This window comes from Temnothorax nylanderi, unplaced genomic scaffold (genome assembly GCF_030848795.1).
Source record: "Temnothorax nylanderi isolate EJ_2023f unplaced genomic scaffold, tnyl_v1.0 TNYL_tig0059_pilon, whole genome shotgun sequence".
In the NCBI taxonomy this organism is placed as follows: Eukaryota; Metazoa; Arthropoda; class Insecta; order Hymenoptera; family Formicidae; genus Temnothorax; species Temnothorax nylanderi.
In genome coordinates, this window is record NW_027249121.1 from 1 (window position 1) to 112295 (window position 112295).

General features: G+C 38.3%; 5 protein-coding genes, 1 long non-coding RNA gene and 3 pseudogenes across 10 annotated transcripts; 2 read left to right on the forward strand and 7 right to left on the reverse strand.

Annotated features, from left to right (window-relative positions):
- The first annotated feature begins 13799 nt into the window (after positions 1 to 13799).
- On the forward strand, positions 13800 to 21576 carry LOC139773195 (apoptosis regulatory protein Siva-like; annotated as a pseudogene).
- A 244-nt stretch (positions 21577 to 21820) lies between these two features.
- Positions 21821 to 23446, reverse strand: LOC139773197 (uncharacterized). Its single transcript, XR_011718296.1, has 2 exons — positions 23343 to 23446; positions 21821 to 22435 (listed from the first exon to the last, which is right to left on the reverse strand). It is a non-coding gene; the product is annotated as an uncharacterized lncRNA (long non-coding RNA).
- LOC139773196 (THO complex subunit 1-like) lies at positions 23412 to 26904 on the forward strand (annotated as a pseudogene).
- Positions 26905 to 29736: 2832 nt separating this feature from the next.
- Positions 29737 to 36615, reverse strand: LOC139773198 (uncharacterized; annotated as a pseudogene).
- A 342-nt stretch (positions 36616 to 36957) lies between these two features.
- Positions 36958 to 41478, reverse strand: LOC139773199 (uncharacterized). Its single transcript, XM_071707466.1, has 9 exons — positions 41344 to 41478; positions 40989 to 41063; positions 40401 to 40463; positions 39988 to 40195; positions 39807 to 39898; positions 39049 to 39459; positions 38358 to 38879; positions 38073 to 38225; positions 36958 to 37641 (listed from the first exon to the last, which is right to left on the reverse strand). The coding sequence occupies exons 2-9, from the start codon at positions 41061 to 41063 to the stop codon at positions 37483 to 37485; spliced, it is 1683 nt and encodes a 560-aa protein (XP_071563567.1). The 5' UTR covers positions 41344 to 41478; the 3' UTR covers positions 36958 to 37482.
- Positions 41479 to 42759: 1281 nt separating this feature from the next.
- LOC139773200 (allantoicase-like) lies at positions 42760 to 46608 on the reverse strand. Of its 2 annotated transcripts, none has more exons than XM_071707467.1 (8): positions 46472 to 46608; positions 46107 to 46181; positions 45575 to 45637; positions 45159 to 45366; positions 44978 to 45069; positions 44226 to 44636; positions 43863 to 44015; positions 42760 to 43431 (listed from the first exon to the last, which is right to left on the reverse strand). In XM_071707467.1, the coding sequence occupies exons 2-8, from the start codon at positions 46179 to 46181 to the stop codon at positions 43273 to 43275; spliced, it is 1161 nt and encodes a 386-aa protein (XP_071563568.1). In that variant the 5' UTR covers positions 46472 to 46608; the 3' UTR covers positions 42760 to 43272. The 2 variants fall into 2 exon arrangements, with proteins under 2 accessions (XP_071563568.1, XP_071563569.1); XM_071707468.1 differs by having other exon boundaries at positions 43291 to 43431; positions 43863 to 43942.
- Positions 46609 to 49178: 2570 nt separating this feature from the next.
- On the reverse strand, positions 49179 to 52428 carry LOC139773281 (probable inactive allantoicase). Its single transcript, XM_071707628.1, has 7 exons — positions 52129 to 52428; positions 51827 to 51898; positions 51234 to 51296; positions 50772 to 50949; positions 50489 to 50580; positions 49745 to 50140; positions 49179 to 49528 (listed from the first exon to the last, which is right to left on the reverse strand). The coding sequence occupies exons 2-7, from the start codon at positions 51863 to 51865 to the stop codon at positions 49361 to 49363; spliced, it is 936 nt and encodes a 311-aa protein (XP_071563729.1). The 5' UTR covers positions 51866 to 51898; positions 52129 to 52428; the 3' UTR covers positions 49179 to 49360.
- Positions 52429 to 53203: 775 nt separating this feature from the next.
- Positions 53204 to 55300, reverse strand: LOC139773206 (copper homeostasis protein cutC homolog). The gene is made up of 2 exons (XM_071707478.1): positions 54699 to 55300; positions 53204 to 54105 (listed from the first exon to the last, which is right to left on the reverse strand). Exon 2 carries the CDS (start codon positions 54103 to 54105, stop codon positions 53380 to 53382), a length of 726 nt encoding a protein of 241 aa, XP_071563579.1. The 5' UTR covers positions 54699 to 55300; the 3' UTR covers positions 53204 to 53379.
- An 87-nt stretch (positions 55301 to 55387) lies between these two features.
- On the reverse strand, positions 55388 to 109341 carry LOC139773203 (uncharacterized). Of its 4 annotated transcripts, none has more exons than XM_071707470.1 (19): positions 109152 to 109341; positions 86444 to 88170; positions 81543 to 81734; positions 79958 to 80068; positions 78906 to 78995; positions 78557 to 78643; positions 74373 to 74468; positions 73800 to 74034; positions 72922 to 72993; positions 71647 to 71812; positions 70771 to 70880; positions 70420 to 70595; positions 69865 to 70081; positions 69088 to 69209; positions 68516 to 68692; positions 62838 to 63152; positions 62018 to 62269; positions 56918 to 57051; positions 55388 to 56576 (listed from the first exon to the last, which is right to left on the reverse strand). In XM_071707470.1, exons 1-19 carry the CDS (start codon positions 109177 to 109179, stop codon positions 56390 to 56392), a joined length of 4494 nt encoding a protein of 1497 aa, XP_071563571.1. In that variant the 5' UTR covers positions 109180 to 109341; the 3' UTR covers positions 55388 to 56389. The 4 variants fall into 4 exon arrangements, with proteins under 4 accessions (XP_071563571.1, XP_071563573.1, XP_071563575.1 ...); XM_071707472.1 differs by lacking the exon at positions 109152 to 109341 and adding an exon at positions 107958 to 107994; XM_071707473.1 differs by lacking the exons at positions 55388 to 56576; positions 56918 to 57051 and adding an exon at positions 57324 to 60164.
- Positions 109342 to 112295: the final 2954 nt, after the last annotated feature.

Here is a 112295-nt window from a genome sequence, read left to right on the forward strand (position 1 = left end):
GGGACACGCGACGGACCGTACGAGCGAGCGAGGCGTGTAAATGTCCCGCGGCGCGGCGGAGGGACACGCGACGGACCGTACGAGCGAGCGAGGCGTAGTAAATGTCCCGCGGCGCGGCGGAGGGACACGCGACGGACCGTACGAGCGAGCGAGGCGTATAAATGTCCCGCGGCGCGGCGGAGGGACACGCGACGGACCGTACGGGCGAGCGAGGCGTGTAAATGTCCCGCGGCGCGGCGGAGGGACACGCGACGGACCGTACGAGCGAGCGAAGCGTATAAATGTCCCGCGGCGCGGCGGAGGGACACGCGACGGACCGTACGAGCGAGCGAAGCGTATAAATGTCCCGCGGCGCGGCGGAGGGACACGCGACGGACCGTACGAGCGAGCGAAGCGTATAAATGTCCCGCGGCGCGGCGGAGGGACACGCGACGGACCGTACGAGCGAGCGAGGCGTATAAATGTCCCGCGGCGCGGCGGAGGGACACGCGACGGACCGTACGAGCGAGCGAGGCGTATAAATGTCCCGCGGCGCGGCGGAGGGACACGCGACGGACCGTACGAGCGAGCGAGGCGTATAAATGTCCCGCGGCGCGGCGGAGGGACACGCGACGGACCGTACGAGCGAGCGAGGCGTATAAATGTCCCGCGGCGCGGCGGAGGGACACGCGACGGACCGTACGAGCGAGCGAGGCGTGTAAAGGTCCCGCGGCGCGGCGGAGGGACACGCGACGGACCGTACGAGCGAGCGAGGCGTGTAAATGTCCCGCGGCGCGGCGGAGGGACACGCGACGGACCGTACGAGCGAGCGAGGCGTATAAATGTCCCGCGGCGCGGCGGAGGGACACGCGACGGACCGTACGAGCGAGCGAAGGCGTATAAATGTCCCGCGGCGCGGCGGAGGGACACGCGACGGACCGTACGAGCGAGCGAGGCGTAGTAAATGTCCCGCGGCGCGGCGGAGGGACACGCGACGGACCGTACGAGCGAGCGAGGCGTATAAATGTCCCGCGGCGCGGCGGAGGGACACGCGACGGACCGTACGAGCGAGCGAAGCGTATAAATGTCCCGCGGCGCGGCGGAGGGACACGCGACGGACCGTACGAGCGAGCGAAGCGTATAAATGTCCCGCGGCGCGGCGGAGGGACACGCGACGGACCGTACGAGCGAGCGAAGCGTATAAATGTCCCGCGGCGCGGCGGAGGGACACGCGACGGACCGTACGAGCGAGCGAAGCGTATAAATGTCCCGCGGCGCGGCGGAGGGACACGCGACGGACCGTACGAGCGAGCGAAGCGTATAAATGTCCCGCGGCGCGGCGGAGGGACACGCGACGGACCGTACGAGCGAGCGAAGCGTATAAATGTCCCGCGGCGCGGCGGAGGGACACGCGACGGACCGTACGAGCGAGCGAAGCGTATAAATGTCCCGCGGCGCGGCGGAGGGACACGCGACGACGCGTATAAGGGAGCGAAGCGGACGACATAGTCTCGCGGCGCGGAGAGACCCGCGACGACGCGTATAAGGGAGCGAAGCGGACGACATAGTCTCGCGGCGCGGAGAGACCCGCGACGACGCGTATAAGGGAGCGAAGCGGACGACATAGTCTCGCGGCGCGGAGAGACCCGCGACGACGCGTATAAGGGAGCGAAGCGGACGACATAGTCTCGCGGCGCGGAGAGACCCGCGACGACGCGTATAAGGGAGCGAAGCGGACGACATAGTCTCGCGGCGCGGAGAGACCCGCGACGACGCGTATAAGGGAGCGAAGCGGACGACATAGTCTCGCGGCGCGGAGAGACCCGCGACGACGCGTATAAGGGAGCGAAGCGGACGACATAGTCTCGCGGCGCGGAGAGACCCGCGACGACGCGTATAAGGGAGCGAAGCGGACGACATAGTCTCGCGGCGCGGAGAGACCCGCGACGACGCGTATAAGGGAGCGAAGCGGACGACATAGTCTCGCGGCGCGGAGAGACCCGCGACGACGCGTATAAGGGAGCGAAGCGGACGACATAGTCTCGCGGCGCGGAGAGACCCGCGACGACGCGTATAAGGGAGCGAAGCGGACGACATAGTCTCGCGGCGCGGAGAGACCCGCGACGACGCGTATAAGGGAGCGAAGCGGACGACATAGTCTCGCGGCGCGGAGAGACCCGCGACGACGCGTATAAGGGAGCGAAGCGGACGACATAGTCTCGCGGCGCGGAGAGACCCGCGACGACGCGTATAAGGGAGCGAAGCCGGACGACATAGTCTCGCGGCGCGGAGAGACCCGCGACGACGCGTATAAGGGAGCGAAGCCGACGAATAGTCTCGCGGCGCGGAGAGACCCGCGACGACGCGTATAAGGGAGCGAAGCCGACGATATAGTCTCGCGGCGCGGAGAGACCCGCGACGACGCGTATAAGGGAGCGAAGCCGACGATATAGTCTCGCGGCGCGGTGAGACCCGCGACGACGCGTATAGGGAGGGAAGCCGACGATATAGTCTCGCGGCGCGGAGAGACCCGCGACGGACCGTATAAGCGAAGCGTAATGTCTCGCGGCGGCAGACAACGCGACGGGAGCGCCGGACCCCATTGTACCCTTCACTCCCAGCGAACTGGGAGGAGGGTACGGTGTGCTCGTAGACCCTGTACCTCCCCACCGGGCCCTCCCTTCGGTAAAGCCGAAGGTACTGCCCCAGTGGATCGTTGATACAGGGAGCCCTCTCACCACGGCAAGGTGGCACACCACGAGAGGGACATTTTTTACACGCTTAACTTTATCCGTTGTCCTACCTACCCGTATTACAATTTAGTATTTGTTAATCCATACCTCAAAGTGATCACTTGAGATTTGGGAAACGTAGAATTGAGAGTTTTAACGTGCGCGATTGGAATTTAATTGGGGATGGGGATTTTCCAATCTCGCACATATGCGAGAAAATATAAAGAAAATAGTCCTACTTTGGGCAAATAAACAGATCAAATTATTTTGTATGTTAACTACTTTACAAACCTTCAATTCTGGTCATTAATATAGACCTTACCTTATGAGATGTTTCCGTCGTTTCTTCTGACCAAGATTGAACTCACCTATTGAGTTGTTACTGGCCAAATCCATTTTGGTTGTATTTTTATCCATTTTTGTTGTATTTTGTTTTTTTACATTATAGTTGTCTCTAAATGATTTCGATTAATCGTACCTGCCGATAGAATTTACACCACTATTAACCCTCTAAAGCTCTATCTTTCAAAACCTTATAAGTCTTAAAGAATTACGATCCCGTTATTACCATGTTCAAGAAAGGATAACTGACTCAATAATTTGGCCAGATTAAGGCCCCTCTGCCGAGTGATACGCTGGTTAGCAATCAACGCAGAAAAGAATTATCTTTATGGTAACGGGCGACCTGAGTCTTGCTTCTTACCACTCTCCTTGAGATCAATCTGCGAAGGAAAGTTAAACGATTCGTCAAATATCGGCGGCCCCGCTGCAGGAGGAAACGAATCCCTTATCTTCCGGGCTGCTTCCGATAGTAGTGATTTCGGCAGCGAGTCAATAACATTTACCGTTTCTTAACAATACAATTATACAATCAGTCAGGAAGAAAAGAGCAATTGAGCCGCAGCAGGATGTAAGTGTTGAAAACTATATTATAAATAATTGGCAAACGTTTCGGCCCTTCATGGGACCATCTTCAGTGTCGGTACATATTCTTAAAAACTAACGCGACAGAACTTAACGTAACTAATCCGCAACAGTGTTGATTGCAAAGAGGACCACTGCAAAGATAGTGATATATATGTGAAAAAAATTACAAAAGGTATTATAGAGAGAGTATCAAAGACGTACATTAGGAATATGTTTCCTTATATTGCGGAGTCATTTCGATGCTGATGTGTTACAATAGAGTTAAACCGACAAATTACTCAGCGACGAGAAATCGGGCTCGTATATATATACAAAAGGAAGGAGCGGGAGGGAAAAACGGAAAGGAAGGGGAAGTACGAAATTACCTGGGCGGGAACAAACTAAGAACAGGGAGATATTCTGCCGATATAGATTCCGTGTCCTTCTGTTTATTCAAAGGAGATGTCTGTCGTTTTATATATAACATCTCGGAGATATGTTCCCGCCCAGGTAATTTCGTACTTCCCCTTCCTTTCCGTTTTTCCCTCCCGCTCCTTCCTTTTGTATATATATACGAGCCCGATTTCTCGTCGCTGAGTAATTTGTCGATTTAACTCTATTGTAACACATCAGCATCGAAATGACTCCGCAATATAAGGAAACATATTCCTAATGTACGTTTTTGATACTCTCTCTATAATACCTTTTGTAATTTTTTTCACATATATATCACTATCTTTGCAGTGGTCCTCTTTGCAATCAACACTGTTGCGGATTAGTTACGTTAAGTTCTGTCGCGTTAGTTTTTAAGAATATGTACCGACACTGAAGATGGTCCCATGAAGGGCCGAAACGTTTGCCAATTATTTATAATATAGTTTTCAACACTTACATCCTGTTGCGGCTCAATTGCTCTTTTCTTCCTGACTGATTTAATCGTATGAGCTTATTGACTTATACAATTATACAATTTCTGAATATTTATTTTAATCGATATTCATCATTCTGTTTTATGCGAAATCAAAATTCGTGCGAGAAAATATAATGTTCTCCCATTATTACAAGATATATATGTAAACAACTTTCTAGTTAAAAATACATGGATAGAACAGTTTTTACTGAAAATGTGATTACAAACGAGTACATTTAAGAATAATGAAGTACATGCGCCTTTATCTTAATTTTAATATATGCGGGTACAAATAATTCTGGGGTACCAACTTAATCCGAGACAAGTCGAACCCAATAATAGATTCTGAAAAATTTTATATAGGAATATTTTACAATATATATCTTATCATTTACCAATTACGTTTAAATTCAAGTTATCGATATTTCATAATCTAATATCAGGGTACCCATTCGACTTGCATCGAATTTTTTAAGTATCCGCACATTTTTTATTACATTCATGAATGTACGACAAAGAAAAATTAAAATCTTTTCTCAAAATTTTAATAAAAATTAAAATTTATCGAATAAAATGTCACCATGTGTTTATGCATGTATTTCATTATGAAAATGTATCTATATTATTTAAATGCTTAAAAATTAATCTTTGAATCAGCTAACTCCCACGTACCTGGAAATGATCTCTAAAGAGACCAAAAATTAAAGAAAAGAATACACGTTTGTAACTACATTCTTAAGCATGATTCGAATATATCGCACTGAGAGAAATTAGTGACAACAAACATTTTGATTTGCTGCGGGTAGCAAACCTTTTGTTGCAATAGCAAAAAGTTCGCTACCCGCAGCTAATCAAAATGTTTGTTGTCACTATAATGACAAATATTTGCTAATACAGCAAATCCTTTTTCTCAGTGCGACAAGAGCATGCAAACTGTTTCTTGATTTGAATTTATTTTCTTAAATTATAAATACTATAAATTTATCGTTGTATCCATGCACATTTTACTATTAACAAGTTTCATTAATAGAAAAATAATATTAGTATTACTATTAATGAGAGAACATATTTAATGAGAAAAATAAAATCTTCTCTAAGAATATAATAATTAATTCGGCGGTTATATATGAAACATGTGGTAATCGTTATGGACTTACTGCCAAAACCACTGGTTCCGGAAACTGCTAAGAAAACCTGGGATTAATTTCGTTCCTGCAACGGTAGCTCCCAACTTTCAACTAGACGCCGAATTAGACGTCGCGGACAGATCTCACGAAAACCGACGAGAAATTACTCATCACAATCATCTGACGTGAGGGACAGCGATAAGGCCCATCGCCGAGGCAGCAATCGCGATCACGAACGTGGAAAAAACACGGTGTTCGCATAGCCTTTCACAAATATTTACCGCGGAAAGAAATTTTGGAAATTAATTTAGTTCTAAATTAATTTCCTAAATTTAGGAACAAGCAATTTCGCGACTTTTGACTCGTAGCTGACGATATAATGCTCTTGAGGATATAACTCCTAAATCGGAACTATTTTCTCGAATACATTCGCGACTCAGTAAAACGCAGATGTCAAATTTCACGAGTAGAAAGTTAATATTCGATCACTAGCTTAGCATCTTTCAATCAAATCTTTGTATTTTTATTTAGATAAATAATTCTTATTGTACATTATAAAAAATTGGCGATAATTTCGCTATTAAAGAAGAATAAAATAAAAAATTTTAAAAATATATATTTAATAACGTTTTAATTTAGAAAAATTTGTGTTATATACGCGTTTCCATTTCGTGTAACCCAGATTACACAAATTAGACTTACAATTTTGTATACAATTACATTTTATACAATTTTATATACAATAAAATGTAATGCTTTGTACATATGTCTTAAGTTTATATTATTGCACTTTTATAGAAATAAATTTAAATTTCTTAAAATTATAAAATACATTAATTTCTTTTTGTCGTCAAATCATCCCTCCCGCATCCTTACCTATCCATATCCTTACCTACCCGATTTTTATCTAGTTTTTACCAGTATTTCTACCTACCTACATGAATAATATTCCTACCTACCCGTGTCTTTATCTAGTATTCCTATAATCACGATCGCGATTATCGAAAATTAGAAAAGTGCGCGCGAATATCGTTTTAAATCAGAACCGTTTAGGAGTTTTTATGGGGAGTTTAATTTTTAATTTACGCGAAATTAATTCGGATTTAAGTCAGATTTAGTTCTAGACGGCATTTTTCCGTCTCTGATTACGCGCAATCGCACGTATACAAGAAAACCTTACCATTACCATGTACCTTTTACAAATTGATTGGTGTTATACACCAACCTACCTTGATCCTCTTCGTCTTCTTTCTTCTGGCCAGAGTGGACTCACCTTTTGTAGCACTTGGCCGTATTTTGACTTCATACAGTCAGATATCGCAAGGAGGAATACTCCTTAATTCTGCTGCCGGCTAATCATCGCCGGCACTATAAGCGTAAGGATTTACGCTTTTGTACGATGCGCGAAACACGAACGCGTCGCGAAGAGGCCATCACAATAATTAAATCAATTAAATACGAAATTAACAATTAACAACAACAATAATAATTTCATTAGCACATGAATTAATTTTTGCATTTATAAATATATATCCGGTAATTAAAATAAGTATCTGATTGGAAACAAATTTAAATTTGAAAAAATTTTTTACGTCCACAATGTTTTAATTCGATCGCGATTATAAAATATATGTATATTAAACTTTTAACTATATAAACTGTATAATAAGAACAATAAAATTTTAATTTAAAAATAAATGAATGAAAATTGCTAGACGCGCCATTCAACAGAGATTTTCATCGATTCGAACGATTCGTTGCTGAATCTCATCTCAAAAGCATGCAGAGATGAGAAATTTAGATAAATGACGTAAGATCCGGAAAGGGTAATAAATTTCCCTACACAATTAGAATTGATAAAAATATCATATAGTTTGTAAATTATTAAAATTATTTTTCGTATAATATATTATTTTACAATTATTTTAAGTGATATGAACTGATTGACTCAAAAATTATTACTAAAAAAAATCTTCTATTTTATAACAACATATATATTGGATCTCACGCCAATTACATTACTACTTTAACTGGTATAAAATCCAGTTATCAATCACTATATATGAATAAGCTACAACAGTTTAGGCTAAAGTAAATGCGTTAAAATAAGTAATAATAGTTAATGTAAGCATGTACCTTTATGAAAAAGCTAGATCAATAAATTTAATGAAATATATTATGCGATATATATATATATATATATATATATATCTTTATGGTTCGGTAGATGTCAGTACCATTTCGGAGACGTAGTGATACATATCGGGACATTTGTCACATATTGGGTCCGACCCGGTATTTTTTTATATTTGCCGAGACCGGTACCAATTTGTTTAAAGATATGTAATGTATAAAACCAGAGAACCAAATTTCTTTTTATATATTACACATTAGGAGGACCGGTACCAGTATTTTAAATATATGCTTTGTAAGAAAAAGGGTCCTCTCTATATAATTTGCTTCATTGCATTAAATCATACAATTTCTGTTAATTTGTACATTTCTCATTAGACTAATCTCTGTCTCAGATTAATAATGATCTATTCTTGCATGATCTATTCTTGTTTTCATACAATTAACATGAGGACAGTTACTATTGGATTATATTTATAATTAGATACTATATAAATAAAAAATGTAGCTATATCATTAATAAATATATTGTTACTTCTTTAATCGCAATTTATACATAATACAAACATTATTTTTAAAGAAAAAGTAAAAATATAGCATAAATATGGAAGCATGAACTTAATTTAGAAATATCAACTACGTAACGACACATATGGGGTCCAATTTCTTCGCTGTAATGACAAAAATCGAGATCAGCCAATTGAACTATTACTATTATTAAATATTACCAAGATTTATGCGTTTCATGAGCATATCTTTCTCATTATATAAATTGAAGAGTTCATTACCTATTCGTAGACTACTTAAAAATTTGAAGATAACATTTTAAAAGTTCGTACGAAAAATGTTGTCTTCGCAAATTTTTATCTAACCTATGAACCAGATAATGAATAGTTTAATTTATATAATGACAACGATATGCTCATGAAACGCATAAATCATGGCAACATTTAATAATAGTAATAATTTAATTGGCCGTTCCTGATTTTTGTCATTATATCGAAGAAATTGGACCCCACATGTGACGTCGTTGATGGAAATTTCTGAATTAATTTCTTACTTCGTATTTATGACGTAATTCTGATATATTACTTAAGAAATAGTATTCGTATTACACAAATATCGAGATTAAAATAACACACAGTTTTATATGTTTATTATTTCGTTATTATTTGTGAATCTTAGCATGCTCTTTCAAGCATAGATTAATCGTCTTTTAAAATGTTGTTTTCGACAATATTTTCGACAATATTAGCCTACGCGAGAAGCTAATAAACGCTTTAATTTATATAATGAAAATGGTATACCCAGAAAAAGCATGAATTTTGTTGAAAATTATCTAAAAGTAATAGTTAAACTGGCCGGTCCTGCTTTTTATCATTACGTCGAAGGAGTCGGACTCTGTATGTAACGTTACGTCATGAAAATTTTTTTGCTTTTTTATTTATGCTGTACGTTTGCATATACTTTTAGATATTGTATTTGTATTATACACAGATTGAATTTAAAGTAACACAATGTACTTACTTTATTATATTTATAAATCCTAGCTTCCAAGCGTAGACAATCTTTTAAAACGCTTTCTTTGTTAATATTTATAAACAAATGTTATAAATATTTATAAATATTAACAAAGAAAACGTTTTAAAAGATTGTCTTATACGATTGATGATGATAATCGTAAATTGGAAGCTAGGACTATTAATAAAATAAATTGTGTACACAAACAATGTGTTACTTTAACTTCAATCTGTGAATAATACAAATATTTAATACATAAAAGTATATGCAAACGTAGAGGATATATAAAGAAGAAAAAAGTTTTCATCAACAAAGTAAAGTCACATTTGTGTTTGACTCCTTCAATGTAACGACAAAAAGCTGGACCTGCCAGGTAAACTATTATACATTTCAATTTATTTTTAACAAAATATTTGCTTTTTCTGGGCATACCAATTGTATTATATAAATTAATGCGTTTAACAGTTCCTCATAGACTAATTAAATATTACTGAAGACATAACGTTATACACAATCATCTATGCTTAGGAGCTAGGATTCATATATATAATGAAATAGTGAATATATAAAATTGTATTATTTTAATCTCAATATTTGCGTAATACGAATACTATTTCTAAAATAATATGTCAGAAATACATCATAAATACGAAACAAGAAATTAATTCAGAAATTTCCATCAATAACGTAACGTCACATACGGGGTAGGTGAAATCTCGGTCAAATTTAATAAAAGCAATAATTAAATTGGCCGGTCCCGATTTTTGTCATTACATTGAAGAAATTGGACCGCGTATTTGACGTTACGTTATTGATGGAAAATTCTGAATTAATTTCTTGTTTCGTATTTAGATGTATTTCTGACATATATTTTTAGACATAGTATTTGAAGTCATTAGATATGGAGATTAAAATAACACAATTCTCATATATTTATTGTTTTAATAGATTTATGAATCCTTGCTTCCAAGCATAGATAATCATTTGAAACGTTGTCTTCGATAATATTTAATTAGCCTACGAAGAGCTGATAAATGCTTTAATTTACGTAATAAAAATGATATGCCAATGAAACTTATAAATTTTATTAAAAATTATCTAAACATAATAGTTTAATCTGCCGGATCTGTTTTTTGTCGTTACATCAAAGAAATCGGACCCCATATTTGACATTATGTGATTGATAAAAACGTTTTTCTTCTTTTACATATGCTATATACCTTTGCAGAAGCTAGGATTCACAAATATATGTTTGTTAATTAAAGCATTTATCAGCTCCTTTTAGGCTAATTAAATAATATCGAAGACAACGTTTCAAATGATTATATCTATGCTTGGAAGCAAGGATTCATAAATATATTAAAACAATGTATATATGAGCATTGTGTTATTTTAATCTCCATATCTAATAACTATAAATACTATGTTTAAAAATATATGTCAGAATACATCATACATATAGAAGCAAGAAATTAATTCAGAAATTTTCATCAACGACGTAACGTCACATATAGGGTCCAATTTCTTCGATGTAATGACAAAAATCAGGACCGGCCAATTAAACTATTACTATTATTAAATCTTACCAAGATTTATGAGTTTCGTGAGCATATCGTTCTCATTATATAAATTAAAGAGTTTATTATCTGTTCGTAGGCTTGTTGAAAATATGAAGAAAAGATTTTAAAAATTTGCACGAAAAATGTTGACTCTGCAAAATTTTTAGCTAGCCTACGAACAGATGATAAACGCTCCAATTTTGACAATGAGAGCGACATGTTCATGAGACGTACCTATAAAGCCCCTTGCACAATGCCAGGCAACAGGCAATAGGAACAGGGAATAGAAATCAGAAATCATGTATAAATGCAGAATAAACAGTGACACAGGCAATAGAGACACAGAGTTTCCGACACGTTGAAAATTCTGTGCCTATTGCCGGTTGCCAACCAATCATAGCATTCAAATTTTTTAGGTTGTAATTAACGATTTTTTGGTTATTTCCTGTTCCTATTGCCTATTTCCTGGCATTGTGCAAGGGGCTTAAAACTCGGTCAAATTTAATAAAGCAATAATTCAATTGCCCGGTCCTGATTTTTGTCATTACATTGAAGAAATTGGACCCCGTATGTGACGTTACGTTATTGATGGAAATTTCTGAATTAATTTCTTGTTTCGTATTTATGATGTATTTCTGACATATTATTTTAGAAATAGTATTCGTATTACGCAAATATTGAGATTAAAATAATACAATTTTATATGTTCACTATTTCATTATATATATGAATCCTAGCTCCTAAGCATAGATGATTGTGTATAACGTTATGTCTTCAGTAATATTTAATTAGTCTATGAGGAACTGTTAAACGCATTAATTTATATAATACAATTGGTATGCCCAGAAAAAGCAAAAATTTTGTTAAAAATAAATTGAAATGTATAATAGTTTACCTGGCAGGTCCAGCTTTTTGTCGTTACATTGAAGGAGTCAAACACAAATGTGACTTTACTTTGTTGATGAAAACTTTTTTCTTCTTTATATATCCTCTACGTTTGCATATACTTTTATGTATTAAATATTTGTATTATTCACAGATTGAAGTTAAAGTAACACATTGTTTGTGTACACAATTTATTTTATTAATAGTCCTAGCTTCCAATTTACGATTATCATCATCAATCGTGTAAGACAATCTTTTAAAACGTTTTCTTTGCTAATATTTATAAATATTTATAACATTTGTTTATAAATATTAACAAAGAAAGCGTTTTAAAAGATTGTCTACGCTTGGAAGCTAGGATTTATAAATATAATAAAGTAAGTACATTGTGTTACTTTAAATTTAATCTGTGTATAATACAAATACAATATCTAAAAGTATATGCAAACGTACAGCATAAATAAAAAAGCAAAAAAATTTTATGGCGTAACGTTATACATACAGAGTCCGACTCCTTCGACGTAATGACAAAAAGCAGGACCGGCCAGTTTAACTATTACTTTTAGATAATTTTCAACAAAATTCATGCTTTTTCTGGGTATAGCCATTTTATTATATAAATTAAAGCGTTCATTAGCTTCTCGTAGGCTAATATTGTCAAAATATTGTCGAAAACAACATTTTAAAAGACGATTAATCTATGCTTGAAGAGCATGCTAAGATTCACAAATAATAACGAAATAATAAACATATAAAACTGTGTGTTATTTTAATCTCGATATTTGTGTAATACGAATACTATTTCTTAAGTAATATATCAGAATTACGTCATAAATACGAAGTAAGAAATTAATTCAGAAATTTCCATCAACGACGTCACATGTGGGGTCCAATTTCTTCGATATAATGACAAAAATCAGGAACGGCCAATTAAATTATTACTATTATTAAATGTTGCCATGATTTATGCGTTTCATGAGCATATCGTTGTCATTATATAAATTAAACTATTCATTATCTGTTCATAGGTTAGATAAAAATTTGCGAAGACAACATTTTAAAATGTTATCTTCAAATTTTTAAGTAGTCTACGAATAGGTAATGAACTCTTCAATTTATATAATAAGAAAGATATGCTCATGAGACGCATAAATCTTGGTAATATTTAATAATAGTAATAGTTCAATTGGCTGATCTCGATTTTTGTCATTACAGCGAAGAAATTGGACCCCATATGTGTCGTTACGTTGTTGATATTTCTAAATTAAGTTCATGCTTCCATATTTATGCTATATTTTTACTAAACCGGTCGGACCTAATATGTGACAAATGTCCCGATATGTATCACTACGTCTCCGAAATGGTACTGACATCTACCGATAACCGAACCATAGATATATATATATATATATATATATATATATATATATATATATATATACACACAATATATATCGCTCTTTTGCACTAACTTATATAAAGTTTAACTCTGGACAAATATGTAGGAAAGGAATAGATGAAAAAAGGAATAATAGGAGTAAGACAGTATTTGTTACAGATACTGCCAAATTATTAAAAATATTGAGTATTTGTTACATTTTTTATATAAACATTTTTCGATATTATAATTACAATATTGTTTACTTCAATTACTTTTTATTATTAATATATTCTTTTATTTTCCATTTTGCACATATAAAACTATACAAATATTTTATACTTTCTATTTGTTGATCACATGAGATATAAATACCATTTAAACTTAAATAAAAGCAGTAAATTAAAAAGATTTTAATTGTTAAACCTTTATATATATATATATATATATATTGTATAATATATTAATATAGTTTTAGTTACTAAACTTCTATTGACTAATTTTTAGATTATATGCAAGACAATTTAACTATCCATTTAATGATATGCTATTCCGAAAGACTAACAGTTTTATTGATATCATATGTGCTTTATATGTTAAGTATAAGAATCAGTTCTATTAATACCACACGTATAATTAGATGTGTAAAATTACGGTATAAAAAGATATGATAGAAAAGTGACATATTTATATCTCTAATATGAAATTTATGATTATTTGAAAAGTTATTTCAGCATCTATTCGATTTTTCTACTATCCAATATATTGCATATATTCAAATAATATTGCTGTACCACTGATGCATTTATAACTAGTTTGTAATCGATAATTTACGCATATGTACGCGTTATTGCAATATTAATTGCATATATATATTCCTATCAAACATGTGACTCTATTCATATAACATGGCATAATTAAACACATTCGATGGTGCTGCTTATTAAAAGTTGTAACACTTAGAAATTACTTTATTTAGAGGATGATCACAGGAACTATATTTTGTTTATTAATTGTAATACATTTATTTTGTTCTCTTTCAAAATTATCGGTTTTTTCTCTCAGTTATTGTTTTATGTTTTTATTTTCAGCTAAAACAGCCTCAGTTTAGAGCTTTCTTGTAATATCATCCGCATATTGCAAACGTACGTAACTACGATTATAAAAGAAGTTAATGAGAACTGATCTTACAAATAAATACTATTAAGAGTGTACGATTAGACAATTGTCATATGTGATAATTTTTTGCAATTCTATGATACATAGAAGATTATTCCTTGAAATAATTTTCCAGTGATGTGTTTACGTAACTATATATAAGTCAACCGAAAAATTGTCTTTTTTTGGTTAACATAAACAATGAAAAATATTACTTTTTTGTTGTCGAAGGAAATATATTTGGTTTTGGTATAATATATTAGTTGTATAATTTTTATACGAGTACATTCTCGTATGCAAACTAAATTAATTAATAAATGCACAATAAATATAATAATAAAGAAGCGTCCAGAATTAAACTTATCCTAATCTGTTGTAACTGACCCATTTTAAGGCAACGGATGTATAGAATGCTGTGTACTTATATGTAAGATCTTTATATTGTTGACAAATTTCATACGTTTATCCAGATATATAGTATGTATATTTAATAAGTTACCATACATCCGTTACCTCAATAAATATATTAATTCATCACTCACCGACACCGATGCGCAATAGCGGAATTATATCTGCCACGTAGCTACGTTGATTCTGTAACATATAAATATAAAATTTATATTAAAATGGTGTTTAAAAAACTCAATGTTTTAAAACATAATTCCTATGGTATCAAACCTTTTATTTATCATTCAATTAGATATTTATTTAAATAATTATTTTCCTAAAATGATCTTTACAATAATGAGCTTTTATAAAACTTCAAATTACCACTTTCTTTCTAATTATTATTTCTAAATTATTGTGAAATAAAGCGATTCAATAATAAACAGGAAAAAAGTTGCTTTTACACAAATAAATAATATTTACCGCAAAGTTGTTCCGCTGGCGCCCGATGCCTCTCTCAGGCCTCCTCCTCCTCTCAGGCTGTCCTCTCGGGTTGTCAGCTCCCTCGATGCGACACTTTCCGCGTCGTTATCTTCTGTAACATATAAATAAATGATTTGATATTAAATAATTCTTACGCATCAAACTTCTTATTCATCATTTAATTACACTTTTATTTAAATAATTATACATTTTCAGAAAAATATCTTTACAAAAATAAATTCTTATAAAATTTCAAATTATTTATTTTTTTCTAATTATTATTTCAAAATCATAATGAAATAAAACAACTCAAGTATAAGCAAAAATTAAAATTACTTTTACACAAAATAAAAAGTAATATTTACCACAATGTTGTTTCGCTGGCACTCCCGAAAATGCGACGCAACGAACCGTTTATACAATCGGCGGCGATTGTGTTTAGTTGCCCTGTTGTTCGGTAAAAGCGGAATTGCCTGTAAAAGATAAGATTACGCGTACGTTTAGGTCGGTACTCTACTTTGAGATAAATAGAGATACGCGTAGTAAGTATACGCGAGAATAAAAATATGCGAGAATAATGCTACAGTTGAAAGCGGATGAAGTACGCGTCGCGTGTGATTAATTTCGAGAGTATAATATCGTGCAAGGTATGGCAAAGCCGCACGATTATTATATTCTTGTGATTACTTGTAATCACGTTTAATTGTAATCAAAGTTTCTTTTTTTTTTAAGAAACAGATGTGAGTGCCATAAAGAAATAGCAATGCGGAAAGAAGAGAAGAGTCGAAGCCGAAGAAGCGGCCAGATGTAACAGATCGCGAGGTGAGTATTTCATAATCTATTTTATTAATTGTTATCTGATGAAAATAATTATTTATTTGCGTAGTATATCGTTTTCAGATCACTGTATAGTGTATAATATAATAGTGTATTGAATGTTTAATACGTTGTCTAATAAATAAAATATTTGTTAGATTATATTTTGAGATTTTTTTAATATTTAATAAATTATTTATGACATGATTAATATTAACAAATATACAGGGTGTCCTATTTTAATCGATTGCTCCCAAAAACTTTTTTATTTGTGATTCTAGAAAGAAATGCTTTAGACGAAAGTTGTTTGAAGGGGGTCATATGATTCCAATGTCGTGCCATACATGTTATCTTCAAGAAATTTTAAAGGAGATTAATTTTTTAAATGGAACTTAATTTTTTCCTTAAAATAATAGTTATAGATCTCGTCGAGACGTTTTTAAAACACTATAATAAAGTTCTTCTTCGTTAAGGATTTCCTGAGATATTTTTAATTTTGTCATATTTTTAATATATATATGAAATATCTCGTAAAGTAATAATTCACTTTTTGATGACTTTACCTTGATACTTTTATACGTAGAATAATAAAAAAAACCAATTGTTGTAAAAAAAACAGAAAAAATAATTTTAAAAAATTTGTTTTGTTGTGTAAAAGCATTCAATTGTGTAAAATTGCAAATGTAAAAATTAATTTTATTGCTTGCTTTCATTATTTTATGTACAAAAGTATCCAGGTAAAGTAATCAAAAAGTGAATACTTTACGAGATATTTCATATTTTATATTAAAAAACATCCTGACAAAATTAAAAATATCTCAGAAAATCTTTAACGAAAGAGAGCTTTATTATAGTGTTTTGAAAACGTCTCGACGAGATCTATAACTTTTATCTCAAGAAAAAAAATCAAGTTTTATTTAAGAAATTAGTCGCCTTTAAAATTTCTTGAAAACGATGACATCTACAACATAACTTACGTAAGAACCATGTTCCCTTCAAACCAAACAACTTTCGTCCGAAGCATTTCTTTCTTAAATTACAAATAAAAAAGTTTTTGAGGGTGATCGATTAAAATGGACACCCTTTATATAAAATATTTCTAAATAATTAAAATTTATAAAAGTTTAAATTATATAGATTTTATTTCTTATCAAATTTTATGCAAGTTGATATCTAAATAAAGAAGCATTTTTATTAAGATATTATTCGTAGTTCGTACATTAGTTGAAATTATGAATAAAATGATACTTGCATGCAAAAGTTATTCTTTCATTTTTATTTTAGGTATGTGTTTCTTTTAATCTGTTCTCCAAATATGCGCTCAAAATTAAATATTTCATAATTTGATGCAAGCAAGCAATATGTGTGTCTATAAACATCTTTTGAATATATGTATATAAAATAGAAGCAATACCTTTCTTATAAAAACAAGGAATCTATATTTATTTTAGACATAATTATTTTTATTTGAATATTTTTTTATGTTACAGATTAATCTTGTACATATCTTTTCTGTTGTGAGATACGAGTAAAAAAAGGGTTCAGATGGGAGAACCCGTGAGGAGGCTAAGGAAGCCTTGGAAAAATATCGGGTGCTGTTGTAATAACTTTGTGGTGAGCATTATTGCTTACTTGCATAAAATTGGTCGTTTTATTTTGGTGATAAATAAGGTTTTTTGTTACTCACCGATTGATAGTGGAGTGTAAAAATGTCAGCTACGTATTATCAGCTATGATGGTTCTGTAACATAAATATAAGGTTTAATTAGGTTATTTGTAATTAACGTACAAATATAAGGTTCACAAATTAAAACGGAGCTCAAAATAATTAATAAAAATAACATATTGAATTTTTTAACTTAAAAGTATGTCAAAGAGTAAAGTTTTTCTTTCATAGACAATAAATCTCAGACAATAGAAAAAAATATTTATATTTAGAGTTATATCTTACAATTAATAAAGATAAATAATTATATAGATATAAAAAAAGGATTATGGAAATAATTGATTCTTGGTTACATTAAAGTTGCTGAAATAAATGAAAAAAGAATAAGAAAGAAAGTTGCATTGAAAATAAAATATTGACATTTTAAAAATATGAAGCTTTTCTACAGATTTATTTTTTACAAAAGAATTAGTACAATATATTTATATATGTAAAATAAAAATAAAGACTATTCTCTTATAGAGAAAAGGATAGGTATTAAATGAGTTAGGCGTGTGTTTCCTTTATATTTATAAATACTTTTTGAATGTGTGTATAAATAGAAGCATTATCTCTCTTATAAAAACAAGGAATACATATTTTAATAATGCTGTATATTCATCTGATATATAATATTGCATCTGATTTATTATATATATAAGATACAATATTATATATAATTGAACTAATTTTTACTTCTATAAAACGCCAATTTATACACAATATTTTATAGTCTATCCATGTAATCAATATGGACAAACTGGCTTTATAACAAATAAAATAAAATAATGTGATGTGAGATCATATAAATTATTCGTTGCAGAACAGAGGAATTTTTTAAAAATAATTATCATTGTTTATATTAATTTTCCTGTTAATAAAACGCCGCAATGTCACTTTGGCGATTATCCGCGCGACGCGCCTTCGGCCGTACAAGTATCGCGAAATACGTATTTTTTAGAAATATCTACACCCGAGCGCTGAATCGATGCTATTCGATAAATACTGCAGTAAATAATGCATGCATAGATTAATAAAGGTGACACTTACCAATTAAACAACTCTCGCGACGCCACTCGTTCCGCAGCCGATCTGTCTCGTGCCCGTCGCGATCTGGAAATGAAAGGGTAGCGTAATTAACATGGGCAACATGACGGAGGCGCTTCGTCTCCCGCGCGATCAACTTCTCGCACCGAAAATCTCGCCGCGGCGTCACTACGCATCCCGCTCTTTTAACTTCGCGATTATACAATTTCTGTACTTTGAGCAAATACTGCATGCTCGCCTTTTAGTGATTGCCACTATTTACATTCTAACGAATAAGCGTATTAATGCTCTTGGTAAATATCCGCGATATTCGCGACAGATGGAAAATACGATCGCCCGCGATTGTCCGCGCGACGCGCCTGCGACCAAACATCAAGTACCGCGAAATACTTATTTTTGAGAAATATCGTTGCACGTTACACCCGAGCGCTGAATCGATACCATACGCGATAGATGCTGCGTTAAATAATTCATGCAGGATTATTAATAATGCTTACTCTTACCAATCAAACAACTCCCGCGACGCCACTCGTTCCGGAGCCGGTCCTTTCCGCGTCCGTTGCGATCTGGAAATGAAGGAGAACGTCTGACGTCATCAATATGGCGGAGACCCGTCATCCCCCGCGCGCGAAACTTCTCGCGCCAAACCGAGCCAAGGCCCAAGGGTGCCATGGCGTCGCTACTCACCCCGCTCTCACAACTTCGCGATCACGAATTTTCCGAATTTCGAAAACCGAATACTATTACGCTCGCTTATGATCACGATCGTTTTTTTGCATTCTAGCGAATAGGCGTACTAATATTTTTGACAAATATTCGCGATCGATATTCGCGACATTGAAAAATACGACGCGATTGTCACTTTCGCGATTGCCAGCGCGACGCGCTTTCGACCGAATAAGTACCGTATGCGTATATTTGCAATTCGTTAATACCCGAACGCTGAATCTATCCTACGCGATAGACGCTGCGTTAAATAATGCATGCAAGACAAAATAAAGCTTACTCTTACCAATTAAATAACTTGCGACGCGCCACTCGTTCGAGGACCGATCCGCTCCGTGTCCGCCCGCCGCGCCGTCGCGTCGCGTTTGCGCATTCCGGAAAAATGGAAGGTGACGTCATCAATATGGCGGAGGTGCTTGATCTTCCGCGCGGATAATTTGAAATTTCTCGCGTTCTAACGATTAGGCGTATTAATATTCTGGAATAGATATCCGCGACATTTGCGACATTCAAATAGACGATTGTATTCTTATATCTATATTCCGCTTTCAGGTTTCTCTCTGCTTACAATTTATAGCGGAGACTTGATTTAGTGGAGACTCGAACCCGATTTAGCGGAGACTCGAACATTATTGATGGATATTTATCAATCGATTGACAGCGACCAGCGACGGCAGCGACTCTCAGCGACTCTGCATCAACCTGCATTAACCTGTCTCTTTACGTGTGTGACAGGTGACAGTGTCATGTTGTTATTTTAATCATTTAACGCCAAGTTTGGAAAATGCCAAAACGTGCCTGTCCCTTCGAAAGCGACCTGTTGCCGCAGTTGAAAGTGCACGTGGGAGAGAAACAGATGAATAACGGCGTATCCAGCGACCAGCGGATGAGGGATGTCTACGGTGAGTACCTATTTAGCTCGCTTTTTGCAAAATAATTCGTACGCTCTCTTTTGAATCTTAACACCTGACTCCGCATACGTTTCCAGATAGGACCCTGAGTTTGCTTAAGGCAGGCGCGAAGGCACTCGCCCATAAGTTGAACACGTCCGCACAAATGGATTCTACAGATCTACCTTCCCCTCAACGTCCTTGTCGAATTTACAATCACCTTGTAAATTCAGATCTACGTCCAATCGGTCCAATCTGAAGCAGATGCTGTTGACCGATAAATTACAGCTGAAAACTAGCGACAAACTTGTCAATGTAGGTTGTGGGACTGCCGTTGGCACTTGAACCGTCTTGGACGGCTTTGTGACTATTTGTTTTTTCTTCCAGGATGTCCAGGTAGACCTTTGCGGATGTGGCCGATTGATAGATCAATCTACGGTGAGCGCGTGTTATTATTGCGATCAGGAGCTGTGTCTCACCTGTCAGGCTGTGTGCGCCAAATGCACAGAATTGTTCTGTCAGAACTGCTCTGTACCTGTGTAAGTTGTTAGCCATATGTACCTTTGTATAAGCTTCATCTATACTATTTGTAACTGTATGAGTTGTTCTGTTTCAGATATAACTGCGACGAGCAAATTATGTGTCTTAATTATGCTATCGATAGCTGTCAAAGAAGTGTTTTTATGCGAAGGTTCCTTTTATGAAAATTGATATCTGTAATTTTACTACTGTTTTACTATTCTATCGTGATTTTATGTACATATAAATTATATATCGTTATCGAGAATATTAAAAACCTGAAGAGAATCTTAGTAATTATAAATTATCTTGTATAAACAATAATATAATATAGAATATTTTAATAACTATATAATTTTTACTTATTAATATTTAAACGCTATTTTATATGTAAGAAGGAATGGTTACAAATATGTTTTAAATAATATTGTACAAGAGAGGTTACAAAATGAAAAAAATTAAGCACATATCCATGCTAAAAAATTTTGTATATGTATATACATACGCATTGTCTCGTATCTTAAATATTAGACGCACATTGTGGTGTCTCGCAAGTATTTGAAAGAAAATATAAATAGTAATATAAAAATTTCTTAAATTACGTTTAAAAGTAACACCGTTATTCGCATCTCTTTATTTAATGCAAGTTACAATTGCAGCGCTTAAGATTTCTGATATTTCATGTATAATCTATAATAAATATATCTTAACAGATCATGATTTTCGTTTCTTTTACTTTCAATCGTTGCAATTCAGAAAAATAAAATGTATAATTTAAAAATGATTGAGTGCGATAAACTTTAAAGATTTTTAAAATTTTTCCAAAATCTCGTGATTTTTAGTTTTATACATTTTATATAAAATAGTTTTGTATTTTATGTTTGTTTTAAAATCTGTAAAATAAAAAAGGACATACATAATGTCTTATAATATATAAAAGGTATATAAAATATTGCATGTATTTTTAAAAATGTATGAAACATGATTTTTTCCATTTACTATTTGAATTAAGTACATCTGCATGTAATAAGATAAAACTATTGATAAAACTTGTATCTATTAATTGCAATAAAAAAAAGTACTGCTATCCTGTTATGAAAACATTCACAGGCAGGTAGATCGATCGATATTATTTATACATCTTAATATATAAAGTTTATAAAAATATAACAATCAATTCGTTTGAACATGAATATCACCTAAATCGATTCACGAAGTCTTGTATGAATTATTGGTATTACTTTCGCGATGCAGCTTATTTTTAATGTGACAGGTGAAAATCGCTTTATATTGTAATAGAGTTGTTAGTTGACTATTTTTATACAATTTCTTCTGTTAGCTCCATTATAAAGTAATATTAAAATTATTGGTAACGTTCGATTCATTTGCTGCAAAGTCAACAGAATTAAAATGCTTGTCAGACAGTCTGCTTATGCAAGATTCATACGGAAATTATGTCCATAGAGTTCTTCGCGTTTTTACGATAATTCGAAAAATCCACGGCTAAATCAGTTTCATCTGCTTCCTCGCCAAGGAGATGGCCCTCCACCTCGAGTTTTGACTTTCCAAATATTCTGCAAATAGATTTCGTGATGCACAGACATATTAATTTTTATATTAGCTAATTTGTAGCTATCCAAATGGCTGTATGCAACAAAGATTATATATAGCATATTAGTACGTTATATTAGTGCCATATTAGTTTTATAAATGCACTTATCAGCATATGATGTATGTGTTATATTTTCTCGATGATGATGTAATGTGTTAACAGATAGCATGAATAAAAATATGATTTTCTCATGCATTTTCATGTATTGTCTCATGTACAGTCAAATTCATAATAGGTACATTACATTCAACAAATATTTTTTATTACATCCAACAAATAAGTTCTTTAAATATTCCACAGCAACGACACATGTCATTCATTTCTTAGACAATTTTACTCATTAATTATTTAATTTCACATTCGGTATCATTTATAAAGAATTATATTTATAATATAAAGATAAATTCAATTAGATAATACATTTCTCTCGCAGATATAAGAATATTCTTGTTCTCAGTCTTATATTCTATTGTAAGTAACAAACCAACATTTTTCCCAGAGAATAAACAAAACTTTTGTAACATTTAAAATAAAATCTTTTCGCAGAAATAATAATTTTAATATCAACTTTAATATCATTATGAAGTAGGAATAATGTAATTTCATACATGAAAAATGTTATAGCTTGATTGAACACATCACGCGTCACATACAGAATGATTCTTAATTATTTAATATCGATATCAATTTCTCTCTTTTTAAGACATTTCTCCCTTTTAAACAAAAAGTTAAGCAAAAGTTAGCTTCTTATACTAATATATTGGAAAGTAAACTAGAAACAAGAATATCACTCTTAATATATATGTTTTTCATACTCTTTTTTAAATATAGATGTTAACTATAAAAATCTAATAATTTTTTTATTATACCAGAATAGTGTTTTTTATCGACAGTTGGAAAATGAACGTGCCTATGTAGTACGAACTGTGGCACAAGAATCGTGCCCGGAACTCGTAACTTAACCTCCCTGCTGTCACAGATCCTTAAAAGAAAGACGAAAATGCCTAAACCGGATAGCCGAAAATAATTTTCAATAAAAATAATAGAACCTGTGATAACACGGCTATAGAAAATCATGGCGATGTTCGAAGTGTTGAGGAAGGACTATAGCGTAAGTATAACGTTTGGAGTAAATAAGCATTAACTTTATTCATGAATTCTTGCTTGGAACTGCATTTACAAGGCATCTTATTTCTCCTTTAGGATTATCTGCAGCAGCATTTCAAGCTGTCGGACGTCTCGTTGTTTCAAAAGAAGTGCGTCGAACGTTGTGCGAATGACAGCGACAGAAAAGTGGCGATCGATCAGGCGCTGCGAGACTCGTTGCTGGTCGTACTGACGGAAAACGCTTCGGATAACGTGCGCTCCCTCGAATTGTACATCACGTTCTGTATAGAGCTATGCAGGAAGGATCTCGCGACGGCGAGTATGCCAGTGATGCTACTGGGCGATATCTTCGACTCGATGACGCTGGACAGATGCGAACAGTTGTTTACCTTCGTGGAGAATAATGTCACCGTGTGGAAGGAAGATCTGTTTTTCACTGCCTGCAAGAATAACTTGTTGAGAATGTGCAATGACTTATTGAGGAGATTGTCGCGTTCGCAACAAACGGTATTTTGTGGCAGAATTCTACTGTTTCTCGCAAAGTTCTTTCCTTTCTCCGAGAGATCCGGCTTGAATATCGTTAGCGAATTTAATCTGGAAAATCACACGGAATTTGGCTTGGAAAAAGCAGAAGAAGACAACTTGGAGCAGATAACGAAGGACGACGACAAGTCAGAAAACAAGATACCAATTGATTATAATTTGTACAGAAAGTTTTGGGCTCTACAAGACTTCTTCAGAAATCCGAATCAGTGTTATAATAAAATGCACTGGAAGGTGTTTTCAGCTGTGAGTTTTAATTTTCTTTAAACCATAGGCCTGTTTGTTTTCGCTGCACTTCTACTAGTGCAATAAGTTAGAATGAATGAAAATATATTTGTTTCATTCTAACTTGTTGCACTATGTTGCAGTTCAGAAGTGCAGCGAAAACGAACAGACCTAATAATATTAAATTTATTTTACAGATTTACTAAAAAAAATCTTTTTTGTAGCATGCATCTAATGTGCTGTCAGCATTTGCTTCCTTTAAATTGGAGGAGCAACGTAGTTACCCTACAACATGCATCAAGATGGATACTTCTATGGAAGGCCCCCACAAAGAAACGCACTATTTTGCAAAATATTTGACCAATCAAAAATTATTGGAGTTGCAGCTGTCAGATTCCAATTTCAGGCGATATGTATTGCTGCAATTTCTCATTCTTTTCCAGTATCTGAATAGCACTGTAAAATTCAAGGCGTAAGTATTCTCCATATTAATGCAATACGATGAATATTTTACAGTGAATTCACAAGCCTCATACCTTTGAATTAACAAATTATTCGGCAATTGAAACGCCTCTGAATAGTTATAAAAATGTTTGTTTTTCAAAGCTTCCTTGCCAGTGGCTATGAGACAAGGTCTGCTTTCCTTAAATTAAATGTCTCGTGATGTGTACGTTATCGAATCACTATGATGTTTGTTACTTTTAAGTGAGACACACGAACTCAAGCCGGATCAAGTGGAATGGGTGAAGACCACTACTGACCAAGTTTATACTCTACTGACCGAAACACCGCCCGATGGCCCCACGTTTGCGGAGACCGTGAAGAACATCTTGAAACGCGAGGAGCATTGGAATGCATGGAAAAATGAAGGTTGCCCACCGTTTTTAAACGACCGGCATCGGATGTTACTGACGAGGAGCCACGAAAACCGAGGAGACCGAGACGACGTATCGGTGATGTAATTAGGGACGCGCAAGCGGTTGGAAAATATCATATGGGAAAGTAAATATTTTTACAAATGAAAAAAATAAATTAATATTTACGTATAAGATCGAATAATTAAATTTTATTATTTTTTAATAGCCCAGAACTCACTAAATTATGGAATTTATGTCCAAATAATCTCGAAGCATGCAAATCTAAGGATAGAGATTTTCTTCCATCCTTAGAAACGTATTTTGAAGACGCTATAATGGAATTGGATCCTGCTGCGATGGTCGATGATAAGTATAAGTAAGCGTTATTGTTTGTGAAATCTTTCGTTGTGATTATTAATGTATTAGTCTATTGTTCCTGGAAAACGGATTGTAATTCATCTCATAAATTATGTAACCATCTCATTCTCCTTCTCCTTTATTCACAACCTTCAATTTCCCAAAATCAACCCCCTTATAAACCGAAATAATACATAGGACAAAGATCGGGATCCGCCGATTATATCGACTGCTCTCTTATAAAGACACGCATCATTCCTCATGATAGTTATTAATAATAATGCGATAATTTTGTACTTACAGGAAGGTAACTTTGGTTGGAGAGCGTTAAGACTGTTAGCGAGACGAAGCCCGCACTTCTTTGTTCATGGCAATTATCCTATAAATAAATTGCCTGAGTACCTTGAGACAATGATTAAGAAAATTGCCAAGGATCGTCCAGTGAGTATCTAATGTTCAGTATCTTTCTGTGTGAATATGCTTAATCTTTGTACATTTCTTAATTTTTTTTTTACTGTGTCTCATAGCAGACTCAGTCTGATGTGAAATTGGAAACCGAGGAAACACCGCCGTCGGAATCTACCGATCAAGAATTTAACGAAGACGTTTTAAAACAGGAAAGCGAACAGGTCGATGCCGAAAGCGCCGACGTGAAAACAAGAAAGTTGAATAAAGTCACACCGGAAATGGTGGCAAAATTATCAGAGAGCCTGAAAAACGATTGGAAAAAATTGGCGACGAAATTTGGTTATACAAATGACGAGGTATATAAATTATCAAGCTTTTCTTATTATAACACTAATACTATTCGTAATTATGGGATTTTAATACATGATATGCATTTTAGATTGCTTTTTTCCAAAGCAAAACAACGCCGTATGAACAATGTAAGACTATGCTCGAGATATGGGCAGAAGACGATGAAGATGCATCAGTCGAGAATTTAGCTTATATTTTGGAAGGTTTAAAATACACAGAGGCATTGGCGATGCTAAAATCTCAAGTATTCTTTAATTTAGCGAATAAAAATAATTGTATCAATGAAGCACATACAACACTGTACTATATTTTATCATTTGTAATAAAATTTTCAATCTTTTCATCATATACTACATGCGTTTTAAATTTAATAGAGACAATGGCCCGTATTCTCAGCTCACTTTTATCGAAATAAATGCGTGCATTTATTTTTGAGATTCTATAGTATATGTAACGTAAACTTATATATGCTAAGTGCGCGCATTTATGATAAAGATGAGCTGAGAATACGGGCCAAGGAAATCATTAAACTTCCAACTATTTTGCTTAATAATTAAATTCAAATTATTTAATTACAATTTGAGGTTGAACGAGAAAATAATAGCGTTATATCAAGACGTAAAGCAAAGATTTTCATTACTTTCTATTAGTAGTCACACCTTTCACAATTTAGATTTAAAAGCATTTCGCAGCGAAAGAGAGAGAGAGAGAGAGAGAGAGAGAGAGAGAGAGAGAGAGAGAGAGAGAGAGAGAGAGAGAGAGAGAGAGCTGAATTATACAACCGAAAAAAAGAAAAGAAGTAGGATGAGCAATATTTACTCGTAAATTCGGTAGACACACATGCAATGTCCCGAAAAATTAAAATCACAAAAAGGTGGATATGCAAAGTCCCGAAAAAAAGGGCGTTAGTTTGAAATCTGCCCTATTGGAATCAGTCATTATTAATACTGGCAATTTTACAGTTTCGACGTGCGCCGAGCGACTTTTTATTTTCATTACACACTTATGGTTGTATTTCGGCAATTATAAATGATATATAGAAAAATGATAGAAAAACACTACAAAATGGTTTTAGCCTTTTTTCTCGTTTATAATGTTTTTTTTTAAGCTGATTTCATGGATTTTTGTTAAGTATTTTTGTTGCGCGCCGACTCCGGAACTATAGCAAAATCCGAGTCATTTTTGGTTAAAATTATATAAGGAATAAATATGTTCTCGTCAAGATATAAGGTAAATTTATATATTTTTTGTTCACTGTCGTCAATTTCGCCAATGTACCACTTAACATTGTCAATTTATATAGTGTCGATCGTGAAACTATATGCTTTTTATCGTTACGGTTAATTTAACGGCAGTCGTCAAAGTATATAATACGATTGAACGGTATAACTTTGCGGGACATTGTCTCATTTCCAAGATTTCGGGATTATGACATTTCGGCACATTGTCACGTTTCTAAGATTTCGAGATTATATGCCCTTTCGGCACATCTACTACGTTTACGCGAGCATTATTTCTGTTAACTTACGATGATAATTCCTCCGCGTAAACGGGATTTTGTAGTAATTTACGATAATTCACTCCGCGTAAACGAGTGAATTATCGTAAGTTACTATAGAAGTAACGCTCGCGTAAATGTAGTAATTGTCACGTTTTTTAAATTTTGGGATTTTGACTTTTCGGGACAATATACGAGTTTTCAAATTTCGGCACATTTTTTTCGGGACTTTGCGCATGTCCACCGTAAATTTGACATAACGTAATATAGATGTAAAAACGGAGGTACGTATGGCTCTTTTTTCACAAAAATAATTTAAAATTTATCTATAAACGTTATGATGCTATACGTAGTATCGCACTATTCTTTTGATCGCGGCAGTAGCGGTCACCTTATTTTACGACGCGACGAATCGCGTTACGCGCCACTTCGAAATTTGAACTAGAAATCTATTCGCCGTTTTCGTATATTTTGTACATATAAAATCTTCTCATGAATCCTCATAAAAGTGTCAAATAAAATATTGCTAATGATCGTGGCTCGCCGAGAATGTGCCAAAAAGTGTTTCATTCTCGTTACAGATTTGAATAATTCGTTTTTCAAATTGTCTCAGTATCGTAATGTAACTAGGCGGCGCGCGCACGGCCAGCCGCCAGCGCGCAGCGGCCAGCCGCCAATGCCGCCATGACACTCTCGGTAGCGCGACCGTTCGGAACGCACGGAGCACGTCGCTCCGCGGATTAATCGCGGATTTTGCCCGTCGAAAGTGAGTAACGGGTGCGAATTTTGGTCGGGAGTGCCGCTGGAAGTGACGGGCGATCGTGTGAGTGTATCAATTACCGTGTGTCTTCGCGATTGACGTCGTTTCGCCTTTCGCCGCTCGTAACAGTCGCTGCCGGCACTATGCGCCGTGGCTCCAAATTGCTGCCGGCTCCGGTGAGTACAAATTCCGATACCATAGACACGCGAAAATGACCCGTATACGTCTTACCGAGAGAATCGAGGGCTAGGCTGTCTTTCCGTTAGATGTGGTATGTTCGTGACTCGGACCGTCGTGTCATCACTCGCCCCAGGTAGCAAGCACTCGTCATTTTGACGTCAAAATGACAGACTTTTGACGTCAATTGACGTCAAAATGACGAGTCTTGCTACCTGGGGCGTTTACCGTGCGTAACCGAAAATCCGTCAGATGAAAGAGGATCGATATCAGATAAACCGTATATCGTATCGGTAGCAAGTGAATAGAGTGAATACGCGACAGTTCCGTCAAGTGAACTCCGCGCGACCGCCTCGTCGCGACTCGTAAGGAGTAATGAGAACTACTTTATCGACGTGACTTTATCGACGTGTGAACGTACGAGAATTCCCATGAAATGAACTCCGTGCGATCGTAGCATTATTTGTAGCTTTGCATTTCTCACAGATTACAGTGTATGAGTTAATTGAAATGGATAGTGATTAGTAATAAGGAGTCGTCATAAAATAATCGCGATGACGTTCTAATTAGCCGCGATTACTGCTTGTAGGTTTTTTTGTGGATCGGAAAGGTGAAATCGATGTGGTTAATATCGCGATTGTTATATTTACTGAATTACGTGTATCGATTAAATTTTAATGGCATAGTAATCAGCAGTAATTGCGATCATTTTCTGATTAGACGCGATCACTGTGCGTATTTTTTTTTGTAGATTAGTAACGCAAAATCGATGTATATAGTTTAATATTGCAACTGTTATATTTGTAGAATCGTGTGCATAAATTAATTAAAATACGGGATATTAATTGGTAGTGTGATTGCGATCATTTCCTTACTAGCCGCGATCTGCACTGCTTCTAATTTTTTTGTACATTAAAAGATATCGCTATAATATATATATATATAATAAAAGCGAAGGAAAGAGATAGAACTCGAGAATATTTCTTTTCATCTTTTATTTAAAAAGACAATAATAAAGTGTACAAATAATATAAAATTTGGAAACAAAACATTTTCGGTGCAAACTATATCGAAGGATAATCGATTGTATGTTCTTGTCACGGATATGTCACGAATTACTACTGACGATACTTAAAAAAGTTTACGTATGTACGTAGGAAGTATTCGCCAACAAGCTTGCTGACAACCTAAATATACATATGATGGTCTCATGATTAATCTCTACGTAATTGTAATAAATTATATTAATGTTAACGGTATATCTTCGAGTTATAGACATTGACTTAGATCTGATTTATGCTCGGTGTAATCCAAAGACCAGAAACATAAATCCTACGGAGTAAGCTGACAAAAAATAACAGGCAAGAAAGTAGGAGAATGTATAAATTATTATACATATGTATTTCGTGGCAGAACTTTGGTAAACGTTACTCATTCACGTGTGTTTATTTAGGCCTGACAGTATTGCATATCATACATATTAAATTAATTGTGTCGTGTTAAGTACAGAAATTAAAGATATATATCAAGGCTACTTTATACGCGATAATATTAAAAGTCGTTACTTAAAAATAAAGTTAATAAAAAAAGTCAACACAAGTACAGAAAGGAATCTTAACATAATAAAGTATACGCTTTATTAATTTTTCATTTTTTTTTGTTAATATATTAATTTCTTGTTTCTTCCAATTCTCGAGAATTTCTGCGAAAATCCCAATAACAATTTTTCAAACATTTAGAAGAACCGATCGTTGACTATTCTTAAAGCGATCGATGTACGATTTAAGGTACAGGTAATTTTTTTCTTGATGACTCATCATAAGATACACGGAGCATAAATCTTCGACAATGAGTCGAGTAACTCGTCGTCTGAAACTCCTTAATCGATGTGCCTCTTACGTCTAACATACACACTCAATATGTATCAGCTAAAATGTAAATGCAACTTGATCGCGGATACGAACTTCATTTAGGTTTATTTAGGGCAGTGTTAAGTAATTATTTCCCTAAACGGTACAGCCCACATTCGCAGCGCACTTACAATATTTCGGCATTTGTAGTGTCGAACGTAACTACCTAGGTTTTAATCACTTGAGGATTCGCATGCTATTTTGCATTAGATCATTAGAAACAAGGAGGATTTATGCAAATAACTGAGGATCTGAATTTCAAACCATAGTAATCCAGGAAAATCAAAATTAAATTCTTTTCAGAAAAGATGTTAGACAAAGAAAAAATTTATAGTTTTCTATTTCATATCAAATAAGTCTATACAAACACATCTGAAATCTAAATTACTCTATGTCCATTTATTATAATCTTTTTCAAGAAACGTCATAATTGAAACAATATATATGTATATTGTATCTTGAAAAATATGAGTCTTCCAATCAAGAGATATAAGTTACGTTACAAAAATACTAAATATAAAATGGTAAAAAATAAAAATGATTAAATCTGAGAGATTTCTTCTGTTTTCCGAAAATTTCTTATTTTGAGACTACTACGATTTTGTATTCAGATCCTTTATTCTTGCGATGATAAGCTATTGATATGGAGTCTAGTTACAAAAATCGATCGCCTGCATTTTCTGACTTTTGAATAATTCAGAAGTAGGCTGCGTAGGCATCGTCCAATACATAATATTTGATGGGAAGAAGGGATAAAACTAGACAGCCGCTTTTAGCATTTAAAGTGCGCCATAAACGCGGGCTTAAGCAAATCTTGCACTCGTTGTCCAGGTTCGTGTCGCTCGTTTGGTGATCCATAAGTATTTTTGGACGTTTATCGTGATGAAGGGAAACGTTTAACGAACGTTGAATCACGGTAGAGTTTTCTCAAAAGGCCTCGAGCGATCGAAGCTCTCGAAAGCGACTGATAGGAGGGGGAGTACCCGGTGCGAATACGACGAAACACTGACGAGTATCTAGACGATCAGTCTTCTTTTTATGTTTAAGATAGATCGAGAGAAGAGAGAACTGAGACGCGACTGAAGCGGATGGCTAGTGGTTTCATTAGGAAAGTACAAGTAATTATACCTTTGGAATCGGAAATAGTTTTTCCTGATTTCGGGAATGCGAAAAATGAGATGTAACGCTGTTCGCGATGGCTCGCACACGCTATGACTTCACGATATGTATAACGATATGAATTATTACTTGAACGTGAGATTTTTCTTTTATATATATATTTATATATATTTCGCAATTTATATATTATATATGTCGCACGAAGAAACGCAGCGCGCGCGCATCTGCATTCCTATTTACATAACGGCTCGATTTTCGCGTTGCGATGGTGGATGGTCGAAGGTGCGAGTATTCAGTATTGCATGAGCTCTTCCAAGTACTCCATATAGTCGTTCTCCGACATCTCGATGTCGTCGTCTGGCCGATTGTCGGCGCTCCGCCGTCTCCTCACCAGCTCGCTCGTCACCTCGATGCAGAGCAGCGCGAATTTATTGTCGCACGAGTATCGTACTTGTTCTAACAGTCGACCGCCGGTCAACGGCGAGCCTAATCCGTAGCGATCCGAACTGCTCGAGTGCCAGGCGTCGCAGTAAGTGTCCATCGCGCGGTCGCCGAGTTTGTGAGAGCCGTGCCACGCGACTTTCTCGGGCCTGTAATCAGAATAATGTTAATTTCACGATAATAAAAAAATAGAATTGAAAAAATACAATAGAAATAGGAAGATAGGAAATATATCGTTTTGTACATATTTATACACTTTTTCAAATTAATAAGTAATAATATTATTTGCGAATTCGTTTAGTTAATTATACTTACCATGCGAAGTCAGTAAGGATGTTCTTTCCATTGAAGCTGTAGATTCTGGGATTCTGAGAGAAGTATGCCCCATTTCCGTTGAACATCTCTTTCCAAGAGTTGAATAGCACGTCGCCCTAAATATTCCCGATTATTACTTAGTAAAATATTTAATTTTCAATAAAAAGCATCATGGTAATAAATAGTAATAAATAAATATTGCTCTCTCAATTACCTTTATGTTAACGATAGGAAGATCTCGATCTCCTAATCTGACAATGCTATCGACGTTTTGAACTCGAGAGCTAAGGAAAGCACGGAAGGTACCTCTCAAGCACGGAAGGTACCTCTCGCCTTGCTTGTCGATAGCAAGCGTAGTCTGCTCCTCGTATACCATGCATATCACCGGTGAACGGCTCGTTCAACGCAGCCATCCGCAACTGAAAAACATGATTCGCATTGAACAAATATTTACATTTATAATAATATATAGCGAACACATTTATATATTTTTAATTAAAGATATAAATTTACGAAAATTCTCATTAAAAAATCATCTTTTTTTATTATTCGCGCACAGTAATGTGAAAAAAAGTGAAATATTATATCGTAAACGAACGGATGGAAAGTCTCAAATAAAAATCTCATTAAATACGGCACAATCTCACCATTCGCGGATACCACTGCACAGCATGGAAAAAAAAATGCAAATTCGATATTAACACGTTTAATTTTTACAAACGTGCCTTATACAAAAAATAAGTTAAATCAACTTACTCCTGTACCGTCGGCTTTCACGGGTATTTGATTAATTAAGTTGGATGCTTCGAAAGGAGGATTTGCTGGCGGTGGAGATGTCGTTGGTGGTGCTGGCGTTGTGATAGGTAAAAGTGAGCCGAGCTGAAAAACAGTATAAGAGAAATTCGGTGTTAACATAATTATAGCATTCTACGAACTTATAATAGTAATACAGTTTGATATTGACTGCAATGTATTGCCACCCATTGTTAACTCTGACTAGTAAAGCTTGTTCGTCTATTATATAAGCCAGCGTCCCGACTGGACTTACACTAGACATCTGTGATGAAAAAGATAAAAATAGCGTTCTTTAGAAATGAGATATCTCAAGATAACGCTATTATAGAATATTTATGATATATGCTGTTGTCAGTAATATTGAATGTTAACGTAGTATTAATAATTGGAATAATATTAAATACTATCGATAATATTGCTATATCATTATTATTATTTTAATATTATTTCATTATTATCTGTCATTTAACATTATTTCATATTATTATTACTTCATTAGTAGCTATTAATTTAGTTAGTTACTATTTGATTAGTAGATTAGTTTTATTATAACGTAAAGTGAGATAATATGAATCAAAGTACGTACCATCCATCCTGGTAGACCGATTTCTCCCATAGTTCCTGGTTTTCCGGGAGGACCCACAGGACCAGGCGGACCGGGTCGTCCCCTCCTGCCCCGTTTTCCTTCGGCGCCTTTCTCACCTTTGATGGTGATATAGTCTCCGGAATTGGCGACGGTAGTGGCTCCAGGAGGACCACTCTCACCTCTCTCACCTTTAGCGCCAGGTATGCCGGCTAATCCTGATACTCCGTCTTTACCCGGTTCGCCTTTATCTCCTTGAGGTCCTTGAATACCGTTTATTCCGGGAATACCAGCTGGCCCGCCGTCACCCTTATCGCCCTTCTCGCCCTTCGTGCCCTTATCACCCTTGTACCTGCGCGCTCCACCATCGCCCTTGTCCCCTTTCGTGCCAAATCCTTGATTAAATATTTGAAACGTTACATTTTGTTGCCCTTCGTCTTGACGCAATAGATATTGAATTTCTTCATCGTGAGAAAACATCTTTAATAATCCTTAGTTTCAGCTGGAGAATCATATCTGATATTGTATAAAATAGCAAAGAAAATCGAGAGAAATTGTCTCTTGGCTTTTTATTATATATTTTTTAAGTCTTATCGTTTCATTCATTAAGAAATAATAATAAAATAATATAAACATAAGTAATAAATAATAGAATTGCCAATGCTTTTATAAAGCAATTATAATATCATTTACTTAATTTTATTTAATATTTTATTAATGTCAGACTGACTTTGTCGTAATTTCGTAGTTAAGACTAATAGAACACTTAATGAAAAAATTTCGGATAACTATTTACTTGTTATATAAAAGGTAACGTTGCGCGAAAAAAAAGCAATAATGAAATAAATGGATTATAGAATGAATATTGGATTAAATTCGATATTGCTGTGTATAAAGAAAAACCTTTATATCTGCTCACCTAAATCTCCCACATTTATGCCACCATTGCCACCGGATCCGCCCACACCCGGTGGACCGGGTGGTCCTGGAGATCCCAGTTTTCCTTCAGGTCCCGTGTCACCCTTAGCTCCCTTCTACGCCGGTCGTCCGTTTTCACCGGGTGCACCAGGCAACCCAGGTGAACCGGGCGCGCCAGGTTCACCCTTGAAACCCTGAATTCCTCTAGGACCGTCTTTCCCATGATCGCCCTTGGCACCTTTGTGCCCGGGTTCGCCTTTGATACCTTTGGATCCGGGTATTCCAGACTCGCCTTTAGGCCTGGGATTTCCTGAAACGCCCGGCTCACCCTTTTGTCCTGGAAGTCCTGGCCTCATTGTGATACCTTCCGGCTAGATAGACAAGTATTTAAACAAGAGATTATTTTATGTGTAATTGATGAAGTTACACACGTGAACTATTTGTTAGGATCTTATAAGTTGGAAAAGGAATTTCAAGTACGGGGAAGGTATTTACGACGCAATCAGAATGCTCCGGTTCGTACTCACTCTGTAATCTGTAAATATTTCGAGGTTTCCAACTGGGCTGCATGCGCATAATAATCGAAATTTCCCCGTTAGATCGTTGGAATAACGTTGCGAGACTGAAAGCCTTGCGGGCCGGCCTGACACTGCCGTCTATACGTTTGCATCGCCATTGATTAGCAGTGAACAATTGTTGTGCGAACAATTGTTGATGGCGCGTGATTCGCAATAGCTTTAGCGTAAAGCGTAAATCAAATCGCGCGATAGAATCGTAAGTGCGAATTTCATTCTTAAATAGGCAAGTTTCCTTCGCTCGATATGTAATTTGAATTTTGTCAAAAATGAGGTAAGGCATGTGCAAAATAACGAAAGGAGATTTTCTCTTATTTCTTTGAAACGTTCTAATTTATTAGAAAATATAAATAATGTGTGGGTGTTAGAAAAATAATTATTCATCATAAATATACATGTACTTTATATACCTAAATGTTTCAAAGATTGCATACGTAACTAAGCTATGTTATTTAGAAGTTTTATTTAATCGAGATTAAAATTAGAAATTAATATGCTGTATCATTTATGAATATCTCATGTTTGGAACGATTCTATGTGCGAGGAAAGATTAATTATCACTCGGTAATTCATGATCGCGTAAAGAGTCACGGTCGGTCTCGCTCCGCGCGTACTTGACGTGGGACACTATTATTTTTTTTTTTTTTTTTTGTGAGTTTCCCTCGGGTGAGGGATAATAGGTGCCTTCAACTCCTCCCTGGGGTTATGTAGCACATCGGTACTTGTCCTAATTTGTGGGGGACACTATTATACCGTGTTATAGGTTATAACTGACTGTGACAGGTGACAGCGCGCTAAACGCACTGTCTGCACTGGTCTGCACTCTGCACTGCGCGCAGTTTACACACACGTATACATCGAAAAACTGGCGATACTATATAGTGGCACCGCCAGTGTCGAAAAAGTGAAAAGGACGCGTTCACTCATTATCGAGATCTCAACATCTCGAGTACTCGCAACTCGTCGCGTCGCGTAAAAGAGTCACGGTCGGTCTCGCTCCGCGTGTACTTGGCGCGAGACACTACCGTGTCTCTTGATATGATAAAAGTAGCAAGAGTTATGTAGAACATTTTAGAGTGATATTTTCTCGCCGCATATTATCTTACTGCACTCAAAAATTGTAAGAGATAAGACGTCTTTATATTTCTTTGTTATATATTCGTGTTCTCGGTATATTTTACTGAACGCATGATTGCAGTTAATCTTTGGCTTCCAAGCCAAATATGCGACTATACGAGTTTCTAGCTATAATCATCGAAGACGAAAATAAACTTTTTAATACAACATCACGTAATAAGTGGCAAAATTGCTTGTCAACGTTGTTGTTCTCCGACAAACTTACTTATGAATAAATTATAAAATTTTTTAATTTTTCTCTACAGTATATGTCAAAGTAGAGTTAATTCGTCCTATGTAAAATTTTCTGCAGATTTACCGCATATATTATTGAGAGTTTTGATTTTAACTCTCGTAGCATCTACCTGATATGTTCCTGCTTAACTGGCACGACTTTCTATATAATTGACAAAATAAAATAGACATATGTTATAAAAAGAAAAATTTATTTCAAGTTTATATATAAAAAATTCGATGTTTCTCGGGGAAGATGCAAAATTGATTATTTATGAAATTCTTCAATCAGATGCGACGTAACGCAATTGATATCGTTTATAATTGTTACATTATACAATGTTCAGGCACGATTGAGTTGTATGAAGTGCAAATGAGCCTTATAACGTTTCACATCATTGGGAAACGATTGTCACGATTCACATTTATGATAGTGATGGGCATCAGCTTTCTTCGTTATCCATCGTCGAAATCTCCGCGCGGCGAAATGCCCGCGAATGCGAGTTTAATAAGCCAAACTATAGCGAGTAATTCTTTCGTAAAATTTTTTAACATATGGAATATCAGTAAAACTCTAATCGTCATAGCAAATTAACAAAAAAAATTTTTTTTTTTTTCAAAGTTTATCTCGCTCAAGAGATGAAAAAGGTTGACCATTGAAGTATCAATAACAAGTATCTTCTCGTCTTGATGAACGCGATTGTCTGAAAAGCACCATAGTCAATTTGCACAAGATTGTCCAGTCTCATGAAATAGACATGTTCCAAAAGCTCGAAATCTGTTTATACTGGCGCTCGGCTTAATTGTTAGTTTTACTTCAGTCATGAACATATCTGTATTTTCTAACGTAGGAATAATTTGCTCCGTGCCCTCTATTACCTGTATAAAAATTATACAAGTCATAACAAATATCCCTCTAATTAGAATTCCTGCTCACGTTAATGCCTTTGTTAGTAAATTTTCTGCACTTGCAAAAAAAATACATTATTTTTATAAAGTGATACATTTCATTGAAATAATACAAGACAACAAATAAAAAAAGTAAACAGTCGAAGCAAAGAGGACAAATCAAGAAAAAGCTCCCAGGCGTCTCTCTCTCGATTTTAATGAAACTTGGTAGTTTCGTAGAGAGGGTCGAAATATTCGAGATGTATTTTTTATTGGCAAGCAAAAGTGTTTAAAAGGTAAAATCACCCCTCGAAAAAATTGACCAAATTTTCATTTTTTGGCTATAACTTCTGAATAAAGAATAATAGTGTAATTTCATAAATTAAGTAAGTCCTAAATGCAAAAATTCAATTGAACTTTACCTTGGTTTCTGGTATAAGAGTCAGCCAAGTCATTGCAGGAAATGATAATCCCTCGACATGTACAAAGCTTGGAGCATTTCCATTAACATATGTGGTATCGATTATAACGTAATGGACTTTACCAATATGCCCCAACATGAATATAGCCCATTCCTGAATCAAAAATTGATAATAAATTAATTTGTAATTACTACTATATTGATGGCACAAAAATGTATTTTTTTCGTATGGACGCAATGTATTTATTTCTTGCTTCAACTCCTTGATTTGATCGTTCAACTGTACCTGTTGCTGCTCCATACTTCTGTTACGATCCATAGCCTTGTTCAAATCCGATTCTGCCTGCGATAGTTCATCCTGCGCGTCTCCAAGCGCTTGATCCGTTTGATCTTTTAACGTTAGTAGTTGGAAATATTGCGCCCGTTGCTCTATTACTTCTTGCTTCATACGGCGCAGTTCTTCTTGCACGTCGCCTAACTGATCCTCGAGATCGTTTATCGCCGCTCTTCTCGGATCTTGGCGTTCTTTTTTTATATGTTTCAAGCGATTCTCCACCTCGTCTAAACTTTCCTTAAAACGAAGTTGTTCGCACACGTGCGTATCCGACATCATCTTGAGTCTCTTCCAAAATGCATTGCGTTCCTTTATCAGTCGCTCAACATCCGCTCTGGCCGTATCCCGCTCTCGTTCCAGACGTTCGAGTATTGCCTTTGTTGTGCTGATGTCTCCAGTAGATATTGGCGAGCCAGAAGCACAGGAACAAATACGGACGGATTTGCACAAGCTGCACGGAATACCCATCTGTCTCTGTTAACCCTTGTAAGTATTAGAAAAAGATAATATTTTGGAGAAATAATTATTCTATGCAATCTAACGAACACGTTAAAATTAATGTACATTGTACGAGGTACTGAAAGAAGATAATTTTCAGACCATTTGTTACAATTTTACGATTAGTGCATTTTATCTTGCGTACCACATCATCTCTAGCCTCTCCCACTACGGATTGTTCAGATTGTTGTGCCATGAGTGGTATATTTTTCATATTTGGCATATTTTTCACAGTTTCCCATCCATCATCTGAGTTTATAGGGCTTCCAGGTTTCAGTAAGTTATTAGGATGCCCGGAGTGTTTGCTACTATAGGATACACAGCGACCATTATAAATTCTGGAGATCAGATCGAATCGCACAGAATCTGATTGCTGGTAAAGTCCATGCACTGTCTTCCCATAAACGCGTAGTCTGGCGACACCACCGTTGGGGAAGATGTTGAGCCGCAAATGAGTAACACTTGGCCAATTCGTATTACATCTGACAAAGAACTTTTTACTAACTGACGGATAACCGGGTTCTAGATTTGTCCTCGTGAGCAAATCTGGCCAGGCCTGAAATTGCAGTAATTATTTATCATATACGACGAAACCAAAGCAAAGGAAACGCATTTTTTATACGTAGGAGAAGTTACTTCTCTTGTAAAGATCACTTTTGAAAATAGACTGCTAGAATATTGCAGACTGCAAAGGTGATAGATTGTAGAAATATATTGTAACAGAATAAAATAATTAAATTGTAAAAATAATTTAAATATGTGTTTCTTCATTTATATTCAATATTTTCAATTATACACAGACATTAATTTAGAAGTTAACTTCATAAAAATTAAAATTGCAAAAAAATAAAAATTTCAATAATACAGATTTTATAATATAGTTGTATTTTTTTAAATGCCTACCTCTGAATGGATTTGATTGATACGTTCCATCTCAGGCATTGTAGCGCTTTGGCCTAATCTATCAGTCCGGTTTTGAATATGAACAGGTATAGCTGCGTAATAAATTAATTATAATATATAGAAATTAATATCAACTTCTCTAAATACATGAAATTCTAAAAAGTTATTTCAAATAAACAACCTCTCCTAGCGCTTTGTATGGAAAACTGGATCGGAAAATTGTTTGTAAAGAAAGCCGTGTCTATGCAAATAAAATCTATTTTAACATCGGCTGCGAACTCGATAATCGCAAAATCATGACTTTTTCCGTGTCTACTTTTGGTTACCCATCCGTCCATAATTCGTTTACCAAAATTCGTAAAGCCCTCCTGTTGTACAGGTTCTTCCTCCTAAAATAAAAAATGAACAATAGTGAATATATTAATATTGTGCGCATTCTTTTTGCTATACATGTTCTGTGCATTTTGTATACATAAATTTCATAATAAATTTATTATAAGTTGTCTTTCGTATTTTATATTTCTCATAATGTCAAAAAGATATTTATTGAAATTATTACATCAATCTACTTATTATGAAGACAACACCACTTACCTTAAGTAAATTTTCGGCCACACCGAAATAATCATCAGTTGCAAAAACAATTCTCGCACCGTTCTGAAAATTATCAATAAATATATTAAAATCTTCATCAGTTACAGTTAAAGAAAGAAGCAATTTGTTTTACAATGCAACATCATTAATCATTTGAATGACGATGATGTAAGAGAAGATGTTTGAAAGAATCAATAAAGAAAAGAAAGAGAGACGGCTTGAAAATTCGATAAGAAATCTAAAAGCATTATCGGTTAAATATACGTTGTTGATAAAACAAATATTGTATTTTGTACAATATATGTGTTAAAAATACATTGTTGATAAAATAAATATTGTATTTTGTACAATCACAAGAATATAATATTACTTAAGAATAAGAAATTTATTTAACAAAAAAATTGTTACGTAATTTTATAGAACTATACCTATACTATATTGTAATTCGGTTGATTAAAGAAAATAACTTCAAGGATCATTATGTATAATCAATTAAATTCTTATGTTTCTATATGTATGTATGTGAATATGATTCCAATAATATCATATTTGACACATTAAATTATCATATTTAAAGAGAAAAATTACCTCTCTGGACGATAATTCATACACTTCCTGATCTTCCATGATACCAAGTTCCTGTACATTTTTATTTATTTCCATCTATAATAATGCAAAATATTATTTTTGGTATCTATTTATGTACATCGTTTACTTAAAAGTATAAAGTGTATAAGAAATAGAATGTCAAATTTCTTAAGGACGGGCGAGCTATCTTGTGATAATGTAGAGAACGACACTATAATAATCCAATATAATAATTAAAACATTTTATTATTTAACTAGAATAGATATGATTTGAAAGACTAATATCTAAAATCTATTTTATATATATAATTTAATATTTAAAGTCTATTCTATATAGATATAATAATGAACATACCTCGTTCTCAATATGAATTAGTGGAGCTACCGTTTTCACAAACGCCACTGACTAATTCCTTAAGCCGACTGAGATAACGTATATTTCATACCAGATGTGATGTTTAGCCACGTGTCCTTTCCATGTACATAACATGTCATAGGTAAATATAAGATATTATTGTGTACCACGTCGTCATGCTCAAACTGGTTACGTCCTTTTACTTATTTTAAATCAAATTTTCACTCTCAGAAAGAAAATTGTAAAATAATTTTCTTTATAAATATTATATAATATTAATGCAAGTATCGATATTATTATTTAAGCAGAATTTGATGTGTATTCGAATAACTACGAATAAAGTATTTATTAATATTTCTCAAGACTTTTATAATAATAACGCATATACAGTATTGTGCATTTTAATAATAATTGATAATAAAAAAATGTTATTTATCAGCTTCTGCTAAGCGGTAACAAACCTATATTTAGCGTTTCTGATTAATCCATTGTTATAGTTTTTATAGTTTGTTTTTCTAATTCTAACTGACAATTAGTAATAGATGCTTAGCATCAAAGTTAAATCGAATCGATTTAATTAAGGAGAGAGAGGATTTTAATGTTCCGACAATAACTGTATTTTAAGTTTGACAAAGAATCGGCGCGCAGTTTACTAAGTTGCAGGAAAATACGTGTGTAAAAATACACACAGAAAATAGTATTAGGCTACCAAGATCCGAGCTCGGACTACAAATGACAGTTCCTTCTAACTTGATTGTATATCATGACGGCCTTGTTAACATTATTTACAATTAATAACATTGTCGACCATGTTTTGTGTTCCTGACATTTGTCCGAGTTTTGGTATAGGTTAGATTAATTTTTTTCGGGGAGAGAGAGTGCCAGAGGAAGCGGCGGACCCCTCCTTCGCCCACGCGTTTCTTTTTCAATGTTACTCTCATTGTCAATTAAAATATAGGTACATGCATACATATATGTTCGTGAATTGAATATTAATCAAATAACATTTGGAAAAACTGCAGCTCATACATAATATAATATACGAAGAAATATAAATACATCTTATTATTTACTCTTTTTGAGCATAAAATATACTACGAGAAGATATCATTCTTAAGTGTTCTACAATCTTTACTCTTATTTTTAGTCACATACGAATGTCTTCAATTTCAAATATCTTAGAAACTATAAAAGAGCTCTGCTTGATTCCAACGTGTTTTATATATACTGAGGAATTAATCCTCTACAGTATACATATGTCAAGATTGAGTTCATTCGTGCCGTGTAAGTTTTTCTGTAGATTTATCATACATTATTGAGAGTCTTGATTTTAACTATCGTAGCATCTATCCGAAATATTCCTGCTTAACTGACATAATTTTCTATATAGTTGACAAAATAAAAGACACATGTATATCAATTTAAAAAAATGTATTTCAAGTTTAAAAAGTTCGATGTTTCTCGGGGCAAAATTGATTATTTATAAAATTATTCAATCAGATGCGACGTAACGCAATTGATATCGTTTATAATTGTTACATTATACAATGTTCAGGCACGATTGAGTTGTATGAAGTGCAAATGAGCCTTATAACGTTTCACATCATTGGGAAACAATTATCACGATTCACATTTATGATAGTGATGGGTATCAGCTTTCTTCGTTATCCATCGTCGAAATCTCCGCGCGGCGAAATGCCCGCGAAAGCGAGTTTAATAAGCCAAACTATAGCGAGTGATTCTTTCGTAAAATTTTTAACATGTGTAATATCAGTAAAACGCTAATCGTCATAGCAAATTAACAAAAAATAATTTTTTTTTTTTTTCAAAGTTTATTTCGCTCAAGAGATGAAAAAAGTTGATCATTGAAGTATCAATAACAAGTATCTTCTCGTCTTGATGAACGCGATTGTCTGAAAAGCACCATCGTCAATTTGCACAAGATTGTCCAGTCTCATGAAATAGACATGTTCCAAAAGCTCGAAATCTGTTTATACTGGCGCTCGGCTTAATTGTTAGTTTTACTTCAGTCATGAACATATCTGTATTTTCTAACGTAAGAATAATTTGCTCAGTGCCCTCTATTATCTGTATAAAAATTATACAAGTCATAACAAATAGCCCTCTATTTAGAATTCCTGCTCACGTTAATGCATTTGTTAGTAAATTTTCTGCACTTGCAAAAAAAATACATTATTTTTATAAAGTGATACATTTCATTGAAATAATACAAGACAACAAATAAGAAAAGTGAACAGTCGAAGCAAAGAGGACAAATCAAGAAAAAGCTCCCAGGCGTCCCTCTCTCGATTTTAATGAAACTTGGTAGTTTCGTTGAGAGGGTCGAAATATTCGAGATGTATTTTTTATTGGCAAGCAAAGGTGTTTAAAAGGTGAAATCACCCCTCGAAAAAATTGACTAAATTTTCATTTTTTAGCCATAACTTCTGAATAAAGAATAATAGTGTAATTTCATAAATTAAGTAAGTCCTAAATGCAAAAATTTAATCAAACTTTACCTTGGTTTCTGGTATAAGAGTCAGCCAAGTCATTGCAGGAAATGATAATCCCTCCACATGTACAAAGCTTGGAGCATTTCCTTTAACATATGTGGTATCGATTATAACGTAATGGACTTGACCAATATGCCCCAACATAAATATAGCCCATTCCTGAATCAAAAATTGATAATAAATTATTTTGAAATTACTACTATTGATGGCACAAAAATATTAGAAAAAGATAATATTTTGGAGAAATAATTATTCTATGCAATCTAACGAACACGTTAAAATTAATGTACATTGTACGAGGTACTGAAAGAAGATAATTTTCAGACCATTTGTTACAATTTTACGATTAGTGCATTTTATCTTGCGTACCACATCATCTCTAGCCTCTCCCACTACGGATTGTTCAGATTGTTGTGCCATGAGTGGTATATTTTTCATATTTGGCATATTTTTCACAGTTTCCCATCCATCATCTGAGTTTATAGGGCTTCCAGGTTTCAGTAAGTTATTGGGATGCCCGGAGTGTTTGCTACTGTAGGATACACAGCGACCATTATAAATTCTGGAGATCAGATCGAATCGCACAGAGTCTGGTTGCTGGTAAAGTCCATGCACTGTCTTTCCATAAACGCGTAGTCTGGCGACACCACCGTTGGGGAAGATGTTGAGCCGCAAATGAGTAACACTTGGCCAATTCGTATTACATCTGACAAAGAATTTTTTACTAACTGACGAATAACCGGGTTCTAGATTTGTCACCGTGAGCAATTCTGGCCAGGCCTGAAATTGCATTTATCATATGCGACGAAAACAAAGCAAAGGAAACGCATTTTTTATACGTAGGAGAAGTTACTTCTCTTGTAAAGATCACTTTTGAAAATAGACTGCTAGAATATTGCAGACTGCAAAGGTGATAGATTGAGGAAATATATATATAACAGAATAAAATAATTAAATTGTAAAAATAATTTAAATATGTGTTTCTTCATTTATATTCAATATTTTCAATTAAACACAGACATTAATTTAGAAGTTAACTTCATAAAAATTAAAATTGCAAAAAAATAAAAATTTCAATAATACAGATTTTATAATACAGTTGTATTTTTTTAAATGCCTACCTCTGAATGGATTTGATCGATACGTTTCATCTCAGTCATTGTAGCGCTTTGGCCTAATCTATCAGTCCGGTTTTGAATATGAACAGGTATAGCTGCGTAATAAATTAATTATAATATATAGAAATTAATATCAACTTCTCTAAATACATGAAATTCTAAAAAGTTATCTCAAATAAACAACCTCTCCTAGCGCTTTGTATGGAAAACTGGATCGGAAAATTGTTTGTAAAGAAAGCCGTGTCTATGCAAATAAAATCTATTTTAACATCGGCTGCGAACTCGATAATCGCAAAATCATGACTTTTTCCGTGTCTACTTTTGGTTACCCATCCGTCCATAATTCGTTTACCAAAATTCGTAAAGCCCTCCTGTTGTACAGGTTCTTCCTCCTAAAATAAAAAATAAACAATAGTGATGAATATATTAATATTGTGCGCATTCTTTTTGCTATACACGTTCTGTGCATTTTGTATACATAAATTTTATAATAAATTTATTATAAGTTGTCTTTTGTATTTTATATTTCTTATAATGTCAAAAAGATATTTATTGAAATTATTACATCAATCTACTTATTATGAAGACAACACCACTTACCTTAAGTAAATTTTCGGCCACACCGAAATAATCATCAGTTGCAAATACAATTCTCGCACCGTTCTGAAAATTATCAATAAATATATTAAAATCTTCATCAGTTACGGTTACAGAAAGAAGCAATTTGTTTTACAATGCAACATCATTAATCATTTGAATGACGATGATGTAAGAGAAGATGTTTGAAAGAATCAATAAAGAAAAGAAAGAGAGACGGCTTGAAAATTCGATAAGAAATCTAAAAAGCCTTATCGGTTAAATATACGTTGTTGATAAAACAAATATTGTATTTTGTACAATCACAAGAATATAATATTACTTAAGAATAAGAAATTTATTTAACAAAAAAATTGTTACGTAATTTTATAGAACTATACCTATATTGTAATTCGGTTGATTAAAGAAAATAACTTCAAGGATCATTATGTATAATCAATTAAATTCTTATGTTTCTATATGTATGTATGTGAATATGATTCCAATAATATCATATTTGACACATTAAACTATCATATTTAAAGAGAAAAATTACCTCTCTGGATGACAATTCATACACTTCCTGATCTTCCATGATATCAAGTTCCTGTACATTTTTATTTATTTCCATCTATAATAATGCAAAATATTATTTTTGGTATTTATATATGTACATCGTTTACTTAAATAGATATTTAAAGTATAAGGTGTATAAGAAATAGAATGTCAAATTTCTTAAGGACGGGCGAGCTATCTTGTGATAATGAGAGAACGACACTATAATAATCCAATATAATAATAAAAACATTTTATTATTTAACTAGAATAGATATGATTTGAAAGACTAATATCTAACATCTATTTTATATATATTATTTAATATTTAAAGTCTATTCTATATAGATAAAATAATGAACATACCTCGTTCTCAATATGACTTAGTGGAGCTACCGTCTGTATCACGATAATGCCTATCACGAAATATATAGAATAATTCACAGAATTTTTTGAATAATTTGAATAATATTTCCTTGACTGTTTTCACAAACGCCACTGACTAATTCCTTAAGCCGACTGAGATAACATATATTTCATACCAGATGTGATGTTTAGCCACGTGTCCTTTCCATGTACATAATATGTCATAGGTAAATATATGATATCATTGTGTACCACGTCGTCATGCTCAAACTGGTTACGTCCTTTTACTTATTTTAAATCAAATTTTCACTCTCAGAAAGAAAATTGTAAAATAATTTTCTTTATAAATATTATATAATTATTAATTCAAGTATCGATATTATTATTTAAGCAGAATTTGATGCGTATTCGAATAACTACGAATAAAAGTATTTATTAATATTTCTCAAGACTTTTATAATAATAACGCATTTACAGTATTGTGCATTTTAATAATAATTGATAATAAAAAAATGTTATTTATCAGCCTCTGCTAAGCGGTAACAAAGCTATTTAGCGTTTCTGATTAATCTATTGTTAGAGTTTTTATAGTTCGTTTTTCTAATTCTAACTGACAATTAGTAATAGATGCTTAGCATCAAAGTTAAATCGAATCGATTTAATTAAGGAGAGAGAGGATTTTAATGTTCCGACAATAACTGTATTTTAAGTTCGACAAAGAATCGGCGCGCAGTTTACTAAGTTGCAGGAAAATACGTGTATAAAAATACACACAGAAAATAGTATTAGGCTACCAAGATCCGAGCTCGGACTACAAATGACAGTTCCTTCTAAATTGATTGTATATCATGACGGCCTTGTTAACATTATTTACTATTAATAACATTGTCGACCATGTTTTGTGTTCCTGACATTTGTCCGAGTTTTGGTATAGGTTAGATTAATTTTTTTCGGGGAGAGAGAGTGCAGAGGAAGCGGCGCGCGGCGGACCCCTTCCTCGCCCACGCGTTTCTTTTTCAATGTTACTCTCATTGTCAATTAAAATATAGGTACATGCATACATATATGTTCGTGAATTGAATATTAATCAAATAATAACATTTGGAAAAACTGCAGCTCATACATAATAATATACGAAGAAATATAAATACATCTTATTATTTACTCTTTTAAGCATAAAATATACTACGAGAAGATATCATTCTTAGGTGTTCTACAATCTTTACTCTTATTTTTAGTCACATACGTATGTCTTCAATTTCAAATTCAAATATCTTAGAAACTATAAAAGAGCTCTGCTTGATTCAAACGTGTTTTACTGAGGAATTAATCCTCTACAGTATACATATGTCAAGATTGAGTTCATTCGTGCTGTGTAAGTTTTTCTGTAGATTTATCATACATTATTGAGAGTCTTGATTTTAACTCTCGTAGCATCTACCCGAAATGTTCCTGCTTAACTGACATAATTTTCTATATAGTTGTCAAAATAAAAGACACATATATATTAATTAAAAAAAATTTATTTCAAGTTTAAAAAAATTTGATATTTCTCTGAAAAATCGCAAAATTTTCGGAAAATCGGAGTTTGACAAGCTAAACTATAGCGAGTGATTCTCTCGTGAAATTTTTTAACATATATTGTAACATCATAATATTGTAATATTGTAAAACGCTAATCCTCGTAGTCAGTAAGCAAAAAATAATATTTCTTCTTTAAATTTCAACTCTTTTAAATGGTGAAAAAGGTTGGTCATTAAAGTATTGATAACAAGTATCTTCTCGTCTTGATGAACGCGATTGTCTGGAAAGCACCATCGTCAATTTGCACAAAGTTGTCCATCAGTCTCACGAAATAGACATGTTCCAAAAGTTCGAAATCTATTTATACCGCCGTTCGGTTTAAGTATTAGTTTTACTTCAGTCACGAACGTTTGTATATTTTCTTCCGCAAACATTACTTGCGTAGTACCCTCTATTACCTGTATAAAAATTATACGAATTATAAGAAATATCCCTCTAATTAGAATTCTTGCTCACGTTAATGTCTTTGTTAATAAATTTTTTACGCACTTGCAAGAAATACATTATTTTTATAAAGTGATATACTTAATTGAAATGGTACAGGACAACAAATGAATGAGAAAAAGTGAACAGTGAATCGAGGTAAAGAGGACTAACAATTAAAGAAAGGCTCTCAGGTGTTCCTCTCCGATTATAATGAAATTTGCTGGGTTTGTAAAGAAGGTTAAATTATTTGAAACGTATTTTTTTTATTGGCAAGCTAACATGTTTAAAAGGTGAAAAAATCCCCCAAAAATTGACTAAATTTTCGTTTTTTGGCTATAATTTCTGAACGAAGCATAATAGCGTAATTTTATAAATGTAAAAAATGTACACAACTTTCTATTATTGGCTTTCAGTTTCGCTGGTCGCGCGCAGTTAAATATATTTCTGGTTCTTCCTAGCATATAGAAATAAAACTGCATTACCACACATTTTCCTTTAAATAAAATCTTTCCACTAGAAAAGTATTTATGTCCATCAATAGTTGAAAAATAAGACTTAAGTTTTATAACTCGTATTTTTTATGTAAAAAAATTAATTTTTATTTCAGTGGAGAGTTTTCGAAATTCTGTACATTTACGAAATTACGCTATTATGTTTCGTTCAGAGGATATAGAGGAAAACGAAAATTCGGCCGATTTTCAGGGGCTGATTACCATGATTCACCACTTACAATTAATATATTTGCTTGCCGATAAAAAAATACGTATCAAATATATTGATCACTGCAACAAACCCACCAAGTTTCATTTAATTATAAAAAGTTTAAAATAGGAGAGGTATACTAGGAGCCTTTCCTTGTAAGTTCTAAAATACAAAAATTCAATCAAATTTTGCCTTGGTTTCTGGTATAATAGTCAGCCAAGTTGAAGAAGAATATAATTTTCCCTTCACATGTACGGAGCTCGGAGCATTTCCTTTGAAGTGTGACGTATCGATTACAACGAAACGGATTTTACCAATGTGCTCTAACTTAAATTCAGCCCATTCCTGAATCAAAAATTGATAATAAATCATTTTATTATTACTACTATCGATGGGACAAAAATATTAAAAAATAATAATATTTTGGAGAAATATGTGATTATTTTTTGCAATCTAACGAACACGTTAAAATTAATGTACATTGTGCGATGTACTGAAAGAAGATAATTTTCAGACTATTAGTTTACAGTTTTACGATTAGTGCATTTTATCTTTGCGTACCACATTATTTCTAGCCATTTCCACTATGGATTTTTGTGCCATGAGTGGTATATTTGGCATAGTTTTCACAGTTTCCCATCCGTCATCTGCGTTTATGGGGCTTCCAGGTTTCAGTAAATTATTAGGGTGCCCGGAGTGTTTGCTACTGTAGGATACACAGCGACCATCATGAATTCTGGAGATCAGATCAAATTCCGCAAACCTTGATTGCTGATAAACATGCTGCTGCACTATCCTCCCATAAATGCGCAGTCTGGCGATACCACCGCTTGGGAAGATGTTGAGCCGCACATGAGTAACACCTCGGTGATTTATATTATATCTGACAAAGAATTTTTTACTAATTGACGGATAACCGGGTTCCAGGTTTGTTTTCGTGATCAAATACTGCCAGATCTGAAATTTCAGTAATCATTTATCATATATGATGAAACCGAAGCAAAGAAGACGCATTTTTTATATATATGTAAGAAAAGTTGTAAAGATTACTTTTGAAAACAAATTGCAAGAATAAACTGGAAGGATGATAAAATTCTATAAATATATATAACAAAATAAAATAATTAAATTGTAAAAATAATTTAAATATGTACGTGTCTCTTTGTTTATATCTAGTATTTTTAATTAAACACAGAAATTAATTTAGAAATTAATTTTATAAAAATTAAAGTTGCAGAAAAATACAAATTTTAATAATTACAAATTTTATAATATATGTATAGTGTATTTTTTTAGATGTCTGACCTCTGATTGGAAATGTTCGATAGATTCCATCTCATGGGTGGTAGCACTTTGGCCTAATCTATCATTCCGGTTTTGAATACAAATAGGCATAGCTGCGTAGAAAATTAATATATATGTGTGTGTGTGTGTGTGTGTGTGTGTGTGTGTGTGTGTGTGTGTGTGTGTGTGTGTGTGTGTGTGTGTGTGTGTGTGTGTGTGTGTGTGTAGATATATTATATAAATTAATATCGACTAATAACTTCATTAAACATGAGATTCTAAAAAGTTATCTCAAACAAACAACCTGTCCTTCTGACGCCTTGTATGGAAAATTGGATCGGAAAATTGTTTGTAAAGAAAGCCGTGTCTATGCAAATAAAATCTATTTTAGTTTGGGCTGCTAACTCAATAATCGCAAAATCATGTCCTTCTTCGTGTCTACTTCGGGTTACCCATCCGTCCTGTTGTACAGGTTCTTCTTCCTGAAATAAAGAATTAACATTGATGAACATATTAATACTGTGCATATTTAACTGTGCAATTTTATTGCTGTACATATTCTGTACATTTTATACATTATAGTCATTATAAATTTATTGTTGTATTTTGTATTTCATATTTCTTAAAACATTAAAAAGATACTATTTATTGTTGATTACCAATTATAGCTAATATCTAACAGATTAACAACCGTTCAAATAACTAATAATTATAATAAATTATTACATCAATCTACTTATTATAATATAAAGACAACACCACTTACCTTAAGTAAATTTTCGGCCACACCGAAATAATCATCAGTTGCAAATACAATTCTCGCACCGTTCTGAAAATCATCAATAAGTGTATTAATATCTTTATCAATCGCGGTTAAAGAAAAAGAGCAATTTGTTTTATACAATATATTTAATTATTTGAATGACGATGATGTTTGAAGAGAAGATATTTGAAAGAATCAATAAAGGGAAGAAAGAGAGACGACTTGAAAACTTAATTAAAATTCTAAGAACGTTATCAACCTAAGAATGATTTCTTCTCGTAATATATACGTATATCATCCTAGGTTGCGTAAAAAATACTTTGTTGATAAAGCAGATACAGTACTTCGTGCAAGCACAAGAATATAACATTACTTAAGAATAAGAAATTTATTTAACAAAAAAATTATTACGTAATTTTGTAGAACTATACCTATACTATGTTGTAATTCGGTTTAAAGAAAATAACTTCAAGGATCATTATGTATAATCAATTAAATTCTTATGTTTCTGTATGTATGTATATGTGAATATGATTCCAATAATATATCATATTTGACACATTAATTAAACTATCATATTTGAAGAGAAAAATTACCTCTCTAGATGACAATTCATACACTTCCTTCTCATCCATACCGAGCTCCTGTATATTTTTATTTATTTCTATCTGTAATAATATAAAGTATTATTTTTGGTATCTATTTATGGAGATCGTGTAGTTAAAAGTATAAGATGTATAAAAAATAGAAATAATGTCAAATTTCTTAAGAACGGGGCGAGCTATCTTGTGATAATGCTATACTAATCCGATGTAATAATAAAAATTTGGTATTACTTATCTATTTTATATATATTATTTAATATTTAAATTCTATTCTATATAGATAATAAACATACCTTGTTCTCAATATAAATCAGTTGAGTAACTGTTTCGTTATATCACGATATAACAGAATGTTGCAAAATCACGTTATATATATATATTATGTAGATATTAATCGTATCAAAATATATAATATATAGAATAATTCCCAAAAAAAAATTTAGATTTTCCCAGAAAAGAATTATAAATATATATTATGATGTTAAATTAATATCACAAATATATATATGTTACGATATATTAAAAACGTCTCACAGAATTTTTTGAATTATTTGAATAATATGTTTCTTTGACTGTTTCGATCCTTAACAAACGCCACTGACTAATTCCTTAAGCCGACTGAAATAGTGTATATTTCGTACCAGATGTGATGTTTAGTCACACGTCCTTTCCATGTACATAATATATCATAGATAAATACAAAATATTATTACCTACCACATCGTCATGCGCAAACTGGTTACGTCCTTTTACTTATTTCAAATCAAATTTTTACTCTCAGAAAGAAAATTGCAAAATAATTTTCTTTATAAATATTATATAATATTAATGCAGGTATTTAACAATATTATTACTTAAACAGAATTTAATGCGTATTTGGAGAACTACAAATAAATAAAATATTTATAAACATTTCTCAAGAACTCTATTATAATAATTAACGCATTTTACCGTATTTTAATAATTGATTTAATAAAAAAAAATTGTTATCAGCCTCTGCTAAGCGGTAATAAAGCTAATTGGAATTTCTGTTTAATCTATTTTTGGTTTCTAGTTTGTCTTTCTAATTATCTAACGTACAATTAGTAACATTCGACATTAACAGTCGACAGTAACAGTCGATCATGTTTTGTGTTCTTGGGCATCCGACTTTTTAGCAGGCCTTTTTGCCTTAAAGATTGACAAGGTGAATCATTTTAATGCAAGAAAAAAATTACAAATATGAATCTTCAGTCCTCTCTATAATGTATTTAATATCTCGAGAATGGATAATGTAATGATTTTATGGATGTCGACTTGCGATTGATCAAACTTATTATTTAAGTATAGAATGTGTCATTATCACCAGCATCATTCAATCAACTATAATTGCAATAAAGAGTGATTTATTAGTAGACAATACAAAGTTACAATAGTATTATCAAAGTTAACTTAAAGTAACCGAATTGCTCTTGAATACGTTACATATTATATATTATGTAGATATTAATCGTATTAAAATATATAATCCAAAATGATTAGATATTTCCGGATAGAGTTATTTTTCAAGAGATGGCAGACTCTTTCTTGATGATCTCAACTAATTCTTCTACCAGCTCCTTATCAGTTACGTTGACAAAGTCGTCTTCGTTGACGCCCATTCTGACTCTATTCGCGCCATGGACCACCATTTTCCTTTTCTTCGCTGATGCGTGGAATTCCTTCGCACCGGACTTCATGATTTCACGAATGTTATCCTTTGTGATACCAGCTCCGGGCATAATCACCGGTTTTCGGGCCTTTAGCAATAATGTTTTTATCAACTCCAGTCCTTCCAGAGCAGTATTCTTCTGTCCAGATGTCAGAATTCTCTGGAAACCAAGATCAGCGAGGAGTTCCATCGACTTGACGGGATCAGTCGTCAGGTCGAAGGCGCGACTGAATGTCACCGGCAAGGGACGAGCGGCGGAGACAATCTTCTCGCATGCGACAACGTCGATCTCGCAATCGGGGGTCAACGCGCCGAAAACGAATCCGTTCACGTCGTGATCCTTGAGGATTTTCAAATCGTGCAGCATGGCGTTGATCTCCTCTGGACTGTACACGAAATCGCCGCAGCGAATGCGGATCATCGCGTAGAGCGGAATCGTCGTCAAGTTTCTTATTTGTCGAATTAAACCCGGACTAGGTGTTAAACCACCCTCCGATAGTGCCGAGCAAACCTCCAACCGGCTGGCACCACCTTCTACCGCGTTTCTAGCGGACTCTAAGGAATCAATGCAGATCTCCATCTACGAAATAAAATGATTGTTTGATTTGATCGGACGATGACGCATGAATCTCTTCACAGATGCACCGATGTGCGACTTCGCTTTTAAATTTAATCACGAGTTTTCTTTGTATCAATTATACATCATCTTTCTACGTACAAGAAATCAAAGCAAAATCACATAGAAACTATATAATGACTTATTTTATAAGAAATTATTTATGCGAAAAAGAAAATGTAGAAAAAGGAAAAACGGGTTTACTTAGAACAAAGTCATACTGACTAGTGGGGTACCTTCTAATTATAATATTTTTTGTGTTTTTTAATTATTCTTAACAATATAAATAATTTTAATGTTTAAGTAAAATATCTTTGTAGATTATATCTTTGAAAAAAATGTGATATAGGGATTAATAGTTTCGAATATATAAATTAATATATATATCGTCTTTTTAAAAGTTTACATCATATGCTGACAAAACAGTATACGACAAAGAAGTTTATTGAATATATTTATCGACTGAAGGAAACAAGAATTACTTTGAGAATAATAATATTTTTCTATTGTTTTATACAGCAACAAAGTCGATTAAAACAAATAAAATATTGACTTACCTCTTGGTTGATTACTGCATAGATCGGTTGAGATAATATAGCTTCAAATAGTTTCAATTACTCTACTATACAGCTGTATTCTGAATGTTATATTATCTTCATTCGACAGGTGTCAATTTTAATTAGCATAAGTATTTTTATCGATAAAATTGTACATATACATAAATATACATATATATTCACTTCGATATAAACGCGCCGCAAAAAGATTTTCCAGACTCGTAAAAGAGCTGAATCAGTGGACAGCCGCAGCACTAAATATGGCTGCCGGCCATGCCGGCTTTATGAATCGAAACTTTACGCGCAAGTCTCGCCATCTGTATTATACTTTTGTGATATATTGCGTAGTGATAACGATATCATATTTGTTGACGATGACTGCGAATTGTCTGTCATTACCTACTCGCTCGACACAGATATTGCGGTGACAGCGAAAGTTGAAAATGCAAAGCTAACTATTAATCTGTTTTCCGCAATAAAGGCTAAAAATAACGCTAAATCTGATAATAACTTTTTTCTGAATTCTTCATTCCATACGATTATCAATCCTGATTTTACAATCAGGCGAGTCAGCAACAATCTCGCGTAAAACGTTGTTATAATGTTTTTGCTTTATCAACACAAATTATATTTCTTAATCTACTGATTGATATAGATTTACATCGTGAGGATTACATATAATACGTATAGATGTATAAAACTCTTATTTATTGAGGGACAGGTTCGGATACAAGATTCACGAAGCGTAATGTAATATTGTATTATACAACATATATAATAAAATAATACCAAGTGCGACGCACGTAAATAATATTAATAATAATTATAATATAATAATAATAATAAAATCAATAAAATAATAATAGTAACAAATATCAAAAGCAAATTTTTATAGTGAGCGATGACAATAAGGTTTAGAATTGAAAAAACATTCTGTAGCACATCGCATATCGGAATCAATTTCTTCTCTTTTTCATTGAGTTTTCATTATAAAGTTTAGAATACACTTCAGTTTAGCGTGATTTAACAGACCAAAGAAACGCGCGTATTTTTTGTCACTTCCTCAGTACAATCTAAGGCTGCGGTTCATTTGATGCTACAAATGCTTCGAGGCGTTCTTTGTTTTCTTCTTTGTTCATTGAAAGAAAGGAGAAGAAAAATGCTTCGAAGCATTTGTAGTGTTAAGCGGACCGCAGCCTAAATCGTATTTGCGTTCTCGATTTACGTTCTCGAACAATGAAGAAAATGCGATCGTGTGCATCCTTTCGATTCATTTGTTCAGCGTGCCTGGCAAGATTAGAAAGATTCGAACAGATAAAGAGATTTTCGCGTGCAGGGAGACCGAAACGAGTCTCCGATCTCATCGCGATTGGTTCCAATTACCATTAAATATACAATTACGCGGGAATAACGTAATAAAAATGTACAATTTATCGTATTCATCATCGCGTTCCGACCATAGGCGGATCTAGCTTACTGCCCACGAGGGGAACGTCAAAATCGTAAAAGATATATTTTATCTCTTCCACGGTGGTTGAACCAGCCCGCAATGTACTTCCGAGAGTGACAATTCCCTTCAAATCTCCATTCTAGATCCGTTCATAAAATTCAATATCCGTTTCATAAAATTCGACTAAAATTCAATAGCGATGTATAGCTAGGGAAAGGATTGAGGTGGAAGACTTGGAAAATCAGAGATCGCCGTTCGAAACCGCGATCGGCGACGGGCTCGTGGAGTTGCTGGAGTTCGTCGTAACCCATTTATTCTTGTGCGGATCGACGCCGAACCCCTCGTCGTAGTTTCCCCGTGTGATGAAGAGTTGCTTGAAGTGCGGGATACAGTACAGCTTGCCGTTGTTCAGAGTGAAGGAGTCCATCCTGTTCGAACACATTATGTCGCAATAATAATTTCGTGACTATACTTAATAACTGTATTTAACTTGTTTTCGTCAAGTGATGTAATATTTATGTATATATCGCAATATGTATCTATTAAAAATGTATTACAATATTATTCCCGCAAACAAATCTTTTTTAAATTATCCTCATTTTTATACACATATTTACATGTTATTAATTATTAAAATGTTTTTGATAATTAACACTGAAGGTCCTTGACTTCACTTTTGTAAGATTTTTATTTTCACAATATTACATATAATATATGTAAATGTCTGATGATATAAGCACAGGAGCTTACACGCGTCCTTTTTCGTTACCTTAAAATGCAATTGCACTGGAGACACCGGAAGCATTGCTTATGGAAGATTTTGTTATTTGTCTCGACCTTCTCCAAGGGGTAGACCTTCTTCTCGCAGCTCTCGCACACCTCCGCGCAGGTCGTCTGGATCTCCTGCACGATTGTTACGTCAGAAGAGGGATAGCATGGTAAAAACTTATCCTTACGAATACTCCGCGGTAACGACTGAATAACGGGGATTTGTGTTTGCCGAATGTATGATGGATCGTGTAAAGAAAGAAAGGGAGATATGTACATATACCACGCAAAGAAGAAGACGGAAGAGAGGCCGCGCATCGCTTCTCGCACCAAGAGATCCCCTTGTCACCCCCCGCTGATTCCACCATTCCCCCACTCCTCTCCTTACGAGACAGATTTAGCACCTGTTTTATTTATCACTTGTGTATTATCGTAATAAATGTTACACGTGAAAGATAAACAGAACAAGATCGTTATACATCAATAGAAATGATACGCTAAAAGACGCAGTGTGAACTAGTATTATCGCTATCTATGCTATACAAATCAGAAGAATTCGAGAGGCCGTTAACAAGGACTTTGCAATTTATCACGCGAGATCGTCTCCGTCGACGATCTCGGTCAACGGAGCGGATCTTTCGTAAATTAGAATCAGCTTAGCGCTTTCCGCTATATAAATCACGCTAATCTCTCTTAAATCTCTTAAATAAATTCATAATTCGTGATTCGCAACGGAAGCTATTATTGCACAAACGAAAAAAGGAAGACGGTGAAGGTATTCGCTGTCGAGAATATACATTTTTTTTTTTTTCGATCTTTCCTTCCTCTCTTTCTACAGCACTTAGATACATGTCTAAAAAAATTCGTACAATGCTCTCTCTTTCAAAAATGGGCCCTTCGACTCCAGCTCGAGGAACGCGACAGCGTTTTTACCCTGATATTCTGCGACCGAGAGGTCACTCGCATCCCCATGCTTCTTCTCTGGAAGTATAAAATGTATCGAGTGTGGCATCGTGTGCCTCTATGTCGACGACGTTCTCGCGTCTAGCAGCAGCAACAGCAGCAGCAGCGAAAATGTCATTTCTATTTTCGAATTTGCGGCGAAACGGTAACATTTTACACGATCTTGCGGAAAGTATAAAAAATGACGGACGTGATGAAACAAAAAATGATAAAGCCATCAATGATAAAACATTTTACTCAGAAATAATGCAACGTATCTAAGATATAATACAATTAAGATTAATATATTTGCAATTTTTTTTATAAAACAACAAATACGTAGTCACAGTTTTTCGTATTGCACAGGTGCCTAATAGATGCAAATACATAACGCGTGCTCGCGAAATATATTTTTAATAGTTTCGAATCACAAATGCGGAAGCAGGCTCGAACGCGACGACACGAGAACGAAACTGTCGTTTTCCGTTTTTCTTTTTTCTTTTTCGAGTATAAAAATCTACCGTACCATCGCGCTAAGCTGTAAAAAGATTCGAAATTTGTAAAAGCGATCGAAATAGCTACGGTCCTACCCGCTAGTCGGCCCTGGAACACTTCGAACAGTGCCCTTCCTCTGTAGACAATTCCTTCAAGGCCCTTATCTCACCCGTTAAACTTGAGGAAGCGTTACCTTTCGCCTCTCGTTCGTCACTCTCACGCACTTTCTTTCCCTCTCGCGCTCTTACTCTCGCTCTGTCTCTCCGCTCATTCATGTATCAACGAAAAACTTGGCACTTATGAAAAATTAGAAATCTAAAGCGGTAGAGAGGAAGATCGTAACGATGCGAAATATGAAAGTTTCAAATTCGTTAGTCGCTTCATATGCGTACGATATCGACGAGACAAAATAATATTTGTCGTTCACGCGACCTGCGAGAGTTTAATTTTCTATTATTTTCATATTTGCTCAGCATATTTTATACACATTCATTCTCTAATAATTTATATTAGATTATATATATAGATTTGTAATAATTCTCATTTCAATTTTTATTTACGTATTTTTTTTTTAAAGCGAATCATTTATATTAAAAAAATAAAGACACATTATACGTAGTAATTGCATTAGTCATAAAGATTTAAATCCGTTCAAATCGAAATTACGGTTTGAAAAAATCGCTCGAGCGTTTAATAAAATTTGGCACACTGCATAGTCATTATAACATGTTCGTACGAACTTTGTTTTAATAATAAATAATTAAAATATTAGAAGTGCTTAACTACGCCCATTTAGTTACATTGAAATTTTCAATCAATTAACAAAATGATGGCGTATCACGGGAATAGCATTAAGTTATGAAAAATTGAATGCGCATCGTTACGAATTTCACTGCTTAAAAGCGAATCCATCTGGCGTTTTACAGGGGATCTTAGCGTCGTCGCACGTATGTCGGTAGAAAAAACTTTACACTTCTTCTAAAGATAGAATCTTCACACGACGACGATAAAGCCGCGTAACCGACATACGTACGACACAAAGATGGACGCTCGTCTTTTATGTATAAAGTAAATTAGTAGACAATAAAGTTCTCTCTCTTTGTTATATGTCTAGAAAGATAAGTCGAGCGTTTCAGCGTAACAAATATCTCCGCTTTCCGATAAAGCCATGATTCCTATTACTCATGCAATGAAATTTCGCAGCTGTCCAATTCAATTTATTCCTTAATGTAGATCTTTATGGGAAAAAAATGATGATTGAAAGATCAAAATTTTTTTCGTAGTCCCGTAATCTGCAAATCAATATGTATTAAATTCCTCGCATGTTTTTTTTGCGTGACTCAGCATATTGTGGCCAACGGTTTATGGCCATCTGTCTGTGGAATTGATCTTTTTCTTTTTCAAGCGTTTATCCTCCTTTATAATTGGCAATTTGGACGAAACGCTCGACGGATCCGACAGTCGCGCGAACTCTCATAGTACAATAATATATTAACACATATAACATATGATACAGTCTACGGGCTAAGATTTGCTATTACGAACATAACGCCGAGTGTGTGTTAAAATCATCCCTAAGAAAACGCAAAGTCGTTACAATAATCGACGATAACCGAACATATTTTATTGCCGTTGCTTAATGCACGAGATTTAAAAAAAAAACAACTGCCTTTTTCCAGCGCGGTTGTCCCAACGGCGCTCTCCTTCCTCCATCGATCCTCCTCCTTTTTCTCCTCCTCTCACCCTCCTCGCAATCGAATTAATCCAGGTGTATTTCCTCCGTCTCTCTCTTTCTCTCTCTCTTTCCTTTACTGCTCCGCGTCACAAAAAGAAGATCACTTGATTTTGTTTTGTGATTACTTTCGCTTTACGTTACCACACGACACAAGCGGGCAGGATTTCGGCCAAAAATATCGACAGGCAGATTTCAAACGAAGAAAAAGGAAAAAATGTCAGAACAATAACGCCAAATAAAAAGAATGAATAAATATATAATCACATCAATCATGCTCGATAATAATCAGTAAAGGAATAAAGGTAATTAAAAAAACGCCGATGCTCGCACATGGAATTTTAATTGAAACTTAATGGAACGTGAATACGTTAAATTTTGCCTAATATATTTAATTTTCTTTTACTGAGCTATCGGGCTATTATTATCATTTTTAACCGCGGAATTGCAATTACATCTTTTATTTCACTTGTGAACAATAAAAAATTAACTTTGCGTCGAGTAAATTTGAATGTTAAATTTGCTCTTTATATAGCGTATCAACAATTTATTCGCACAGAAATATGTTTCATTACAAAAAGTAATTTTAGAATTTAAAAAATGTAACGAATCGATCGATAACTTTAAATTATGTACATTGTTTAGAACATTACTATTGTTCTAAAATATATATATTCGTAATTCCCATAGTTTAACGTGTTTCAATTGCGGATATTTAAAACTAAGCAAATAAGTAATAACTTAAAAATATCTACCGATACTACAATATAACATTTGCCAATCGTGACTTATATATTATATATTAACATTATAATTACAATATTATTGCAAATTGGAAGTTGCAGTACAGTGAAACAATTATTGTATCTGTCCCATAAAAAGTTGTAATAATATAGCGAGATCGAACGTGAATTTATATTCGTAGAATCCATCAAATATACGAGACAAAAAATTAGCGCATTAAATTATTATAAGCAATAATTAATTTTCATTGTAGGATGTACATGTGTACGTCGCTAATAAAGAGTGCAAAAATAAACCCTCGTTACATAAAAGGCGAGCCACATCAAATAAAGTAAAATACAATAAAATCTCGGTCGTGCATTTTTTTCAAGCATTGTTTAAATTGCGATAAAATAACAAATGCTGCAATTTATTAGTCCAAATGGAACGTTAATTGAAAAAATATTATATTTCATCATTCGTTTAAAAATTTTTAACGCAATATAAACACTGCTCTCGACGAATAAAATACACTTATGGTTTTAACATATAAAACGGATAAGCACAGGCAGAATGACAATTCAAAATCACACCATGCACATACTTTATAATGCCGAGTCGTCCAAACAAAAAGGGGAATTTATCGGGAAAGACATTTAATTCTGTCAAATACCTGACTAATACGATTACTCCTCCAGTGGGCGCGTGAAAATTTTAAACGTGAAAGGACGTGTGGAGCGTAAATTACACCCTATATTATTTATGTTATAAATATTAAACCAATTAATATTTTTTTCTGTTCAATATTATTCATTATTGCACATATCTTAAAGTATATTAATAAGTTAAAACTTAAATTTTAATGTATTTTCAATAATAATCGGTTCTGTATTGAAATGAGTCCGGAACACTAATTAAAAAAAGATACCTGGAGTGTAAAATACACCTACGCGCCCACTGGAGGGTTGAACGCATAAGTCAATCAGAGAAGCGTGTTGTAACGGTAAAAAGAAAAAGAATCAAAGACGTGTTCTTCAAATTTAAACAATGCTAGTTGAAAATCAGGAAAGGTGATGACGTGAGGTGACTAATTAAATGCAGGGAGAATAGCGATGATGACATAAACGACAAGTCGCGACACGGATATTGGACTAAGTCGAGGAAACATGCGCGATTATGTGGAAGACATTATCGAGAAGACGTACTTACCACAAATCGATTGACTTTGACCTTCGGTGCGCGCGGAGACTCGTTGGCCTGCGAGCCGAGGGACTCGAAACGAGCTCTGAGACTGCTCGCCGACTCTATGCTGGACTGTTCGCCCGTACCCTGGGCTATCTCCATTTCGGCGATATGGTGATTGCTGACCTTGCCGTCGGTCTCCTCCCAATGCTCGAACTTAGCACGTAGGGTCTTGGCGCGCGCCGCGTTCTGCGCCTGTTTCAAGAACTCGTCCTCCACCTAAGTTCGATAACAAGCGAAAGGATTTCGTTAATTATAGGGCGAAGCCATGGTGCCGATCGGCAGTAAAGAGCTGCTTTCCCGAAATTTTGAACGCAGGACAACGACCTGCCTCCCGAAAGTTCGTGCCGACTTTTTAGAGCCGTCTAATAACACGTTTGGGTAGTCCCGCTCTGGCAACTTTCGGGACTTTGGATCTTAATTTATTTAGTAATTAAAGCGCAGGAAATTATATATATCTGAGGCGTGAAGACAACTTTTTAGAAAAGAATGAAAGGGAGACCAAAAAATTTCATAATTTAAATCCAATAACTCAGTATTCTCTCTGTGCTTATTTTAACGCTATATATATATTTTTTTTAAAGTAATAAATATAAAATAATATCTACAAAAATAGAAAGCTTTGGAAAGATCATCTTCACAGTTCGAAATGTTATACTAATCCGACGTTATATGAGTTACGCGACTTTTATATTGTTCTAATCCTTCAATCATATTTTTATGTCTTTTATCACCTCCGTTCTTTCTTTCAATTTCTCGGTAATAAAAAATCTTACGTAACACAAACCTTGTCAGAAGCACGAACGTAGTTGGGATCTCTATCCTCGGCGCTTTCGTCCCCGTCGGACTCCTCACCCTCTTCGTCCTCGCCTTCCTCCGAATCCGAGGCCGTCGCTTTGGCGAATTTATCCTCGGGGGGCGGTGTGAAGCGTTTCAAGGGCTTCGGACCATCCGGCAGGTCTTCCTTGGACGCGTTTTCCTCCATCTGCCGAAAGATGGACAGCATCTTCCTCGCCGTGTCCGTGTGCACCACCTCGTCCACCCTGTCGTCGGCTCTGACCACGTCTGGATCGCGGTAAATCTCGCGATCCGGTGAATCCATCTGCGAAAGAAAGTACGTGTTAATAACCGCGTGTATATAATAATAAAATATTAAAAATCACGTTATTTGATTATTATCCCGTTCCCATAATCAAGTAAAGTAGGTAATCTTAATTTCTTTTATTCTGAATAATTTAATGCAGATTTGATAAGATTTATAATTTGATACAATTTACAGCCATTATTATTCCTATACCTAATAAGATAACGTTGAACGATGTTATGCTTCGTGATAAGTAAAAGTTTCTTTTTTATTTTCGCAAATGTATTAATTTTTTTATAAAAATATATATTTTTAACTGACAAATTCTTCGATAAATTTTCCATGCAAACTGTATTATTTTTTAAAGAAAATATTTCCGTGGAGCTCGAAGAAAATATATTAGAAACAATATTATTCTAATATTATGCTAATTCTAAACCGTATACTTTTTCAATTTGAAGTCGATAAATTCAGAGATGTAAAATAACCCTTTCGTCAAAGAAAAATAAATTAAATTATATTTATTTACTTATTTATTATTAATAATTTATGCATTTAGTTTTTACGTATTAATTATATTTATTTTAATGTTATATATTTGCACGAATCTGTCTAGTTCTTTCCGAAATTTTGTAAACTGCGAATATCACGAGATTATTGCACGTTGCATATCTTTAACATGTATCAACGCATTTATTTATCTTCTACATAACTGCTCCGAAATTCGTAGACAGATTACATGATAAGGCGGCAAGGACAGATAATGAGCAAAAAGAACACACCTCGCGTGTGTGTTGTTTATCGCCTGATAATTTTAAACCGAATGTTTGAGCCATGATGCATCGTCGGGGGATCCCAGGTAAGCTGGAGATCGACGGCCGAAATGTTTCTTTTTACCTCCGGCATGAGTCAACTCAAAGGGTTTTAAACGTGGGTGGTGCGACTATAAATTTCACGTAAAAAATATACAGATCTTTTTTTTTTTTAATCGAAAATATTATGTTGTAACGGGAGAAGTAAACGCGCGCGTAATAAATATTTTCAGAAATTTGGATAGAATATTAAAGCAAAGACAATCGCACTCAAATAACAATCTTAAAAAAATCAACGTGTTTCTGGAAAATAAAATATTATAAAAGGGAGAAGTCATGCAACGTGCATAAATAAATAAGTATTCGCATACTTCGAGGTTTCAACAAAGACAACCGCAGTATCAACAAGGATTCCTATTACACGAAACAGGGCCATTCTTCTCGAGACATGGGAGTTGGCCCTTCTCGATCCTCCGATTGGCCGGTGCGTTTATACCTGAACCCAAGTGGGTCAGGTAAGTCGAAAACCTGATTGCTGATCACGTGGAGCGATCGAAGGTGGCTCGAGTCTTGCGACATTTCAAGAAGACCACCCTCGCGCCCAGTTTAGATGCGCGACTCTCAGGACGAGACCGGGACTGCCGACGAGCCGTCGGTTTTTAGTTGGACAAAAGGGTTACGCGCGAAAGGGATACGCTTCAAGGTTGGCATTTAATGGCGATAAATTGACAGGTTCAAGAGCGGTACACGCACTCTGCAGTGGCCAATTGCCGTCACTTGCGATGATCTGTCCATTCGCTTCTCGCTTATGCCGACGAATCTGCGCTGCAGCGAGTCGTTTAGCTTAAGAGCGGCGAAGAACCAAATTCTTAAGAATTTGAAATAAACACGTTACAATATTGGAAGGAAGAAATTAAAATAATTAAAATTTAAAATAATAAGTACATGTAATCTTATTTGATTCCGCTGGAAAAGAATAGAAAAAACGACTATGTAAATTATGCATTTCGATCATTCTTCGCGTCATTAGATAATCATTTTTAATTATTTTTCATTGGAAAGATAGAGCCGAAAAAATATAACTATAATTATTGAATAAGTGTAATAAAATTCAAATTAATCCAGCGAGGACTTTCAGTCGCGAAAGCGAACAGGAAATAGAAAACCGATAATTCTTGCGCGGAGGTTTCTATTGAATTATGCGTTTTCTGCTTCTAGTCTAAAATTGAGGAGTTTCCGTCCGAGTTATGTCATTATTTCCTAAATCAAACCTATAAGTCCGTGAATGCGAACATAATACAGAAATTATATGAAAATTGAGAATAATAGGAACCAAAATCAGTAATGCGATCGCAATCGCAGGAGCATTTCTGTATTCTCTTAAAATGACGGACTCTTCTATTTTCGTCGTGCTTTAGGAGTCTCTAAATTGACTTAAATTGACTAACATGAAGGATATAGTTTTCGGTTACGACGAAATGAAAGAAAAAGAAAAATGCGTGGCAACATCTTGATATCGCAATTCTTGATGGTCGGATTTCGCGCTGCGGTAATAGAGTCGAGAGGATCTACGGGAGAGTACTTCCAGCGGAATTCCATAAAATCACCAGTCCAGAAAGGATATTTGATCACACGGTATCCCTCTGCCGGCACGTCAAGCGGCAAATCAAGCCGCGGCGAGATTGCGCTCCCCCGAATAAACGTCCGTTCCTTCAACGTCAACGGAAACCCTCTTATACGGTCGCACGACGAAGAAATCTCGATTGTACATACGGAGGGCAATTACCAGCAATTAACAATTCGATGAAAACACGTTGCGGTTGCACATATTAATCGTTCGCTCCAAATATGCCTGAGGCAATTGAAACTTTCATATGAAAGTCTCACGCAATTTTCACTGTGTCTGCGAGCACATCAGGATGTATCGTTCAATATAGAACGATCTACGATTGCAATTTTCATGAATTACTGATTAACAAACGTATGGTATTCTGAAAATACACCTGCGATTTATATTAATATGTAAATCGAATGCGAATGTATAATATAATTAATTAATTGGGCGAATTAATTATTTAATTTAAAGTTAATTATTTTTTATGTAACCGTCGGCAATAAATTAAAACGCGTCACTCAAACATAGCAATTTTCGTCAAAAAAATGTCAGATATTAAATATCAAACGTGATACTACAAAAAATTCAATCGCGCAGCCTAATACTTCGAAATAAATGAAACTTTCATGTACACGCAGTGTGTAATTTTTTATGGAAAGTAGAACACACAATATTTTCCCTTGAAGAAACCTTGAACCAAACGGTATCCCGAAAAATCTTATTGCAATCACAGAGCATGATTAACTTGCTTTTCAATTAATTATATCAGAAAATTTCCTCGATATCAATTCTATAAATAAAATTCTATAAATACATCACTCACAAACACAAAAATTTCCAATCAACCGAAATTCCGAGTGTCAAGTACCCGATTTTTAATATCGATCGCGAAGAAAAATATGCAAATTGATCGCCTGTGTGCGGATCATTAATTACAAACCGGAACGCTCATCAGCCAGGCGTTAACGATCTATCAGTTTATCAGCTTTTCACGTCGCTTTTACGGAACACGCCGTCCGGAAGAAATCTCGAGGGGTAACTAGGTGTTAAAAAGCACAGTATTTCTGATCGCGATTACAGGACGATTACCGAAACGTTGGTCGGACCGATAATTACCTTTCCGTGATTTTTAAAGCCCCTTCGGCGAACGGAACGAGACTGAGCGTCGTCGTTCAAACTGCGCGAGTCCGGTCCGCCACTTCGGCGCGCTTCTCGAGGGAGGCTCTCCTTCTCTCCGGCTCGTGAGAAGTTCGTACGGACGGCGCGACAGCCGGTTGCTATGCCGTTCACAGGAGGATAGGGGACCGGCGGTGTGTGTCCTCCTCCCCTCGGAGTGTGTATGTATGTGTGAGTGTGTGTAAGTTACTGGCGAAGGGGCCCCGTCGCGCGTCTCGCGCCTTCCCTCTCGGTTAAGGTTCCCGGGCCCGCCGCGCCGGTGCCCGGTCCGCTTGTATTGCCCGCTGGCTCTTCACGAATGGAAGGATGGAGGAATACTAACGGTAAAAGTATGGCTGCTGCTGCGCTGACCACTTCGGGAGGGGGTTCAAGGACAGCCCGGTTTGTTGGAATCGACTCGTCGCGTCCGTGGGTTCCGCGGCGCGGCGCATCGCCGCCGGTCTCCCGAGAGATGCACGAGGCCCCCCTTTTATAAGCCGCGTCCGCGAACGGCGGCGGGACTCGTTATCGCGTAACGATAATTATCGATAAACCCGCATCTCTCACGCCGGGGACGTACCGATAGATGAAGGAAGGCGCGAGGGGGTTGCTGTGCGTTCATGCGAGATAACGAACGCTTTATTCCCCGAACTATGGATATTTCATCCCCAAAGTATACGTGCAATATCGGAAATTGAAATTGCGTTCCGAGCGGAATATCTTCTTCCTTGGAAAATATCGAGGATGTCATTTATAAAAGATACAATTTAAAAGATTTTATTACTTTTTTATCAATCGAAAGATTCATTTTATTTGCGATAAGGTGTGAAAAAAATTGCGAGAAGAGTTGAGAACGCAACTCCTCTCGTTACTCGATCTTGAGCGCGGCGATCTGGATTTTCTTGTAAATTAAAAAAGTAACTCGAAGTTTACTTTTAATTAATGTATAAGATATAGTCAATTTTAGTTTTAATAATTTTAATTTTAATAATTTTAATTTTTTGTCCAAAATTAGGAAGTCAGTATCTCGTTAGATAAAACTTTGAGCAGTTGTGTTAAACAATAAATGTTATTTAACGTAAGGATACTTTCTCTATGTAATCGGGGAAAGTAACACAAAACCACGTTAGTATCAAACAAACAAAAAAATAAAACGTACATAAAAATGCAGGTGTTAAGGCGTGATGCAATTTGAAACGGCCAAACGCGCATGAGTGCAAACATTTCTCCTATCTTAATTGAAAATGAGATCACGCTGTTTCTCGGAAAACCAATATCTCGTGCGAATTTATCTCTTGTATCCCAAATAATAATATAAATCATGTTTCAAGATATCTTTACAACTTTTTTTATCGATAATCCGAAAGTTCTTAAGATTATATTAAGTCGATAATAATGTCATTGATAAATACTGCATTCGGAATACAATATAAATATATAATTGTAAGAAAAATAAAAGTACAAATGGAAAAGAGCCGTTAAAAGCATTATCTTCATTAATATATCGTAACAATTATATAAATGTCTATTTTTATTAATCCAACATTATTAAATGAACAATATAATTTAAGATAAAAATAAAATCATACTCTTTTAGTCGGAATATTTAATTATTCCTATTTTCTACATTTTTTTAGTTCCAAAGTCAGTAAAGTTCTTAAGCGAAGTCGCATTCTCCGCCAAATAATGTAGTAAGTAAATCACGGCAATTTAATTAGTCAGCACGCATAAGATTGTTAGAGAAGATTGACACAGTGAAACGTGAATCAATCAACGACAATAAAGTCGAAGGGTCGAACCTTGACTTGACCGTCGCGTGGCGGCGTAATGCGAAACTGCTTCCGCTGTTTCTCCGGTTCCTTATAGGACTCGAAGAATTTGAACTTGTTCGTAATTTCCGACGTTTCTACGTGGACCTCCTCGGTCGTGTCTGAGCTGCGCACCACATCGTCTGAGACTTGACGGCCCATGAACGCCTTTCTCGCAAACGTTTCGGAAGTTATCATTACTAGACGTTATTGACGTTGCGTGTGCGTTTTGCGAGAAACCTCACGCATCTCTCGTTTAAAAACAAGATACGTTTGCTTTCGAATAGCGAGCAATATCGCATAATAAGTAACAATATAACAGTCCATAATAAAAAATATGTTTTCCTTACTTCGAGTAGAAATTACATGAAATAAGTACAATTTTTATTTAATAATTTGAAATTAATTTTGAAATTAATTTTTAAGTCACACAAATTATAAAATATAAAAGTTTTATGTCGTAATTTTAGCAGACAAATTCGTGTCTCGATGATTTCAAAGATGAATCGTGAAACTCGATTTAATAGAATAAATATGTACAAAAGAATTAATTTTGAACTTACGTCGCGTGCACGTCGTGGAGTTTCGGTTGGCGTTTTTGGATGGACTGGCGTCACGGGACGTCCTGTTTTCGCTGCAGAGGCGTCCAGTTCCAAAAAGAGCGACCGTGACTTCCTGCTGATACCTGTGTGGCGTGACCAACATAGATTATCATAAATCACCCGTAACTTTAAACTGTCAATTAGCACAGGTGATACTTTCACTCTGCACGATTCGACAACTCATAACGGTCTATTTCTGCTCGGAACAAAAATAATTTCTCATACAAAGCCGCTGAATAATAATATGACCTCTTAACACAGTCTTCTATTCTGTAGAGAGTTTTTGCGCGCAGCATCTCATATATTATAAGGAATACTAGGTTGCTTTCTTTCGAGTTTTTCTCGGAGGAGCTCTCAATGAGCGCAGATGTAAATATTAATATTTACAATTTTTAAGAATCCTTAATTTTTTATTTAATAAAAATTATTAAGTGCCTTTATTCGTTAGCAACTACGGATAACTATTTATAGCTTTGAAGCGCGGAACGACACAAACAACGAAAACACCTGTTGTTACATCTTTGATTGCGACTGGACTCTCTTTATATGCATTTTCAGGATAGTCACGTAATTCCTCTCCATTCCTATGTTCGTAATCGTAACGTGGCAAATATTCGATCAGACATTTCATCAGTCGAATCTATTTCGAGTTACCATCTCGACGTTTATGTCTTTTCGCAATTCCTCTAAGTCTTCGGAACTCGCAAGTCACTTAATTGCTGAAAGTCCATTTCGTACCTGCTGCGATCACCTCCTCGTCGGCTTTCTCCGGTTTCGGTTTACTGTCAGTTTCATCGTCCGAGGCCGCGATTGGCTCGCCCCGTTCGAATCTCTCTTTGAGGGAACGAGCGTGGGCAGTCGAGTGCTGGATCTCCTCCGCCGCGTTTATCTTCGTAACGCGGTCGCTTCCGGCTACCGCCTGTTGATACATCTCCTTCATTTTACCCTGTTTACCCTGTAAATTAGAGAAAGAGAGAAATTAATGGCGCATTAGTTAAGAGCAATGTAAAGGGAAAATTATCTACAGTATTTAAAGAGCAGGTTTCTCCGAGGAAAAAAACTTGCCAAGAAGCGTTGCGCAAGAAACGTGTACAGCTGTTCTCTGACAGTTCAATTTATATTTTTACGATGTTACACGCGCAATAATAATAAAAAAGAGACAACTACCTATGTTAATATTAAAACCGTTATAAACTTTTTTTTTTATATCGCTAATCTATCATAAAATAATAATAACGAAACTTACAGTCTTATTCTAATATTTTTCTCTATGGTTTCACAATGATAAATTACCAAGAATAATCGCGAGCGGATTCCTGCGATTTCTTCCTTCCTAGCCTCGCGCTGAACCTCGCGCCTTCCCTGTTGGCTGGTGGTCTCCCAACGATTCTTGATGTCGTCCATCTTCGAAAAACTGATCGGTCGTTCGCGCGTGGTGCGTTTTGACTTTACGATTTCGGTTTCCACTTCTAAAACGTCAAAGAAATAGATACGATTACAATACAATTTAACACAAACGAAATTTTTATCAGTGGAAGAATAAAATAACTCAAATTTAAGTTGAAAAATTGAACTAACATGCATTCAACAGGTCTAGTAAATTTGTAGATTTTAATATTAGTAGTATTTTCTTGTTGACTTTACCTTCGGTTTCCTCCGTCTCCGCTTCGTCCTCACTTTCGCTGGATTCCTCGTAGGGTATGCCATTGAGAGATTCGTCCGCTACACCAATGTCCATGCCTTTTGCCTGAAATCTGGATGAGAAAAACGTGCACAGTACTTACGGACACTCCGCACGGACGGACTCGCGCTATTACGCTTGTTATAACATATTTACTCCGTGTTTTCTCGAGTTTCAAGTTACGAGAAGAAAACTGCTGACTGCTGAATACCACGAAAACCTCGGCCGTACCGGCTATACGTTAATCCGCAGACGAAGCAGATTAATAAAATTATCAACAAATATTCGAATTAATAATCGTTAAGATATAAGTCTCGAAATTTCTTAATGTGTTTTTTTTTTAGATAAATACTCGTTATAAAAAATCATAAAATCATAATACATTTATAACAATATATTTATACAAGTGACAAAGGACGATTTCGCGAATATCGCTAGCAGCTATTAGTTACTACTTATTATAAATGTTTTTTTTTTCTTATACATTTTAATTACGCTCTTATTAGTCTAATCCTTCACGTAAAAAATAAATGCGATTGTAATTTTACGTGCTTCGTCATTACCGAGAAACGCCAATCCGGCGAAATTACAGGCTCATTATTGTATGTCTTCTGCAGAAGCAAATCTGTGTCACGATATATCATGTTTTAAAATTATTATCGCGGGGAGAACCGTATATTATCGAAGAAAGATGCGGCTTCACTTGAATACCTACTTAATATCTACATATATGCGAAAGTATAGTCGGCTAAATCTTAAAGATTTTTTTTATTACAATGGTTTACAGTGTTTACACCGTAAGGAATGCATTCCAAAAAAATATATCACGGATTACTCACTTGGCCAGTTTGCTGAGAATACTCGGCGATCTCTTGACGGCGATCTGTGACGGCGATCGTTCGATCTCATTGGCGCTCTCCGTGCTGGCTTTCTCGAAGACCTGGAAGCGCGACTTGACGTTCAGGCTTGAGAGTTCCTCGAGTCCCAGATCGGGTTTGTCGGAAGCTGAAAATCAGAAGGAGATGTTCTAACTCGCGTCGCTGTTCAAACATTTCAACACGCTCTCTCTCTTTCTCACTGACGGTAAACTTGTTAGACCACTCGGGAACGACGATTCGCGGAAAAAGCAAGGTTGCACACACGACACGAAAATTCTGAAAAGCGTCGAAGATAACGGAGAGGCATCAGTCTCGCTAAAAGGGACTCGTGTCAGGGAGAGAGAATCGAAAACCGATCGTCCCGATATGATAACGTTTCCAGGTCGAGCACGAGCCACAGCGTTCGGTTTCAAACATCGATCACGTTACGGGCTTTTACAAGCTTCTTACATTCTTCCCATGGACGTCGCGCCGCATACCACTGTGACGAGATACCACCTGGTTGTTCGCTTCTCCGGTGTTTGGCTCTCAAGAACCATCAGTATATCGTATATATAACGTAATAATTTTACGACATATAATGTAAGTGCCGATATCGCACATGATGTAGTGCGAAAGACGTTTACGTCCCTCATGGGAAATTTGTAGTAATATCTATTTCTTCATTTCAATAATTTTGAACTATACTGTATACGACTCTCATATATTAGCGATAAATTTGTTAAAGGCTGAGTTAAATGAGATGAGAAAGACACATAGGCAGGCACAATACGTTAAAATATACTAAAGGTAATTTTATACGTGAGTCTAATGTGCGTGGACTGTTAAGAGTATTAACACTGTCACTGCCAATACCGAATGGTATTGGCCATCATTTTTTCATGCAGACAAAAAATTAATTTTAATATCGAGAGCGGGATTATAATTACATTATACAGTAATTCTGTGGAATGCGTCAGTAACTCATGTCGCCCCGTAGGTCCCGAGAAAAACATGCCGACTAATGAAACGCCCGGCGTCAATAATGATTCGTGTCCCGTTTTATTAATCGGCACGCCAATGCGGGACACGTTACGCGATTCGATGCACAGATAAATTTTCGATTCAGCAGCCAATCGAACGGTTAAAAAGCCACTCGGCAAAATCGGAGCACACTCCGAGAGCGTTAGGAGCAATCGCCAGAATCGCGTTCCACGCCACTCACACACGTCGAACGTTGTTTGTTGCTGTTGTTACCTCTGACCACATCGGGCGGCAACTCTTTCGGCTCGTTCTCCCGTATGATCAGCTCCGGCTTTCGAGGTCGCACTGCGGAGTTCACAAGACAACTCTTTGTCGCATTAACGATACCTCTCATTCTCTCCGCGCGCGCGCCCGCGCGGACGCTTGCGCGCGTAATTATACGGGGGGGAAGAGAAGAGAAGAGGACTGTAATTCTAGCCCCTATGCTAAGGGGCTTAACGAACTGGGTCTCAGACGACCCACCGACGGCACTCGAGCCTCCTAAGTTATGCTGGCACATTAAAACAGCATTACACTGTATACCTAGATTTCTTGTACATATATACTATTGTCTTCATTATATGAAGAACCGAGCCATATTTCTTACATTTATCTCTACATCAAGGATGCAATTTTACTTCTAATTGCCTATAGTTGTACACATTCATTCTCTGACGTATATATATCGCGCTCTTAAAATAAAACGAGGGGTACACGTATATAATTATGACGAGCACCGTTGGAATTAATCAAGTGCGCCGTTAATCTCGACGCGAAAGAAATTTACGACCGATGACGCCGAGAGAGCGAATTTTATCTCTTCCAGTTTTCCCGTTGAAGCGTATTCGTGTGTCTTTATGCCTCCTCTTTAATATAATACGTTCCGACCGAGGGTCGGCAGAGACTCGCTTTGTCCGCACAAAGTTCACCTCAGCCGAGAGATTAGAGGCGAGATGGAGTCGACGGTGGAATCGACGGTCGGCCGTTTAAGCGTTCGGCGTTAAGATTTAACGAGTAATTCGTAAAGACGATCCTTTTAAGCAGATTAGCGGCTGTAGCGCGCCGGTATGCGTACTCGTACACGGTATTGCGCGGGATGGTAATCATCTTACCGGGCTGGTCGGACTCCTCGACCGGTTTCGGTTGGAAGAGCTCCTTGAAGTGTGGCTTACAGTAGAGCGTGCTCTCGTGGCTCTCATAATTGTCTACATTGAGCTGCTTGCTGCACTGCACGCACCGGAAGCAATTCTTGTGCCAGACCAGACCCTCGGCCTTTGTCTGCTCCATTTGGAACGCGACCTTGCCGCAGCTGCGACAATTCGTATTCGCATCGGCATTCTGGCCCACCTGCAATGCACCAGTGCACCAATTAATTAGCACCTTCGCGACTTTCACTCTCCTTCCCCTGCGAAGAAGCGAGCGGACGACACTCTAGATCCGTCCTAGATTAAACGTGCGCCTTGCGCAACACTCGAAATTTAACAGCCGAATTTAAACGCGATTTTAATTTAGAAAGGAAATAAAAGATTTTGTGAAATTTTGTTATTGGATGTGGAGTAATTTCATTAATGTCGTTAATTTAGTTTCTTCAAGTTACTTATTGTAAGTATCACAAATTACGATCGTTAAATAAATATTGTAGCGACAAATGCTTCGAGTTTAATGTAAAATAAAGAAAGACTTACGGCATTCAGCTGCTGTTGGACTTTCGCCGCATCGACCGAACGTACGTGAAGAACTGTCTTCTTCGTGAGAGCGTCGAATTTGTTGAAGCTTGATTTCTGTAAATACAAACATTGGTGATATCAGATAATAAGTACTACGAGTCAAGAAGTTGAGAAAGAAGGAGGAAAAGAGAAGAAGATGCGAAAGTACGTTCCGCAGACAACATTTTCTCTAGCACTATCAACGGAGCAAGAACATTGTATTCTTCGGCAACCCTTTACTGTGAAAATAAAATGCAAGCAGAAATAGGAGAAAAAATAAACAGACAAGTCACCACCGTGCACAAATGAAGAACGTGCAAAATAGTTAAAGATTGTTCGCACGTATGATTGAGATGTTCGTAACTATAATTTTTTTTAGGAAAATAATTTTGATCAAAAAAAGGCAATATTATTAAATAAATATTTAATAATACAACATTATAAATTCCATTTTCGCACGTTACGATTTCTGATTTGCACGAAAGTGGCATTTTCCGAGAAGAGATACACAGGTCGTACAAAGGTCTGAAAACGGGCAAAATCAATCGCAAACTAAGAAAGCGAAGCACATATTTCTCTTTCTGAAAGAGCAGCAAAAGCAGCAATAAAAGACAAAAGAAAAACTCAGGTCAAACCTCTGTACGAGCCGACCTTATCACGCTAAAGGTTCTATATCTGCCTCTTCCTCGTCGGGGTCTTACCTCGAGCTTCGGCCTCTCGCATGCCGGATCCTTGTCCTTACCCTCGTCCGTTAAGCTTGCCAAACTACAGTAGGAAGCCCTCTGTTCCCCCCCAGGGGGTCGGTTTCAGTGATTGTCAATTTTAGGGTTTCGCATGCCGGGAGGAGAGCACGTAGCGCCGCGCAATAATGAGAAGAAATGGACCGCGGGTTAGTATGGTTCGGTGTAAAAACAGACATACACAGGCCGGTAAGCCGGTTATCGTATCTCCGGACGCAGCAGTTAGCAACATTCCGCATTTTACGGTGCTGTCGAGCGACGCTACCGGAAGTCGCGATCTACGCATTGACAGAAGTATCCTTCAACGCGGATTGAAGACGAGCGTGCGTTCACGGAGGTGGAGAGACGACGGTGCCTGTGGGGCTAATATTTACTTTCGAGAAGTATCAATTTGTTTCCTTTTTCCAAGCCAGCGTTCCACCGTACACTCGGCAAAACGTATGCATTATGTTCTCGAGCGGCGAGTACGCGGCAGAAGGCGATTTTCCGCGAAGAATCGTCGGGGCCGGTTGCCGTCTTTAATATCGCGGCGCGCAATATTAAAGACATCTGCTACGCGAAGCACAGCGTTGCTAATCGGTCTTTCCCTAATGCGATTGAATATACTGCATTCGCAGCCTGTTTTCCGCGTTGAATTATTTACGATTTCTTGCGAAGAAGCTTTAAAAAAAAAAAAGGAATCTTTCTTTAGCGTGGCAAACAAGAAAGTACGCTACTTTTGGCTCGCGTGGTATATACGCGTGAAGCGTTTTAATCGCTGATCGAAGCCTTGCCAACTGCTGCGTCGGACAACCGAGGGAAAGGGGAACGAACAAAACGAAACGGACAAAGGACAACATTGGAAGTAGCACGGAATTATCCGTTGAATCACCTCGAGCGATCATCTCGCGTCACGAATTCACTCTTTATCTCGAATTGGCTTTGCTTTTGGCACCGTCACGCGTTATCAAGTGCATCAGAACGCATTCTTCGGCACAATCGTGAATGTTTAGTCGGTCAACAGTACCGATCCTTTCACGCAAATGCCTCGTTAATGCGATATTTCTATGCGGTATATAATGTTAATAATCAAATTATTGTATTACGTTTTTAGTAATTATTAAAAAAGAAAGAATTTTAATTTAAAATATCATCAATTCTGTGATTTTTGTTCATGAAATTGAAGCAAAACTTGTCAAATCACACGTTGAAATGAAAAATATCGCACTTTAAACGCCGTTATTCAAATTCTAGAATCTTGATTTAATTAAAAAATATCAATGACTCGTTCATTATTTATTTATACATGCCATGCTTAATATTAATTGTCTATTATTTTCTGCTTGTTTTGTCTCAGAAACGATTACAACTGTGTCTCAATTTTTGTTTCAACTAATTTGCCTCAATTTTGCGCATTCAAAATAAAAGTTTTGGCAGTTCAGCGAGCGTTCATAGTTTCGATTCGTTAATTCGCGACTTGCGAAGAGATCCGACCCACTTTTCCCGTTTCTCTCTCCATATTCGCGCTCGCGACCGAAAACGCGAAAAAGCGTATAAAATTCTAATAAGGTGCGCGTATCTCGAACGCTTCAAGGTGTCCATCCCTCTTCTCAGCGGGAGGCTAAGTCGCCACGTGAAAATCCCGATAGGTAGTCGCGTGACCGATAATACGGAGCAAAAGAAACTCGTAATCGACATCCGGACCCTGCGTTTCCTCGTAATCGGCTGAAGTAGGGCAAATAAGTAGTCTGTTATTATCAAGTCGGCCCTTCCATAAATGGAGAGACGGCATTCGCGGCGGCGTGACGGTAAACTACTCCGGCATACGTGCCGGCGAGTTCTCAGAGTGCGTAGCGGTGTACTTGACCGAGCGTTTATTCCGAAGAATGTTATTCGAATATTTTTACCAAGATTATTTTACGCTTTTCCTACATTTTTTTTCTACTAATAAAATTTTCGAAAACAATTGTCATTTTTACGCGGACGATCACGGCAACACGAACGTTATAAGTATGTACTGGTCGAACGCAACGTCGAGTGCCTCGAACGTTGCGTTTGCCTCGCTTTATATATTCACGATTAATGCAAGCACGGTATATGCGTAATCGGCCGCCTCCAGGTACCGTAGGATAGAACAATTACACCGCCCACCCCCGAGAGGCTCTATAGATCGTTACTCCCGAGTAGAAATTGCCGATCGCGAACTTTGATAAAATTCTAGTTTCATTAGACCGGGCTTTATCTAACGTTATATTCCATTCGCTCGACTGACTTCAATGTTGTCCGTGCCGTTTACGAGAGGTACTTACGAGGGCCTTGACCGACACCCTGGCGAAGACGGGTGCGTCTCTGCTGAACCGCGAGTAACCCTGCTCACATACTCTCAGATCACCCATCGACCTCGCCTTCTACGATCGGGGCGAGAGAGCGTCAACGAGAATACAAATTAGCGGTGAGTCGTTTCGAGAGACGCGAGCTCTGTGAAATATCGATCGCAAAGCGATAACGGAGCCGTCTTATCAAAGAAAGATTCGATAATCGATTCGATAATCGTTAGAGGTTCTTGAAAAGTCGCCGATAAAAATATACGATACCGTATTACTGCACGCGATTTCTCAAATTTTGCACATGATATTTTTTCCTTAATTTTTAATTGCCACGAGACTTCGTAATATCGTTTGATGTAACATTAATTGAAATAATGAGGCTGCGCTTTATCGAAAGTGAACTTTATTATCACGCGTAAGAAGATAAAAATACCTTCGGCAGAAAATATTTATGCTATTATTAGAAATTTGTGTCACAGAACTCGCGCTCCAGATGCGATTAGTATACTATCGGGATGTTTGTTTGCTTGGAATTAATGTAATACTGTCGCCACAAATTATGAAGCAAATTTCGAAAGTGGCTCATGCAATAACAAAGATTACGAAGATGCGTTTCTCATTCCTGTCATACACGCCGGAAATTAATTTGCAACAACGTTAATAAGCATTCGCATGCTTGCAAATTTTGTCTAAGCGGCGATAATTGACCTTCTTACTTTATAACCATGAAAGAAATTGCAAACGAATAAGAATGCTAATTGTTAAAATTTGCAAAATAATGCAAACTATGAATGGAAATTTATTCATATACCTACGCATATCTGTCGAGAAAACGCGGCTTCTGTTCTTCCAAATAATTATTCATAAAAAAATCTATCTTCTATCTTTGAAAAGAATTTCATCATTTTCTCAAATATAATTGTAAGATTATTATTTCTCATTGCGTGGAAAAAGATTTGTAATTTAAATTAGAAATAAACATTAGCCAAAATTTGCACGGCTGTTATAAGTTATAACATCACTTTCAACTACATCGACCAGGAAAACGACAAACACGAGAGGCATTCGCGATGCGTGTGCGTGTTTCTGCACGAATTAGTACAATATTAGTACAAACCTCCTCGGTTTCCATCGCGTGGCTCGCTTTCCCGAAGGTCGCCTGATCGCCGTCGCTCATGTTCGAGATGTCGCCAAAGCTGCGACACTGTTAGTGACAAAATATGTATCTGACAAATGTATCGGCTATTAACGAAGCGGATTTTGCGGGCGTAAGCGTACGTTATTATTAAATCGGTATCTCATCGATCGTGAAAAAACGAGGCCGTCTTTCCGACTCTCTATACGTGGTGGGGGAAAGACCACGACGGAGAGTAATTGACGACACTATCCGGCGTGTGTTTCTTCACGTGTGTGTGTCTCGTTTCACTGCAAACGCGATCGAGCCGGGCTACATGGTTATTACTTACTAATTGCTTGATGGATACGCCAGTCGCGATCCGCTCCCTGCGCAACTTCTCCTGATCGCTACGACTCGTCTCCGAGACATAGTTCTGTGTCTGCATGCGCAAAAAGAAGAAGAACAAAAATGCAGGCGGGTCAGTATAGCATGCAATATGCGGGTACATTCGGGGCATTTTTATACGCGGTCTTATATGCGATCGCGAGATTACAATTACGCGAGGTATAATTTTCGCGGGATATCTATCTCATTAAATGATACGTTAATACCGATCGTCACACGTGTAATTCGCTCGAATTTGCTTCAACAGGGAAAATATACTTCTTCACCTCGTGAAATGGATACGAGAAACGTGCCCCGTCGTATATCAACTTGTTACACTTACTCCAATAAAAGCGCGAATTTTAGCGTTCGCTGGGTCACGCTCGCGCGACAGCAAAGTTACGCACGCAATTCTCGAAAGTAACAACGTAATTTCGTCGGCGAGCTTAATCAAACAGCGCAGGTAACGTTTAATTGCTTAATGGAACGATTGTATGCCTGCTGCGCCCGCCGTTAATTATTTAGAACCGCGCGCTAGCCGTTCTCTCGCATCTAGTAGATCACGAGGTGAGTGGCCGGAATAGGATAAATCTCTCTATTCGCCCCGTCTATTCATCTCGTCGGCTGAGAAACGAAGTCAGACGAAAATTGTACTTGCATCTCGCATAAATGCTACGCGTGAAACAGCTCGTCGTCGCTGGGAAACAGAGCTGTGCCGAGAGAAGTGAGGGAAACGGAGAAGAAAAAGGAATGTCTGAGAAACACACAGGGCGTTCCGCAAGATCTGTCTTAAATGTCAAAAGTGCTCCTTACACGTTGAATTCTATGTTAACTCCCTGATAATTTAAACGTGAGCCATATCATACCAAAGATTTAATTTCCAAAGAGCGTAATGTATCATTAACAAAATTGGATTGAGGCCAAAGGTTGAGAATTAAATTACGTTCCGAACTGTAATTATTGGAGTAAATAATTTGTGATTAATTTCTCAGATACGTACGCTTCAGCGCAACTTACCAGTGACTTAACATTGACGTTCGATAAATCGTCCTCGTCGGAAAAATCGATCATCTCCGAATGCGATCGCCGAGTGCCCGTATGCATGCTTGCGTCTCGTAAGCTACAGTTCTGATGGAAAAACAAAAGAAACACGAACACACTGAGCATGCAACTGCATGAGAGATTAATAAGCTGCGTCTACGCTAACTTGCGCCGAGCCGTTAGTCGCGTATAATAATCAAAGTGCGATAATCAAAGGCAGAAATAATTATTACACGCACCACGCTCGAATTTCCACATTTCATTCACGACGCATTCTAAACAATTCGACTTTCAGAAATGCACTCAAAGAGACACTTCAATATCTCTCTTTCGTTTACAAATTTTTTGATCGATCGATATTTATTTGATCTCGCATTAACGGATATATCAAGCTTTTTTATAGAAATATATATAATTTGCTACACGATCTCGTCCACACAGACATTCGCGCGTAACTAGATATTATACAAAAACTTATTAACTCAAATAAAGCAGAGATATCGCACATTTCAAACGTAATCTATATTTACACGATAAACACTGTAATACGTTAATGGACAAATGTGATAATAACATAATGATAGCATGGACTTAACGTTTCTCTTCTTCGTTTAGCCGTGTCTAATTGGAGTGTCAAATATATTATTTAATAAAATAATATCCAATCATCTTTTTTTTTTCTACCGACGTTAACATCATAAAGGAACATTCTCGGAACGGAAGTAAAAGCCCTCCACTGTAGCTTGTTAGCTGTAATTGCGCGCGCGGAGGACGAGCCCCGCAAAAAGGAAACGTCGCAATCTCGATCGATATCGTCCGCGCTCCACTTAATAGCGTTTCGATATCGGTCGCGATCGCGTATCAGATCCCCCGATTCCGAGAAGAGTGTCAGACGGTAGAAAACTCGCTCCTATCTGTGCCGGACGAAATCCGGAAAAGCCGGCGGCATGCATGCAGATGAGATACCAAAAGTGCGAGCTTCCGGTTTTCACCAACGCGATGTCGCTTTTACCGGGCACAAAGTGATAATTAGCGTGATAATCGGTTCCGCGCACCGTGATTTTGTACCCGCGCATCTCCCACATATATACGTCGGAGTATACCGTCCTCAATTATGTCTTCCGAGAGTAGCGGCCGGGATAACCGGCGTTCACTGGATGAAAAGTCGCGGTTGACACATATACGTCTTGCCGATAATCCATACAGAACATAGCAAATTAGTAGATACGGTACAGTCGCGCGACGCAGGATGTCCCAGAACAAATTGTCGATTTTGTTCAGCGATCCTTTTACCAATCTGATAAATCGTTTTCAACGAAAAGACCGATAACAACGACGGGGCTTCCACAACGTGTCTCTAATAGTCCAATTCTTTCGATTAATATCACGTGGAGTTTAATTCGACGGAAACTTTTCAATTTGACATACCCTATGAAATTTTCATCCGGGCGAGAGCGACGCTACGATGATTAGAGAACCACGTATACCGGTGAAAGGATAGCTGCGGGACATCCCGCGCGCGCACACGTGCGCGTCTATCAAAACGAGATTTATAACTCACCACGGAGATGTTCTCCTTCTCGAGATCGCTCTTCTTGCTCTTCTTGGTTTTCTTTGTGCGCGGCGTAAGGTTCGGCGAGGTGGCATCGTTTCCAGCGACGCCCTCAATCTTCTTCTTCTTCGTTTTGGTCCCGCCCTTCGAGGAGGTCACCACGGCGGAACTTGTGGTCACTGTTTCCTCGCGGCTCTCGCTCTGCGACGGGAAAGAGAAAAGAAATACATATATAAGTACGTTAAACTGGAATAATTTTTTATACAACGCCGGCGTCAAGATCTCCCGCGTCTAGAACGATTAAAGTGGACGCTCAGGTGATTTCTCCATGATAGAGTGTCTCTTTTGCGAACTGACGTGGGCGGGCACGCGGGTCTTCAGGAAAGGAATACAGACTCCGGAGAACTAGATTCAGCGTGCGCCATTGTGCCGCTGCACTGGGACTCAATGGTCTTTATTGCGCACGCCGGGATAGGTGAAACGCGGTCTCTGCGGTCCGACACGGAAGTTTACGTTCCCTTAACGAACATGATTTGCAAGCAATAATATCGATTTCACGGTGCGGTAACGCGATATTCCCGTCGAATGTAAAAGTACGGCAGTGAAGAGAGTAACATTAGCGCGCTCCATCACGTTATCTTCGCCTTTCTGACGTTCAGCCGACGTTCTTCACTGTGGAAGATAGATCTTCATCGTCTTTTCATGCGCAAAAGAATTTTTGCGAGATCTATTTCCCGTTCGACGCGCGCGTAGAACCTCGGTTATTAAACTGTTATGGATTAAACGTGTGGCAAACGAGAGGTAGATTGATGTAAATCAGAAAGCGTGCTGAAGAAGTAATAAATTAAATCGCATGGGTTTTGCTAACGTCACGGTCGATCAAGTTTTCGACAATTTCACGGCGGAATAAAAATTGATCGTTTCCTTTTGCGTTACGAAACAGATTGCCGCTCCAAAATCCGTTCCGACACATCGCGCACTTCATTCCCGTTTCGTTTCCAACGATCGGAATCATTCTCGCCATTCGAAACGTACGTGAGCGTGCATAACGCGATCATCCGCACGTTAGAAAGGCAAGATTTCAAAACGGAATATTTGTTTAACCGCACACGGCTTCGTCCGCGAGCGAAACTAGCCCCGATATCGCACGCCGCAATTAAAACGTCGTTCGCCTACGTGATTCTCGGCCCGACTCATAATTGTCCGGCTGGTAATAATCCGTGCCTCGCGTTTATGATAACGCGATATGAGGTAACGGAATAATTACCGGGAGAATAATGCGAGACACGAGTGCGAACGAAGAATGAAAAATGGTGGATTATAAAAATTGGAATTACAAATTAGAGAAACGAAAAACGTGTTTTCTTCCAGCGTCTTCGTCAAGCACTTGGCTTCAATCCGTTCGGAACGCGAAAGCAACGGCACGTTTCGGGCGCGGGTATCGGGAGACAACTGATAAGAGCGGAGTTTTTCATGGCCCCAACGATTTATACGCGATGGCGTAATTGCTCGATAGGTCCGTCCGACAAGGAAGATTTCCGATAAGCCGCGCGCGCGGAAAGCAATATTCCGGAACGGAATATGAGCTATATGCGAGCGTAGCGCAATGCGCGACATAATGCGCACCGACGCAATCTCGACGTTTGACTATTAATTATCCAGCGTCGGGCAATCGGCACGACGCGATTACGCCATTATCCAAAAGTAACAAATGCAAACGATAATTAGATGAAAAGTATAAAGGCCGCATATGCTAAATAATTTTTATTCGGAATGCTCCGAATGAGTCGAAGATATTTTAATTAGATTAGATGAATCCTTTTGACGAATGTCTACGATAAACTTTTGTTTAACGAGGAAGATGAAGAATACGATAAATCGGCGAGACTTCTCTCTCTCTCATCGAATTTCAAATATTTATTTTAAATATTTAACAAAGAATTTTAAAACGACTTTGCGCGAAACGTGCTCTGCAAATCACCGCTTGAGAATAATCCTGGCACACTTCCCAATCCTCTCTCAAGGTCCTTCCGAACAATTGGAGCTCGTAACAATTTTCTCTGCGACCACCGGCAGTTTACGGCACTCCAGCCATACTTACACACTCTCTATCCGATAGCACAAAAGCGAAGTTTCGAGTCTACGCTACCTCGATTATATTCGCCTTGTCTCGAGAAACCGGAAGACGGTCGCTTCCGACGCGTTCTCCACGGCACTTTGCCGAGAACTTTCTCGTGAAAGCAATCCCGATCACATCTCTCACCACCAGTTCACAGCTTATATCACTCCAAACACACACGGCCCGGACCTTTTTCCTCCGGATTTATCCGAGCAGCCTCTAGCACCGGCACCGGCCACGCACTCAGAATGACGAACGCGCGTCCACCTTGGCAACGGGGTCGACGAAAGCCGACGAAGGCCAGAAGGAGAAAGAAAGAGCCGCCGGAGCTTCGAGCGCGAACGAGATGGTCGGCAACCAAAGCGAGAGTGGGAGCAACGTGGAAAGAAAGACAGAGAGAAAGAGGGTGGGAGAGGGAGAAGGAGAGAGAAATAAGAAGAATACAAGGAGAGACTGAAGGAAAAAAGGCGAATGTTCTTGTTCAACAACCGTGTCGTCTGGTGCGCACACCTCCCCCGCTCGCACTCAGGTTTATCACGACCCTGGGCACCAGTGGATGGATCAAGCCGATCGTCGTCGTCCAGGTCGTACCTGATCGATGATCATCCTCGAGCTCGCTCCTCGGGACGTGAACGAAACAACCGCGCTGCGTGGCGCCGCAGAGATGTCTGAGGTGCCGTAGCTTCTTCCTCCGCCGAGGAGAGCGTTGCGTCTCGTAACGGGTTCAGGAAACTCGGTGCTCTCCAAAGCGTGGCACGCAGCGCGCCGCGGCGCCGACGATTGGCCGTTTCCACCGGGCACGTGGAGCCGGTTGGCCAGGTAAGAGAACTTGGGTTTCTGCTGCTCGGCGAGCAGAACCGTGGCCGTGGCCGAGGAATGTTCCAGGGGGAAGCGACCGACGAGGATCGTTGGACGCCGTTAAGAGGTTGCGCGTGGCGTACGATCGACTTTGACGCGACCTCGATCTTGGTCAGCCCTTAAACCAGCGACATCTGGGCGAGTGGCCTTGGCAGCCTCGCTCTCCGAGAGAGCTTGATTAATTTTTCTTAATATCTCAAATAATATAGTTTCAAGATCTAATTTTCCAGGCACGAGTCGACGTCGAGTATAAGATAATTGTTTACGCGGATATATGATCGCTATGATTGTTCCGTTTTAAATTCTTTCCGCCGTTCACCATGCCGGCAGTAAAATTAATCACGAAAAACGGCCATTATCTCTCCTTAAATCTACGCCGTATTTACAGATAATGAGGGTAGAAACCGCAAGGAAGGAAATGGCTTACAGATATAATTATCAAGCTCAGCAGACTGCCCAGAATACGGGACGTAGTTTTAAGAGACTGTTGCCAATTAAGGATTAAACAGCGTCTCGAGCTTTTAGGGGAATTAAGTGTCCTCCCTTTCAGTTTCGAGTGCCACGAATGCCGTGCCGCGCCGTCGCGTTACAAGCGCGAGTTGATACGAAATTCATGGCGATAAGCCGGCTTCCGTTGTGACTACTGCGGGTCTCGCATTTGCATGAGATTTGTAGCGTGAGCGATCGTCACGCGCTGCTGATCGTAGAAGGGTGTACCTTCGAGGGTATCGAGGAGATAAAGGTAGATAATACACGTTCGCGTTTCGCGAGTAATGAGTTGTTGCGAAAGGCACGTCAAGTAACGTCGAGAGATAGTGATTGCGCAGAAATACCATACGCGAAAATAGATGGACACAATCGTAAGAAAGAGGAGAATCAATTATTAAACTCTCATTCGGACTCGTATTTGTTCTTGATTATTCGAGATACAAGGGTCGGAAGGTTCGAATCGAATCGAATAAATCGACAATGTTGACGTATATTCCTTTAGCGCGACTTGCGCTGCTATAAATAGTAAGAGGGACATAAATTCACTAAACTTGGCGCGTCGATACCGCGGATTATGCGAGTACCCGCGGGCACTCGCGAGAATCCCTTACCTGGAGGCTCCGGCTGTTGGGAGGAAAAAAAAGGATAAACGAGATTAATCGCCCCTAACGTGTAAAAACATGCGTAGGAGTTACATAGAGCGATGGCGCAATTAGTCTTGCAGAAATTGCTAGGAGGATCGGATCCACAATGCGCTCGCAGGAATTATCCGACGCAAGCAACAACCTGAACGCTGTTAAGTTATAACGCTTGTATTTCTCTTGCGCAACGTGCGGAATATGAGTGCGCCCGAGAGACGCGGTTTCTACGCCGGACGTTTCGCAGCTTTACGTCACAAGCGCGAAGCAACCCTATCGATATAAAGGCACATAAATTATATAATCTGAATTGTGTGTAAAGTCAGAACGTTACGACGTATTTGGAATTATACACCGCGGGGATTTGATCGGCAATTCTAATGATAAGCAATACCACACAAGAAACGATTAATTTTTTAAGGGCTGCGCAACGACGTCACTCGCGACGTTGGCAAAAACGCAGCAAATCAAGCATTAATTATTTCGATGAGTCGTAAGAACAATTGTTACTCCTACCTGTACGAACGAGTGCGACGACTCGAAGGAAAGTGCTCGTGCTCTCATTCGAGGCTGTGAATTTTCTCAACGCTTCATGAGAAATATTACACGATGTACACGTCATCGTCACGAAGCTTACGGTAGTCGGTAATGACATATCGTTAATTAATTGAAAATAGTCGCGAGTGCGAGGTTTCGATTTATGCAGACGCGAAAACGAGACCCTATCGGTTTTTTCGAGTCTTTCCTTCGGGCCGGTTTCTCCGTCGCAGGACATCCGAGTTAATTCACGAAAAAAGCACACTTACGTCGCAGGCGTTAGAAACATCGCTCGTCTCCGTCTCGTCCGGGGTGGCCAGGGGCGCGCGGGGGGACGAGGGTGCGAGGCAATCGTCTTGCTTCCCCTCGTTGTCGCCCCTCGACGCGTCGTTAACGTCACCGCCGCGTTCCGCCGCGGTCGGCACGTCTCTTTCGTCCGGCGATTTCGTGGCCTCCTCGACCGTGGTCCACGAGTCGAGATTCCCGATCTGCCCGGCGACGAGCTGCCTCGTCTCCGAGAAGATCGTCACGCTCGTGTCCGACACCACGACCTCGGTCTTCTCGATGAAGGTCGAGTCCGACGCCGAGAACTCGCTCGAGGACTCGTCCACCGGATTCTGCGTGTCCTCCGCGACGGGACACTCCGGCGAACTTTCGTTCTCCAGGATCGATTCCGACGTTGCCTGCGATTCGGTGATCTCCGACGTCACCACGATCTGCGGTGTCTCCTGATCGGCTTCCTCGTTCAGCACGCGGCGTTCCGTGTCGAGGAATTCCTGCGTGCTGGCCGTCTCCGCGGACATCTCGGACTGGCTGATGACGCCGTCGTCGGAGAGACGGGAGTCCTCCAGCTTCGAGTCGGCCTCTTCGAGCGTTTCGGAGGGCGACGATTTGTCCCGGCGGATCAGCGACCCCGGAATCTCCTCTTCCTCGACACGAGGATCCCCGTAGGAATCATTAAGTATGTCGATATGTTCGTTTGCGGAAGATTCTTCGTTCGTCGACGGGGATTTCTGCTCCTCGAGGCTTTGATCCTGCGGATAGGGCGCCTCGTCGAAGTTGTCGGAGAACTGACCGGCCTGCTGGCCGTCTGAAAGTGGCGCCTGCTCGATCCACGTGTCCGGAACATCGACGTTCGCGTTCTTCCTTTCCTGCTCGACATCGGTGCGAAGCAGATCCGTGTCATCTGCCATTTTCGGCACCAGTTCCTCCTCCCGTTGGTACTTGTCCACGGGACAACTCGCGGGAATCGGGAAAGATTGGGAGCTCGGTCCGTCTACGAGATCGCTCGTGACATTGATAGAATCTGGATCATCCGTGGGAGGTACGACTTCCTTGACGATCGCCCGACACTCGCTGTCGTTGCTAACGTCGACGACTTCGTCGCGGCTCGACTCCTGATCGCTTTCGTTCGTTTTCTGAATAATTATCGGCGCAACGCCGGCTTCCGGCTGCTCGACAAACGCCTGATCCTCTTCCTCGTCGTGGAAGCGCACCGATTCTGGTTTCACGACCTCGACGTCGACGTGTGGAGACACATGGCCGTTTCGGTGGCCGTACGGTTCCTCGATCAGGGAATAATGTTCGCTCTCGGCCGCTATGAACTCCGCGTTAACGTCGACGGGATCCTGCCGGCGGTCCAGGACGATCCTCTTGATCGTCTCCGGTTGGGTGACGTTCTCGGTTTCCTCGACGGCTTCGTCGTCGGTGCTGCTCGAGCAGATCCTCAGCGCCAGCTCGCTCTCTATCAACTCCTGCAGGCTCTTGTCGTCGCCCTCGAGCTCGTTACGCGTATTGTTTGTGAGTACAAGATCGTCGTCGTCGTCGCACAACGAGATTAGTTGGGTGTTACTCGCGGTTAGATCATCCAAATCAATCAAACCGTTGTTAGACTGAACACCGCACACCTCGCTCTTCTTGCTACTTACTACATTGATCGACTTCTTCGTCGCCACCTCCGCCATCGTGGTTCCTCGTGCGATCACACCGTGGATACCTGGAAGGAGTTTTCGATCGTTTTAGATCAAGGAGATTACGATCATTTAGAATGTAATTTAAAATGCGCATTTTAATACACTTAAGCGGCACTGAGGCGCAAATCAGAGACACCTCTTGAAAAATGTTAACGCGATAATCCTATTAATTTCTTTTATATTTCAATACTTTAATACTTTTATAAGAAATAAATTGGAATGATAAGAAAATGAGCTCTTTTTCTCTCTCTCTCTCTCTCTCTCTCAATCTCTTTTCCCTTTCTCGCACGCGTAAAAAAGAGCGTATGAGACTGCGGATTAATACAGAGATGAAACTGGGCAACGGGAACGCGAAATGTAGGATCGATAAATAAAACTTATGAGCAACCGGTTTCCCTATGTAATTTCGAGCTAGAAAGTGCGAGATGAAATAAAAATTCTTCGGGACTCGCTACCGTGGAGCGAAAAAATATAAGAAACTGCGTGTCAAATTAACGTAATAAAGCAACGTAATAAAATAAATTTACGTTTTAATCGATGTAATAAAAGCGACGTTTATTTCGATGAGACGAAATTTTTCTCATATTAAAGCACAAAAATACGATACGACGGTATCCTCATAAAAAATAAATTATATGTATTAATATCAAGGTCAACTTCGTAAAAGAATTTTTACGCGACCAAAATTCCCAAAAATAGAATTTATATTTTATATTTAAATACTTTGGAATATTGATTTGGATTTTGTAATACTTGTGATTTTTCTAATCAATCGCTGGTCACGGTCATTTATATCTCAAATATAATCCGTTTTGTATTCAACATATAACATGAGCATATAAATGCGATCTCCTCGACCCCCGTACTTGACTTTCTCCGTATCGATGTGCAAGGGAAGCTCTTCAGGTACGCGTATGGCAAACCATCTGCCACTCAATGAAGTAGCGCCGGTTTATGGTTATGCAAAATAAAGCCCGCGCAAGTAGTCGTGCAAGATCACGGTCGAACGGATATATAACGTTCCTGTTAGGCAACTTCTGGCCGGTCCAATAAGGCTCGATGAAATTTGTTACCGCAATATTTTGACGCGATTAATTCTTCGGGCGATGATACACAAAAAAAAACAGTAAGCGCAGCGTGAATGCCTGCACATTTTTTCATTGCGCCCATCCATTAAATTTGCATGAAAAACCATATAAGAAATTAAAAAAGTAAGTCACATAAAAATTTAGATATATTATAATTTATCGTAGACATCAAGTTTTTTTAAATTGTTTCCTAAGGATATTTGTAATCTGTGAAACGTTTTGCAAATGATGGACAACAATTTTCTTTTCCGTTAGCTCTTTAACAGCTTCATATTCTGGAGCATCGTATTTTCGGAGCGCCGTTACTACATTTAGTACGCATCTCGTGCGCACTGTGTGCTCTCGAGAGTCGCCGGCCCCGCTTACGAAATCGCGGAAACCGTCGCGATGGAATGCGTGCCGTCTTAATATTCTCATACGCGGATGTGCGGGCACCAAGACGCATCAGGAGCACCAAGTCCCTCGCGATATTAACGGAAGTTACGCCTCTATAGAACTCGGTCGTGACTGCAGACCCCAGTGTTGTTGGCCGGCAAGCCAACCCTCCTATTATTAGCCATTCCGCAACGTCGCGTTTAAGCTTCTGCGACGGAATGCACTTTCAAAATATGAAATCCAAAACTGTTGAAGAATACTCATAGGTGAAAAGTCGCTATTTATAACCGCTCTTACATTCGGCGTTAAATATTTCAATAAACAAATCCCAAATCGAGATCTCATCGAAGATAAGTGGATGCAACAGTTTCACTGTCTAAAAATGAAATTCCTCGTTCTCAGCTCATCATAATTAAAAGATTATTCGGGCTAATTCGGGTTGCACGTCGTGCCCGAATTAAAAATAGAAAACAATCTAAGCAAAGGTATAACGCCTCGCGCCTTATTTACGCCGTAAATAAGGTTTTATTTTAATCACCGTATCTTCCTTCTCGGCCGCTTCTCTCGGGCGGCGTAACTCCCTCCGGTAATTTGACAAATTCCAGCGCCGCGTACACACATCCCCGGCCGTAAGAGTTTATAAACAGAGGGAGGCACGGTGGCCGATCCGATCACGTCGTATACCGACGCGATGTGGAGGGTTCAAATTTAGAAAGTGACGAGCGATCCCGCGCGTTTTCACCGCGCCCGCTTCTCGGTTTCTCACCGTTTTTCGAGGCAGCGCGATACCCGAAATCGCGAGCGAAATTTTTAAGGCTCGCTGCGCGTTCGCGTTCGCAGTATCGCGCTTTGAGTTCTCTTTCGCGCTGTTTAATTTAATCTCCCTCCCCGTCCGCGTCGTTCTCCCGCGCGATTCTATCTCGCCTTTTCTCCTCCTCTTAACGTTCTCGTCTAACCCGCTCTCTCCTTCTCCCTTTCTCTCCCTCGCTCGTTTCTCTTTACCCGACGTTTCACCGAGGTCGTTCCTCGGGTTCACGACCGAGACTATGGAGGTGCTCTTTCTATCTCTCTCTCTCTCTCTCTCTCTCTCATTCTCCTCCGACGTCTCGCTCGCTTCTTCTGCCTCTTCGTGCCTCCACTCTCCTTCTGCCGTCCCTGCCACCTCTCGTTCTCTCGCGTCTTAGCTTCCCTCTCATTTCAACCTCTCTCTATTTTTAGAATGACACACTACCGCGATTCAAAGACGCGCGCTGGACGCATCGTGTACTCGTCCACGGAAAATGTTCTGCCCAAATGCGGCGAGCGAACGAGAGTGAGCGTTATGGAAGCGGAGGAGAAAGAGAAAGAGGGAGAACGGGGAGAAGGGCAACGAGGCGAGAGAATTTTTTCTCTCTTAGGTCAAACGACAGGTGCACACAATATGCACCCCGCTGCGCTGTAAGGTCGAGTCGTAACCCTCGTACAAGTTGCAGAAAAGTGAAACTCAAGTGAAGTCGCCAGAGCGAATCGTGAGGTGAGCGGGGTTTAAAAAGTCAAAAAAACTCCAGGGAGGGAAGACCCTGCGAAAAAATACGGAAAACAAAATCTCGTGAGAGTTCAACACTTAATTATTAAATTCGAGAGACTCAAACTTAATTATTAAATTATTTCAAAATGATTGATCGAAAAGAAGATTATCACATTCGAAGTCTCATTGAAGAAGATTTAATCGCGTGTTTCGAGAGTTCCTATTTTGATTATAACTTAAATATCTTCTGTACATATAAAAGAGTACGAGAACGTTGAGTCATAAGAACTTTGTGTAGCGTCACGCTAAAATGAAAGATAATTGATCACGCGATCGAATTATGTGTGTTGGGTATATCTCTCGTAAAAGTCTAGGACCCCGCGACGTGCGTTTCACGATGAGACAAAAGAAGACACGAAGAGACGGCGAATACAACCGCGCAACAACGCGAATCACCGTAATAAATAGAGGCTTGTTCACGCAATTAAACTCCATCAAGAAAAATGCCTCGGCGTCGTTAAGGCCGCGGTCCAAATAGCTAAATCTCGTATCGGCTCCGTGCTTCTCCGCTCGAGAATCGACACGAGCCGATGATCGCACGCGATGATATACAGCATATACCGTTGTCCCTTTTCGTGGCCATTTAAAATGTTGCAATCGCATTATGTTAGAGAAGCGCGCTCCGCTAAGTATACCTTCGAGCGCATACCGATTCTACGGCGCGCGTGATAGAGCCGTTGGAAACGCGATGTTATATGCGTTCGTAAGAACACCCACCGTTCGTACACTCGCGATTTTCCGTGCGCCTGCTGCGGAATTAAATTCTCGAACGGTACCGAGAGCCCGCGCACTTAAATACCGAACGCGGCCAATGAGATAATGAGGGAGATTACTTTCGGTAAAGTTCACCAACGGAGGTTTTGTTGAGGTGCTGTTGAAAACATTTCTAGCCAATGCACTCGCGAAGAATAAATGGACAGCATTTTAAATGCTAATTAGATCTCTAACTAGATTTTAAATGTTTTGAGATCTTTCAAATTAGTGCGAAAACAACAACTATTTATGTCCCAGTTAACTCGTATATTTCATTTGACGAGTGATAAATAAAAGCCGCAGAGTCCGAGTTCCCTTCATTTGCAAATGAGACGTCGTCGCGGGCTTGTCTTATTGTTAGTCATTTAAATCCACTAACTCGGTATAATGGGAATCGCGCGAGGTGCTAGGTGAAAACAGCGGCGATCAATCTAAACAATGTGATTTAAGGAGCCACGCAACGCGGCGTACCGCCTGTGCGAGGAATCATCGTGTCATGACTACGAACCCCGTGTCCCACGGAGTTGTAATAGCTTTCCGACCGTGATCAATAATGTAAATTTTACTTCTCCGGTTCATCCAGAAAGTGATGAATAATGTAGACGCTCTCCACTGACCGGATTGATCGTGACAGGCCTTCATCTCGATTACGTTTTACCGGGGATAACGTCGCGCCAGTGCACAGTGATTCGATCTCCGACGATGCTGCGCTGTTTTACATATCCGTGTCAAATTTGAACACGCAGGTCATCGAATAACCGAGCTACCTGCGCATTTTCTTATTCGACCGCTTTCGATTTCTCCAGACGAACCAAACTTCGATAAATTAATTAGCGAAATATTTCGGATATGTCCAGTAACATCAGTTGCGGTACAATTTATGATTTTTCTAATAAAAAATATATCTACAACAATTGAACTATTCTTTGCAACGTAATGAATAAACACTTTAACAAATAGCAATAAATAACAAACAAAAAATAAGAGTTTTTGATTGCTTGAATGGCTCATTATTAAATAAGTTTATATACAATATAATTGTATCTCATCCATTAATACATATAATTAAAAATAATGAAATAAATTCAAAAATCAAATATAATTTAGATGACTAAAAAACGTTTTACGAGTGTCTTCGTTAAGAACCCTCCGCGCCATTATATTTCCCATGGCTCTTAAATCATCCCCGAAAAATAAATCCGCGGAAACGCGGCGCACGCACGCACGGACGCGGCCTTCCGCGTGTCTCACGCATGATGGCATGATGTGCGGCTTTCATTGCACAAGCCGAATGCATAAGGCGCGGTCCCGGTCTGTTCTCTCTCTCTCTTTCTTTCTTTCTCTCTTTCTCTCTGTTCCCTCGCTCCCTTCCTGTCGCGGATGTGCGCGCGGTGTCCCCTTACAGATTTCTATGTGCAACTATAATTAGGTAACCGACACCGGCAGACTGCCGCCGCAGGAATCCCTGTTAGCCGTTAAGCTATGCCGCGACGGAAAGTGTGGCGCGCGCGAATATTTTCGGCGCGAGGAAAGCCGAAATTAAACGGCCGATGCACTTTTACCGCTCGTATACATACTTATCCGGCTTTACCCACACACGTCTCTTCGCTCTCTTTCTCTCGTCTCTTCCTCCTTTTCCCCTCTTTTCCGTCATTTCCCCTACCCCTTTTATTCCGCCCTCGAGAAACGCGAACATGAGTGTTTCTCGTTCATATCACTCGCGCGTTACCTCCGAGAGAAATCTTATTTTTTTTCTTTTCGCCTCGACACGTATTTAAAGCTCGAACTCATCTCGCTGAATACGTTTCGGGGAATTTCGCGCGATTATTTCGCCGAATAATATTTTTACCCGCGATAAAATCGGCATTCGCACTGGCGCGAATCCAAATTTTTATTTTTTTCCGAAGGAAAAGAATCTTCTCACGAGACTTTGCGAGAAATGGATTAATAAGACGAAGTTCTATGTCAAGGGCTGAAATCCGATCGATCTGCGCCGATCGCGGATGGGTAATGGAGACAGCGGAGACGGTGTCGGGCGGCGACACATGATCGCGCAGCTTCCGGCGTTGCGATTAAATTCGTCGCCGTTCCGTCGCCTTCCGCAATTTCTATTTCGATCGGCGTATGCGTGCGCAGCACATTTCAGTAAGATGCGCATCCAGAGTTACGTTTTTTTATTCCTTTTTTTTTCTTACAAACGCACGCGTTACTCGCGCATAAAGAAATATTATCCTTACTCGTTAAATCGTGCGGAATATAATGTCTAATTAAATTTCAATACCTTAACTTGACATCTAGATAAAACGGAGTGCGAAATTTTTTTATCAAGATTTTAATTGTCATTATCCAGTAACTGTTTCTCGCGAAAACACGACGGTTTTAGGGAATAATCGGCGAAAGTAGTTCATTTAAAATCGCGCACGGCGATACACCGAGCGCAAAAAATTATTTAGGTAGAACATCTCAGGAGGTGTAGCCGATTCGAATGGAGTAAGAACGTAAAAATTGGGATACAGCTTCTTTCGACGTTGTCGAGACAAAGAACAAGGCGTTGATATACGACTCTACGAATCTCTAGCTGACAAGTATAAATGACACGCGAATCGACCTGAGTCTTTATCGTTCGCAGGTGCGGATCCGGAATCTCTCTCGATTGTACGTTGAGAAACAACAATTTGACGAACGCGCTAGAAATCTGGGATTAATTCTGGCGTATTTTTGTGGAAACTTTTACGAGTATTCTTACGAATGGACCAATAAATCACAAACTTTTACTATCATTTGCGAATTAAGTCCCCAGGCTCGGAAACGATTGCTCAATTATCTGCTATAAATTTATGTGTTATAAAATTCGTTTTTCCTCCGGAAGAATTAACGAGGGACGCTGAAAAATTATTTTCCCCAGGGGGAAATACAGAAATACGTTTCCTTTCTCGAACATGTTTCATCATCTCCGAAACAATCCAGTCTTAATTTTGTAAGAATTTTATAAAGTTTCTTTTATAATTTACGGCGGTTATCGCCGTAATTCTCAGCGCTGCGCGCTAGGAATGCAGCTGCATTAATCAGATATCGCGCTTCGTCGCCTCGGCTACGATCGGCTCGTCGGCGTTGCTTCCTCTCTAAATCTGAGAAACGACCGTATAACGGCGTCTCGGCGAGGCGCTAGGTGAATAAGCGGCCGCGCAATTCGTTAATTCGCGATAATTAATAATATAAATCGCGTCGAAGGATTCGCAAAACGGGCTGCGGCCGTGCCATCGCGGCGCGGCGTGCCGCGTACCAGGAAGCCGCGACTTTTTCGACGCAAAGCGAGCATTGTCCGACAATTGAGTTGGCAGACATCGCCGAGCCGGGTATGCGACACGCATGTCGGTGCACGGCATTTACTCGCTCCCGCCCATCACGCGCATTACGCACGCGGAGCGCGTAATGAGAATGGAGCGGCACGCCGCGCCGCGATCCGATCCTTTACGAACGAGCTCTTTGTGTGTATAGAGCCTCTCCGCGCTCGCGCAGCTGTCGATCATGAGCGCTTTGTTTCGAAAATAGCCGCGAAATTGTCGGTCATACTCCCGTGGCTCTCCGACCGCGAAATCGCGCGCGGGTCGCGTGCAGAAACCGCGATACGCGTAGTTCCGCTTGATTGAAACCTCATAAATCGATTGCTCGGCATTCCCGTGGTATGTAAGTAATAATATATAAAACAATAAAATTATATAATATAAGCGATATAAAAATTCTTTTAAATATTATTTCGAATAGTATTTCGAATACGGAACACATATAGAGAATAAAATATAAATGTCAGATTTGTGGCTCCATAATTTTTGTTTTTAAGATATATCTTAGATATGTCGAAGCAAATTTAATTTCGTGTCTTTAACTGTGTTTACTGGTGCGTTCAAGCGTATATTAATTAGAGACTAATAAAAAAAAAGTAAAGTCAAACAGCGACAATCTTTACATGGCCTGTTGTTTTCGTCAGGTTACCTAAACATTTGGTATGTATATTTCATGAAGAATAGAATATTGCAGCATCTGCATTTTATTGGATCCGTGGAATTAACTTGCAAAATAGATTTCGTAACGATTTTCGTCGGACAAAGTGACGGCGACGCGATTGGCAAACGATCATTCTTATAGAATCAAAAGCGCCAATAATAAGTAAACACTTATCGTTTTTTAAATTAGGTTCCGTTTTACATACATATGGTAAAAAACTAAGAATTCAAAGTACATTAAAATGGTGATTAAAAAAACTTTTTCCTAGATAGAGAGAAATTGTATCAAAATAAGTAAATTTCTTGCTTGATAAAAGTTCGAAATTTGTGGCACAATTTCCTACTTAATTTTACGCTGTCATTACTTTAATTATTATTGTTATACACATCACTGTCATTACAACGCTCTTTGATGGAGCTTCGCGCGGTAACCGGACACTCCGGCTGCATTTCTCGCCATGTGGGACGCTTTTTTGGAAAGACGCGTCACGTCGCGTCGCGCCGGCGTGCGTTCGCCAGGCTTTTCCGCGATCCAAGCGGAATGATCCGAGCGGGTACGAAGCGGCCGAGATGGGGCTGGCGGTCCGAGCCGAGTTGCGCGCGCGGCGCGGTGCGGCGCGGCGGGTTGAACGACCGCTCGAGGAATCGGCATCCGCGGCATTCCGCGGAACGAATGAAGATGACCGAGCGGAGGTCCGCGCGCGCGCGCGCGCGCGCTCCTCCGCTCCCGCTCCCGCCCCGTCAATTACCGCCGATCGCGTATCGCGGACAATGAATGAGAGTCTCACTCGCTTCGCTTTCTCAGTAAGCCGGCGCGCGAGAACAGGCGTCGCTACGCCGGGACGCCAAGGTCACCGGAAGCGGCCGGGCGCACGAGCGCGCCGCTTCTCTCTCTCTCTCTCTCGGCCGGATACTCGCGAACCGGCGCGAACAATACCGTAAACGGGGCAAAAATGCAGGAGAAAAGACGCACGCGCACATTACTGCGTTCAGATCCGCGTGTATTACTTATATATACGCGAGCTGCAGTTAACGGAGTATTCTTGAGAGAATCATTCGACCAGCGGGGGGAAACACTGGTCTAGTGTTTTCCATCGATATCTCGCCGTACGCGAAGTCATATCGGGAATTCAGAGTGCGAGAATACAAAGATTGGATTATGCACCATATTGCGTCCTACTTCGAAATAATTAAATACTTTTAGAACTTATAAGAAGGATTTATAACTACTCGATGAGTTAAAAAAATTGTTAAGTAAAGTTCTCTTAAAATTAAATCGGAACGAAAGAGTTCATCACTTTTCGAAAAGAGCTGCTGCGTCTCATTCTCAAATCACCGTGTCATAATCCAAGTGGCTCGAGAGTGCCTAATGGATTCACGGATTAACTCGGGGAATGACTTGGAAAAATATCGGTTTCCGTCAGGATCGAAGGTTCGCGCGCCACGCCACGTGTTGTACATTACAGCTGCATTTCACATGGCCGACGTGCAAGCATGCGTTGCACCACGCGCTCGCGCATTATCTCGCGACATGCGTTTTCGCTCCGAGAAGCGGAAAGCATGTTGCAAAATTTGAAACTGCTACGTCACACCGACATGAACGCAATACCTTCCGTGAAAGAAATTTAATTAAATTTCAACGGAGTATCTTATTTGCTCAAGTGTCTGCCTTGCGCGAGTCATCTTCCTAAGATCCCTCCAATTTCTCCATTATCCGTTTAATTTCAAGATAATTTTAACGGAACTTTAGTTTACAGACTAATTATGAAATTATTTAAAATCAAACATTAAAAGAAGTCATAACGTATGTAGTCAATTTTCAATAAGGAAAAAAATGTATTTAAAATTAATAGAGACTTTCGTAGATGTGGAAAAAATGAAAGACTGGGATATTCTTGAAATTCGACCGTACGCGAATCGAAGATATCTAATTGTAATGAGCTCATCGCTCATCGTTCATCGCGTCCAGTGTGCGAGGGCCATAAGTCGCTCGTGTTTCATTCGCGATCTGGCTAATTCGCCGGACATTCGTACGTGACAGGAAACTTTAGAAAAAGCGCTGAACGACGACGCGGAAGAATGCGGGTGGTTGCAGGTTGCAAAACAGACGAGGACCCAGCGACGCGCGACGCGCGATCGTTATGCCACGAGCGAATTAATGAAGCGTGCCACGCGGCGCGGCGCGGCGCTTCGCGTGGACGAGGAGCGGAGCTCGCGAAAGAAAGTTGATTTCGCAGTCGGCGGTAGTAGCATTTTTCCTCCGGAGTATCGTGAGGGAACACCCTCGGTGCCATTTACCGCTGCTTCCTTAGACGCGAGCGTTTCACACGTCTTTCCATCCTTAATCGCAGCCAATCGTTGCATTAACAAAACACGAAACCGCGAGAGAAAGAGAAAGAGAGAGAGATAGGTAGATAGATAGACAGAGGGAGAGGTAACTTGGTTCTCTGTGTCGGAAGATTTACATTTTAAATGCCGAAACACGTTTGCAGAGCAAAACGGTGTTGGCCGACGATATACGTAGCATAATGGAGAATTGCAGCGGTGTTGCAGCGGAGAGAACAGAGATATGCAGCGATATAAACGCAGTCTTGAAACTTGCGAGGCGAGTTCCGCAATGTAGAAATTGTCAGGCTGTTTATATATTGCCGAGATTAACGCAACGACGAAAACATTCGAAATTGAATCTTCGGTGTCTTATAAGGAAAAATTTTTGATTTAATAATTTACCGATTATAAGAAGATCCTGAAGGCAGAGTTCTACTCAGCAGTGCACAAATTTTTGTGGAAACAAATTAATTATTTTGCCTTAGCGGACTTTCTAATTCCGAATTTTTTTACAATGTACTATGTACACAAAAAGTTTTGTTGGAGTTTTTGTTGTATAACGTTGAAGCTACGTGATCGGGCACACGATGGGAAATGAAGAGAGCTTTTGAAGCGCGACACAAGCAAACGAGAAGAGATCTTCAAGTGGCCCCCCGGCTCTGGGTGAGTCGCCGAACTTAAGGACCGAGTAGATTTAAGCGTTCGGGGGCCAAATAGCCACCCGTATAAATAGACGCCTGTCCTCGATTTCTCGATGAGCAAATGAACCGGATGCCGAGATACTTAATACCCACCAGATGGTTAACATAGCACTTCGATTCAGTATTGATGAAGCCTTAACGGCGTGAAAAACTTACATTCACAACGACCACGGAAGGCACGTCGAACGCCTGAGATCGATTTGCCGGAATGAACGTTCGATATTCTGCCAATGCCAAGATATCGATTTACGTGACGTCTCGAGTACGTTTTCGACATAATGCTCACTTTGTCTCGCCAGTATTTGTCTCAAGAATCGCACTTTCGACAGCTTAATTGACGACTGGGCTCGAACGCGAGCTCGGTCAATTTCCTCTCTGCAACATAGTTGCAACAATTGCAAAAGACAAGGCAACCGGCATTGGTATGTTTGACTATCTCAACAAGACAATTTAAGTTCACGTCTTCGATTGTCGGATTGCTGGCTCAAAGCAATCTCGAGTTAACTGTTAACGATTTCTCGTACCACGCTCGCCGTTAAAAATCTAATAACCGATAGTCGGCGAGTCGATTCCGCCTAACTGAGCGCCTAACTCAACTGGTTTCGATGATTCACGCGATAGCTTTTAGCACGACGAGATTGCGGGAAGGTCCCGATCCGACTCGCGCGAATAATTCGCTGCCTAGAATTTCGCGCGAGAGGCCGCCGGAGTTTATTCCATTACACGGCGCCGTCTAATCGCGGGTTTAAATTCTACCTGCCACAAGTTGGCGAATATCTTACGAGTCGTCTTCCTTCCCCGGATACACCCGGGGTATATCGCTGCCGCACAGAGAAACCTGTTTATCACGTTTCCGACCGCGTACGCGCGGAATGCATGCAATATCGGCGCGTATTGTAGATTGTAGCGCGCCCGCGTTAAGTAGAATCGAACTTAAAGGACGGAAAACCGATTACGTATACGAGGAACAAATCGCGAGCCGTGAATCCCGGTTCTTACGCCAGACTCGGCGACCGGATACTATTGTAACTTCGTCCGCGACGTTATCCGCGCGCTTTTGCCGCGATACACGGAGAATCGCTCGCGTTTGCGGCGCAGATGTGGCGCACTAAAAAGCCAAAGTCATACTCCAGTACAACATTAAGCTCCGTGTTTAATTCGCTTAAATCTCCGGTAAATTATTTCGTCAAGCAGACCGCATCGTGACACGCGCCGTGTCTCTTTACGATAATCTAATAATAATCGCCACTTGGCAGTTTACTTTTTGCATAATATTATTTCATGCGATGTATATTACCACCATGTGTGTTTGGCAGATTCGCTGAGTAATCTGGAATCCTTCGAGTCTGCCAACTGAGGTGCAGCGTTATCTTCCCGATATTAAAATATTCTCCGACTTATTATCTTTTAATTACGTTTCACAATCGCGGGTTCAGAGATCGAGAAACTGGACTAATGCTGAAAATACGTTACGTCACCGGTCACGAAACACTAAAAGTTTGTTCTCGCAGTGTGTGAATGGCGTTGAAAGGCGCAGGTCGCACCGGTTTCGATCCCTGAACTAGTATCTATAATATGTTCCCAAGTAACTTTTTTTGCTGCGTTCCCAGGACCGTGGTAGATACTCGGCGAATTGCATTGTCGGCGAAGTTCCGTTTTACCATTATCGCGGCAGACTCGCGGATGAACCTGCGTTTTCACCGGGGTTATTGTGCGCGACATTATTCGCGTAACAGGTTTTGCGTTATTTCACGCTCCTGCAGGCCTACATTCGCATAATAAGGATGGCAGCCGCCTCTCTTGACGTAATACGCATACCGCCGCCGCGTCAATGATGATATCTTTGGGTAATTTCCTCAGCGCGCGAGAGATCGCTCGATACACGAATTAATTAAACGCGAATTGGGTAACGCAGGAAAGCTCGGGGATTTTGACGAAGGACGATTTTCTAATCTAACGGATGCGATAAGTTGAGTCTTGGATTAAATCTTTCGGGACAGCGAGAGAGGGAAGTGATCTACCGCACGAAACAAACTAATATTTTAATATAAAAAATTGAATACAAGACAGTTCTCTAAATCCGAAACTATTGCAATTAATTTGTTAAGTATTAATTGTTTTATGCAGCGCACTTCGATAGAATTTTTATCCTCTTCATTATTATCATCTCTTATTCTATATCGTTATCTTTAATTTAACGCTTCAACTCTCTATCTCTTATCGGATATACCAATATAACTTTCAATCGTGGAGAAAAATAGATCCGATCGTTGCACTTCCGAGTCGGTCTCTTGTCCTAAATGCGGCCGCTGGCACGGGCGTGCCGTTTTAAATTAGTCGTACGATCGTTGGCACGACGGCGCTATACATAGGTTTAATTAAAGACTCGGCAATTGCACAATCGCGGCGCGTCGAAAGCGGTCGATCTCTCCCGTCAGCTCTTTGTCTCTCACGAATGGATATAAATTCTCTACCGGTGCGCATTACACGGCCGTGAACGCGGTTAATTACCCGGCGCGAGTCAATCAACGATACTTGCGAACCGACCGGCTGCGCTTTGCACGGAAGGTGAATCCTTCGATCGTTTTTCTCCCTCCCCCCCCTCTCTCTCTCTCTCTCGCACAAAAGGCGTGAAAAAGTAGCGTGCCACCCGGGCCGGTGATGCGTGCACACGCATATCTTTGTAAATCAACGGCAATTGATACGTCGATTACGTCGTGGCGGACCCTCGCATTAGCGCGGTGAGATGAAAACGCGCGGGCCCTCCTTAAAACAATTATTACGTTGTAAAAGAGATGCGGCTGCTGTTGCTGCTGATGCTGCCGCCGCTGCTTTCACCGGACTTGCTTCGTATCGCGTTTATTATCGCTCCCGTTATCCTAATTTACGAACACGATTCTGCCCGGCGCACAGATCATTCTTATACGAATTCTTTCGTATGCATTTATGTAAAATAAAATCAAGATTGATATAATCGCCATGCGTATCGCAAACGACATTTCGCGGTTTATCAACAGCGAAGTCGATCCCATTTACGATCGGAATCGACCTACTTACTCCGCCTACGACGCCCAATTAGAATTTCACGAGAGTGACAAGGTTTTTTTTAAATAAACCTGCTTATTATATGTGTCACTGTTCGCGCGCTTACGCGTCCATGTGTTACCAATGTTGCGATCGCGTACACGCGGTTCTTCCACGCGGACGCTCTGCGTCAGCAAACGAACCACCCACGACTCACGCGAGGCGTCGACGAATCTTTCGAATGCGTCATAGCGCGGCCACAAAGGCGGGCAACGAGGGGCACCGGCTCGGAGGAGATTTTACACGCGTGCGTGACTTTACGGCCGCGCGGATCACGCGCATGCAGACAGAACAAACGCCGAACGCTCAGGAAGTGAAGCACGCAACGCGCGAATTCGCGTCGCGTTTCAAAGGGTTATCGGGCCCCCAGGCCGATAAAACGCGCGCTGACCCACGTTCGATAATTCGAAGCATTCGTCGTGTCGTTTATTGGCAACTCGCGACACAACCGGCTGCGAAACCTACGACGATCGAGAACTGAGATCGAATCGCGGATGGCCGTTCGGTAACATCCGTTCGTGCGCGCACGTACGGCGATGACGACAGAATCGGCGAGCATCGCGGAAAACGGATTTCTTTGCGTGAAACTGCAAGAAGGGACGATTAGATCGCGACGGTGTAATTTTGCGGCGAAGCGGAAAAAAAATTGCGGTGCCGAGAAAAATTCACCGCGCCAGATAATTAAATATTCATGGTAGCAACAATTAATGTTATTAAAAATAATTACCAACTGTAATGAAGAAGAAGTAAGAATATATAATTAATTTGGCATGCGCGTATATGCGCTGAAACTAAATCTAACGAATTATTTTCTTGGGTATTACGCGATCTCCGCGATTCTTGTATACTCTAACGCAAGGGTTGTTTCTTTTCAATAATATAACAATATAATATTTTGTAAACGTAATATCCGAACGAAATAAAAATTAAACTTGTAAGTTCTTATAAATTATGAAAAGAATCAAGCTCGTGTGTTTCAAAACAGTGTAGAAAGTTCAAGAGCCCATCAGGAGATGTTAAACTAAAAAGCGTCGAAATGTATATTTAATGAGTTAATAAACTATTTTTATTTTTAATTTAACATCTCCCGATTGTTCGTTTATTGGCTCTTGAACTTTCTACCAAGTTCTTACGTGCAATTTATATGCAATGGGCAGGACAATAATGCGAGGAAAGCAATGATACAGTCGCACCAGATGCACTAACAGCTTCACACTCGAGCGAATATGCATCGGCCACATTTCATGGACGATAGAGAGCGTTAATATTGGCGCTCGATTAATAACGTTCAAACATGTGAAGGTGATATCATATGCCTTTCCGTTTCGTTCGGTATGCAATTCCCACGAACGTGACGGCGAATAAATTCGTATCGTTTCGTTGCGTCTCATTCTCGAGGCAACAAGACGCGAATCCTACCCGACAATACACCTCGTCTTTCCACGTCCATCCCCGTAAAACTCATTAAGATATTAATACTCGCGGGGCAACAGAATCGCGGCCGCGAGGAGCGATGTGGGTTCTAGGAAAAGGCCAAGTCTCGCAAAACGGCCGACATCGACGAACCGTCTAACGGGCTGCCTAAAGATTAAGGAAAAGCAACGTTCTCCGAGCAGGTCGGCGATTAGTATCATCGTGAAATAAACGGCAGTAAAGTCACGGCGGAGCGACGGCACGAAAAAACGTTTTCGAAGATCGCTTGCGCAGATCGCGGGATCGGAAGATACGAGGCGGCTATCCCTCGGGCGAGATTTGAAGAGGAAGAAAATAATCTGATTTGTTTCGAAATGCAATGTCGAGATCAAAGGAAGCTATATTTTTGACACGAGGAATTCTCAAATTCTTCCATCTTGACTTTTCCTTCATTATTTCACTTGTCCGCTTAAGATTATTATATTTATTATATTTAAAACTTTTTAACGCATGAATTTTTCGAGTGACGTCGTTTTTGTAACATTTCGGTATTACCTCTATCATCGACATGCGATTGGCTAATAGTTATTAATGAACGTTCACTGACGCCGGTTAGACCGCAAAGACACAGTGATTTCGAAGAGGCATTCTGCATGAGAAAACAATGTATTTGAACAGCGCTTTAAAATTTTGCCTAACGAATTCATGTGCTATTTCTAGAGGTATATAGACATAAGAAATTATATATTAATATAAAAAATATATTTATATAATTATATATCTATTAATTTAAAAAATATATCTATTCGTATAAAAGTATATAAATATAGAATTACCTTTTTGTATAATATAAAAATACGTGAGTAGTAAAAATATATTTATATTAAGGTGGTTCATGCAGTACTTGCAAGTCAAATAGGCAACTATTCTTATTAGTGATAAATAAGTGTGATTTTTGTCCGTAAAAATTAGCATATAATTAGATTTATTATTTATGACATCTTTAATGCTATACGACCTCTACGTAATAAAATATTGAGACGAAAGTCACATCTTTTACTAGAGTTGTGAGCCCTGTGAATATATGTACAACAGCAGCGCGGCAACGTTGCGGTCAGCTGAGTCAGCAGTCTTCGTCGTCGCGATCTACATAACCTGTACGTACAAGCAATACAAGTGTGAAATATGAGCTGGAGCGAGCAGCCTCGACGTAAGGGACGTTTCGAGACGAAACGAAAAATTGATAGAATCTATTTCTCCGTGCGCTATACTCATCAGCTGACACGTGCGACGTTGCCAAGCTGCCGCTAGTGCCGCTCGAGCCCAGCCATCAGTTCCGTGTTGTCGATTTAGTCAATCGAAAATTACGTTTTATTATTATATGGTTCGGTCAATGAACTCGGGCTTTCGTCAGTATCTTGCAAAATGTTTATTGCATCGTTTCGTCAGTTTTTGGTTCGTTCATCTATTTTTGAAGTATTGCAATTTTTGCAGCATAAGCGCTTTAGCCTCGTTTTTCGGATAAGGGGTCCCCCCACCGCGTTAAATTGGCAAAGTTTACGGACATATATCTCCGGAACCAATCGGTTAAAAAATCTGAAATTTTACAGACACACTCGAGGAACGTTAACCTTTCATTTCATATCACATTTTCCGGGCTAAGTACATATGACTTAAATGCATGAACCACCTTAACATGTGAGTATTTCGTTACGCATTCAAATAAAAAAAAATCGCAATTTTGCATTCGATGCGCTTATGTAAGTTCGCAATGCCAGTTCCCGGTTTATGGTCGGCGTGCCGTAGGCACGCCTTAAGATGATCGATTAGATTTCGAGATTGACCGAGAGAACGCTTTATAGCCTAGCAACGTTTATACGAAAGCGTCTGATAACGCTCGGTTATCGGCCTACATGATTCACGATTACTTTGTTATTGATAATAACAGTTAAAAAATAAAGAAAGTAAAAGAAAATCTGAAGAAAGGCACGCAAAAGTTTGGCGACAGTAAAAACTTATCGCCGAGAACAGCGCTTTACGATCTTACGATTTGATTAATTAATTCTAATTAAGTCTTCGCTGATCTAATCTGACGTAATCTGTCTGCATTAAAATCGCGCGATCTCCGAGAAGGGGGTGGCGTTGACCGGAATCGAACGAGCGCGACGCGATTAATTCGAGGAAATAATGCAACAATTGAGAAAGACTGATTTAACGCGTCGAAGACGAGACCGTCGGAGGCAGCGCGGTACGGAGGACGATGATGCGGAGATTCGCGCGGAATGCGTCGACAAGGACGAGGGGAAAAGGGACGCGTCGTCTCTTCACGTCGCTTTTAATTGCAGCCCTGCCGCCTGCGACATACTTCTTTAATCGATAGACCGTTACATCGGCTTTTCAACGAGCGCGCGGCTTCTGTATTTCGACTCATCGGCCATTAGGATCGTGAGACGATCGTGACACATTGCAGATCGAGATGAAACGATGGACGAGCGTGTCTAAGCAGACCGATGCGTGATCCCACGGATCAATAAAGTGCATATAAAAAGCTTACGAGCCAGCGAGCTTTCTTGCGATCCGCGAGCTTTCTTTTACGAGCGGATTGGTTGGCTTTATTAACCTGTCAGTTCCTGTTGTTATTCATAGGTTCTCGGAATTTATATTTCAGGATCTAACGTTGACATCTGAATTTAGATGACAGATTAATCTTGGAATAATTTAGATAACGCTCACACGTTCGCTGAAGGACGGACATATACGTATATGTATTTAGCTTTAACATAGTCATTTATACACTGAGAAAAAAAAGCTGTTGCTTCAATTAAAGTGCTATCACGGGGTGCCAAAAACATAAATAGTTTATTCAATTGTATTATTATTAGACCCAATATCTGGGTTATTAAATCAATAATTAAATTATTGGTTTAATAATCCCGATATTGGGTCTAATAATAATACAATTGAATAAACTACTTATGTTTTTGGCACCCCGTGATAGCATCTTTAATTGAAGCAACAGCTTTTTTTTCTCAGTGTAATTATAAATATTTGTGACATTATCTTGGATTGGTTCGTGCCCGTTTTTTCGCTCGAATCGAAATCTCTTCTCAATTCTTCGAGCGCGCAAATATGCGCTCGTAGGTACGCGAAGGCGGGAGAGGCGTTTTGCTAGGTTTATGATTCCGTGCCTAAATTTACGCACGGCAAGCTCTAGAGCGTGTGCACGCAGCCTTACGGGATCCTCTGTATGTATATCCGGGATTCTGAAATATGCTGCGCGGTCGCTTACGTAGGTCGTAGATTGAACGAGAGCCAGAGACTTTTCGGCGATTCTCTCTAAAGTATACACGGAGGGTGCGAAAATGTCTAATGGTATTCGTGGAAGCGCTTTCCAGAATTATATGACGAGATCCAATTGCGCGTAGAAACTTGTGCGCAGATCCGGCCAATGTCTTCAACTCACCAACCCCGTTTAGATTTTATTTTAATCTGAGAAATCTTTCTCTACTTGAAGATAATTATTGCAATCGAAATGTAGATGTGATACGTTATTTCTGCTCTAATAAGTATTATATTTTACGCATTATAGTTTAATTTTATTATTTATATGGTGACTTGGATGAATCCTGGTTTCTTTAAACCAATGGCAGAACATCTTAAAGTAGCGCTATTGTTCATTTATGGCCAGTTACATGCCGCGTGTCCTGATTCCACGCTAATCCATTACGTCGCTGTCGAATGAATCAGGGCAGATGCATCACTGTCTCGGCGATTCTCGGCGATTAGTCAGTATTACCGGTTTCAAGCGTGTCGAGTCCTCAATCCGAAAGAACGAGGCCCGTTTACGCGGCACAAAACAGCGGAAGGATCGCAAATCGCGCAAAGGCGGCTTCGACAGGAGCTTTGAAGAGTGCGCGCTTGAATAGAATGTAATTGCAGCGACGACGCGCGGGGGGGACCAACGAACGGATCCACCATAAACGTCGCGCAGAGTCTCTCTCTTTTTTCGTTCTGTCATTTGTTGGTGCTTCGTGCAGTGGTACCTTGCCATCTGGTCGCAGCCAGATTCTGCCAAAAGCACGGACGACTGTGAGTCACCCCGCGCGGTCCGGTTAGGTTTCTGGTAGTCGGATTTATCCGAGTCTGCATAGGGTGTCGGGTAAGGAGTTTCGCGTACACCAAGATATGGCCAAGTTAAGAAAATCTTGGAAAAAATATTAAATTTAAATTTAATTCTTTTGGCTATAAAATCAGTCTTTCTCAAGAAAATCAAAGGATGCATTGTATATTGAATGTTTCTATTACTCACGAGTCACGCACTTTCTGTGAAAGAAATACGTTACAGATACACCCAGATTACACCCTTTCATCGTCGATCTCGCGTCGCGCTTGAATTGCAACGAGCCTCCAACTCCCGCGAGAACGGCTCGTTCCCGATATTCGTTCCGTCTTTCCTTTTGCCGTTACATAAAATGACATCAGGAAACTCCTCTGTACCTTCTATCCATGTATTATGCATTGCCTGCTGAGAGTCCTTTGCAACTAATAGCTAATCCCGGACGTACGAGGTGCCTTTCCATTCGAACGGGCGTCGTGACGAGGAACTGTATCCTGTATCTTCCACGATTTAATCTGGGCGGTGAATCTTTCCGCGCGAACAGTCGCTTTCGATCTACGCGGGCATGCAAAGTGGTCGGCTGGCCGGCCGGCTGTTTTTTTTTCTTTTTCGCAATACGAGCTCGAATCCGCCGCGCGATCGCTCGCGGCAACAAACGTTTAAAATAACTATAAGTTACGAAGAGCGGTTTGTGAGAAATCTTCGCGGCATTTCTTCGGCTGTAACGCGACCAAAAGAGCAAGTCCTCCGAGGAAATCCGTCTTTGAGAGTGCGATTAAATTATTGATACTAAGTTGCGAATAATTGAACGACGAGAATAAGGTAAAATTGCTCTATAATCATTATCAAATTGTGCTTGAATTATACGATAATAGCTATAACAGGAATCTGATTTTAAGTTCTTAAACAAATTTATATTGAAGAAACTTTTATAATTACAAGATGGAAATTTGACTAAAATAAATATAACCCGATAATGATTTCTGATACCTATTTTGCTTTTGTATAATTTGTTATCAATCAATGGTTTAAAAAATTGATTTGTTAATAATAATCGCCTATTTAAAAAAATTTCGAAGAACGTTTTATTATTTGCTGACACGCGTATAAATTGTACCCACACTTTTTCATCAAGACTATCACTCCGGATACTTTGAAACACAATATGCAATGTGTTACTTATATAATATATGCATGTACGCTGAAACTGCTTGGTACACACACTGAATTCCGTTACTTTGCACGACACTCATGTAAAATGGACCAAGAGACAGTCGTGTCAAGCGATGACAGAAATTGGACCTGGCCCTGTTTCGCTCGGTGCCGGAAATAGAACATCTAGTCCCTAGAATTCCGGCTGCTGATTGCGCGATGGAATTACAGAGAAAACACTCGCGTTTGCACTTGGGTAATCATCGATCCAGAGCCGTTGCGATTTTATTGTAACTTGTTAAGTGTTAAAGAACATGCGACTCTAGCTGTAACAAACCTTTTTTAGCTCCGAAATATCAGGTGATTCTATTTTTCAGACAAGCACTTTCTGTTAGAAAAAAAGAAGAAGTTGCGATATTTACCACGTGTCACGCCTCTGTTTCCGAACATGGTCTGTAATACGATTGTTTTTCGTAAGCACCTGTTCCGGCAGAATTAAAGCGATGCGAGCACGCTAGACCGTCACACTACCATAGCTTCCACGGTTGAGTCAACGCGAAACACTTCCGTTTGACGAGGACCACTCCGTCGGCCGAAATGCATGCGTGCTGATTCACCCTGTACCGCTCTCCACGTAGATATCCCCTCCCTACGGGCTGCAGCTCACGAAAATATACCGGGTGTGCGCGGAAAATTTCGAAGATCCTTACGTAATCCGAGGGAGACCGGGTAGAGGATTATTTCGTTATAAGACGTGGCTTCACGTAACGGTGAAGAGTGACAGTTTAAGAGCAGATTAATCGAATACATGGAATATTAAAAAAGTAACAATAATAAAATTACACTAAAACTCGAAGGAAATCGAGAGATCCTGCCCAATTAAAAACACTCGTCTTTATTTGTGTCTTTCCGAACGTAGAGATTTGAAATCACATTTCGGAGAAGCGTCTAGTTTCGAATTTAGCAAGGATATATTTAGGCGGCTCAGAAACCGTAGAAAAATTGTAATGACGTTAATGCAGCTGATGCAGCTCCATCAATCCGATATGTCAGCACCGAATCTAACATAGATGACAGGTAATTTAAATGTATGTAATACATGAGCCTTTAATGCAATTATTATTCGTAATGCAGTCGACAAATAATATTTATTACCTATTCTGTTATAATTTACTATAAATGTTACGATTGCTGCACTGAGAAAAAAAAATCGTTGATTCAAAGAAATATTATTTGATTCAACTAAATGCAGCGGTCACGGGCTGTCAAGCTAACATTTGTTAATTCAAAAAATATTATATAAAATAAAATAAAATATTTCTTGATATTACTCACGTATATTTGATTTAAATATATTAATATTTACATTAAACAAATCACTACAACTAAACGAGTTTAGTCAAATTAACAACATTTTTTTCTCAGTGTGGAGCGTAATATTTATCGCACTTGTCAATGGCAGTATGTAATAGTACGACGTTGCTCGAACAAGATAATCATCGATAAATGATGAACCAATCTTTTATCAGGGTGCATTGCATATGTTTATCTTTTACCAGTCTATTGCTTACTTAAGATTATGTACTTACATTCTTCATGTTCTATACCATGTAGTAATTTAAGAAACACGTTCCTGTTATATATCGTCAAATAGAAAAAGGTTTCGCAGCGATATATCTATATTCTATAATATATTATTAACAATAGGATACTAAATTTTTCAAAATCTTTAATAATTTATATTTAATAATTTATGAAATATTTAAATCATAAGATTCTTAAACACATCTTAAAATTATTATTAATTCTAGATAAATATAGAATGTCTACAAGATTTATTTTTGTGCGTAAAAGCAAATGCGATAAATAAATTAGGTAAGTGACAGCAATACGAGGAATTTTCTTTCCTAAATTATCAAATCTTGAAACTGTCGCTCGCGCTATTTTTAGAAAAATAAACAGCGCAAAATTTCGATTTATCTCTTACATTATTCAGATCTGCATTGCGAAAGGATATGGACCACGTGGCTGGGCTGGCTTATGGCGCCAACATGTGCCGCGATGGTCTTTATAAAAAGATCACGCTGTTTCGCCAGCCTCGCAGCTCGAGCACGCAGAAATATTTCCAGAGGAATTCTAGCGCTCTCCGCGTTTACCTCACCACGGGAATTTTCGCGGCGTCATTAAGCCTCGATAAAATCAAGCTAACAGTCCGTTAATTGATAGGCACGGAACGTGAGGTAGGCGTAAATTTCTCATTAGCGCTCTACGCTTGTTACAGTCCCGCGATCTACGATTTTCTGTGATGTTTAAACGTCGTGCAGGACGCGAGCTTGATAACTGCCCGTATGCATGTTCTAATAACAGCATAATCGCACGCGTGAGTCACAACGTTACAAGTCAGATGCAGCGTGCCAGGATGAGAAGCCGCGGCTTGGAAATCATTCTCGGTGACGGATTTCTTCCTATGCGAGTCTGACGGATGAAAGCGCATTAATAAAACTTTTCCTGTACCTTCGTTATCTCGCGTCACCATTCTTCTCTTCAGTTTGATGTAAATATTGTAAATTACCGTGAATTATAATGATAACTCGCGGTCTGTGACAAATGAAAAGGAAACAAATGAATTAAAATAGATTAAAGCGGTTAAATTAAGAAGAGAAGAACTTAGTTACTGAAAACGATGGAAATAATGGCGAACGTGAATTAGTTAAATGGCATGCGTTCCGAAGAAAGTGGTGACTCGTACGTAAACTTTATGTAGACGAGAATTGTTCCGCGTAAAGTATTTGCTAATTTCAGCTTTGACCGCACGCTCACAGAAGACCGTATTTCTTTGGTCGAAGCGCGTCCGCCAACGATCTATGAGACCACAGTGTAAGTAAGGAAATGCGTTAATAGTGAAGAAAAGGAAGAACGAGAACTGCTTTCGGACTTTGCTTCTTGATATGATATTACGAGACATGATGAAACGAATAGAATAACTTTTCGAATTTTCAAATTAATTCTGCTAAATTTCTTACACGTTTATCGTTCTTTCTAACATTTCGTAAGTATTAATCCATTTGGTCGACACATACTGAATATCGGATATTCGAAGCTGTAATTGTAATAAAAGTCAAAGATGAATATCTGAAATCCTAAAATGTTCTTTCAGTCGCCTATTTCCAATTACACAAATTCGTGCTCGCGATTATTTTGCCGCACGCGTCGCGTTTAAGGTCCGGATTTATAGTTATTATTTTTTCAAAATTTTATTTAACAAGAAATTAACTTTTCTCCTAACTTTTCTCTATATTTTCTCCAACGATAGCATAGATCGCGCGAGCAGCAAAGTCACGGAAGAAAATGCACTGTGTCACCCACTCACTTTCTCTGCCTTCGGCGTCTATTTGTGCATGTGCCGCATGTGCATTTCCCTCTTCCCGTCGAGAAATCATATTGTTGTTTCTCGCGCAAAAGATAAATTTCGCGAAGGAATTTGGCGAAATGTGTCCGCCCGTGACGGACACGCTTTGGCACCATCTCTTAGGCCAGGAGAATATTTTTATCTCGCGCATTCCAGT

What these genes read in the sequence shown, in the direction of transcription:
- LOC139773199 (XM_071707466.1), bottom strand. Translation starts at nt 41,063, where the DNA reads ATGGAAATAAATAAAAATGTACAGGAACTTGGTATCATGGAAGATCAG. An exon ending in ATGAATTATCGTCCAGAGAG is followed by an intron (nt 40,464 to 40,988) that starts GTAATTTTTCTC and finishes GATAATTTTCAG; the next exon opens with AACGGTGCGAGAATTGTTTT. An exon ending in CTCTTATACCAGAAACCAAG is followed by an intron (nt 37,642 to 38,072) that starts GTAAAGTTCAAT and finishes ATTTTTATACAG; the next exon opens with GTAATAGAGGGCACGGAGCA.
- LOC139773200 (XM_071707467.1), bottom strand. Translation starts at nt 46,181, where the DNA reads ATGGAAATAAATAAAAATGTACAGGAACTTGATATCATGGAAGATCAG. An exon ending in TGGCCGAAAATTTACTTAAG is followed by an intron (nt 45,367 to 45,574) that starts GTAAGTGGTGTT and finishes TTTTTATTTTAG; the next exon opens with GAGGAAGAACCTGTACAACA. An exon ending in GAGAGGCTAGAGATGATGTG is followed by an intron (nt 44,016 to 44,225) that starts GTACGCAAGATA and finishes TTTTTGATTCAG; the next exon opens with GAATGGGCTATATTTATGTT.
- LOC139773281 (XM_071707628.1), bottom strand. Translation starts at nt 51,865, where the DNA reads ATGGATGAGAAGGAAGTGTATGAATTGTCATCTAGAGAG. An exon ending in ATGAATTGTCATCTAGAGAG is followed by an intron (nt 51,297 to 51,826) that starts GTAATTTTTCTC and finishes GATGATTTTCAG; the next exon opens with AACGGTGCGAGAATTGTATT. An exon ending in ACAAGGCGTCAGAAGGACAG is followed by an intron (nt 50,581 to 50,771) that starts GTTGTTTGTTTG and finishes TTTTCTACGCAG; the next exon opens with CTATGCCTATTTGTATTCAA.
- LOC139773206 (XM_071707478.1), bottom strand. Translation starts at nt 54,105, where the DNA reads ATGGAGATCTGCATTGATTCCTTAGAGTCCGCTAGAAACGCGGTAGAA.
- LOC139773203 (XM_071707470.1), bottom strand. Translation starts at nt 109,179, where the DNA reads ATGTTCGGAAACAGAGGCGTGACACGTG. An exon ending in ATGTTTCTAACGCCTGCGAC is followed by an intron (nt 81,735 to 86,443) that starts GTAAGTGTGCTT and finishes TTCCCGTCGCAG; the next exon opens with AGCGAGAGCCGCGAGGAAAC. An exon ending in ATTCTCAGCAAACTGGCCAA is followed by an intron (nt 70,881 to 71,646) that starts GTGAGTAATCCG and finishes TTTCTCATCCAG; the next exon opens with ATTTCAGGCAAAAGGCATGG.